General features: G+C 38.6%; 1 protein-coding gene across 1 annotated transcript; it reads right to left on the bottom strand.

Annotated features, from left to right (window-relative positions):
* Positions 1-34,652: 34,652 nt before the first annotated feature.
* On the bottom strand, positions 34,653-135,596 carry LOC143039400 (uncharacterized protein SYNPCC7002_A0175-like). Its single transcript, XM_076209376.1, has 5 exons — positions 135,509-135,596; positions 134,738-134,834; positions 104,061-104,281; positions 103,754-103,879; positions 34,653-34,886 (listed from the first exon to the last, which is right to left on the bottom strand). The coding sequence occupies exons 1-5, from the start codon at positions 135,593-135,595 to the stop codon at positions 34,869-34,871; spliced, it is 549 nt and encodes a 182-aa protein (XP_076065491.1). The 5' UTR covers position 135,596; the 3' UTR covers positions 34,653-34,868.
* Positions 135,597-144,179: the final 8,583 nt, after the last annotated feature.

Here is a 144,179-nt window from a genome sequence, read left to right as displayed (position 1 = left end):
CAAGGGGGTGGAGTTATGTTCCTGACTAAGAAGGATATAAACGTGAGGTGTGTCACATATGGAAAGAATACAGTAGAGATGATTATGATCAAAGTGGAAGGCAGAGATAAGAAGAAAGTTTGTGATAAATTATGTGCCCCCAAAAACAGCCTCGTAGGAAGAGAGTGAACATAAAAGTATGTTAGATGACACAAGGATAACATTAAATAAGATAATGGAAGATGGAGGAAGAATAGTTATGATGGGCGACTTTAATTGCAAAGTCTGCTGGGAAGAGATGACAGTAAAGGGTGGCGACGACTCATGGGGAATGTTCTACTCGAGATGATTATTGACCATACAATGACACAATGGATACAGGAGGACACTAGGTATAGAAATGAAGAAGAACCGTCGTGACTAGACCTAATAATCACATCTGAACCTAGAATAGTGGAAAAGATTGAGTATAAGACACCAATAAGTAAAAGTGACCATATATTGATTGAACTGGAACTAAATGAGGAAAAATACATGAAAAGAAATGAACTATATAGAAAAGGAAGAAGGATGTATGAAAAAAAATCAAATAAGAGAATTCTTTCAAAATGAAAATTGGGAAAGAATATACAAAGAAGAAACAACGGTGGAAGAGAAATGGAATATTTTGACAAAAAATTATAAAAAAAAAAGGAGTGGAAAAGTATGTCCCAAGACAAAAACAAGAAAAAGAATATGTAAAGTGCTGGTACAACAAAAGTTGTAGGGAGTTAAAAGACAAAAGAGATAAAGCTTGGACCAAATAGAAGAAATACAAAAGACATGAAAAATGGAAAATATATACTTGTTATAGAAATGAATATGTACAAGTGTGCAGAGAGAAAAAGAGAAAATATGAAAAAGATGTCATTGAAAAAAAGTAAAGATCAACCGAAACTATTTTACAGATTTGTAAACAACAAACTGAAAAACAAACAAGATTTAGAAAAAATTAGGACAAGGAGGAGTTGAATACACAGAGGAAATAGAAATGGCAGAAATTATGAACAAGCATTTTAAATCAGTGTTTACAAGGAAGAACATACAACCTGGAGAGATTGAATGGAGAGAGAAAGTTCCCCCTATGAAAAAAATAGAAGTAACAAAGAATGAAATATTGAAACACTTGAGTAATCTTGATGTCAGAAAATCGCATGGACCAGATGAAATAGCAAACTGGATTTTGAAAGAATGCAGGAATGAACTGGCAGACAAAATACAAAGCATAATAAACAGTTCCTTGAAAGAAGGAAAATTCCCAAAAGATTGAAAAAAATATATATATAGTACCTATATATAAATGGGGGAAATAAAGAAGACCCTACCAACTATAGACCAGTCTCTCTAACAAGTACAATAGCAAAAATTTGTGAAAGAATTGTCAAAAGTAGAATGGTAAAGTATTTAGAAAAAACGTGGTAAATCCAAGGCAATTTGGATTCAGACAAGGACGATCATGCGTCACCAATTTAATATGTTTCTATTCAAGGCTAATAGATATAATACAAGAAAGAGATGGATGGGCTGATTGTGCATTTCTAGACCTAAAAAAAGCTTTTGACAAAGTACCACATAAGAAGTTGCTTAAGAAATTAGAAACTGAAGGAGGAATACAGGGCAAACTGCTTAAATGGATGGAAGACTTTTTGCAAGAAAGAAAAATGAGAGTAGTGATAAGAGACAAACACTCAAAATGGGATGAAGTAATAAGTGGTGTTCCACAAGGAACAGTTCTGGCCCCAATAATGTTTGCTATATATATGGGATATGGATGAAGAAATTGAAAGTTATATGAGCTTCTTTGCAGATGATGCAAAAACTATTAAAAAAAAAAGCGAACACGGAAGAAGATTGTAAGTCACTACAGAGTGATCTCAATAAAGTATGGGAATGGAGAAGGAAGTGGGAGATGAAGTTCAATACTAAAAAGTGTAGTATAATGAATTTGGAAAAAGCAAAAACAGAATAACAGGATCATATAAATTGGGAGAAGGAATAAAAAAAGTAGAAAATGAGAAGGACCTAGGAGTCATTATTATGAATAATATGTCACCTGAGAAACATATAAACAAGATTTTTGGAGAAACTTATAATTTGATAAGAACAATCAAAGTGGCATTTACATACCTGGATGAAGAAATGGTGAAGAAAATACTAATCACTTTGATAAGGCCAAGATTGGAATATGCAGCAACCATGTGGTCACCAATAACAAAAAAAAATGTATAACAAAACTTGAAAGAATATAAAGATCAATTACAAAATTGGCACCAACACTCTCAAAACTATCATATGAAGAGACACTAGCAAAACTTGAACTACAGACACTAGAGGAAAGAAGAGAGGAGATTTGATAACTATTTACAGAATCATGAAAGACATAGAAATTATTGGTAGAGAGGATCTAATAAAATGAGATGATAGAAATACAAGAAGACACGGAAAGAAAATAAAAAAAAGACAGCTATAGAAGAGATCTGAAAAAGAACAGTTTTCCTCACAGAGTAATAGACATTTGGAACAAGTTAGATGAGAAAGTGGTGTGTGCAAAAACAATACATGAATTTAAAAATAGTTTAGATAGAATGAGATATGAAGACGGGACACCACAAGCATAGCCCTCCTTCCCGTAAAATACAACTAGGTAAATACACACACACAAATCCTTAACACCAATTTTTATTCCGAGCGTACAGTAAACAACGTCGGCCACACTACGCTAGTTCCTATAGGGAGTGTCCCATCACTTTATAGAGTATTTTTTTTTTTTTTTAATATGTATTTAATGAATATAGTTATAAATACCCCTTACATTGGTGTTTAATTCCTCAGGGTATTGTGTTCTTCCTATGTATATATAAGGCATAGTGAATATTTAATAAAGATATAGTGAGCTCTTGAAGCTCTAATTACTTAATGGAAAATCCTTCCACATCATTGAGCTTAGTATGAAATGAAAGCTTAGAGTCTGGGGAACTAATATTATTGAATAACTTTTTCAAAGTAATACCTCTGATTTTTTATTAATTTGTTTCTCTGAATAATTCAAAAATGCTGCAAAATTCAGGTTTCATAGATAAAAAAAAAATCTTTTATGTTTTACTGTAGAAAATAAAGAGCATGATGTTTACTTTCAAAGGAAACAAAGATTACACAACCCATACAGAACAACCGAAGATACAACAATAGAAAGAACACAAACATAAATTTTACAGGACGGGGGATTTAGATTTTCCCGACCATTTTTCGCGACCATTTGTTTGATGGTTGCGATGTATAGCAAATCTCCAATTTCCTCTTCTTTGCTGATGAGGTGTGAGGTAACGGTGAGTGGTGTGGCGTGGATGGAGGAGGTGTAAGATGGGCGTGGCTAGTAAATGCTTGCGGAGTGCTGGGCGCAGCTTTGCTGCTTTTCTCAGCTTTCTTTTTCCCTCTTGTTTCTATTCCAGGCACTCACGGGCCCTCTCTATATTCTGCCGCTTCACTCTCTTGTTTCTTGTTAATTTTCCCATGATCACAGCAACAATACAGGGCGAGGAATCAAAATTGTTGCGTACGGTGAGAGCGCCAGGAGCGACGTCACCTTCCTTTGACCTTTTCAAGAGTACTGGTGCCCTGTCCACTGTCTTTGTGGGGTATGCTGGTGGGAGGAGTTGCCAAATATCTCCATAAACACAATTCTGTAGCAAAAAACGAAATAGCTATAGAAATGTTGACGCTATTTCAATATACAGAATGTTTTTTATGCAATGGGGTTGCCAGAGGTTGCCAATATTTTACCTATTTTATTCTGTATAAAAAATAGAAACGAAATACAGCTGTATAACTTTCTATGAGTGTTACCACCATCATAGAGATTCTTTTGAAATGTTTACCTAAAATTTGCTCATGTACCAGAATTTTTCGAAATATCGCTGGCGACGTTCCCATAATGAGTGTTTATCGGACGCCTAAGCGGGCTAATCTCCATTTTTCCAGGTTAATTCCTCTTGATCCTGAGGGTCTGTTGATCCTGAGGATTTAAGTTTAATGACCAACTTCTCCAAACATATCCATATGCATATGATCACACTGATGCACACTAATGTCATATCATTATTTCTAATATTTCCATAGAGGGGGGAAGAGAAGAAGAAAAAGAGATCAAGGGGGAAAAGAGAAATGTTGAGTACCTTAATGCTAGGGTAGGAAATGAACTAGTAGACGGAGTGATTGGGAAGTATGGAGTTCCAGGAAAAAAATCGTAGTGGACAGTTGATGGTGGAGATATGTCTCAAAAGAGAGTTGATGATAGCAAATACAATGTTTAGGAAGAAAGTCAAGCATAAATACACATGGGAGAGGGTGGTGGATGGAAGGGTGGTAGATAGGGCATTAAGGGAGTGTTGCACCGCTTTGTAGAGCAGGTGAAGTTAAATTTTCATATATGCATATAATGAACTTAGGTATAATTACCCCTTACATTAGTTTATAATACCTCAGAGTATTGTGTTCCTCCCGTGTATATATAAGGTATAGTGAAGATATAGTGAACTCTAGTGAAGCTCTAATTACTTAATGGAAAATCCTTCCACATCATTCAGCTTGGTATGAAATGAAAGCTTAGAGTCTGGGGAACAAATATCATTGAATACATTTTATCAAACTAATACCTCTGATTTTCTTTTTATTAATTTGTTTCTCTGAATAATTAAAAAATGCTCCAAAATTCAGGTTTCATAAAAAAAATTATCTTATTTTTCTTACTGTAGAAAATAAAGAGCATGATGTTTTCTTTTAAATGAAACAAAAATGACAAAAATCCATAAAGAACAACCGAAGATATTGCAACAGAAAGAACAAAACATAAACTTTACAGGACACGTGATTTAAATTTTTGCGACCATTTTTCACGACCATTTGTTTGATGGTTGTGATGTATAGCAAATCTCTAATTTCCTCTTCTTTGCTAATGAGGTGAGGGTGAGGTGAGTGGTGTAGCATGGCTAGTAGTGTAAGGTGGGCGTGGCTAGTAGATGCTTGCAGAGCACTGGGTGCAGGTATGCTGCTTTTCTCCTATTTCTTTTTCCTTCTTGTTCCTATTTCAGACCGTCACGGGCCCTCTCTATATTCTGCCGCTCCACTCTCTTGTTTTTGTTAAATTTTCCATGATCACAGCAACAATACAGGGTGAAAAATCAAAATTGTTGCGTACAGTGAGAGCGCCAGGAGTAACGTCACCTTACTTTGATCTTTTCAAGAGTACTGATACCCTCTCAACTGTCTTTGTGGGGTATGCTGGTGGGACGAGTTGCCAAATATTTCCATAAACACAATTCTGTAGCAAAAAACGAAATAGCAACAGAAATGTTAACGTTATTTCAATATACAGAATATTTTTTATGCAATGGGGTTGCCAGAGGTTGCCAATATTTTATTTATTTTATGCTGTATAAAAAATGGAAACGACATACAGTTGTATAACTTTGTATGAATGTTGCCACCATCACACAGATTCTTTTGAAATGTTTACCTAAAATTCATTCATGTACCAGAATGTTTCGAATGATTGCTGGCGACGCTCCCTTAATGGACTATATAGTGGTAAATAGGAGTATAGTAGGAAGAGTTAAGGATGTACATGTTCTAAGGGGAGTGAGTGTGGGAATATCAGATAATTTTTTGGTGGAAGGTAAGTTGAGAGTGGAGTATAGATGGAGAAAGAGGAAAAGGGCAGAAGGTAGGGAGATACTTAAAGTGAATTGCTTAGAGAAAGAAAAGGAGAAGGAGTATAAGAAAAAGTTGAGAGAGAATCGGGAGGGAGTGAAGGATAGAGTAGAATTAGGAGTGGAGGAGGAATGGGGATGGTTCAAGGAGGGAGTCATAAGGTGTGCAAAGATGATGCGTGGAACAAGAGGATGGGAGGAAACAGAGAGAAGGGAAGCGAGTGGTGGGAAGAGGAAGCAAAGAAGGATGTAGAAGAGAAGAAGCAGGCTTTCATAGATTGGTTACAAATTAGGATGAGGTAATCATATGAGAGGTACTAAGTAAAGAGAAGAGAAGTAAAGCATAAGTGAAAGGAGGCAAAGAGGATAGCAGATGTGAAATGTGGTAAGAATATGACAGATTTTTTTTAAAGTAATGAAAAAATGTTTTGGAAAGAAATTAATAAAGGAAGATAAGGCGAATCAAGTAGAGAAGAAAAGGTAAAAGGTGCAGATGGAGAGATGATAATGGAAGAGAAGGCAGTGAGAGGAAGGTGGGCAGAGTATTTTAGGGAGTTGCTAGATGTGAAGGAGGAATGGAAGGGAAAGGTAGTTGCAATGGGAAGTGCTAAGAAAATGAAAGAAAATGACCGTGATGAGTGAGGAAAATGGAGTAGAAATAAGGAAAGATGTAGTGAAGGCAGCTGTTAAGATGATGAGAGCAGGTAAGGCACCTGGTCTGGATGGATGTCATGCAGAATGTCTGAAAAAAGGAGGTGATGGTGGACTGGCCGGAGAGGTTATTTAATGTTTAAGAGAGGGTTTAAGTGCCAAAGGACTGGAGGAATGCCTGTATAGTTCCACTTTACAAGGGAAAAGGGAACATGTGTGAGTGTAGTAGTTTCAGAGGGATTAGCTTGTTAAGTGTAGTTGGAAGGCTTATGGGAGGGTCTTGATTGAGAGGATTAGGAGAGTAACAGAGGGAGTAATTGGTGAGGAACAGTGTGGGTTTAGGATAGGTAGGGGTTGTGTATATCAGATTTTTGTGGTAAGACAGATATGTGAGAAAGCTATGGGAAAAGGTAAGGATGAATTTTGAGCTTTAATGGATCTGGAAAAGGCTTATGACAGGGTAGACAGGAAGGCACTATGGGAGATATTGCAGATATATGGGATAGGTGAAAAGCTGTTAAGAGATTTTAAGAGTTTTTACGAGAGTAGTAGAGCATGTCTTAGGATTAGAAATGGAGAGAGTGAGGGGTTTGAGATAAAGGTGGGACTTACTCAGGGATGTGTTATGTCATCCTGGCTGTTTAGAATTTACAAGAATGGGGTGGTGCGAGAAGTGAATGCAAGGGTAGTGGGTCAGGGATTGGAGATGGTTAAAGAAAATGAAGAAAAGTGGGAGATAAGCCAATTGTTGTTTGCTGACAACACTGCTTTTGTAGCAGGATCAGAGGAGGGATTGACAAAGTTAGTGACAGAGTTTGGGAAGGTGTACAAAAGAAGGAAGTTTAAATAAATGTGGGTAAAAGGTGATGAGATGTACAAGGGGAGAATGTTGCAGCAGAATGGAAGTGAGTATTAACGGAGAGAGACTGTAGGAAGTGGATAGTTTTAGATACTTGGGTGCGAATGTGGCAGGAAAGTGGGGGTGGAGCTATTGGGGGAGTGGGGGTGGAGGTAGAATGTAGATTGAGAGAAATGAGTAAATGCCTTAGAGGATTAAAAAGTGTAATGAGAAATAGACATTTGGGAATGGATGCAAATAAGAGATAGTATGAAGGAGTGATTGTGCTAACAGCACTGTATGGGGCAGAAACATGGAACACAAGAGAGGAAGAGAGAAGGAGTTTGAATGTGTTTGAGATGAAATGCCTGAGAAGTATGACAGGGGTTACTAGGCTGGGTAGTGAGAAATGAGGTGAGGAGAACAGGGGTGGAAAGGGAGTTGGATGATAGGGTTGATGAAGGAGTATTAGGATGGTTTGGACACATGGAAAGAATGAGTGAAGAAAAACTAGTAAAAGAGGTGTGGAAGGCAGAGGTGGAAGGAGTGAACATGAGGAGGCAACCTAGGATGAGATGGATGGATGGGGTAAAAGGGGCATTGGGAAAGAGGGGAATATCTGTTGAGGAAGGATGGGAGAGGACAGAAGATAGGGGTGAATGGAGAATGGTTGTATTTACCTAGTTGTATTTTACGGGATTAGAGCTATGCTCGTAGTGACCCGTTTTCGTATCTCTCCGCATCCAGTTTGTTCTTAAAATCTTATATAGTTTTGGCACTCACTGTTTCCCCGTTTAGTTTGTTCCAGGCATCAATCACTGCGGGCGTCGTGTCGCATCTCATTGCAATATATATATATATATATATATATATATATATATATATGTATATATATATATATATATATATATATATATATACAGTCGAACCTCGAAAGCCCGGACTAATTGGGGGGGAAGGGCGGTCCGGTCATGCTAAAAGTCCGGTCATCGAAAATGTCTCATTAACACCCGTAGATTTTCGTAGCGGTATACGTATAAGTAATGTGTGATATGGCATAGAAACACATAAGAATAATACTCTAACACTGTAATAATAATAATACTGTAATAATAATACTATAATACTAATAATTCTGTAATAATAACTGTAATACAGGCATGTAAATATACTGTACATACAGTGTACTGTACCGAATATTTTATTACGTTAGGTACTAACTACTGGGCTCAATCTTTTTTTTTTTTTTTTATGATAGGATATGGTACAGTACATTTACATTTAGTGTATTAGGATGGTTTGGACACATGGAAAGAATGAGTGAAGAAAGACTAGTAAAAGAGGTATGGAAGGCAGATGTGGAGGGAGTGAACATGAGGGGACGTCCTAGGATGAGGTGGATGGATGGGGTGAAGGGGGCTTTGGGGAAGAGGGGAATGTCTGTTGAGGAAGGACGGGAGAGGACGGAAGACAGTGGTGAGTGGAGAATGGTTGTATATGGATGATGTTGTGATTGCATGAGGAGGAAGGGGCGGGGGGTGAGGTAGTATGTGTGAGCAAATTTTGACGCAGCCCGAAGGGACTTCTCCCCGTCCTCTCCTTATATGCAAGGGGGGACGGAGAGGGGGGGGTCGCCGATTAAATGAAGCGGCCTTGCTGTGGATGTGCTGTGTCTTGCGACACTGCTTCTGACCCAGGGCGGTGGGCAAGGTGCAGGGATGACCCGTCATCCAGGAGGTGCTCAGATGAGAGGGAGGGTGGGAGGGGTATGGAGTGTATTTAGGGATGAAATGGGTGGGAGTGATTTTATGCCTTTCCCTTTTTGGCTACCTCCCTTGAAAGGGGGAAAAAGCCTTGGTATATGTATGTATGTATGTATTGATAAAAAGTAAAAAATTTCATTTTAACTTATCCTACGATGTATTTACTTAACTTAAACGGTTCCACAATCTCACTGTTGGCACTTCCACTCTCCCCATGTGTTGTTACATTAAAAAGGCCATGTCGGTTTCTAAAGCGCCACAACCACCCATCATTTCCTTTGAAATCCGTTATGCCTAGATTTTCGGCAATTTCTTGTGCTGCGGCTATGATCTCCACTCCTCTAACATTTAACCCCACACTTTTTTGCGACAGATACCACTTCATAACTCCCTCATCTAATAGGTTTATCTTTCCAGTTTTCATATATTTTCTTGCCATTACCTTCCCACTTTTGCTGGCTGAACCGTCAATGCTGAATTTAGTGGCATAAGATTGTAATTTTTCTTTGGCCTTTTTGATGTCCGACACGGTCTGCTTCTTAAACCCATATTCCTCACACACTTGCGCCACAGTAGTTCCCTTTTCAAGTTTTCTTTAATATTTGTAGCTTCTGCTGGAGGTTCAGCATCACCTTCGTAGTTTTGCGAGGCTTTAGTGGCTTAGGAGGCATGGTTATGGATGCACAATAGACGTACAATAGCACTATAAATATCGGAAGGTATGCACGCGGGGCAGTGGTGGCGGCCAGGGTTGCCGCGTTTTCTACACTGCCGTGTAGAATGGGAGTGTTGCCATACCGAGGCATACATTTTTCTCGGGCGTATGCAGACTTTCATAGCAAGATATACTTGTCAAACTTTGACAAAATGTTGGTTCTAGTTTTTTTTATTCTTGAATGTATATAAGGCCCCCACTCCCTAACATATTCAGTAAGATATATATATTGCTTATTATTATTATCGCTAAAAGCTGAAACTTTTGCGTAGAATCTTTTTCTACACAGTAAAAACGTATCTTTTGGGGTAGTTTTATGATTTTTAAACAAAAGTTTGAGTTTTTAATGTTTTTAAAAGCACGCTGATATGTAGAAAAAATGTCCTCAGGTCCTTGTGCAGTTGCTACATGCCGCTCTTTTACTACGATTTGGTACAAAATTCTACGAAACGGCCCTGGTGCTAAAAGAAAGCTGAAACTTTCTGTAGAATTATTTTCTACACCGTAAAAACGTATCTTTTGGGATATAATATTTTATAAGTAACACAATTACCAATAAAAGTCATATTTTGATGTACCATTTATTATTTGATAACTAGTTCTATGATTTTTAAACAAAAGTTTGAGTTTTTGAAAGTTTTTAACAGCCCGCTGATATGTAGAAAAAATTTCCTCATGTCCTTGTGCAGTTGCCACATGCCGCTATTTTACTACGTTTTGGTACAAAATTCTACGAAACGGCAGCCCTGGTGGCGGCTTGACTGGGCCGGGCTTGAGTACACGTGTACGGCCGTCGCTGCCACCTACTGGATAAATAGGGAACTTTGCTTGAAAAGTCCGCCCTTTGTTCATTCCGACCAGTCATACGAGGGTCCAGGCATTCCGAGTCCGGGCTTTCGAGGTTCGACTTTATACACACATATATATATATATATATATATATATATATATATATATATATATATATATATGTGTGTGTGTGTGTGTGTGTGTGTGTGTGTGTGTGTGTGTGTGTGTGTGTGTGTGTGTGTATTTACCTAGTTGTATTTACATAGTTGTATTTTACGGGAAGGGGAGCTATGCTCGTGGTGTCCCGTCTTCATATCTCATTTTATCTAAACTATTCTTAAATTCATGTATAGTTTTGCACACACCACTTTCTCATCTTACTTGTTCCAACTGTCTATTACTCTGTGAGGAAAGCTGTTCTTTTTCAGATCTCTTCTATAGCTGTCTTTTTTTTTTCCGTGTCCTCTTGTATTTCTATCATCCCATTTTATCAGATTCTCTCTATCAGTAATTTCTATGCCTTTCATGATTCTGTAAATAGCTATCAAATCTCCTCTCTCTCTTCTTTGCTCTAGTGTCTGCAGTTCAAGTTTTGCTAGTCTCTCTTCATATGATAGTTTTGAGAGCGTTGGTGCCAATTTTGTAACTGCTCTTTGTATTCTTTCAAGTTTTTTTTTTATAATTTTTTTTTGTACTTGGTGACCATATCGTTGCTGCATATTCCAGTCTTGGTCTTATCAGGGTGATTAGAATTGTCTTCACCATTTCTTCATCCAGGTATGTAAATGCCACTTTGATTGTTCTTATTAAATTATAAGTTTCTCCAAAAATCTTATCTATATGTTTCTCAGGTGACATATTATTCATAACAATGACTCCCAGGTCCTTCTCATTTTCTACTTTTTTTATTCCTTCTTCTCCCAATTTATATGATCCTGTTATTCTGTTTTTGCTTTTTCCAAATTCCATTATACTACACTTTTTTGTATTGAACTCCATCTCCCACTTCCTACTCCATTCCTGTACTTTATTTAGATCACTCTGTAGTGATTCACAATCTTCTTCCGTGTTCACTCTTTTCAGTAGTTTTGCATCATCTGCAAAGAAGCTCATATAGCTTTCAATTCCTTCATCCATATCATTAATATATATAGCAAACATTATTGGGGCCAGAACTGTTCCTTGCGGAACACCGCTTATTACTTCATCCCATTTTGAGTGTTTGTCTCTTATCACTACTCTCATTTTCCTTTCTTGCAAAAAGTCTTCCATCCAATTAAGCAGTTTGCCCTGTATTCCTCCTTCAGTTTCTAATTTCTTAAGCAACTTCTTATGTGGTACTTTGTCAAAAGCTTTTTTTAGGTCTAGAAATGCACAATCAGCCCATCCATCTCTTTCTTGTATTATATCTATTAGCCTTGAATAGAAACATATTAAATTGGTGACGCATGATCGTCCTTGTCTGAATCCAAATTGCCTTGGATTTACCACGTTTTTTCTAAATACTTTACCATTCTACTTTTGATAATTCTTTCACAAATTTTTGCTATTGTACTTGTTAGAGATACTGGTCTATAGTTGGTAGGGTCTTCTTTATTTCCATTTATATATAGGTACTATATATATATTTTTTTCAATCTTTTGGGAATTTTCCTTCTTTCAAGGAACTGTTTATTATGCTTTGTATTTTGTCTGCCAGTTCATTCCTGCATTCTTTCAAAATCCAGTTTGCTATTTCATCTGGTCCATGCGATTTTCTGACATCAAGATTACTCAAGTGTTTCAATATTTCGTTCTTTGTTACTTCTATTTCTTTCATGGGAGGGACTTTCTCTTTCCATTCGATCTCTTCATGTTGTATGTTCTCCCTTGTAAACATTGATTTAAAATGCCTGTTCATAATTTCCGCCATTTCTATTTCCTCTGTGTATTCAACTCCTCCTTGTCTTAATTTCTCCAAATCTTGTTTGTTTTTCAGTTTGTTGTTTACAAATCTGTAAAATAGTTTTGGTTGATCTTTTCACTTTTCTATGACATCTTTTTCATATTTTCTCTTTTCCTCTCTGCACGTTTGTACATATTCATTTCTATAACAAGCATATATTTTCCATTTTTCAGGCCTTCTGTCTTTTTTCCATCTGGTCCAGGCTTTGTCTCTTTTGTCTTTTAACTCCCTACAACTTTTATTGTACCAGCACTTTACATATTCTTTTTCTTGTTTTTGTCTTGGGGCATACTTTTCCACTCCTTTTTTGTAAATTTTTGTCAAATATTCCATTTCTCTTCCACTGTTGTTTCTTCTTTGTATATTTCTTCCCAGTTTTCATTTTGAAAGAATTCTCTTATTTTATCAAAGTTTGTTTTTTCATACATCATTCTTCCTTTTCTGTATTGTTCATTTCTTTTTATATATTTTTCTTCATATAGTTCCAGTTCAATCAATATGTGGTCACTTTTACTTATTGGTGTTATATATTCAATCTTGTCCACTATTCTTGGTTCAGATGTAATCATTAGGTCTAGTCTCGATGGTTCTTCCTCATTTTTATACCTAGTGTTCTCCTGTATCCATTGTGTCATTGTATTGTAAGTAACCATCTCGAGTAGAGCGTTTCCCCATGAGCCGTCTCCACCCTTTACTGTCATCTCTTCCCAGCAGACTTCTTTGCAATTAAAGTCGCCCATCATAACTATTCTTCCTCCATCTTCCATTATCTTATTTAATGTTATCCTTGTGTCCTCTAACATACTTTTATGTTCACTCTCTTCCCACGAGGCTGTTTTCGGAGGCACATAATTTATCACAAACTTTCTGCTCTTCTTATCTCTGTCTTCCACTTCGATCATAATCATCTCTACTGTATTCTTTCCATATGTGACACACCTCACGTTTATATCCTTCTTAGTCAGGAACATAACTCCACCCCCTTGTTTTGTCTCTCTGTTTCTAATCCAATAATTATATGCTTCATGTCCTAAACTGTTGGGTGGTAGTGGACCTTTTAATTTTGTTTCTACAATTCCCATTATGTCCGGTTCTTTTTCCTTCAAATAATCATTCAGCTCATTCAATCCTGTTATCAATCCATTTATATTTGTGTAAGACACTCTTAGTTTTCTGTCACTTCCATTGTGTTCTCTGTTTCCCTTTTGTTTTTCTCTTGTATGTCGAATTTCCTTAGTTTCATATTCACTACTCTCCAATAGAATCTCTCTTTTTCTGACTCTGTTCTGTTCTCGTTTTTTTCCTTAGCTTCAAGTCTTTTCTCTTTTTCTTCCTCTCTTTCCTCTTTATTCATTTCCCTTTTTATCCATACCTTTTTATATTGTTCACTTGTTGCTAGTTTCCCTGTTTTGGATAAGATATTCTCTGCCGTCGTTTGTGACCTGAATTTAATCTTAATTGGTCTGGTCTTATCTGTACTATACTTTCCGAGTCTGAACTTCTCTTCGATTTGTTTCATTATTTCTGGTTCATCTTCCTGAACTAATTGTAGTAAACTGCTTACTTTTTCATTTTCCTCTTTGATTCTTGAGGTTCTATCTGGGTTATGTTTCTCTTCCATTCCTAATATAATTATACATTTCTTTTTGTCTGCTAAGTCTCTTACAATATTCTCCTTCTGTCTCATCACTTTGATAACTGAGTCTTCAGTTTGTTCTTTCATTTGCTGTTTAATTATATCAGTAAATGCAACTTTACCGTTTTCTTGGATTGTCTCCCAACCCATTGTGTCATTGTGTGGTCAGTAATCATCTCAAGTAGAACACTTCCCCATGAGCTTTTCCGTCCTTTACGGTCATCTCTTCCCAGCATATTTCTTTGCAATTATAGTCACCCATCATAACTATTCTTCCTCCATCTTCCATGATCTTGTTTAGTGTTATTCTTGTGTCTTCTAACATGCTTTTATGTTCATTCTCTTCCCACGAGGCTGTTTTTGGGGGCACGTAGTTTATTACAAATTTTCTGCTCTTCTTATCTCTATCTTCTATCATAATCATCTCTACTGTATTGTTCCCATATGTGACATTCTTCACGCTTATATCCTTCTTAGTCAGGAACATAACTCCACCCCCTTGTTTTATCTCTCTGTTTCTAGTCCAATAATTATATGTATTGTGTCCTATGCTGTTGGGTGGTAGTGGGCCTTTTAATTTTGTTTCAACAATTCCCATTATGTCCGGATCTCTTTCTTTCAGATATTTGTTCAGTTCATTCAGTCCTGTTATTAATCCATCTATATTTGTGTAGAATACTTTTAACTTTCTGTTATTTCCATTGTATTCTCTGTTTCTTTTGTGTTTCTCTCTGTTATGCTCCATTTCTTCAATTTCATATTCACTACTCTCCAGTAGAATTCTTGTTTTTCTGTCTCCGTTCTGGTCTCGTTTTTTCTCTTAGCATTATGTCTTTTCCTTATTTCTTCCTCTCTTTCCTCTTTATTCATTTCCCTTTTTATCCATACCTTTTTATATTGTTCACTTGTTGCTAGTTTCCCTGTTTTGGATAAGATATTCTCTGCCGTCGTTTGTGACCTGAATTTAATCTTAATTGGTCTGGTCTTATCTGTACTATACTTTCCGAGTCTGAACTTCTCTTCGATTTGTTTCATTATTTCTGGTTTATCTTCCTGAACTAATTGTAGTAAACTGCTTACTTTTTCATTTTCCTCTTTGATTCTTGAGGTTCTATCTGGGTTATGTTTCTCTTCCATTCCTAATATAATTATACATTTCTTTTTGTCTGCTAAGTCTCTTACAATATTCTCCTTCTGTCTCATCACTTTGATAACTGAGTCTTCAGTTTGTTCTTTCATTTGCTGTTTAATTATATCAGTAAATGCAACTTTACTGTTTTCTTGGATTGTCTTCCAACCCATTGTGTCATTGTGTGGTCAGTAATCATCTCAAGTAGAACACTTCCCCATGAGCTTTTCCACCCTTAACGGTCATCTCTTCCCAGCATATTTCTTTGCAATTATAGTCGCCCATCATAACTATTCTTCCTCCATCTTCCATTATCTTGTTTAGTGTTATTCTTGTGTCTTCTAACATGCTTTTATGTTCATTCTCTTCCCACGAGGCTGTTTTTGGGGGCACGTAGTTTATTACAAATTTTCTGCTCTTCTTATCTCTATCTTCTATCATAATCATCTCTACTGTATTGTTCCCATATGTGACATTCTTCACGCTTATATCCTTCTTAGTCAGGAACATAACTCCACCCCCTTGTTTTATCTCTCTGTTTCTAGTCCAATAATTATATGTATTGTGTCCTATGCTGTTGGGTGGTAGTGGGCCTTTTAATTTTGTTTCAACAATTCCCATTATGTCCGGATCTCTTTCTTTCAGATATTTGTTCAGTTCATTCAGTCCTGTTATTAATCCATCTATATTTGTGTAGAATACTTTTAACTTTCTGTTATTTCCATTGTATTCTCTGTTTCTTTTGTGTTTCTCTCTGTTATGCTCCATTTCTTCAATTTCATATTCACTACTCTCCAGTAGAATTCTTGTTTTTCTGTCTCCGTTCTGGTCTCGTTTTTTCTCTTAGCTTCATGTCTTTTCCTTATTTCTTCCTCTCTTTCCTCTTTATTCATTTCCCTTTTTATCCATACCTTTTTATATTGTTCACTTGTTGCTAGTTTCCCTGTTTTGGATAAGATATTCTCTGCCGTCGTTTGTGACCTGAATTTAATCTTAATTGGTCTGGTCTTGTCTGTACTATATTTCCCGAGTCTGAATTTCTCTTCTATTTGTTTCATTATTTCTGGTTCATCTTCCTGAACTGATTCTAGTAATCGGCTTACTTTTTCATTTTCCTCTTTGATTCTTGTGGTTCTATCTGGGTTGTGTTTCTCTTCCATTCCTAATATAATTATACATTTATTTTTATCTGCTACATCTCTTACTATATTCTCCTTTTGTCTTATCACTTTAATAATTGAGTCTTCAGTTTGTTCTTTCATTTGCTGTTTAATTATGTCAGTGAACGCCACTTTATTGTCTTCTTGGGTTGTCTTCCAACTCATAGCTTCTTTAGCTATGGCCTCTTTGTTTTCTTTATTATTCCTCTTTAATTCTTCATTCTCCTCTTTTACTTCTTTTAACTGTCTTTTTAATTCTTCTACTTCCTTAGTTAAGTTATTGTTTGCTTTCTCTAGTGTTTCTAATCTTTCAACCCTTTCAGCCATTTTTGAAATTCTATCAAATCTACTCTCCCAATGTTCAGTCATTTGTTCAAGTTTTTCTTCGAGTCTTGCTAGTTGGGGGAGGTTGGTATCCGTCCCCCCCTCATTAAATCCATGGAAATTATTATTCTCACCTTCCACTGTGCTACTCATATCTATGTTTCTAATCTTTACATTTTTGTTAGACCTTTCATCATCACTCAGCTGGTCAGGACCCCTTTTGTTTACATGACGCCTGCCTGCCTGGGTCGAGTCCTCCCCTTCCTCATTTCCTTCCATTTTCCTCAGTAATCCCTCCCCTTCTCCTTTTTCTTCACTTTTTCACTACACCACGAGCAATTTCCCCCCACCCTGTAAATACAATAGGTACTTCCTTTGCTTTGGGATCCACGAAATTTCACTTTTTCTTCAGAACGTCTTCTAAGCCGTCCGTTCGTTGAAGTGTGTGTATGTGTATGTATATATGTGTGTATATATGTATGTGTATATATGTAAATGTGTATCATACTAACATGTAACAAAAATAAATAAATAAATAAAATAAAAATAATTCTTTCCTTAAAGGGAGAACAATTCCCCATAAGCTTTGCTTCACGCTCTCCCTTTTTCAACAAGTAATTTTGTAAAAAAAAAAATTGTATATATGTATGTATAAATTGTATTATATTTTGTTGAATAAACCTTAACTATGTGTGGGAAGCTATTCTTTTTCAAATCTCTTCTGTAACTGTCCTTCTTTAGCTTCTTCTCATGTCCTCTTGTTTCTCTTCTGTCCCATTTTAATAAGTCGTCTCTATCAAGAACTTCCAACCTTTCCATTATTCTGTAGTCAGCAAATCACCTCTTTCTCTTCTCTGTTCCAGTGTTGATAGATGTAATTGATCTTTGTTCGTATGTCAAATTTGAGAGTGTAGGTGCCATTTTTTGCCGCTGCTCTTATAATTATTTCTAATTTCTTTATTTTTTTTTTTTTTTGTACTAGGTGCCCATAGTGTCACAGCATACTCCAATTTAGGTCTTATCAGTGCAACCACTATTTTCTTTACCATTTCTTCATCCATGTAGTCGAAGGCCACTTTCATTGATCTTAATAAGTTGAAAGCCTCTCCAACTAATTTATTAACATGTTTATCAGGTGTCAAGTCACTTGAGATAATCACTCCCAGGTCCCTTTCTGAGTCGACTTTTTTTACTTCTTTGGTACCAATTTTATATTGACCCAATATTTTTTTTTTACTTTTTCCAAATTCCATTATACTACATTTCTTAATGTTGAAGTTCACTTCACACCTCTGACTCCATTCCCATATTTTGTCTAGGTCTTCTTGTAGCGATCTGCAGTCTTCTGTGCTTACTCCCTTAATTAATTTGGCATCATCAGCAAAAAAGTTCATGTAGCACTTCACTCCCTCATCCATATCAATTATATAAATGGCAAACATTAAAGGAACCAATACAGAGCCCTGCAGGATGCCACTTATCACATATTCCCAGTTCGAGTTTTTGTCTCTATGTACCACTCTCATTTTTTTCCCACTTAAGAAATCTTTCATCCATTCCAGTAGCTTACCTTGTATTCCTCCTATTATTTCAAATTTTCTTATTAGCTTTTTATGTGGTACTTTGTCAAAAGCCTTCTACAAATCCAAGAAGGCGCAATCTGCCCAGCCATCTCTTTCTTGTATTATCTCTATTTGAGTAAAAACATATCAAGTTTGTGGTACACAATCTTCCACTTCTAAAGCCAAATTGTTTAGGGTTTAATGTTTTATTCTCTTGTAAGTGTTTGATCCATTTGCTTCTGATAAACTTTTCACATATTTTTGCTACTGTGCTAGTAAGGGTTACTGGTCTAAAGTTTGTAGGATCTTCTTTGTTTCCTCCTTTATATATTGGTACAATGTTTGCATCTTTCCAATCTTGTGGTACCTTTCCTTCTTTGAGTAAGAAGTATTATCTTGTATAATTTGTCCATTAGTTCATCCATACACTCTTTCAGTATCCAATTTGCAATTCCATCCGGTCCATGTGATTTCCTAAACATCTAGGTTTTTTTATTTGGTCTCTTATTTCTTTCTGTGTTACCTTTATTTCTTTCATTTTAGGGGATCTTTCTCATTGTCCATCTTCCCAAATTTGTGAGTTCTCAATTGTAAAAACAGTCCTGAAATGTCTGATCATAACTTCAGCCATTTCTATGTCATCTATATATTCTTTATCTCCTTCATGCATTTTTACAATTTCATGTTTGTCTTTTAATCTACTCGTATCATTTACATATCTGTAAAAGAGTTTAGGTTGATCTTTACATTTGTCTATGATATCTTTTTCATAGTTTCTTTTTTCTTTCCTGCGTATATGCACATATTCATTCTCAAGTTTTATATATGTTTGCCATTTTTATTTTTATTATTATTTTTTTTCTATCTTTTCCAGGCTTTGTCTCTTCTGTCTTTAGCCTCACTGCACCTTTTGTTATACCAACAGTTTATATAAATCTCTTTTTGTTTCTTCTTTGGTTCATATTTATCAATTCCTTCCTTGTACTTTTCTTTAAATGTGTTCCATTTGTCTTCCATCTTTGTTTCCTCTTTGGAAAATTCATCCCAGTTTGTGTTTTGGACAAATTTTCTAAGTTTTACAAAATCCATTTTGTTGTACATTAACCTTCCTTCTCTATGTTTTTCATTCCTTCTCAAATTGTTTTGTTCTTTTAGTTCAAACTCTATTAGTATGTGGTCACTCTTCCCAGTTAGTGTCTTATACTCCATTTTATTCATGATATCAGGTTCAGAAGTGAATATTAAGTCTAGTTTTGACGGTTCCTCATTGTTTCTATATCTAGTATTTTCCTTAACCCATTGTGTTAAAGTATATTCGATGGTCATATCCAGCAGAATGTTGCTCCAAAATTCTTCTCCCCCCTTTTACTGTCATTTCTTCCCAGATTATATCTTTTGAGTTAAAGTCACCCATAATTACTATGTTACCACCCTCTTTCAGTGACTCATTTAGAACATTCATTATGTCTTCTAGTAATTTAGAATGATCACTATCAGACCAAGCCTGAATGGGGAATGGTTGTGTATGGATGATGCTGTGATGCATGTGGTGGAGTGGGTGGGGGACAGGGGGTGAGGGAGTATGTATGAGAAATAAATTGATGCAGCCCGAAGGGATTTCTCCCCGTTTTCTCCTTTTCTGCATAAGGGGACAGAGAGTAGGGGGTCGCCAATTTAATGAAGCAGCTTTGCTGTGAATGTGCTGTGTCTTGTGACACTGCTTCTGACCCAGGGCAGTGGACAAGATGCAGGGATGACCCGTCACCCAGGAGGTGCCAAGATAACAGGGTTGAGGGGAGTGGGGTATGTAGGTGATGGAATGGGTGGGACTGGTTTCTATGCCTTTGTTTTTTTTGGCTACCTCCCATGTAAGGGGGAAAAAGCCTTTGGTATATGTATGTACAAATCCCATCAGGCAATAGAGTGCCAGAAGTGTGCCAATTCCCCGTATGCCCAGACCTACGCCAAAGGCAGTTGGCATTCACCTTTTGTAGTGGCTGATCATGGCTGAGTCAAAATAATAAAAACAGTACATTTCTTTATTGTTTAACTTAACCACACTGGTGACTCTTACAACCACATATGTGAGCAACGCATTTGCTTGCAGCAGAAAATTGGCAGTTTGGTGCATGGTTGATAAAAGTCACTGGTTTGTGTGGAGATTTATTGCAAAGACTGTCATGCAACATTTTCAGTCTGAAATATATCATGTGGGCTTTTTGCACTAGGCTCAGTTCATCTACTGAAGTTACATGAAGTGTTAACTATCCATCCAGTCTTTTATCAACAAAAAAGCAAATATTCAAGAAGATGAGCAGGATCCTCCAGTAGCTACTAAAGGTATGTAACAGTAAAATACTAAAATTAATTATACAAATAGCTGAAGTTTACGAAACAAAATCAACAAACCTATTAGAGCCGGGCCCATAGCAAGTTGTGAAAAAACTGATACTGTATACATTAATGAGAGTTGGCAGTTGAATTTTGGGTAAATCTCTGACAGACAAATTTACAACCACATAACTTTTCAAGGTCACTAGTTGGTCAGTGACTCACCTTTACTCATGGAGGTGTTGCCATCATACCTTGTAAGATATTTATATAAGTTGAAATTTATATATAAATGCTACATTATGATTAATTTCCTATGCAATTCATAATAAAATTACATAACTATTTGTTTTGGGGTCTTATTCATAAAATTAAAAAGATTATTTTGTTTAAATAAAAGTGCTTGTTTGTACATTGTATGGTAACACCTCATACAAAGGTAGAGGGGTCAGGCAACTTAGGCCATGTCAGATCTAATGTGAAACTGTGAGACCATGTGACTGTGACATGTCCTCAACATCAAGTTGTGATTGGGTTTGAAGGGTGGGGGAAGCATCTCAACTACTATCTAGTTTTGTTATCTCTCATTCAGCTTTTTTTCTTCCTTTTTAGACACTGTGTTCCTGAGGAGCCTTGTGACTGCATAAGTGATGGAATGAAAGAAAAGCTTCCACTGTGTGTGACCATGACCACTGCTGTCAATGTTCAGCCTGACTCTGACGGCAGTGTAACATCCTCCAGTCCTCAGCCATCAGTCAAGTCCCCATTGCCTTCCCATCAATTTGATATCAGTCTCACTACTGTAGCCATCAAGAATAATGCTTTAAATGTTGAGAAGTATAACTTCTTAAGCAGAACATGGACTCAGGACAAATGTTATAAACTCCCAACAGTAATGCAAGGGAGCAGGGGCTGTAAGTTCAACCTGTCATGGCTGGCATACAGTGCAGAAATGGAGGGTGGTTTCTGTAAGGTGTGTATTCTTTTTGGCTTTCATGTGAAAGCTGGAAAGTTTGTGACTCACCCTTTGCAAAGATTCAAAGATGCCACACATGATATGAATACACATGAAAACCTTGATTATCATAAACACAATCAGGTGGTGGCCAAGAATTTTATTCAGTACTATGAAGGAAAGAAACAATTTGTAGAATAGCAGCTGTTGCCTGGCTCGAAGAGGGAAGCTGTGGCTAATAAGAAAAGGCTTCTGCCAGTTGTCAAGTCTGCAGTCTTCTGTGGCAAATAGGGACTGGCACTGCGTAGACATCATGACTCAGGCCCCTTGTCTGAAGAAAGGCCAGAAGACAATGATGGAAATTTTTGAGCAGCTTTAAGGTTTAGACTTGATGCTGGAGATCAAGTTCTAAAAAAGCACACACACACATGTGCAAAAAATGCAACCAACTTGAGCTGGAATATTCAGAATGAAATTATCTGTAGTACTGGTAAGCTAATAAGAGACAAGTTAGTTGCAGTTGCCAATCAATCAGGCATACATACATACATATACCAAAGGTTTTTCTTCCCCCTTATAAGGGAGGTAGCCAAAAAACAAAGGCATAAAAACCACTCTCACCCATTCCATCCCTATCACACTCCCCTCCCCTCCCTCTTATCTTGGCACCTCCTGCATGATAGGTCATCCCTGCATCTTGTCCAATGTCCTGGGTCAGAGACAGTGTCGCAAGCAACATACCTCAGGTCAACAATGCATGAAGAAAGATTGTCGGGTCTGGCACTCATGAATATTCACAGGAATAAGGTGCCTAATGAAGAAGAAATCATTGCTGAACTAGCTTCAAAAGCTTGCGTTAGGAAAAACAGGCATGTTTACGGTAATTGCAGATGGCACCATTGCTTCCTCTGTAAAAGATCAACTAGCCCTTCAGGTAAAATATGTAGACATGAAGGGAAATAGCCATGAGGAATTCCTAGGATTTGAGGAGGCCACTGATGGAACTGGCAAAGCAATAGCAAAGCTAATTATTTCCAAACTTAAGGAATATGGTTTGGATCTCAGCCTTCTGAGAGGTCAGGCATACAGTGGATGTGTAGCAATGAAGGGAGATACAGTGCTCAAGCACACATTAGGCATACATACATACATACATATACCAGGGCTTTTTCCCCCATACAAGGGAGGTAGCCAAAAAGGGAAAGGCATAAAATCATTTCCACCCATTCCATCCCTGAATACACTCCACACCCCTCCACCCTCCCTCTTATCTGAGCATCTCCTGGATGATGGGTCAACCCTGCACCTTGTCCACTGCCCTGGGTCAGAAGCAGTGTCGCAAGACACAGCACATCCACAGCAAGGCCGCTTCATTAAATTGGTGACCCCCCTCTCCGTCCCCTCATTGCATAAAAGGAGAGGACGGGGAGAAATCCCTTCGGGCTGCGTCAAATTTTGCTCATTCATACTACCTCACCCCCTCCCCCGCCCATTCCACCTCATGCAATCACAACACCATCCATATACCATTCTCCACTCACCCCTGTCTTCTGTCCTCTCCCGTCCTTCCTCAACAGACATTCCCCTCTTCCCCAAAGCCCCCTTCACCCCATCCATCCACCTCATCCTAGGATGTCCCCTCATGTTCACTCCCTCCACATCTGCCTTCCATACCTCTTTTACTAGTCTTTCTTCACTCATTCTTTCCATGTGTCCAAACCATCCTAATATTCTTTCATCAACCCTATCTCCCAGCTCCTTTTCCACCCCTGTTCTCCTCTCACCTCCTCATTTCTCACTCTATCTAGCCTAGTAACCCCCATCATACTTCTCAGACACCTCATCTCAAACACATTAGGCAAATCTACAAAAAGGCAATTTTCACCCACTGCAGCAGTCATGTCTTCAGTCTGGTATGTCAAGCTGCAAAGGTGCAAAATGTCAATAACTGTGTGGGAACAATTAAGGAAATCACAAACTTCATTCCTTAACTTTTTTTGGGAATGTACCCTGTGGGGCTACAGGGAGAAGGATGCCTGGTCCCAATCCCCATCCTGTTTTTCTCGCCTCTTACGATCCAAGTGGAAATACTTGGTGGCAGTATTCTTTTACTCCCACCACAGGGTAGGCGAAGCAAGGAAATGAAATTCAGAGAAATGGTGCAGGACAGCAACAAGGGGTTGGGGGACAGCATAACAGAGGGACAGTAGCAGTGATGAAAGTTTCATCATTTCTCTGTGAGCAGAGTCTTTCTCTAACACAGACAAAATGATGTGTGGCTCTGGTCCATAGGGGCACCCCATTTACAGTAGACCCTAAAGTATCAACTGCCTGCTACTTTGCCATAGCAACATGCAGTCAATACCCCAGATGGGGTGTAGTGGAGTGGAAGGTTTCCTCAGGGATAGAGATGCAGCTAAACAAAACAAAAAAAACGTCCTTTTTTTTTTTTTTTTTTTTTTTAAACATGGATATTTTCGTTTTTTTATATATTTTGTTTTAAAATAACTCAGCAAGGAAAATAACCATATTACAATAATTTTTCTATGTTAGAATATCAAATAAATCAATATACCCCTCACTTAAGGTTTTCTATGGTGTTAGGGCACTTCCATTTTCTGTGGTTTCATGTTTTGATGTGTTTTATTTATTTTACAATGTACAGTTGCCCCACTTAGTTTTGGCACAGTTTTAAAAATGTTTCGGACAAGAATAGCAACTCGCCCAGTATTCTTTTTTTATTACATTTTCGTGTCTGTTCATTTACATGCTTTTTTTTTTTCTTTTTTTTCTTTTTTTCTTTGCTAAATAGTAACTACCTTAAAAAATGTGACAAACAACGAAATACTCAAAATGGTGTAGCAGACGACACATTTTTCTTGACTTACTAATGACATCTATCATTCTTATTTGACAAGTAATACAATTAATATATGTTGCAGGGGAGAGAGAGAGAGAACGCAGGAATCCGTTCACGTAGTGGTCAATGGGAGACTAACAACCAGCTTCAAGCTGTGAGTGGTGTTGAGTGCAGTGACAAACTAACCAAAACTAACTCGTATACTTATAAGTCATGTTATAACTATTATTAAATCAATTATTTTCATTTATTTATTCAGCAGAGGGCTTGTGATCCAATTATGTTATGTTAATTGTGATGCAAAAAAAAATAAAGAAAAAAATTATTTGCATTTTTTTTATAAAAAAAAAAAGTTTTTTATGATTTTTTTTTTTTTTTAATCTCGTCCAAATTTGTTCAGACATTAAATATTTAGTATATAAAAACAGGTGCAAGTATGTTATTCATCCCTCCACATATGTGCATCTATCTTATTCAAAGAGGCATTAGACAGAGTATAAAAATAAACAAGTAATTGACCATATAAAGTCACTGTCAGATGCTGCAAGCCTGCAACAAGTGTAGATACTGTATATGGGCCAGTATGGCTATTGGCTAGCTACCTTACAAAATTTACCTTTTATCTTAGCATACTCTTCAAAGATTAAACACTCCAATTTCCCATAGTGACCCTGGACGTTGCCTAAACACAGATCCACCACTTGGACAGTGGAAAAGGGGTTAACATAGTAATGGGGGGAAACTGTTGTACTCCCCGCCACCCATCAAGGCTCAGAGCTTACTTTCTACCTGACTTTTTGCTCGCTATCCCTTAACTTTAACCTACAATCATACATAACATAATTGGATCATAAGCCCTCTGCAGATCCACACAGATCCACCACTTGGACAGTGGAAAAGGGGTTAACATAGTAATGGGGGGAAACTGTTGTACTCCCCGCTACCCATCAAGGCTCAGAGCTTAGTTTCTACCTGACTTTTTGCTCACTATCCCTTAACTTTAACCTACAATCATACATAACATAATTGGATCATAAGCCCTCTGCTGAATAAATGAATGAAAATAATTGATTTAATGATAGGGTTATAACATAACTTATAAGTATACGTGTTAGTTTTGGTTAGTTTGTCACTGTACTCAACACCACTCACAGCTTGAAACTGGTTGTTAGTCTACCATCCACCACTACGTGAATGGATTCCTGCGTTCTCTCTCTCTCTCCTCTGCAACATATATCAATCGTATTACTTGTCAAATAAAAGTGATAGATGTCATTATTAAGTCAAGAAAAATGTGTCATCTGCTACACCATTTTGAATATTTCACTGTATGGCATATTTTTTAAGGTAGTTACTATTTAGCAAGGGTAAGGTGATGAGATGTACAAGGGGTGAAAGTGGCAGTAGACTGGAGGTGAACATTAAGGGAGAGCGGCTGGAGGAAGTGGATAGTTTGAGATATTTGGGTGCAAGTGTAGCAGGAAAAGGTGGAGTGAAGGTGGAGGTAAAATGTAGATTGAGAGAAGCGAGTGAATGCCTTGGTGGTTTGAAGAGTGTGGTGAGGAGTAGGCATTTGGGAATGGATGCGAAGAGGAGACTGTATGAAGGAGTGATTGTGCCAACAGCACTGTGTGGGGCGGAGGCGTGGAACATAAGAGAGGAAGAGAGAAGGAGTTTGAATGTGTTTGAGATGAGGTGTCTGAGAAGTGTGGTGGGGGTTACTAGGCTGGATAGAGTGAGAAATGAGGAGGTGAGGAGGAGAACAGGGGTGAAAAAGGATTTGGGAGATAGGGTTGATGAAAGAGTATTGGGATGGTTTGGACACATGGAGGGAATGAGTGGGGAAAGACTGGTGAAAGAGGTGTGGAAGGCAGATGTGGAGGGGATGAACATGGGGGGACGTCCTAGGATGGGGTGGATGGATGGGGTGAAGGGGGGCTTTGGGGAGGAGGGGAATGTCTGTTGAGGAGGGAAGGGAGAGGACGGAGGACGGAGGTGAGTGGAGAGTGGTTGTATGTGGATGATGTTGTGGCTGCATGAGGGGGGGTGGGCGGGGGGGTGGGGGGGGTGGTATGTGTGAGTAAATTTTGACGCAGCCCAAAGGGATTTCTCCACGTCCTCGCCTTATATGCAGAGGGGGACGGAGAGGGGGGGGGTCGCCGATTAAATGAAGCGGCCTTGCTGTGGATGTACTGTGTCTTGCGACACTGCTTCTGACCCAGGGCGGGGGGCAGGGTGCAGGGATGACCCGTCATCCAGGAGGTGCTCAGATGAGAGGAAGGGTGGGAGGGGTGTGGAGTGTATTTAGGGATGAAATGGGTGGGAGTGTTTTTATGCCTTTCCCTTTTTGGCTACCTCCCTTGGAAGGGGGAAAAAGCCTTGGTATATGTATGTACTATTTAGCAAAAAAAAATAAAACATGTAAATGAACAGACACGAAAATGTAATAAAAAAAGAATACTGGGCGAGTTGCTATTCTTGTCCGAAACATTTTAAAACTGTGCCAAAACTAAGTGGGGCAACTGTATATTGTAAAATAAATAAAACACATGAAAACATGAAACCACAGAAAATGGAAGTGCCCTAACACCATAGAAAACCTTAAGTGAGTGGTATACTGATTTATTTGATATTCTAACATGGAAAAATTATTGTAATATGGTTATTTTCCTTGCTGAGTTATTTTAAAACAAAATATATAAAAAAAAAATGAAAATATCCTTTTTTGGGGGGGTGTTTTTAAAAAAAAAAAAAATAAATAAAAAAATAACGTTTTTTTCTGAGTTGCATCTCAAGGACTTATGTATGATTGTAGGTTAAAGTTAAGGGATAGTGAGCAAAAAGTCAGGTAGAAAGTAAGCTCTGATCCTTGATGGGTGGTGGGGAGTACAACAGTTTCCCCCCATCACTATGTTAACCCCTTTTCCACTGTCCAAGTGGTGGATCTGTGTTTAGGCAACGTCCAGGGTCATTACGAAAAATTGGAGTGTTTAATCTTTGAAGAGTATGCTAAGATAAAAGGTAAATTTTGTAAGGTAGCCAGTCAATAGCCACACTGGCCCATATACAGTATCTACACTTGTTGCAGGCTTGCAGCATCTGACAGTAACTAAAATGGTCAATTACTTGTCTATTTTTATACTCTGTCTAATGCCTCTTTGAATAAGATAGATGCACATATGTGGAGGGATGAATAACATACTTGCACCTGTTTTTATATACTAAATATTTAATGTCTGAACAAATTTGGACGAGATTAAAAAACAAACAATAAAAACAAACAAAAAACTCATAAAAAATTATAAAAAAAAAACACGATTAAAAAAGTTTTTTTTTGCATCTAGACTCAGGGATAATGTGGATGAAGGTAAAACTGGGAAAGGAGATGTGGGTTTTTGTAGTGTATATGGGCATGGCAGTGAGAAGTGTGTAGAAGAAAGGGAGGCTTTTTGGATAGATTTAAATGAGTGCATAGAGGGATTAGAGAGGAACGTCAATGTAGTAGTACTGGGAGACCTTAATGCTAGGGTAGGAAATGAACCAATTGACGGAGTGGTTGGGAAATGTGGAGTTCCTGGAAAGAATTGTAGTGGAGAGTTGATGATGGAGATGTGTCTAGAAAGAGAGTTGATGATAGCAAATACAGTGTTTCGGAAGAAAGTCAAGCATAAGTACACATGGGAGAGGGTGGTGGATGGAAGGGTGGTAGATAGAGTGTTAATGGACTATGTAGTGGTATACAGAAGTATATCAGGAAGAGTTAAGGATGTAGATGTGCTAAAGGGAGAGAGTGGGGGAATATCAGATCATTTTTTGGTGGAATGGTGGAAGGTAAGTTGAGAGTGGAGGATAGATGGAGAAAGAGGAAAAGGACAAAAGGTTGGGAGGTACTTAGAGTGAACTCTATAAATGAAAATGAAAATGAGAAGGAGTACAAAAAGAAACTGAGAGAGGAGTGGGAGGGAGTGAAGGATAGAGTAGAGCTAGGAGTGGAGGAAGAATGGGGATGGTTCAAGGAGGGAATCATGAAATGTACAAAGATAGTGTGTGGAACAAGAAGGATGGGAGGAAATAGAAGAAAGGGTAGTAAATGGTGGAATGAGGAAACAAAGAAGGTTGTAGAAGAGAAGAAACAAGCTTTCACAGATTGGTTACAAAATTGGATGAGGGAGCCATATGAGAGGTACAAATAAAAGAAAAGAGAAGTAAAGCACAAGGTAAAGGAGGCAAAGAGTAGAGCAGATGTGGAAATGGGTAAGAGTATGACAGAAAATTTTGAAAGTAATAAAAAGATGTTTTGGAAAAAAATTAAGAGAGGAAGAGGAGGAGAATCAAGTAGAGAAGAAAAGGTAAAGGGTGCAGATGGAGAGATGATAATGGAAGAGAAGGCAGTAAGGGGAAGATGGGCAGAATATTTTAGGGAGTTGCTTAATGTGAAGGAGGATAGGGAAGGAAAGATAGTTGCAGTGGGATGTGCTAAGAAAATGACCGTGATGAGTGAGGAAAATGGAGGAGAAATAAGGATGAAGTGAAGGCAGTTGTTAAAATGATGAGAGCAGGTAAGGCACCTGGTCTGGATGGATGCCATGCAGAATGTCTAAAAAAAAAAGGAGGTACAGTGATGGTGGACTGGCTGGTGAGGTTATTTAATGTTTGCTGGAGAGAGGGTAGAGTGCCGGAGGACTGGGGGAGTGCCTCCATAGTTCCACTTTACAAGGGAAAAGGGGACAAGTGTGAGTGTAGTAGTTTCAGAGGGATTAGCTTGTTAAGTGTAGTTGGGAAGGCTTATGGGAGGATCTTGATTGAGAGGATTAGGATAGGAACAGAGGGAGTAATTGGCAAGGAACAGTGTGGATTTAGGACAGGTAGAGGTTGTGTAAATCAGATTTTTGTGATAAGACAGATATGTGAGAAAGCTATAGGAAAAGGTAAGGTTGTCTTTCGGGTTCTTATGGATCTGGAAAAGGCTTATGACAGGGTAGACAGGAAGGCACTGTGGGAGGTTTTGCAGATATACAGGATAGAAGGAAAGCTTCTAGGAGCTGTCAAGAGTTTTTACAAGAATAGTAGAGCATGTGTCAGGATTAGAAATGGAGAGAGTGGGTGGTTCGAGGTAACGGTGGGATTTCATCAGGGATGTATTATGTCGCCCTGGCTGTTCAACTTGTACATGGATGGGGTGGTGCGAGAGGTAAATGCAAGGGTGGTGGGTCAGGGATTGGAGATGTTTAAAGAAAATGAAGGAAAGTGGGAGGTGAGCCAGCTGTTGTTTGTGGACGACACTGTGCTTGTAGCAGGATCAGAGAAGGGATTGAGGAAGTTGGTGACAGAGTTTGGGAGTGTGAATGAAGAAAGCTGAAGATGAATGTGGGTAAAAGTAAGGTGATGAGATGTACAAGGGGTGAAAGTGGCAGTAGACTGGAAGTGAACATTAAGGGAGAGTGACTGGAAGAAGTGGATAGCTTTAGATACTTGGGTGTAAATGTGGCAGGGAAGAGTGGAGTGGAGGTGGAGGTAGAATGTAGATTGAGATAAGCAAGTAAATGCCTTGGTGGATTAAAAAGTGTAATGAGGAATAGACATTTGGGAATGGAGGCTAAAGGGAGACTATATGAAGGAGTGATTGTGCCAACAGCACTGTATGGGGCAGAAACATGGAACATAAGAGAGGAAGAGAGAAGGAGTTTGAATATGTTTGAGATGAGGTGTCTGAGAAGTATGACAGGGGTTACCAGGCTGGATAGAGTGAGAAATGAGGAGGTGAGGAGGAGAACAGGGGTGGTGAGGGAGTTGGGAGATAGAGTTGATGAAAGAGTATTAGGATGGTTTGGACACATGGAAAGAATGAGTGAAGAAAAACTAGTAAAAGAGGTATGGAAGGCAGATGTGGAGGGAGTGAACATGAGGGGGCATCCTTGGATGAGATTGATGGATGGAGTGAAGGGGGCTTTGGGGAAGAGGGGAATATCTGTTGAGGAAGGATGGGAGAGGACAGAAGACAGGGGTGAATGGAGAATGGTTGTATATGGATGATGTGATGTATGTGGTGGAATGGGTGGGGGGGGATGGGGGGTGAGGTAGTATGTGTGAAAAAAAATTGACGAAACCCGAAGGGATTTCTCCCTGTCTTCTCCTTTTCTCCAGGGGGGATAGAGAAGGGGGGTCGCCGGTTTAATGAAGTGGCCTTGCTGTGGATGTGCTGTATCTTGTGACACTGCCTCTGACCCAGGGCAGTGGACAAGGTGCAGGGATGACCCGTCATTCAGGAGGTGCCAAGATAAAAGGGAGGGTGGAGGGTGGAGGGGAATGGAGTGTGTTTCGGGATGAAATGGGTGGGAATGGTTTCTATGCCTTTTTCTTTTTGGCTTGTAAGGAGGAAAAAGCATTGGTATATGTATGTACAAACTTCATGCATGCCAGTGCCAAGAGGATGAGAGAATTTGACACCAAAGTATTTGAACAGAAGCAGTCTTCTGCATGTGGGCAATCTCACGAGACGTTGTCTCTTTGCAAAACCAGATGGTCTAAATGCCATGTCAGTATTATTCCTTTCAAGGAATTCTACCAATTAATTGTAAACACTTTGGACAAAATATTTGACTGGAAAGATCACACAGCATCATCAAAGGCTTCACAAATGCTGGCTGCCATGACAGCATATCGGTTTGTAGTGGTTCTCTATGTATGTGAGTGCTTTGCTAAGCTACTACTGACAATATCAATGCAGCTCCAAAATTCCAAACTCGACATACTCCAATGTGCCAAAGAAGTGAATAACCTCCTGGAGACACATCCATCCAAGCTAGTGCTGAGGAGGACTTTCATATAACTTTTGTGGAAGCTGAAAATCTGTTGAGTGAACAAATACAAGTACCATGGCAGTGTACAAACCAAACCAAAAAGTCAAATTTAGAAACAAATGAACATGAATCCTACTTTAGGATTCCATTTTTCTTGCCATACTTGGATAACCTGCTACAAGTATGAGAACAATTCGGCACTCACACCCAGACAGCTCTACACCTGCAATATCCTATTCCAATGTTAGCAAAACCACATTTGATCAGGTGAAGGAAGCTACCGAGTTCTATAAAGAAGTTCTGCTTGGAACATTGGCATACCTGCAAGGGGAAGCTGAAAAATGGTGCCATAAATGGAACAGAGAAAGTGTGAGTCACATGGGTAATGATAGAATCCCAGCAACATGCTCAGATGTCCTGGCACTTGAAAGCCTTTGTGTGTTTTATCCCAACATCTTCCAGCTCGTTAAGATTCTTTGTATTTTTCCAGTCACATCAGCATCAGATGAATGTAGTTTCAGCTGCCTGAGAAAATTAAAAACATACCTCAGGTCAACAATGCACGAAGAAAGATTGTCGAGTCTGGCACTCATGAATATTCACAGGAATAAGGTGCCCAATGAAGAAATCATTGCTGAACTAGCTTCAAAAGCTTGCGTTAGAAAAATGTGCATCAAACTTTAACAGGCAGCAGCATGCATTGATATAGTTCTAAGTAAATGTTGAATTACATTTTGTACTTGAAATGTTTTATGTTAATAATGTATTATAGTAACATTACAGTACAATTGAAATGTTTCTGTTTTATTTGCAATTTTGTTTACTAATAGTTGAGTATCTTTTTTAGAATTTTTTTTTTGTAGTTATTATGTTCATTACACAATATTTACTTACAAGCATACTAAATAAAATCAATTTTTTGTCTGTATTACTGTAATTCAGACACAGTCATAATAGTGTACTTTCTAATTATATTCTGGTTAGTATTCAGTAATCTTATTCCACTTTGTTTTCTTATATAACCAGATCACGTTAATGCTATTTTATTTCATAATAGATTATATCATTAATATAGTCACTATAATAACCATTACAAAATTATTTGTAATCATACATAAGGTTTTATTTATACAGTATAACTAAAAAATTCCACTGCCTATTTAAAATGCACAGACGTATATAAAAGTAACTTCCATTAGATTTTTTTCCTCACCTCAATTTTCATTTTCATGTCCCCGATCCCCAAATATTCCTGGGTCCCTGCATCATACTCTTCTCTCTTCCAATGGAGGTAGGCTCAATGCATTCAATCCCTGTACATCATATCTGCATGGCTAGTAGCTGATATGGCTGTTGCTCTTTGTATTCTCTCAATCTTATTAATATCTTTTACCTTAAGCAGAGAACAAATGACTATTGCATATCTAGGGCAGATCTCGTACTGTACAGCCTATTTGCGTGGATATGAACAATTTGGTTGTTGTTCTTTGTATTATTTCAATCTTTAGTATGGGTACCATACCACTGCTTCACATTCCAGTCTTGGTTAGATAAGGTTCTCTGTGAATTTTCTTATCCTATTTCCGTCCATCCATCTTATTATCATCAAAAGTTTATACTTTTCACCAATAAATCTTATGAGGTGACAAATTATGTGTTCACCACACCTAGGTATTTTTCCTTTTTGAATTGTAATTGTCTTTACTTCACATCAAGTAAATCACTGATGGCTTCTTTATAATTTTGCTCATTATTTATTAATACTTTGCACACCTTGGTATCAAAACTAATTTTCCACACTTAGACTCCAGTTGTAAATTCAATCTAGATCATTCTGTGACATTCTGCAGTCTCTTTGATCTTCTATTTTCCTCATGATCTTTGCACTAAGTGTAAATACATTAATGTAGCTTTTTGTCCTTTCAATCATGTCATTTACATAAATCAAGAACATTACAGGTGCCAACAATGACCCTCATGGGACTCCATTACTTCTCTTCATCTTGATATCCTATCCTTCACTATTATTCTTATGTACTTTTTTCAATCTCTCATCCATGTGGAAGAAGCCTCCCTTAAGTTCTCTTATGTGTAATTTTCACAATAGTCTATAATTCTTTGTTTTCCCACCTATGATATATTTCAAGGGTTTATGATCACTTATGATGACAACTTTTTTTGTCAAGAAAAATTTGGAGTTTCTTCAAAACTAATATGAGACTGAGGGCCTCCTTCTCAATGGGAGAATACCCCCTTTGATGATCCTTGATGATTTGAGACATGAGATGGGCCTCATGACACCATCCTTTTCCTGAGCAAGCATAGCACCTACCACTGCATGATTGGCATTACGAAAGATATAAAAAGATTTACTGTAATTGGGAGCTATCAAAACAGGATGGTCTGAAAGGAGCTTTTTACACTCCTCAATGGCTGCACCAGCCCCTTCATCCCACCTGAAATGATTATATGAGAGCATGCGGATTAAAGGAGCAGCTACCTCTGCAAGGTTTGGACAGTACTTCCAATATAATCCAAGCATGCCCATGAATCTTCTGATACCTCGCTTTGTCTTCAGGACCTGGAATTTCATGATGTCCTTCATTCTGGCTTCTAATGGCGTGATGCAATTTTGGGCGACCTGATGTCCTAGATAGTCAATGGTGCTCCGTGTCACTATTGTGCAGCCCTGGTATGAAATGAGGAGATGCAAAAAGTGGCTCTCTCTGACTCTCTCGCTTGTGCCCCACACATATCCTATACACGCTGAGGTAAATTATATATTTTTATATATGTGAATTAAATAGTTTTGCACCTCACCATTTCATTTGTTCTTGAGAAGCGAAAAATCCCTTTAGAAGGCAAAATAATTATACTAGATACTGGATTGAGGAACTGTTCAAATCACAGCCGAGATTTGATGCACCAACTCAAAAATAGAGGCTAGTCTGTGACATACAAATTGAGGCCCAAAATTTAATCTCTCAGACAAACAGGATTAGTAGGGTGACATCATTCATTTGAATTCAAGGTCACAGTTCTCTGAAAATAGTGCAAGCTTCTATTAACATTAATTGGATTATTTCTTGCCAGCCATTTATAGTAAAGAGCAAAATTCCATTGTTCAGTTCAGACAAGTGGACCTCTTCAAAAACCAAAATGATGGAGAAGAATATCCTTCAATAGGTAATCAGACTATATAGTATTAAGGTCACCTATGGTGAGTGCAGCAATGGCATCATTTGTGGGGGCAGAGTGAACGGACCTATGGCATAAAAAATAAAACTTCTAATGACTGTTGTGAATATTGTAATGAGCAAAAAACTGCTCAATTTCTATGTAAGTGCTGCCAATCACAACACCGATATTTGTTCACACATATCACACTGTATTCACACAGTAGAGAAACAATATGTACTCCAAGAGGACCTCATAACACGTGTAATGGTGGTTATACCCATACAATAATCATTTGTTTTTCTCACCTTTATTTCATAACATTTTCTGTCTTCATTTACATTGACTATTATTTATGAACATATCATATTAACAAATGCACTGGCATTAACATGAATCAATACAATGAGATTTATCATATACCAATGAACACTTGGGGGTAGTGTGACCTTGGAGATTTTGACATTAATATGAATCGGTGGTCTTTTCGGCTTAAGGCGAGTGGGTTGCCTACTTGGTGCCCTCTGACTGCAAAAAAAAGAAAAAAGAAAAAAAAAATACATAGAATAAATAAATGCATAAATAAATTAATAAAATAAAAGACAAACAAATGAATATATAATAGATAGATAAAATAAATAGACAAATAAATAAAAATAAAAATAACCAACATTGGTTATATCTAACACATGCAAAAATTAGTCCGAAATGGAAATTAATCTGTCTTCTTACTTTTTGATTGAATGCAGAAATTTTGTAAATACTTAAGGTGTCAACCTGTCTCCTTGACATTCAGACAAGGGTGTCGCCCACACCAGGCATGGATTTTCATGTGAAAACCTGAAGGGTGTGGTAGAGGTGGTAAGAAGTGTCTTGTTGCTAAAGGGAAAGAAGTCATGTAGGTAGCCAAGAAAGAGGGGGGATGCCTCAGGGCCCATGTCTAATTGGAGCTACAATCAAACTGATTCTGGATGTTACATGAACCTACATATATACATTAACATATAAAAGAAATAGAAATCTTGGCATTACACAAGAACTCTGCCTCTGCCTTCTACTCTCAAGCTTCAACCCCTCAACTCTACTCTCTACCTTCAATCCTCTACCTTCTCAACTCTGTACTGAATACCTACATTTAACAAATCAAGTCTGGAAACCGTCATTGTTTATGGACAAACAGCCTTAACCCCTTACCCGGCAAGGACAAGTAAACCCTTCTTCACCCAATTTTTCTTAGTGTGACGAGTAAACTCGTCCAAACATAATGTTTCAAAAACAGACACAGACGAGTATAATTGTTGAATTAGGGCCCTTCTCAGCCGTCAACAAGTATACTCGATGAATCATACATCTGGTAGCTGTCTCTTTCACTTCAGGATGCATTTGTTAGTGATATCAGTCAAATGAAGCAGACTAATTGCTTTTGAGCACATACACCCACTTGTTTTTATTTCTTTTTATAGATATATAAATTATGCCCAGATTTCAAGCTCAGAAGATGAGAATTAATATGAAGCTTCAATTAGAAGCTTGGATACATCAGATGAGAGTGCAAGTTCATCTGATGATGGCTATTCTCTCTCAAGTGAGGAGGAGGAGTGTCAACATGATGTGTTGGAACAAAGCATGCTACCTCCACCACTACGCTTCCCATTCACTGGAAATCCCGGAATATCAATTGTAAAATAAGATATAACAAAGAGTAAAATAAGTGTGTAATTTCCCTTTACTTTTGATTCTAAAGTTGAGAAGAAAAAAAAAGGGAAGATAAATTATCTCGTTTTTGGTGCAAATGGTATCTTCAGAATAAACTTTTAAGTAAAATATTGGTAATAAATAAAAATTAAATTTATTTCCATAGTCAGCATGGAAAATCCTATTAAAAAAAAAAAAAAAAAAAGTCTTAAAATGAGACATATACTCCAAAAAAAGTTGCCAGGTAAGGGGTTATGAGGGGGTATCAACCAACAACCTTCAGTGGTGACCCTACAAAACAATATGGGCTAGGAGAAGTCAATTGTAAGAGACGATTTTCATCTTCTTATGCCCATGCTGGACTGGTGCAGCCATCTTGGACGGTGACCATGCATGTGCTATAAATTGCCATTTACCAAGTGCATCATGGATCAGCAAGCAGTATGAGACCAATATCAGCAAGTGGTTTGTAATTTTGGGATCCCAGTTTTCACTGGCAAAATTAACTAATCCAATCACAAATTTCATCACTCATTCTCCAATTTATCTGTAAATATTGTTGAAATAAGTGATAAAATGTTAAATTCTCAGAAATATGATGAACTGAAAAGCAATATAAAGTCCTTATATAACAGGTTAAAATGCAAATTATTTGATAACCTAGTGTAAGAAAAAAAAATCTTATGCACAAAATGGAATCTGTATCTAACTGCATAGGACATCAACATTTTTAGAAGTTACAGATAATTTTTGTGAGTAAAATTCCTCAAAGCTCTACCTAGTAATATAAGTCAACTACCGGTAACGTACAATGACAATACCTCATTGGATGAGTTAGCTCATGTGGTAGATACCTTGCTAGAATATTCTGTACCTAATCCCTTTGTGCATGTAGAAAGCAGGTTGAATGATGCAAATGATAGTAATGTTTCACATAACAGAAATTGTAGTGTTCCACATAGAGGATCAGACAAAGGTAACCATAACCAAATATTCAACTCCGGTGTACAGCAATTCTTACATGCAACAGATTACTCACACCTACTGACCTACTGACCATCTACAGAATCATGAAAGGCACAGAAATACTTGATATAGAGGACTTGTTAAACTGGGACAGGAGAAGCACAAGAGGACATGGAAAGAAAAGAAAAAAACATAGCTACAGAAGAGATCTGAAGAAAAACAGTTTTCCACATAGAGTGGTAGACACTTGGAACAAACTGGACAAGGAAATAGTGTGTGCCAAAACCATTCAGGAGTTTAAAAGCAAACTAGACACTGCGAGATACAAAGGCAGGACACCACAAGTGTAGCTCCCCTTCCCACAAAATACAACTAGGTAAATACTTAGAAGACAAAAACTCAACCTGTGAAGAAATGATAAGTAGAGTCCCACTAGGTTTTGTATTGGCTGTGATAATATTTGCCATATATATAAATGACATGGATGAAGGTGTGGAATGTTATAAGAACTTTTTTGAAGATGATGCAAAACTACTAAAGAAACTAAGTGCGGAGGAAGACTGTAAATCACTACAGAAAGACCTGGACAAAGTCTGGGAATGGAGTCAAAAGTGGGAAGTGAACTTCAACATCAATGTAGTATAATGGAGTTTGGAAAAAGTAAAAATAGAATATCAGGGCAATATAAAAATGGTACAAAGAAGTTAAAAAGTTAGCTCAGAAAAGGACCTAGGAGTAATTATGAGCAAAGGCATGTCATCAGACAAGCATATCAACAAAATAGTCAAAGAAACTTTCAATTTACTAAGATCAATGAGAGTGGCCTTTGAAACACTGTGTTAGCTACCATCAACTCTCTAGACGTATTTCCATCATCAACTCTCCACTACAATATTTTTCTAGCACTCCACATTTCCCAACCACTCTGTGTATTGGTTTATCTCCTACCCTAGCATTGAGATCTCCCAATACCGCTACATTGATATTTCTCCCTAAACCCTCTATGCACTCATTTAAATCTATCCAAAAAGCCTCCCTTTCCTCTACACACTTCTCACTACCAGGCTCATATGCACTTACAAAAATCCACATCCTCCTTCCTAGTTTCACCTTCATCCACATTAACCTTGAAGAAACCTCCTGCCATTCCATCACACACTTACTTATCTCTTCACTTACTAATATAGCCACCCCTTCTCTCCCTCATTCTTTCCTCACTCCCGACACCCTCCCCACTCCACTCCCAAACTCAAACTGGCTCTTCCTTTCAACTTAGTTTCACTCAAAGCCAACTCATCCATCTTTATTCTAACATACTGCCTGTTTCTTCCCTATTACTCTCATCTATACCACACCCTCACACATTAAAATACCCAAACCTTAGGTTTCTGGTTGAAAAACTCCTCCTAAACCCTCTTATGCCTTTGCTTTTTTTTAGGAATGTCCCCTTTGGGGCTACAGAGAGTAGGATGCCTAGTCCTACCCTCTGTCCCATTTTTGTCACCCTTTACAACTCAAGTGGGAAGGCTTGGTGGCAGCATTCTTTCTCCCCTACCACAGGGTTTGGCAATAATGGAAACATACATTTAGAGAAGTGGTACTGGACAGTATTAAGAGTTGGGGGACAGCATAATGGAGGGACAGCAGCAGTATAAAAAAGAGTAACATCATAGAGATTTCTTCTTACACAGACAAAATAATGTGTGATTCTGATCCATAAGGGTGCCCCATATATATATACTAGCCAAATTGTGATCATTTCAATTTTTATAGAATTTGTGGAGAAAAGTTACGATGTATCAATATAACTCAATGGAAAAGGTAACACAAGTAAAATGTTAAATAAGAAAAAAATCAATATGAGGAGGGAGATGCCCTTTGGAAATAAAATATACTTGGTCATAAGAGAAGAACTGAACCAACCTTTAATTATCTTTGAATTTGAATATATTACTGCTCGCAAAAAAGTAAAATAAAAATAACCAATATTTCAACATTTGATAAAATTATACAATCATTTTACATTTACATGCTTTCTCCTTATAAAGGCTATCATAGTTTGTGGCAACATTAGTAATTTTTGTCATAAAAATACTATGCATGTTAAGGGGACACTACAGTAGTGGCGTGTTACCATACCCCTTTAACCCTTAACCCTAGCCAAAAAAAAAAAAAAAAAATTGGAAATGAAATATAGTTCTCCAAGTACCTGGAGTGATAGGGTATCAGAATATATATGTTTATGGGGGTCTATCTCCTAAACCATAGGTGTTTGTGAACAGACAGACAGAGGCTACTACTTTATTATAGTAGATATATATATATATATATATATACACACATGAGGAGTGTTTCTTAAGTACAGTTTTGAAATAAAAATGAAAGAAGTAGACTTTTCATAACAATTTTATCTTTACATGAAAGTCTGTACTGTAATCTACTTTTTAACATAATTTCCACCAATATTAAGGCATCATATTGTACAACCAGCTTTTGAATACCATCCTCATAGAAATCTGCCGCCTAATTAGAGACCCACTGCAACACGGCAGTTTTGACATCATCATCATTGTGGCGCTGACCACCCAGATGCTTCTTCAAATGCAGGAAGACATGGTAGTTACTGGGCGCTAGATCGGGGCTGTACGGAGGGTGATCAAGTTGTTCTCAGTCAAATGATCTGATTACATCTTGAGTTTGATTGGCTGTGTGTAGAGTGTGAGTGAAGGTCGTCCATTTTGTTCCTCATCATGCACATTTGTATGGCCATCTTTAAAAGCTCTCACCCATTTCCCCACCATCCCATCACTCATAATGTTTTCTCCATACACTTCACTGATCTGACGATGAATTTCAGCCACTTTCACACCTTTAGCAGTAAGAAAATGAATCACAGCGCATATTTCACAGTTGGCGGCATTCTCAATCGGGGGAGGCATTTCAAATACTCACAAACTTAAACATGTTCAGATGATTCAGTAATGGTGGCTGTGGCTAGCCAAGAGATAGCAGTACACAACGCGCACACACCAAGTGCCGACCGCAGTGCCACAACAGCAGAATTTCAAAATAGTACTTACTTAAAAAACATGCCTCATATATATATATATATATATATATATACATAAACACACACATATATATATATATTATCAGTTGACAAGTCTAGATGCATCTTACTCTTTGATTGCTGAGATCACCTCATGTAAGTTATGTCATGAACAAGAAATGCAAATGATTAGGGAAATTACTTCAGTAACTCTAGGGAAGCACTTACATGTAACAGATAATTTGATGGCATGTAAAGGTTAGGTCAGTATAAGTGAAGTAGTACACACCCACTGAGAGTAAAGTTCAAGTTGCAAGCCATGACAAATGAAGTGACCACTAAGTCTTGGAGGTTTGCACAAGAAGAAAAGTTGAGAGAGGAAGAAAAAAAAAAAAAAGGATTAGGAAAAATGTTAACAAAGAGAAATGAGCAAAGACACAAGAGCTGTCAAAGGAAGCCAAAGACAAAAACTATAGACAGAGGGATGATTTTTTTTTTTTTTTTTTAGTTGTCAATCAGTTGAAGAAATTAAGAAAAAAAAAAAAAAAAAGGCAGTATTGCAAAAGAAACACTACAATGAAACTTAGAGCAGCATATTCTAATGTTGATGGTTTACTATTGGATAGATTAGAGATAAATGAATACTTAAGGATAAACAACCCTGATATTTTGTGTCTGGGAGAGACAAAACTCCCAAGAAATTTTGACACACAATCAGGGAACAACAAATATACCTTCTAGAAAAGAGAAGATAAATTGGGTGCAGGTTTGTGGTGGAAGGTGACATAAAGGTGGAAGAAGCAAATATGAGTGAAGACAAGGCTGAAATAATTCACTTAAGAATTAGTACTAAAGGGCACAAGACAAGAGCTTGGAATGAAGCTGAATATGAAATAATATTATTGGATACAGCTCTTTTCCTAAAGAAGAATATTGAACAAAGTATATAGTCCTTATTGGAGATTTTAATTGCAGTAATGTCAATTGGGAGGATTGGGAAGCAAGTGGCAAAGCAGATTCCTAAGGAAATAACTTGTTAGCATAGCAATGGAGAAAACAAGCACCCAATGGGTAAAGAAAGTAAACCAGGTAAGAGATGACATTCCCACAATATTAGATCTACTACTATCATCAACTCATTAAAGTACCTTTGCCCCATAGGAAAAAGTGACCATGTAACAACTGGATTTCAGCTCGAGGATAAGGAAATAAAGCCTAGGAATCAATCATACAGACAAGGGAGACTCAATTTTAGGAAAGCAGATTACTTAGGGTTGATTTATTTATTTATTTATTGGAAGAAGCCAACTGGGAGGAATTCATGAATACCATAGGAATAAGGAGGAAATGGAAAATCTTTCTTGGCATTTACAACTAGGAAGTAAACAAACATATACCAATGACTAGTGGAAGGAAGCAGAAATAGGACTGATTTAACAAAAAATGTGAGATTGCAAAAAGGGTAAGGACATGGCTTGGGGAGAATGGAGGATGAAAAGAAGCAATAAAACAAAAGAAGCTTGCAAACAACATAGGAATAACTATACAAGAATCTGTTGGGGGAAAGAAAGCAATTTTGATAGAGGCAAGGTAGATAAATGCAAAGATGAACCAATTTTTTTTAAAGGTTTGTAAATGGTAAAGTGAGACACAGTAAAGTAATCACCAAGTTAAAAGTGGGTGGTGAGGCCTTTGAAGAAGCCTCAGCTCAGGCAGAAATAATGAATGAAATTTTCCAATCAGTCTTCACAAAAGAGAGCACTTTTTTGGAGGAAAGTGAAAAAAAAAAAACAGGTTTAGAAAATAAAAATGAAGAGGTGCTGGAAGTGACTAGTCTCTTAGGATTGTTAGATGTGAAAATGGCTTCAAGAGCTGATGTGATCTTAAGAATGTAGGGAACAGCTAAAAGACAAAATTCAGTCTTATTACAAGTTTATTGAAAGAAGGTACTGTGCCATTTGATTGGAAAAGGACAAATGTGGTACTAATTCACAAAGGTGGATATATATATATGTATATATATACAGGTATATATACAAAGAGCTCTTTCCCCCTTATAAGGGAAGTATCTAGTTCAGAGCCACATACCTATTCCCTCCCATTTCACTCCCCTCCACCACCCTTTACCCCTTCCATCTCAGCTCCTCATGGAGGACAGGTCATCCCTGCATCCGCCAACTGCCCTGGGTCACACGCAATGCAGCAAGACACAGCACATCAATAGCAAGGCCTCTTCACTTAATTGGCGACCCCCCTCCACTCCAACCCCTCATGCAGAAAAAGAGAAGACAGGGAAAATTCCTTCATGCATCTTAAAAAAAATATATATTATTCACACATAAGCACCCCTCCCTTTCTTGCATAACTGTATCATCCACACACATTCTCCACTCATCCCTATCTCTTGCCTGCTCCCTTCCTTGCTCAACAGAGATTGAAAGAAGGCACTGTGCCACTTGATTGGAAAAAGGCAAATGTATTCTCAAATGTGGAAATAAGGTGACACCATTGAATTATAGGGCAGTATCACTTACCAGCACAATAGCAGTGGTCGCACTTATTTACTTTTTTCAAACTTGCCAAGTGAACTAGTTGAATTCAATTTGGCTAGTCTGCAAGACTTTTGACAAGCCCACAAAAAAAAAAGACCAGTCCTCCTTGTTTTTAACTGCATAACATAATGTTAATTTTGGGATAGCCTGGGTACTATTCAGTAATTCACATCCAACAGCCCAACATAAACATTATTCTATCCCCCTCCCCTGATAACCTATCAACAGACATCATGGGATTTCAGATTGAGTGACAATCAAAAACTTTGCTTTATTAATCTGTTCATTAGTAACCCAGAGTAAAGCTGAGATACCTTGGACTTAAGTCTTGACTTTAATCTAGATAATGCAGAGACACAGATGCATGCAAATATTATACATACATACATACATATACCAAGGCTTTTTCCCCCTTCCAAGGGAGGTAGCCAAAAAGGGAAAGGCATAAAAACACTCCCACCCATTTCATCCCCAAATACACTCCACACCCCTCCCACCCTTCCTCTCATCTGAGCACCTCCTGGATGACGGGTCATCCCTGCACCCCGCCCACCGCCCTGGGTCAGAAGCAGTGTCGCAAGACACAGTACATCCACAGCAAGGCCGCTTCATTTAATCGGCGACCCCCCCTCTCCGTCCCACTTTGCATATAAGGAGAGGACGGGGAGAAATCCCTTCGGGCTGCGTCAAAATTTACTCACACATACTACCCCCCCCACCCCCCCGCCCATTCCTCCTCATTTAGTCACAACATCATCCATATACAACCATTCTCCACTCACCTCTGTCTTCCGTCCTCTCCCTTCCTTCCTCAACAGACATTCCCCTCTTCCCCAAAGCCCCCTTCACCCCATCCATCCACCTCATCCTAGGACGTCCCCTCATGTTCACTCCCTCCACATCTGCCTTCCATACCTCTTTTACTAGTCTTTCTTCACTCATTCTTTCCATGTGTCCAAACCATCCTAATATTCTTTCATCAACCCTCTCTCCCAAATCCTTTTTCACCCCTGTTCTCCTCCTCACCTCCTCATTTCTCACTCTATCTAGCCTAGTAACCCCCGCCATACTTCTCAGACACCTCATCTCAAACACATTCAAACTCCTTCTCTCTTCTTCTCTTATGTTCCACGTTTCTGCCCCATACAGTGCTGTTGGCACAATCACTCCTTCATACAGTCTCCTCTTCGCATCCCTTCCCAAATGTCTATTTCTCATTACACTCTTTAAACCACCAAGGCATTTACTCGCTTCTCTCAATCTACATTCTACCTCCACCTTCACTCCACCTTTTCCTGCTACACTTGCACCCAAGTATCTAAAACTATCCACTTCCTCCAGTCGCTCTCCCTTAATGTTCACTTCCAGTCTACTGCCACTTTCACCCCTTGTACATCTCATCACCTTACTTTTACCCACATTTATCTTTAGCTTTCTTCTATCACACACTCTCCCAAACTCTGCCACCAGCTTCCTCAATCCCTCCTCTGACCCTGCCACAAGCGCAGTGTCGTCCGCAAACAACAGCTGGCTCACCTCCCACTTTTCTCCATTTTCTTTAACCATCTCCAATCCCTGACTCACTACCCTAGCATTCACCTCTCGCACCACCCCATCCATGTATAAGTTGAACAGCCAGGGCGACATAACGCATCCTTGACGAAGTCCCACCTTTACTTCAAACCACTCACTCTCTCCATTTCCAATCCTAACACATGCTCTACTACTCACATAAAAACTCTTGACAGCTCCCAAAAGCTTTCCTCCTATCCCATAAATCTGCATAACCTCCCACAGTGCCTTTCTGTCTACCCTATCATAAGCCTTTTCCAGATCCATAAAAGCCCAAAAAACATCCTTCCCCTTTCCTATAGCTTTCTCACATATCTGTCTTACCATAAAGATCCGATCTACACAACCTCTACCCATCCTAAAACCACACTGCTCCTGACCAATCACTGCCTCCGCTCCTCTCCTAATCCTCTCAATTAAGATTCTCCCATAAGCCTTCCCTACTACACTCAACAGGCTAATCCCTCTGAAATTACTACATTCACACTTGTCCCCTTTTCCCTTGTAAAGAGGAACTATACAGGCACTACTCCAGTCCTCCGGTACTCTACCCTCTCTCCAGCACACATTAAATAATCTCGCCAACCAGTCCACCATCACTGAACCTCCCTTTTTCAGACATTCTGCATGACATCCATCCAGACCAGGTGCCTTACCTGCTTTCATCATCTTTACAACTGCCTTCACCTCATCCTTCCTTATTTCTCCTCCATTCTCCTCACTCATCACTCTCATTTTCTTCGTATTTCCCACTGCAGCTATCTTTCCTTCCCTATCCTCCTTCACATTCAGCAACTCCCTAAAATATTCTGCCCATCTTCCCCTCACTGCCATCTCTTCCATTATCAACTCTCCATCTGTACCTTTTACCTTTTCTTCCCTACTTGATTCGCCTCCTCTTCCTCTCTTAATTTCTTTCCAAAACATCTTTTTATTACTTTCAAAATTTTCTGTCATACTCCTACCCCATTTCACATCTGCTCTCCTCTTTGCCTCCTTTACCTTTTGCTTTACTTCTCTTTTCTTTTCTTTGTACGTCTCATATGACTCCCCTGTCCTCTTTTGTAACCAATCTGTGAATGCTCGCTTCTTCTCTTCTACAACCTTCTTTGTTTCCTCATCCCACCATTCACTACCCTTTCTTCTATTTCCCCCTGTCCTTCTTGTTCCACACACCATCCTTGCACACTTTAAGACTCCCTCCTTGAACCATCCCCATTCCTCCTCCACACCCATCTCTGCTCTATCCTTTACTCCCTCCCACTCCTCCTTCAGCTTCTTTTCGTACTCCTTCTCCTTTTCCTTTTCATTCAAGGAGTTCACTCTAAGAACCTCCCTACCTTTTGTCCCTTTCCTCCTTCTCCATCTATCCTCCACTCTCAACTTACCTTCCACCAAAAAATGATCTGATATTCCCCCACCCTCTCCCCTTAGCACATGTACATCCTTAACTCTTCCTATCATAATCCTATTTACCACTACATAATCCATTAGCGCTCTATCTACCACCCTTCCCTCCACCACCCTCTCCCATGTGTACTTATGCTTGACTTTCTTCCGAAACACTGTATTTGCTATCATCAACTCTCTTTCTAGACACATTTCCACCATCAACTCTCCACTACGATTCTTTCCTGGAACTCCACACTTCCCAACCACTCCATTGATTGGACCATTTCCCACTCTAGCATTAAGGTCTCCCAGTACTATTACATTGACATTTCTTCCTAAACCCTCTATGCACTCATTTAAATCTATCCAAAAGGCCTCCCTTTCTTCCATGCTCTTCTCACTGCCCGGCCCATATGCACTTACAAAGACCCACATCTCCTTTCCCAGTTTCACCTTCATCCACATTATCCTTGAGGAAACCTCCTTCCACTCCACTACCCCTTTACCTATCTCCTCACTTACTAGAATAGCCACCCCTTCCCTCCCTCGCCCTCTCTTCACTCCTGATAACCTCCCACTTACACTCCCAAACATACACTCACCCTTCCCTTTCAACTTAGTTTCACTCAAAGCCAACACATCCAACTTTCTTCTCACAAACATACTACCTATCTCTTCCCTTTTACTCTCATCTGTACCACATCCACGCACATTAAAAGACCCAAACCTTAGGGTGCTGGCCCGAGGCCCGCCAGCACCCCTTATGCCTTTTCTTTTCGATTTAGGAAGTTGCCCCTTGGGGCTACAGGGAGAAGGATGCCTAGTCCCTCTCCCCGTCCCTTTCTTCTCGCCTCTTACAATCCAAGTGGGAAAACTTGGTGGCAGTATTCTTTTCCCCCACCACAGGGAATTCCCCCAATCAGAAAGAGAATACTCAGAGAAATGGTACAGGACAGCAACAAGGGGTTGGGGGACAGCATAACGGAGGGACAGTCGTAGTATAAAAATATTATAGCAAAAGGAAATCAATTCATAGTCAACAATGAACAGTTAGTCATGGTAGTCACATGACACTTGTAGCAGTTGTAATATAATGTAATGTAATATAATGTAAGGCAGAATTCATAACTGCACATTTACCTATGCACATCCTACAGCAAAGCAGGTGACCATACACCAATACATCAGTGCAACATCGTATGATATATAACTATATATACCTACGCATATATTTTATCTGTATCAAGCCCTATTTTTTCCTGTAACATCTTAGCATGTAGATGCACAATATATGTACCCATGTCCACAATATAATTTGGTAGATATTATATGAATATGTCCTATGCTGATAGGTTAGATGTGGCATTTCTGTATGCCTGGGCAGAGATGCCCACAGGCCTGAGACCTAGGGTCAATAAGTGCTTCTGATTAGCAGTTTTAGTTACTTGTAGTACAATTTTTAAATTTACTTAATAATATCACAATATCATGTAACCTCACCTTATATTTCCTCTTATGTACACGCACGATCTCATGGTGACACACATCATAACTGGTGACCGTCTGGAGTGACCATTTTATGTGGATAAGAGTAACGCGTGGATGACTGATTCAAAGTGGCTGTTGTGTTTTACTCCAGTGACGGCTTCAATAGATTGTGTGCCATATCTAACAGGTGCCATAGCGACAACATATAAAGCTCACTTTCTACACATTCTTCAACCTCATCACAGAAACTATGTTGCAGAATGACACCATGACACCACCCAAACATTCACTCATCATGTCAGCTGCAACACAAACAACAGTAGCTGAATTGACACAACATTTCCAGTAAAAGCAGCAGTCACCATCCAACCCCTGCAATTTGACAAAACTTCTCCAGCATGCTGTTTTCTTCTACTAGACTCCCAATTTATTTTGGCAAACATCACCACATCCAGCTTAGCGATAATGTCATCAACTCCGCCGACTATGACAGATTGACGAGGAAGCTGACCACCATCTTCACCAAGACCCAACCAGAACTGTTTGATGTCCTCGTGCATCAAAACCATATAATGCATGAGAAAACTATGATATTCCTTTGAGAGCTCAGGAAGATTGGGCAACAGCTGAACATGGACAATGAATTCCTGAAACTCAAGTTTCAAAAGGCAGTTCCCAGTGACATTCAACCTTTCCTTGCAACACATGAAGAAACCCTGGATGAATTAGCCTGTGTTGCCAAAGCATTGATGGCTTATGGCTCCAGCAACCAAAATGCTTTAGTGCCAGTGGTTAGTAACAAAGTGTCATGTCCACTCTCTCATAACAGTGTAGTGTTTCAGAGTAGCTAAAGCTCGGCTTTACCAACATTCCTATTGGAGTAAGGCTATTCCATGAGGATCAACGGCAATGAATATATAGGTATCACTTGTATTATGGTAGTAGAACTAAGTCATGTAAACAGTGGTGTATGCTTTCTTCCATTTCCAGTAACATTTTGCCTGACTCCTATCCTAATTCTCATTCCTCATCCCCTGCTCCTAGTTCTAGCCAATCGGGAAACTAGATAGGCAGTCCATAGAAGTACTAGAAGTACCCCTTGCAATTCTCATCATCAGTCATCATCATCACATCATACGTATTGTGATAGGCAAGGTTCATTTATTTTGGGGTCTAAGTCAAATGTCTCGAACTTGTTCAAAATAAAGATGTATTTTGTTTACACCTATAGACCACGGGAATCACAGCCACAATCAAGGAAATTGAAATTGGTGTTTTATTTGCTTTCATGTTCCCAAACAACCAATTCAGTAATCAAAAATACATGCCAACACTGTGGATCCCAGCCCTGCAGCTCCAGCTACCAAGTGCTCTGCTCAGTGCATATTTGATGGAGGTGAGAGTTGGGCATCATTCACGTTGGAATAGATTTCATCTGAGCATAGTTTTTCAAGCCATAAACTTCATATTTTCATATTAAAAGTGGGAAAATATGAAATCGTAAAGAGTATTTCACAAAATTAATAATGTTTGTACAACACTAAAGCAATATTTTGGCTATTCACACGGAGTAGTAACTTTAAATTTTGCTCATTTTTGGCTAGTCTGCCATGATTTTGGCTCACCATTGGCTAGAAGGCTACCATTAATTTTGAACCCTGAAAAGCAAAATTATGAGAAAGGATTTTGTAAGATCAACAAACCAAATATCTTGAAAATATAAACATTCTGCCAGTCAATTTGGCTTCAGATCTGGAAGATCATGTTTGTTGAACTTTATTAAACTTTTATTCGAGAGTGATGGCTGTACTGCAAGAGTGAGGGGATGATGAACTATGTGTACCTCGATCTGGAGAAGGCATTTGATAAAGTACCTCACAGTACCTCACAGTCGACTATTGAGGCAAACTACTAGAATGGGTGAAATATTTTTTTTGAAGGAACGAGCAATGGGCTGCACCCCACCCTGCTACATGGGGGCTCAGCCCTTGGGGCAAGCTCACTTCCCTTGCAGCCAATCAGTTGTTGTTGTTGTTCCCTAGACTGTCTGTTTGAGCAGTCCCGTCTCCCCAAGGAATGCCACAGCCGAAACTGGGTTTTCCCACAAATCCTTTATAGAATGTATGTTGTGTTGTTTGCGTGCATGATTGTGTATAATGCAGTTTTCCATTATGTGTTGTATGGTATGGGGTGAAGTGTTACATCCTGGGCAGCTGTTCACAATGCAGTCATCCAGCCTCTTCTGGTAGCTTAGAAGTGCTGTGTGGTGGCCGCACCGCAGTCTGGCCAGGTGGACTCTGTCCTTTCGTGGGAGAGAGGATTCAGAAGGGTGGATATCAGGGGGTCTGGCATGCAGCAGTGTGTTGTCTTTCAGTGTGTTAATGGAGCGGTGAGTGATATGATTATGAATATGTTTCCGGAGGCTGGTATTTGGTGGTTGTGGAGGAAGAGAAGAGAGTATCTGTGTGTGATACAGGTCTTTTGGTGTTGTTTTAATGTTTCTTGGTGTGTGTGGGTGTTCTGCTATGTAGTGTAGTGGGTGTGATGTGTTTGTGGTGGCTGCGGCAAGTGTTTGTGTGCCTCTCATGTCAAGGTGGTCCTTGACTTTGAGGACTTTTGTTTCATGGTGTAAATGGTCTGTAGGTGTTGTATTTGTGCAGCCTGTAATTGTTTTTAGGGCTTTGTTTTGTATGATTTGAAGGGTGTTGTGGTGTGTCTCACTGAGATTAGGAGCCCATGCAGGACTCGCATAATTCATCACTGAGCGTATGCATCGTTTGTATATTGTTGTATTAGTTTCTTTGTTTTGTCCAAATGTTGTTCCAGTGATTGACTTAAGTGCATTAAGTCTAGGTGTGCATTTGTTTTTTATGTTTGTGATGTGTTGTTTGAAAGACATGGATGTATTGTATGTTACACCAAGAATTTTCGGTGTGTTTGTGTGTGGTATTAGAGTGTTGTTGATGTAGAGATGAGGTATGTATTTGTGTTCTTTTGTCCAGTTGGTGAGAAGTGTTGCTGTAGATTTGGTTGGAGCTATTTTGAGTCTGTTTGTGATGAACCATGTGTTGAGTGTATCAAAGTATGGCTGGATTATTTCTGCAGCTTTGTCTGTGTTACGATGTGTGCATGTGATTGTTATGTCGTCTGCGTAGGGAGAGATTTGTTTTTCTGAGGTGTCTGGTGTGGGTAAGTCATGCATGTATAGATTAAAGAGCGTAGGGGATAGAACAGAGCCCTGTGGTACTCCATTCTTAATGTTTCTGATGTGCGATGATTGGGCATTATATGACACCTAAGCATTCCTACCTGCCAGATAATTGGCCAGCCATCTTTTGGTGTTATTGTGCATGTCTGTGTTATATATTTTATTTGTTAGGTTGTGGCGGGGGATAGCATCAAAAGCTTTACTAATGTCTAATGTTATAAGAAGTGTTCTGTGGTGGGGCCTATCTGAATTGATGCCATCTAAAATTCAATCAGTTGTCTCTGTTGCTGTGACATCACTGATCTTGGCCAATCAGTCATCTCCGTTGCAATGACGTCACCACTCAGCCAATCAGGGGTCGGAGGGGACGTGTCCCCTTGAGTCACTTCCGGCGGAAACAGGCAGATATGATTTTTTCTTTTTTTCTTTTTTTTTGTGTATTAGACGATACATGAGGGCAGTAGTAAAGAATAAGATGTTAAGATGGAGAGCAGTTATGAATGGAGTTTCACAAGGTTCAGTGCTTGCACAAATAATGTTTCTCATCTATGTCAGTGATATGATAGCAGGAACAACAAACTATGCCAACATGTTTGCAGATGATGCAAAAAAATCATGAGAAGAGTGAAAAACGAGGACGACTGTAGACTACTTGAAAAAGATCTTGACATTATTTTTGCATGAGGCCAAGAATGGGAAATGAAGTTTAATACCAAAAAATGTAAAGTATTGGAAATGGGCAATAGTGACAAAAGACCATACTTAAACTATTCCTTGAAAAGTGAACCCATTACTAAAGAAAGAAAAGAAAGAAAAAAGAAGAAAAAAAAAAAAAGAGAAATATTTAGGAGTACTGATAAAAGACAACCTGTCACCTGAAAGACATATGTATATGGACTACTACAGAAGATTAAAGTGGCATTTCACTATATAGATAAAGCTGTAAAAAAAAAATAAAAAAAAAATAAACTCATTGAAACCCTGATCCATCCAAGACTGGAATATGTATCTGTAGTGTGGTCCCCACAAAGAGTGAAGGATATAAGCAAGATTGAGAGAATACAAAGAGCAGCAACCAAACTATTCCTCAGCCTTGCAGATAAAACATATGAAGAAAGACTAAAAGTACTGGGTCTACCAACTTTGAAAGATCAAAGAGAAAGAGGTAATATGATTACAGTATTCATGTCACTAAAGGGGATATATTGTAATGGCAGAAAAATCTCCTGATTAGAGGTGGGAGGGCTTTAAGAGGACATGGGAGCAAATTAAGAAAGGCCACATGTCTATATGATGTAAAGAAATGCAGTTCCACATAGATGCATAAATACTTGAAATAGCTTAGAAAGTGATACAGCCCAAGGTCAAACAATACACGAGTTCAAATCTAAATATAATTGGAAATCAAGGATATAGATTAAGTTGGAACTGTACATGAATTTAAGGCTAGGTATGATAAAAATCAGAGAATAGGAGACAGGACCCAGTGAGCATTACTCTTTTCCTGTATACTGCTTACTTGCTTACAGAAGTCCATCGCAGACAACGATGACCTCACTCCATGTCTTGATTGATGATATATGAGTAGAGATGTGTTGATGTTTTGGTGATTTCATTCAAATTCAGTTGGTGGCTTATTATGGCTAATTAGTCCAATTCTGGAATTGCAGATGCAGCCACAAATGTTACAAGGGAAATGTCCTTCTGCATTTTGTGGACCATGATGCTGAAGATGTTGTTGTTCTGCAGTCCTGTTTATATCAGTGGTCAGTCATTCACTTCCTTGGTGGCAGATGTTATGCCAACCTTGTCTTTTGGAGGCCAGGTCTTCAAGATTTGAAGGAGTGATAGCACATTTTTTCAAAGTCATTTTCATGTGGTCTTCACATCTTTTTTCTGGGTCTTCCTACTCTCTGAGTACCTTCAGCTAATTCGCTATAAAGTATCTTGCGGGGAGGTTTGTATGCAGGCATTTGGATGGTGTGACCCAACCATCTAAGTTGACACTGAGATATAATAGTTTCAATTGGGTCAATGCGTGCTCTGCTACAAATTTCTGTGTGTGGAACTCTATGCCACCACTTCACACCCAGTATACGTTGGAGGAATTAGTGTGAAAAGCTTCCAGTTTTTTCAGGTGACGTCAGAACAGCACCCATGACTTGCTTCCATACAACAGTTTGGATAGGCAGACCACTTTATAAACAGAGATCTTGGTGGTGATGGTGAAGTCTCTGTTCATGAAAACTCTATAAGAGCCTCCCAAAAGATGCAGAAGCTAGTCCGATCCACCTAAAAAAAACTGTCATCCACATATTGCAGTTCATGTATTGCCTCCATGGTGACAAGTGTCTTGGACTGCAATCTTTGTAGGTTAAATAGATTGCCATCTAAACGGTAACAGATGTGGATGCCATCTGCAGGGCTGATGTTCTGCTTAGCAATTGTCATGACAGCTGCCACAAAGAGATTGAAAATGATGGGTGCAATGACACATCCCTGCTTTACGCCAGTTCCTACAAGGAATGGATCGGATGTTGAGCCTGAGTTTATTAGTCTAGCCATTGATCCATCGTGGAAGGATCTAAGTACTGCAAGGAAGGTGGGGGCAGCCAAACTTCCTCAGTATTTCCCAGAGCAGGGTTCTGTTGACAGTCTCAAATACTTTGGCTAGATCAACAAAGATCATGTAGAGATCTTGTTGTTGTTCAATGGCCTTTTCTTGGAGTTGTCTAGCAACAAATACCATGTTTATAGTGCTTCTTTCTTTTCTGAAGCCACTCTGTGATTCTGGTAGAACCTCTTCAGCAATGTGATTGAGGAGCCTGAAGAGAAGAATCCTGGTAAGCACCTTGCCAGATGTTGCAAGGAGGGAGATGCCTCTGCTGTTGCCACATACAGCCCTGTCGCCTTTCTTCGTGAATATGCTAACAATATTGGCATCTTTCCATTATTGTGGACAGCAACTAGAGATCCAGACTTTCTGGAAGATGTTGTGCAGGAAGTCTGTAATAGCATCCCCACCATGTTTGAGAATTTCTGCAGGGATGCAATCTGGACCAGTGCCTTGTTTTTAAGGCTTGTTACTGCTTTATGCACTTCCTGGCAAGTGGGCATGTTGTCTAATTCTGGTAGTAAGGGAATGTCTGGGAGAGTGTCAAACACAGTGGAGTCTGTGGGATTGCCCATGTTTAGGAGGTGTTGGTAGTGCTCAGCCCAACAGTCCAGTACTTCTTTTTTGTCTATAATAAGTCTGGCTCTGTCTGCACTTCTAACAGGGTAAGTTGGGTTTCTTTGTGGCCCATATGCTCTTTTTATGGCACTATAAATCTCTTGCTGGTTACCTGTATCAGTAAATCCTTGAATTGCCTCTGCCAATCTTATCCATCATTCATTTTGGATTGTTCTCGTCATTTGTTGAACCTTTGACCTAGCTTCTGCAAAGGTTGCTCATGTTGTGACACTTGGGTTGTTAATAGCTGCTTGATGAGCTTTCCTTTTTTATCTTCAAGTAAGTGGTGGATGTTTGCCAATTGTTTGTCAAACCAGTCACAATGTTTCTTCTTGGCGGTGCCGAGGATACTTTTTGCAGAGTCAAGGAGTATGTTGCATATGTGATCCCACTCTTGGTTTAGACCTTCTTGTGTTGGAGGAAAGACAGGTTGATCAAGGTCTAACAGATGGTTTGTTAAATTTTCTTGGAAAGAGTTTCGTTTTACTGGGTCGCTTAGGGAGTTTAGGTTTACTCTTGGATCCTGTATACTACAATTAGGTAAATACTTCTATTTACTCATTTATATCTGTACTTTCAACTCAAAGCAATGCCCTCAAGTATGTGTATACCACCTGTACTATGGCATGAATGTCAAAAATTGCAAGAGTTGGTGCTTTCATCCCCTAACCAACTCACATTCAGCTTCACCTGTGTCATGACCTATTTCTTCCATACAGACAGGAAACTGAATGAGCAATCCATATATCTTGTTACAGCCACTGGATTGTCACTTAAGGGGGTACGCGACACCTGGGGGGGTGAATTTGGTCAAGATATGGCATTTTTCAAAACTGTGTTCAAAATGTTCGTATACCACTTAGAAATAAATCCCGACAAATAATTTTCCAGCCGCGCGCAATTTAAAGGTCCTGGGTGAGGTTTAAAGGGACAGATTTAAAGGCGCAACCCACACTAGAGGGAGGCGTGCCACTTAGGACCTTCAGGCGCAGCGAATAACGTTGAAATTTGATTGAATTTACACTTGCCCAGTGTATCAACGGCCAATACGATTGTGGAGGGGAAGGGAGGAAGGTGGAGGGAGAATATTTCGCCAACTTTGTGCGAAACTAAGCGTTAGTTCCCGGCTAGCTCTGAAAAGGGAAGTACGCATGTCTCATGAGCTCTCATTGCAATCTATTACTTTAGCTAGTACATATTACTCTTTAGTACAGTCATCATGGGTAGCAAAAAGAACAAAAGAACATCACAATGACAAAAAACAGCAGTTAAAGACGACTAAAGATCTCACCACCTCTCACTCCACCACCGCCCTCACCTGCACCTCTGTGACGGTGACAGAGGTAAAGGACAACATTAGACTAAACAATTCAAAGAGGAAGATTAAATCCATAGAAGAAAGCAAGAGGAAAAAGATCAAGGCTATACAGGAAGAAGAAAGAAGAAGGGACATCATATGATGCTGGAGGGGGTGCCCTACCAACATAGATTGGCGAGGGGAATCTGATGAGGAAAGAGAAGGCGCCCACTACTGGAAAATAAACCTCTTTCCAATTATTTAGATACCCTGAAGACCCCCAGCAGAGAGGTTTCATATGAAGAAACCGCCAAAGGTGCAAAAAAACAAATTATATGATGTTGTCGTCTGTGCGTCGTCACTACTGTGACATACTTATACTTTAGTTTTTCAGTATTTAAAGTACTTATAATTAAAATATGTTGATAATTTTTACTGTACTTACTTATTATATAATAAGAATTAAGCCATGACAAAATCAGTCAAATTGGTGAAACTATAAGCAAGTTACAGATATATTCATATTTCAAGTTGCCATATCTCCGTTCGATATTTTTCTACTTTTTTTTAATCATAAAAAATCTAATATACATTAGATTTAGATGAAACTTACAGGGAATATTAATTTTAGTAACTGCTAGGGCCGATCGTTCGAATATTTTGAATAGGATGAAAGAGTTCGGAGTAATAATGGAAACGAGCAAACAAATTGTATTTTTCACGATTTTTGCCAGACATTAAAATTGAAATGCCTGTATGCAAAAGTATAAAGGAAATTGTTCAATTACTCAATGACCGGCCCTAGGTGTGCCTACTGACTAATCATAGCCAAAATATAAAACAAATTGGTCCACGTATTATGGTGCTGTGCACTTTTAAATGTCGCTACTGGTATACGTACATGTGTACATGTGTACATACATCATTCTGCTTCACCTAAAATGTAGGCAATATGGATACCTATTTACCTGAGAAGTTTCAGCTCTTTACTCTAAATATTTTAGAAAATGACCTCCAGGTGTCGCGTACCCCATTAAACTAAGAGCCAAAAACAGTTGGGTTGCAAGAGATTTTCTTTCCTTATTGATACTGGTTCCACAATGTCACTATTACCATTTGATCCTGATATAACCCCATTTCTAAGATCAATTGCAGTAGCACTCACTAATGCTTCAGGTGAATCTATACATTGCCATGATGAGGCAGATGTAGAACTAGGTACTCCAAGCATCAGGCATTCATTACCTTGGTCATTTGTGGTAGCTTTAGTAATACATCCAATTTTAGGGACAGATATCTTAACAGCACAGTCACTGATTACAGATTGTAAAAACAAGATATTGACTAACACCACCACACAAAACCACATTGCTCTTACTACTTGAGAAGTTTCTTTTTCCATGCACTCAATTATTATGTTAATATTGATCCTAGAGTTTGCTCTTTACTTTCACAATTTCCAGATCTCACTTCTCCTTTGTAATTTTCAGATACCAAGTTGGATACTGTTTATAAAACACAAGAGGTGACATGATTACAGTGTTCAGGTCACTAAAGGGGATAGATTGCAATGATAGATGAAATCTGATTGAAGATGGGAGGGCTTTAAGAGGTCATGGAAGTAAATTATGAAAGACCACATGTTGAAAGGATGTGAAGAAATACAGTTTTCCATATAGGTGTATAAATATGTGGAATAGCTTAGGTGATATAACCCAAGCTCAAACAATATATAAGTTCAAATCTAAATATGATAATTGGATGTGTTGGCTTTGAGTGAAACTAAGTTGAGAGGGAGGGGCAAGTGTGAGTTTGGGAGTGTAGTTGGGAGGTTCTCTGGAGTGAAGAGAGGACAAGGGAGAGAAGGGGTGGCTATACTGGTAAGTGAAGAGATAGGTAAACGTGTAGTGGAGTGGAAGGAGGTTTCTTCGAGGTTAATGTGGATGAAGGTGAAACTGGGAAAGGAGATGTGGGTTTTTGCAAGTGCATATGGGCCTGGAAGTGAAAAGAATGTAGAAGAAAGGGAGGCTTTTTGGATTTATTTAAATGAATGCATAGAGGGATTAGGGAGAAATGTCAATGTAATAGTATTGGGAGACCTTAATGCTAGGGTAGGAAATGAACCAATAGACGGAGTGGTTGGGAAGTGTGGAGTTCCAGGAAAGAATCGTAGTGGAGAGTTGATGGTGGAAATGTGTCTAGAAAGTTGATGATAGCAAATACAGTGCTTAGGAAGAAAGTCAAGCATAAGTACACATGGGAGAGGGTGGTGGATGGAAGGGTGGTAGTGTTAATGGACTATGTTGTGGTAAATAGGAGTATAATAGGAAGAGTTAAGGACGTACATGTTCTACGAGGAGAGAGTGGGGGATATCAGATCATTTTTTGATGGCAGGTAAGTTGAGAGTGGAGGATAGATGGAGAAAGAGGAAAAGGACAAAAGGTAGTGAAGTGCTTAGAGTGAACTGTTTAAATGAGAAAGAAAAGGAGAAGGAGCATAAGAAGCTGAGAGAGGATTGGGAGGGAGTGAAGAATAGGATAGAACTAGGAGTGGAGGAGGAATGGGGGATCATTCAAGGAGGGGGGTCATAAGGTGAGCAAAGATGGTGTGTGGAACAAGGAGGATGGGAGGAAATAGAAGGAAGGGTAATGACTGGTGGAATGAGGAAGCAAAGAAGGTTGTAGAAGAGAAGAAACGAGCTTTCACAGATTGGTTACAAAATAGGACGAGGGAATTATATGAGAGATACAAAGAAAAGAGAAGTAAAGCATAAGATAAAGGAGGCAAAAAGGAGAGCAGATATGAAATGGGGTAAGAGTATGACAGAAAATTTTGAAAGTAATAAAAAGATGTTTTGGAAAGAAATAAAAATAAAAAAAAGAGGAGGTAAATTAAGTAGAGAAGAAAAGGTAAATGGTGCAGATGGAGAGATGATAATGGAAGAGAAGGCAGTAAGGGGAAGATGGGCAGAGTATTTTAGGGAGTTGCTAAATGTGAAGGAGGATAGGGAGGGAAAGGTAGTCGCAGTGGGAAGTGCTAAGAAAATGACCGTGATGAGTGAGAAAAATGGAGGAGAAATAAGGAAGGATGAAGTGAAGGCAGTTGTTAAGATGATGAGAGCAGGTAAGGCACCTGGTCTGGATGGATGACATGCAGAATGTCTGAAAAAAGGAGGTACAATGATGGTGGACTGGCAGGTGAGGTTATTTAATGTTTGTTTAAGAGAGGGTAGAGTGCCAGAGGACTGGAGGAATGCCTGTATAGTTCCACTTTACAAGAGAAAAGGGGACAAGTGTGAGTGCGGTAGTTTCAGAGGGATTAGCTTGTTAAGTGTAGTTGGGAAGACTTATGGGAGGGTCTTGATTGGAAGGATTAAGAGAGGAACAGAGGGTGTAATTAGTGAGGAACAGTGTGGGTTTAGGACAGGTAGGAGTTGTGTAGATAAGATTTTTGTGGTAAGACAGATATGTGAGAAAGCTATAGGAGAGGGTAAGGATGTTTTCTGGGCATTTATGGATTTGGAAAAGGCTTATGACAGAGTATACAGGAGGGCACTGTGGGAGGTATTACAGATATATGGGATAGGAAGAAAGCTTTTAGGAGCTGTCAAGAGTTTTTACGAGAGTAGTAGTGTGTGTTAGGTTTAGAAATGGAGAGAGTGAGTGGTTTGAGGTAAAGGTGGGACTTCAGAAGGGATGTGTTATGTCGCCCTGGCTGTTCAATTTATACATGGATAGGGTGGTGCAAGAGGTAAATACAAGGGTGGCAGGTCAGGGATTGGAGATGGTTAAGAAAATGGAGAAAAGTGGGAGATAAGTCAGCTGTTGTTTGCGGATGACACGGTGCTTGTAGCAGGATCAGAGGAGTGATTGAGAAAGTTAGTGACAGAATTTAGGAAAGTGTGTGAAAGAAGGAAGTTGATAATAAATGTGGGTAAAAATAAGGTGATGAGATGTACAAGGGGAGAAAGTGGCAGCAGACTGGAAGTATTAAGGGAGAGAGACTGGAGGAAGTGAACAGCTTTAGATACTTGGGTGTGAATGTGGCAGGAAAGGGAGGAGTGGAGGTGGAGGTAGAATGTAGATTGAGAGAAGTGAGTAAATGATTTGGTGGATTAAAAAGTGTAATGAGAAATAGACATTTGGGAATGGATGCTAAGAGGAGATTGTATGAAGGAGTGATTGTGCCAACAGCACTGTATGGGGCAGAAACATGGAACATAAGAGAGGAAGAGAGAAAGAGTTTGAATGTGTTTGAGATGAGGTGTCTGAGAAGTATGATAGGGGTTACTAGGTTGGATAGAGTGAGAAATGAGGAGGTGAGGAGGAGAACAGGGGTGGAAAGGGAGTTGGGAGGTAGGGTGGATGAAAGTATTGGGATGGTTTGGACACATGGAGAGAATGAGTGAAGAAAGACTAGTAAAAGAGGTGTGGAAGAAGTGAACATGAGGAGGCAGCCTAGGATGAGATGGATGGATGGGGTAAAAGGAGCTTTGGGAGAGAGGAAAGACAGGAGAGGACAAAAGACGGGGTGAATGGAGAATGGTTGTATATGGATGATGTTGTGATGCATGAGGTGGAGTGGGTGGAGGATGGCGGGTGAGGGAGTATGTGAGAAAGATTTGATGCAGCCCCAAGGGATTTCTCCCTGTCTTCTCCTTTTCTACATGAGGGGAAAGAGAGGGGGGGGGGGTTGCCGATTTAATGAAGCGGCCTTGCTGTGGATGTGCTGTGTCTTGTGTCACTGCTTCTGACCCAAGACAGTGGACAAGATGCAGGGATGACCCATCATCTAGGAGGTGCCAAGATAAGAGGGAGGGAAGAGGGTGGAGGGGAGTGGAGTGTGATAGGGATAGAATGGGTGGGAGTGGTTTTTATGCCTTTGTTTTTTGGTTACTTCCCTTATAAAGGGGAAAATGCCTTTGTTATATGTATGTACGTTTTAAGAAAAAAATTCCTAAATTTCTCAAAGTCTGTTTTGCTATACATCAGTTTCCCTTTCTGTGTTTCTCATTTCTCTCTATATATATTTCCTCCTTTAGTTCTAACTTGAGTAGTATGTCGTCATTCTTCACAATTGGTGCCTTTCTAGACCTACAAAAAGCATTTGATATGATACCACACAAGAAACTAATAAGAAAAATAGAATCAATAGGTGGTATCAGAGGAAAATTATTGGAATGGATGGAAGACTTCCTGACTGGGAGAAAAATGAGGGTAGTAATTTGAGACAAATACTCAAATTGGGAAGAAATGATAAATGGTGTCCCGCAAGGTTTGGTACAGACTCCAATAACATTTGCCATATATATAAATGACATGGATGAAGGATTAGAGTGTTATATGAATTTCTTTGCAGATGATGCAAAAATACTAAAGTAAGAACAGAGGAGGATTGTGAATCATTACAGTTAGACCTGGACAAAATCTAGAAATGGGACTCAAAAATGGGAAGTGAACTTCAATATCAAGAAGCGTACTATAATGGAGTTTGGAAAAAGTAAAAATAGAATATCAAGAAATTATAAAATTGGTGAAGTCAAAAAAGTGAACTCAGAAAGAGACCTTGGAGTAATAATCAGCAAAGACATGACAATGGACAAACATATCAATAAAATAGTTGGAGAAATCTTCAACCTATTAAGGTCAATGAAAGTGGCATTTGACAACTTGGATGAGGAAATGAGGAAAAAAATATTAGTTATGCTAATAAGGAGTGAGTGGGGGATGGGGGTTAGGAAGTATTTATGAGAAATTTGACATAGCCCGAGGGGATTTCTCCCTGTCTTCTCCTTTTCTGCTTGAGGGGACGGAGAGGGGGGGTCGCCAAATTAATGAAGCAGCCTTGCTGTGGATGTGCTGTGTCTTGTGACACTGCTTCTGACCCAGGGCAGTGGACAGGATGCAGGGATGACCCATCATCCAGGAGGTGCCGAGATGAGGGGGAGGGAGGAGGGTGGAGGGGGTGGACTTTGTAGGGGATGAAATGGGTGGGAGTGGTTTCTATGCCTTTTTTGGGGGGCTACCCCCCATGTAAGGGGGAAGAAGCCTTTGGTATATGTATGTAATAAGACCAAAACTGGAGTATGTAGCAACATTATGGACACCCAGTACTAAAAAGAATATAAAGAAATTAGAAAGAATACAAAAAGCAATGACAAAGTTGGCACCAACTCTCTCCAAATTAACATGCGAACAAAGATTGTCCAAACTGAAACAAAGAAGAGAAAGAGGAGATCTGCTGACTATAAAATCATGAAAGGAATAGAAATCCTAGATAGGAATGATCTATTAAACTGGGACAATGGGAGAAACAAGACACAAAAAGAAACTCAAAAAGGATAACTACAGTATAGAAAAGATCTGAAAAAAAGCTTCCCACATAGAGTACTGGATACCTGGAATAATTTAGAAAAAAAAAAAAAAAAAAAGTGAGCGAACACTATTCAAGATTTTAAGAAAAAACTTGATGCTGATACAAAGATGGGTCACCATGAGCATAGCTCCCTTCCTGTATAACACAACTAGGTAAATTCAGTTTTGTCTATTTCAGGTTCTGATATAATAAATCTAGTTTCAATGGTTCTTCATTACTTCTAAATCTAGCATTTTCTTTTACCCATTGTGCCATTGTATGTTCTATAGCCATGTCAAGTAATGCATTTCCCCATTGATCATCTCCACCTTTCACTGTCATCTCTTTCCAACATATTTGCAATTAAAGTCTCCCATGAGTACCACTTTATTTCCATCCTTTAGTATCTCATTTAATGAAGCCCTCTTATCCTCTAACAAGTTGGAATAATCTCTCTCTCTCCAAGACCTCGTTTTTGGGGGCACATAAAACACTGCAAACTTTCTGCTTTTCATTTCACTATCTTCAATTTTTATTACGATCATCTCTACCCTGTTTTTTCCATATGTAATTGTCACATTTTTTTTTTTTTTTTTTTACCCAATAACATGACTTCTCCATCTTGTTTCTCCTCCCTATTTCTAAACCAGTAATTATATGATCCATAACCAACACTGGTACTAGTGGACCCCTTGATTTTGTCTTCACAATTCCCATTACATCTGGTTTTGCTTCTGACAGGTAATCACTTAGTTTGCTCAATCCTGAGATTAATCCATCTATGTTGGTGTAAGCCAATTTTAAATTGCTATTCCCTCCATCTCGTTCTCTGAACTTTTTATTCCTTTTTTTTTCTTGAATATACCATTTTTTCAGTTTTTTATCTTAACACTCTTCAATAAAACTGTGTTGTCTTGGTCTCCATTTTTTTCTAATTTGTATTTACCTAGTTGTATTTTATGGGAAGGGGAGCTATGCTCGTGGTGTCCCGTCTTCATATCTCATTTTATCTAAACTGTTTTTAAATTCATGAACTGTTTTTGCACACTCCACGTCTAACTTGTTCCAGATGTCTATTACTCTGTGGGGAAAGCTGTTCTTTTTCAGGTCCCTTCTACAACTGTCTTGATTTTCTTTCTGTGTCTGCTTGTATGTCTACTATCCCATTTTATTAGATCCTCTCTATCAATAGTTTCTATGCCTTTCATGATTCTATAAATAATGATCAAGTCTCCTCTCTCTCTTCTTTGCTCTAATGTCTGTAGTTCAAGTTCTGTTATTCTCTCTCCATATGATAGTTCTGAGAGTGTTGGTGCTAATTTTGTAATTGCTCTTTGTATTCTTTCAAGTTTTGTTATACATTTTTTTTGTACTTGGTGACCACATCGTTGCTGCATATTCCAATCTTGGTCTTATCAAAGTAACTAGTATTTTCTTCACCATTTCTTCATCCAGGTATGTAAATGCCACTCTGATTGTTATTATTAAATTATAAGTTTCTCCAAAAATTGTGTTAATATGTTTCTCAGGGGACATATTATTCATAATAATGACTCCCAGGTCCTTCTCATTTTCTACTTTTTTATTTCTTCCTCTCCCAATTTATATGATCCCACAATTCTTTTTTTGCTTCTTCCAAATTCCATTATACTACACTTCTTGATATTGAATTCCATCTCCCACTTCCTACTCCATTTCCATACTTTACTGAGATCACTGTAGCGACTCAACCTTCTTCAGTGTTCACTTTTTTCAACAGTTTTGCATCCATCCGCAAAGAAGCTCATATAACTTTCAATTCCTTCATCCATATCATTAATATATATAGCAAACATTATTGGGGCCAGAACTGTTCCTTGTGGAACACCACTTATCACTTCATCCCGATTAGAGTGTTTGTCTCTTATCACCACTCTCATTTTTCTTTCATGCAAGAAGTCTTTCATCCACTTCAGTAGTTTGTCCTGTATTCCTCCTGCAGTTTCTAATTTCTTAAGCAACTTCTTATGTGGCACCTTATCAAAAGCTTTTTTCAGGTCTTGAAATGCACAATCAGCCCATCCATCTCTTTCTTGTATTACATCTATTAGCCTTGAATAGAAACACATTAAGTTTGTGACCCATGATTGTACTTATCTGAATCCAAATTACTTTGGATTCAGTACTTTATTTTTTTTCCAAATGCTTTACCCATCTAGTTTTGATAATTCTTTCACAGATTTTAGCTATCGTACTTGTAAGAGAGACCAGTCTATAGTTAGTAGGGTCTTCCTTGTTTCCCCCTTTATATAGTGGTACTATATTTGCTCTTTTCCAATCTTCTGGAACCTTTCCCTCAATTAATGAACTGTTTATTAGGCTATGTATTTTGTCTGTTAGTTCATTTCTGCATTCTCTCTAAATCCAATTTGCCATTTCATCTGAGCCATGCGATTTTCTGACATTGAGATTACTCAAGTGTTTCATAATTTCATTTCTTGATACTTCTACCTCTTTCATAAGTGGAACTCTCTCCTCCCATTTCGATATCTCTAGGTTGTATGTTCTCCCTTGTAAACACCGATTTAAAATGCTTATTTATAATTTCTGCGATTTCTCCTCTGTGTATTCGACTCCTCCTTGTCATAGTTTCTCTAATTCTTGTTTGCTTTTCAGTTTGTTTACAAATCTGTAAAATAGTTTTGCTTGATCTTTACATTTTTCTATGACATCTTTTTCGTATTTTCTCGTTTCTTCTCTGCACACTTGTACATATTCATTTCTATAACTAGTATATATTTTCCATTTTTCAGGTCTTTTGTCTTTTTTCCATTTTATCCAAGCTTTATCCCTTTTGTCTTTTAACTCCCTACATCTTTTGTTGTACCAGCACTTTACATATCATTTTTCTTGCTTTTTGTCTTGGCACATACTTTTCCACTCCTTTATAAATTTTTGTCAAAATACTCCATTTCTCTTCTACTGTTGTTTCCTTGTGTATTCTTTCCTAATCATCTTTTTGAAAGAATTCTTTTATTTTGTCAAAGTTTTTTTTTCATACATCAATCTTCCCTTTCTATATATATATATATATATATTTTTTTTTTATGCATTTTTCCTCATTTAGTTCCAGTTCAACCAATATGTGGTCTGTATACGCCACCATATACATGATGAGTAACGTCACTCGCTCACACTCCCTCACTCACTCCCTCACTCACTCACCCACTCAATGTCAGGCCCTTCTAGCTGACTAAGAATTAAGTCAGCAATCTTCGGGTCTGCAACAACAACTCGACCACCAAACAGACATACGAACGCACATGAACATCCGAGTAACCAAACAAACACAAAACACAAATTACGTATACTAACGATCCTCCCCTGGATATATAATTAACATGTATGATAATAGACAACAATACATAATCAATGCAGTTGCACCACCCATGTGAGACAACGGACCTTCTCGAAATTAATGTAAAGACTAAAGACTAAACCCAACACAATAAAGTGCTGAGATGTCACTTCCGGCCAATGACCACCAAGGTAACGTGGCCGAGACGAGGAGTTGGGACGATGACAGGTGTTGTGCAACAAGAAGTGGTGTGATAAACAGTTATATATATGTAACCACATTAATGTATCGTTCTGTTTAACAGTTGACAGTGTATATACCATAACTGCAAAACCTGAAAGCTTTGAATAAAATGGTATAAACTTAATACGAATCTACATATACCAGTACCCCGTACCTAGTGAACGATACATTATTACTGGTGGCAAGCGGTGACCGCGCCCACGTCTCTAAAGAAACAAACTAACTACCAGAAAAAAAAAAGACTATCGAGGACTCATCCTGCGCACCCCTCTGCACCAATTGTGTTCCTCCAAAAGAAGCGGTGTTTTATATTTAATCTTGTCCACTATTTCAGGTTCTGATGTGATTATTAGGTCCAGTCTCGATGGTTCTTCCTCATTTCTATACCTAGTATTCTCTTGTATCCATTGCATCATTGTATGTTCAATAATCGTATCAAGTAATACATTTCCCCATAGGTCATCTCCACTCTTCACTGTCATCTCTTCCCAGCAGTTTTCTTTACAATTAAAGTCACCCATTATAACTATTCTCCCTCCATCTTCCATTGTCTTACTTAGTGATATCCTGGTGCCTTCTAACATATTTTTGTTCTCTCTCTCCCACGAAGTCGTTTTAGGAGGCACATAATTTACTACAAACTTCCTGCTCTTCCCATCCTTGTCCTCCACTTCCATCATAATCATCTCTACTCTCTTTCCATATATGACATTCCTCACATTTATATCCTTCTTAATCAGGAACATAACTCCACCCCCTTGTTTTACCTCTCTGTTTCTAATCCAACAATTTCATGCACCATGTCCTACACTGTTGGGTGGTAATGGACATTTCAATTTTGTCTCTACAATTCCCATTATGTCTGGTTCTTTTTCCTTCAGGTAATCATTTAGTTCGTTCAAGCCTGTTATTAACCCATCTATTTTTGTGTAATACACTTTTCATTTTCTGCTATTTCCATCATGTTTTCTGTTTCCCTTCCCTTTTTCTCTGCTATGAACCATTTCCTCACCTTCATATTCACTACTCTCCAATAGAATTTCTCTTTTTCTGTCTCTGTTCTTTTCTCGTTTTTTTTCCCTTAGCTTCTAGTATTTTTGTTTTCTCATCCTCTCTTTCCTCTTTATTCATTTCTCTTTCTATCCATACCTGTTTGAATTGCTCACTGTCTGCTAGTTTCCCTGTTTTTGCTGAGACATTCTCTGCTGTCGTTTGTGACCTGAATTTAACCTTAATTGGTCTGGTCTTATCAGTATTGTATTTCCCAAGCCTATACATTTCTTCTGTTTGTTTCCCTATTTCTAGTTCATCTTCTTGAACTACTTCTAATATACTATTTACTTTTTCCTTTTCCTCCTTTATTCTTGTAGTCCTATTTAGATTATACTTCTCTTCCATCCCTAATATAATTATACATTTCTTTTTATCTGCTAAGTCTCTTACTATATTCTCCTTCTCTCTCATCACTTTAATAACTGTGCCTTCAGTTTGTTCCTTCATCTGTTGTTTCACTATATCTCTAAATTAAATTTTGTTATTCTCCTGAACCTTTTTCCAACCACTTCTTTTGTTATGGACTCTTTATTTTCTTTATTATTCCTCTTTAATTCCTCATTCTCTTCCTTTACTTCTCTTAACTGTCTTTTTAATTCTTCTACTTCTTTAGTTAGATTTTGATTCTCTTTTCTTAGTTCTTCCAGTTTATCAACTTTCTCTGCAACTAGAGTTAATTGGTCAAACCTAACCTTCCATTCTTTGTTCATTTTTTTTAGTTTCTCCTCTAGATTTACTAGTCAGGGGAGGTTGTCCCCTCCTCCCTCTTTAAATCCATATAAGCAGTTATCATCTCTTTCCATTGAGCTGCTGTTATCTATATTTCTGCTCTTTACACCTCTGCTTCCTTGTTTGTCTGTATATTCTGCCCCCCCATTTGTTTACACCTCTCCTAAGATCCTGGGCCCATTCGTCCCCTTCCTTATTTCCTTCCATTTTCCTCGGTAATCCTTCCCCTTCTCCTTTTTCTTCACCTTCCCACTACACCACGAGCTTTCCCTTTCCCTATGAATAAAACACAGGTACTTCCTTGTCATTGTGATCCTCGAAATTTGCAGTTTTCTCTGGAGTCCAAACTTCATTGTCACCTCTACCAATGTGTATTTACCTAGTTGTATTTTACGGGAAGGGGAGCTATGCTCGTGGTGTCCTGTCTTCATATCTCATTTTATCTAAACTATTTTTAAATTCATGTATTGTTTTTGCACACACTACTTTTCATCTAACTTGTTCCAACTGTCTATTACTCTGTGAGGAAAGCTGTTAATTTTTAGATCTCTTCTATAGCTGTCTTTCTTGATTTTCTTTCCACATCCTCTTGTATTTCTATCATCCCATTTTATTACATCCTCTCTATCAACAATTTCTATGCCTTTCATGATTCTGTAAATAGCTATCAAATCTCCTCTCTCTCTTCTTTGATCTAGTGTCTGTAGCTTAAGTTTTGCTAGTCTCTCTTCATATGATAGTTTTGAGAGTGTTGGTGCTAATTTTGTAATTGCTCTTTGTATTCTTTCAAGTTTTTTTTATACATTTTTTTGTACTTGGTGACCACATCGTTGCTGCATATTCCAATCTTGGTCTTATCAGAGTGATTAGTATTTTCTTCACCATTTCTTCATCCAGGTATGTAAATGCCACTTTGATTGTTCTTATTAAGTTATAAGTTTCACCAAAAATCTTATCTATATGTTTCTCAGGTGACATATTATTCATAACAATGACTCCAAGGTCTTTCTCATTTTCAACTTTATTTATTCTTTCTTCTCCCAATTTATATGATCCTGTTATTCTGTTTTTGCTTTTTCAAATTCCATTATACTATACTTTTTAGTATTGAACTCCATCTCCCACTTCCTACTCAATTCCCATACTTTAGATCACTCTGTAGTGATTCACAATCTTCTTCCGTGTTCACTTTTTAATAGTTTGGCATCATCTGCAAAGAAGCTCATATAACTTTTAATTTCTTCATCCATATCATTAATATATATAGCAAACATTATTGGGGCCAAAACTGTTCCTTGTGGAACACCACTTATTACTTCATCCCATTTTGAGTGTTTGTCTCTTATCACTACTCTCATTTTTCTTTCTTGCAAAAAGTCTTCCATCCATTTAAGCAGTTTCCCTGTATTCCTCCTTCGGTTTCTAATTTCTTAAGCAACTTCTTATGTGGTACTCTGTCAAAAACTTTTTTTTAGGTCTAGAAATGCACAATCAGCCCATCCATCTCTTTTTTGTATTATATCGATTACCCTTGAATAGAAACATATTAACTTGGTGATGCATGATCGTCCTTGTCTGAATCCAAATTGCCTTGGATTTAGCACATTGTTTTTTTCTAAATATTTTACCCATCTACTTTTGACAATTCTTTCACAAATTTTTGCTATTGTACTTGTAAGAGAAACTGGTCTATAGTTGGTAGGGTCTTCTTTATATGTAGGTACTATGTTGGCTTTTTTCCAATCTTCTGGAACTTTTCCTTCTTTCAAGGAACTGTTTATTATGCTATGTATTTTGTCTGCCAGTTCATTCCTGAATTCTTTCAAAATCCAGTTTGCTATTTCATCTGGTCCATGCGATTTTCTGACATCAAGATTTCTCAAGTGTTTCATTATTTCATTCTTTATTACTTCTATTTCTTTCATAGGGGGGACTTTCTCTTTCCATTCGATCCCTTCAGGTTGTATGTTCTCCCTTGTAAACATTGATTTAAAATGCCTGTTCATAATTTCCGCCATTTCTATTTCCTCTGTGTATTCAACTCCTCCTTGTCTTAATTTCTCCAAATCTTGTTTGTTTTTCAGTTTGTTTACAAATCTGTAAAATAATTTTGGTTGATCTTTACATTTTTCTATGACATCGTTTTCATATTTTCTCTTTTCCTCTCTGCATGCTTGTACATGTTTATTTCTCTAACAAGTATATATTTTCAATTTTTCAGGTCTTTTGTATTTCTTCCATTTGGTCCATGCTTTATCTCTTTTGTCTTTTAACTCCCTACAACTTTTGTTGTACCAGCACTTTACATATTCGTTGTCTCCTTTTTGTCTTGGGACAAACTTTTCCACTCCTTTTTTATTTTATTTTATTTTTTTTTTTTTTTGTCAAAATATTCCATTTCTCTTCCACTGTTTCTTCTTTGTATATTCCTTCCCAGTTTTCTTTTTGAAAGAATTCTCTTATTTTATCAAAGTTTGTTTTTTCATATATCATTCTTCCTTTTCTATATTGTTCATTTCTTTTCATGTATTTTTCCTCATTTAGTTCCAGTTCAATCAATATGTGGTCACTTTTACTTATTGGTGTTTTATATTCAATCTTTTCCACTATGCTAGGTTCAGATGTGATTATTAGGTCTAGTCTCGATGGTTCTTCTTCATTTCTATACCTAGTGTTCTCCTGTATCCACTGTGTCATTGTATGGTCAATAATCATCTCGAGTAGAACATTTCCCCATGAGCCGTCTCCACCCTTTACTGTCATCTCTTCCCAGCAGACTTCTTTGCAATTAAAGTCGCCCATCATAACTATTCTTCCTCCATCTTCCATTATCTTATCTAATGTTATCCTTGTGTCTTCTAACATACTTTTATGTTCACTCTCTTCCCACAAGGCTGTTTTTGGAGGCACATAATTTATCACAAACTTTCTGCTCTCTGTCTTCCACTTCGATCATAATCATCTCTACTGTATTCTTTCCATATGTGACACACCTCACGTTTATATCCTTCTTAGTCAGGAACATAACTCCACCCCCTTGTTTTGTCTCTCTGTTTCTAATCCAATAATTATATGCATCATGTCCTACACTGTTGGGTGGTAGTGGACCTTTTAATTTCGTTTCTACAATTCCCATTATGTCCGGTTCTTTTTCCTTAAGATAATCATTCAGCTCATTCAATCCTGTTATTAATCCATCTATATTTGTGTAAAATACTCTTAGTTTTCTGCCACTTCCATTATATTCTCTGATTCCATTTTGTTTTTCTCTAGTATGTCGTGTTTCCTTGCTTTCATATTCACTACTCTCCAATAGAATTTCTCTTTTTCTGAATCTGTTCTCTTCTCGTTTTTTTCCTTAGCTTCATGTCTTTTTATTTTTTCTCCTCTCTTTCCTCTTTATTCATTTCTCTTTTTATCCATACATTTTTATATTGTTCACTTGCTACTAGTTTCCCTGTTTTTGCTAAGATATTCTCTGCTGTCATTTGTGACCTTAATTTAATCTTAATTGGTCTGGTCTTATCTGTACTATACTTTCCGAGTCTATACATCTCTTCAATTTGTTTCATGATTTCAGGTTCATCTTCCTGAACTACATACATACATATACCAAGGCTTTTTCCCCCTTACAAGGGAGGTAGCCAAAAAGGAAAAGGCATAAAATCATTCCCACCCATTCCATCCCTGAATACACTCCACACCCCTCCACCCTCCCTCTTATCTTAGCACCTCCTGGATGACGTGTCATCCCTGCACCTTGTCCACTGCCCTGGGTCAGAAGCAGTGTCGCAAGACACAGCACATCCACAGCAAGGCCGCTTCATTAAATCGGCGACCCCCCCCTCTCCGTCCCCCCATTGCATAAAATGAGAGGACGGGGAGAAATCCCTTCTCGCTGCGTCAAATTTCGCTCACACACACTACCTTACCCCCCATCCCCCTGCCCATTCCACCTCATGCATCACAATATCATCCATATACAATCATTCTCCATTCACCCGTCTTCTTTCCTCTCCCGTCCTTCCTCAACAGACATTCCCCCCTTCCCCAAAGCCCCCTTCACCCCATCCATCCATCTCATCCTAGGACGTCCCCTCATGTTCACTCCCTCCACATCTGCCTTCCATACCTCTTTTACTAGTCTTTCTTGACTCGTTCTTTCCATGTGTCCAAACCATCCTGATACTCTTTCATCAACCCCTATCTCCCAACACCCTTTCCACCCCTGTTCTCCTCCTCACTTCCTCATTTCTCACTCTATCTAGGCCTAGTAACCCCCATCATACTTCTCAGACACCTCATTTCAAACACATTCAAACTCCTTCTCTCATCTTATGTTCCATGTTTCTGCCCCATACAGTGCTGTTGGCACAATTACTCCTTCATACAGTCTCCTCTTAGCATCCATTCCCAAATGTCTATTCCTCATTACTCTTTAATCCACCAAGGCATTTACTCGCTTCTCTCAATCTACATTCTACCTCCACCTTCACTCCACCTTTCCCTGCCACATTTGCACCCAAGTATCTAAAACTATCCACTTCCTCCAGTCGCTCTCCCTTAATGCCCAATTCCAGTCTACTGCCACTTTCACCCCTTGTACATCTCATCACCTTACTTTTACCCACATTTATCTTTAGCTTTCTTCTATCACATACTCTCCCAAACTCTGTCACCAACTTCCTCAATCCCTCCTCTGATCCTGCCACAAGCGCAGTGTCATCCACAAACAACAGCTGGCTCACCTCCCACTTTTCTCCATTTTCTTTAACCATCTCCAATCCCTGACCCACTACCCTTGTATCTACCTCTCGCACTACCCCGTCCATGTATAAGTTGAACAACCAGGGCGACATAACGCATCCCTGATGAAATCCCACCTTTACCTCAAACCACCCACTCTCTCCATTTCTAATCCTGACACAAGCTCTACTACTCTCATAAAAACTCTTGACAGCTCCCAGAAGCTTTCCTCCTATCCCATATATCTGCATAACCTCCCACAGTGCCTTTCTGTCTACCCTATCATAAGCCTTTTCCATACATGCATACATACATATACCAAGGCTTTTTCCCCCTTACAAGGGAGGTAGCCAAAAAGGGAAAGGCATAAAATCATTTCCACCCATTCCATCCCTGAATACACTCCACACCCCTCCACCCTCCCTCTTATCTGAGCACCTCCTGGATGACGGGTCATCCCTGCACCTTGTCCACTGCCCTGGGTCAGAAGCAGTGTCGCAAGACACAGCACATCCACAGCAAGGCCGCTTCATTAAATCGGCGACCCCCCCTCTCCGTCCCCCCCATTGCATAAAAGGAGAGGACAGGGAGAAATCCCTTCAGGCTGCATCAAATTTTACTCACACATACTACCTCACCGCCCATTCCACCTCATGCAATCACATCATCCATATACAACCATTCTCTATTCATCCGTCTTCTGTCCTCTCCCGTCCTTCCTCAACAGATATTCCCCTCTTCCCCAAAGCCCCTTCACCCCATCCATCCACCTCATCCTAGGACATCCCCTCATGTTCATTCCCTCCACATCTGCCTTCCATACCTCTTTTACTAGTCTTTCTTGACTCATTCTTTCCATGTGTCCAAATCATCCTAATATTCTTTCATCAACCCTATCTCCCAGCTCCTTTTCCACCCCTATTCTCCTCCTTACTTCCTCATTTCTCACTCTATCTAGCCTAGTAACCCCTATCATACTTCTCAGACACCTCATCTCAAACACATTCAAACTCCTTCTCTCTTCTTCTCTTATGTTCCATATTTCTGCCCCATACAGTGCTGTTGGCACAATCACTCCTTCATACAGTCTCCTCTTAGCATCCATTCCCAAATGTCTATTCCTCATTACACTCTTTAATCCACCAAGGCATTTACTCGCTTCTCTCAATCTACATTCTACCTCCACCTTCACTCCACCTTTCCCTGCCACATTTGCACCCAAGTATCTAAAACTATCCACTTCCTCCAGTCGCTCTCCCTTAATGCCCAATTCCAGTCTACTGCCACTTTCACCCCTTGTACATCTCATCACCTTACTTTTACCCCCATTTATCTTTAGCTTTCTTCTATCACATACTCTCCCAAACTCTGCCACCAACTTCCTCAATCCCTCCTCTGATCCTGCCACAAGTGCAGTGTCATCCGCAAACAACAGCTGGCTCACCTCCCACTTTTCTCCATTTTTTTTAACCATCTCCAATCCCTTGCCCACTACCCTTGCCTTTACCTCTCGCACCACCCCATCCATGTATAAGTTGAACAGCCAGGGCGACATAACGCATCCTTGATGAAGTCCCACCTTTACCTCGAACCACTCACTCTCTCCATTTCCAATCCTGACACAAGCTCTACTACTCTCATAAAAACTCTTGACAGCTCCCAGAAGCTTTCCTCCTATCCCGTATATCTGCATAACCTCCCACAGTGCCTTTCTGTCTACCCTATCATAAGCCTTTTCCAGATCCATAAAAGCCCAAGAAACATCCTTCCCCTTTCCTATAGCTTTCTCACATATCTGTCTTACCATAAAGATCTGATCTACACAACCTCTACCTGTCCTAAATCCACACTGTTCCTCACCAATTACTCCCTCTGTTCCTCTCCTAATCCTCTCAATCAAGATCCTCCCATAAGCCTTCCCAACTACACTTAACAAGCTAATCTCTCTGAAACTACTACATTCACACTTGTCCCCTTTTCCCTTGTAAAGAGGAACTATACAGGCACTCCTCCAGTACTCTACCCTCTCTCCAGCAAACATTAAATAACCTCACCAGCCAGTCCACCATCACTGTACCTCCTTTTTTTAGACATTCTGCATGGCATCCATCCAGACCAGGTGCCTTACCTGCTTTCATCATCTTAACAACTGCCTTCACCTCATCCTTCCTTATTTCTCCTCACTCATCACTCTCATTTTCTTCGCATTTCCCGCTGCAGCTATCTTTCCTTCCCTTATCCTCCTTCACATTTAGCAACTCCCTAAAATATTCTGCCCACTTCCCCTTACTGCCTTCTCTTCCATTATCATCTCTCCATCTCCACCTTTTACCTTTTCTTCTCTACTTGATTTGCCTCCTCTTCCTCTCTTAATTTCTTTCCAAAACATCTTTTTATTACTTTCAAAATTTTCTGTCATACTCTTACCCCATTTCACATCTGCTCTCCTCTTTGCCTCCTTTACCTTTTGCTTTACTTCTCTTTTCTTTTCTTTGTACCTCTCATATGACTCCCTCGTCCTATTTTGTAACCAATCTGTGAAAGCTCGCTTCTTCTCTTCTACAACCTTCTTTGTTTCCTCATCCCACCATTCACTACCCTTTCTTCTATTTCCCCCTGTCCTTCTTGTTCCACACACCATCCTTGCACACTTTACGACTCCCTCCTTGAACCATCCCCATTCCTCCTCCACACCCAGCTCTACTCCATCCTTTACTCCCTCCCACTCCTCCTTCAGCTTCTTTCCATACTCCTTCTCCTTTTCCTTCAAAGAGATAACTCTAAGAACCTCCCTACCTTTTGTCCCTTTCCTCTTTCTCCATCTATCCTCCACTCTCAACTTACCTTCCACCAAAAAATGATCTGATATTCCCCCACCCTCTCCCCTTAGCACATATACATCCTTAACTCTTCCTATCATAATCCTATTTACCAATACATAATCCATTAGCATTCTATCTACCACCCTTCCCTCCACCACCCTCTCCCATGTGTACTTATGCTTGACTTTCTTCCGAAACACTGTATTTGCTATCATCAGCTCTCTTTCTAGACACATTTCCACCATCGACTCTCCACTACGATCCATAAAAGCCCAAAAAACATCCTTCCCTTTTCCTATGGCTTTCTCACATATCTGTCTTACCACAAAGATCTGATCTACACAACCTCTACCTGTCCTAAATCCACACTGTTCCTCACCAATTACTCCTTCTGTTCCTTTCCTAATCCTCTCAATCAAGATCCTCCCATAAGCCTTCCCAACTACACTTAACAAGCTAATCTCTCTGAAACTACTACAATCACACTTGTCCCCTTTTCCCTTGTAAAGAGGAACTATACCGGCACTCCTCCAGTCCTCCGGCACTCTACCCTCTCTCCAGCAAACATTAAATAACCTCACCAGACAGTCCACCATCACTGTACCTCCTTTTTTTAGACATTCTGCATGGCATCCATCCAGACCAGGTGCCTTACCTGCTTTCATCATCTTAACAACTGCCTTCACCTCATCCTTCCTTATTTCTCCTCCATTTTCCTCACTCATCACTCTCATTTTCTTAGCATTTCCCACTGCAGCTATCTTTCCCTCCCTATCCTCCTTCACATTTAGCAACTCCCTAAAATATTCTGCCCATCTTCCCCTTACTGCCTTCTCTTCCATTATCATCTCTCCATCTCCACCTTTTACCTTTTCTTCTCTACTTGATTCGCCTCCTCTTCCTCTCTTAATTTCTTTCCAAAACATCTTTTTATTACTTTCAAAATTTTCTGTCATACTCTTACCCCATTTCACATCTGCTCTCCTCTTTGCCTCCTTTACCTAGATATGGATCAAAAGGTCTCCTGTCGGCATGCTCCGCCTTTGTAATCCTTTGTAATATGACTCCCTCATCCTATTTTGTAACCAATCTGTGAAAGCTCGCTTCTTCTCTTCTACAACCTTCTTTGTTTCCTTATCCCACCATTTACTATCCTTCCTTCTATTTCCTCCTGTCCTTCTTGTTCCACACACCATCCTTGCATACTTTGTGACTCCCTCCTTGAACCATCCCCATTCCTCCTCCACACCTAGCTCTACTCTATCCTTTACTCCCTCCCACTCCTCCTTCAGCTTCTTCTTGTACTCCTTCTCCTTTTCCTTTTCATTTAAGGAGTTCACTCTAAGCACCTCCCTACCTTTTGTTCTTTTCCTCTTTCCCCATCTATCCTCCACTCTCAACTCACCTTCCACCTAAAAATGATCTGATATTCCCCCACCCTCTCCCCTTAGCACATATACACCCTTAACTCTTCCTATCATAATCCTAGTTACCAATACATATTCCATTAACGCTCTATCTACCACCCTCCCATCCACCACCCTCTCCCATGTGTACTTATGCTTGACTTTCTTCCAAAACACTGTATTTGCTATTATCAACTCTCTTTCTAGACACATCTCCACCAATAACTCCTGAACTAATTCTAGTAAACTGCTTACTTTTTCTTTTTCCTCATTGATTCTTGTGGTTCTATCTAGGTTATGTTTCTCTTCCATTCCTAATATAATTATACATTTCTTTCTATCTGCTAAGTCTCTTACTATATTCTCCTTCTGTCTCATCACTTTAATAACTGAGTCTTCAGTTTGTTCTTTCATTTGCTGTTTAATTATGTCAGTAAATGCAACTTTACTGTTTTCTTGGATTTTTTTTCCAACCCTGTGCTTCTTTTGCTATGGCCTCTTTGTTGTCTTTATCATTCCTCTTTAATTCTTCATTTTCCTTTTTTACTTCTTTTAACTGTCTTTTTAATTCTTCTATTTCATTAGTTAAGTTTTTGTTCACCTTCTCTAGTTCTTCCAATTTTTCAACTCTCTGCGCAATCTTTGCTATGTTACCGAACCTATTCTCCCAATGTTCGGTCATTTGTTCAAGTTTTTCTTCTAGTCTTGCTAATCGGGGGAGGTTGGTATCCGCCCCCCCCCCCTCATTAAATCCCTGGAAATTATTATTCTCACCTTCCATTGTGTTGCTCTTATCTATATTTCTAATCTTTCCATTTTTGTTAATCCCTTCACCAAAATCATCGGTCCTTCTCTTGTTTACAAGACGCCTGGCCTTCTGGACCAAGTCCTCCCCCTCCTCATTTCCTTCCATTTCCCTCAGTAATCCCTCCCCTTCTCCTTTTTCCTCACTTCCCACTACACCACAAGCTTTCCCCTTCCCTGTAAATACAATAAGGTAAGCTTGGTATTTGGCTCAGAGACTTTCTTCATAATAGAAAACAGAAAGTGGTAATAGAAGGCACACACTCCAAAGACTCAACAGTGATCAGTGGAGTGCCACAAGGTTCAGTGCTCGGACCACTCTTATTCCTAATTATGGTCAGTGACATCAACAAAGATATAGCTGACTCAGAGGTGACATCATTCGCGGATGACACTAGAATATCCTGAGGATGCAGAAAATTTGCAAAAAAGACCTAAAAATAATTTGTGAGTTGTCAGATGTCAATAACATGAAATTTAACCACAATAAATTTGAAGTATTGAAATATGGTCTAAACATGGATTGCAACAATTTTATATACAAAGTGGGAGAGGAAATAATAAAGGAAAAAGAGGCACTCAAAGACCTGGGAGTTTGGGTGAGCGGTGATTGTAATTTCAAAGAACACAGCCCTACCTGCAAGACTTGGTGGAAGAATGTGTGGGTGGCTTCTACGAACCTTCAAAACCCAAGCACCAGAGCACCTGTTACCTCTATGAAAGACCCTCGTGGTGTCAAAGATGGAGTATGCCCCCCAAGCTATGGTCGCCACATAAGATCAATGAGATCCAAGAACTGGAACAGGTTCAAAGAGTGTTTGTCAGGAGGGTTGACAGAGACTCAGACAACTACTGGGAGAGGCTAAAAAACCTCCAATTATACTCTCTCCAAAGACGATGAGAGTGTTACATCATTATATATGCCTGGAAGATACTTGAGGGCACTATACCAAACCCATCGCCAGGGGACTTCAGGGCATAACACCACCCCAGATTTGGTAGGATCTGTGCGGGGAAAGCTGTAAGCAGTTGCTCTCAATGCATAAAAATGATCCAGGTAGAGAGCTTTTTCAGTGCTGGACCACATCTCTTCAATTGTCTACCCAGAGACATAAGAGACCTAAAAGGAGTCAACACCGAGGCTTTCAAGAGGAGGTTAGACAAGTTTTTGACATCATTACCGATGAGTCTCCCATACCACACGGTCCAACTTCATGGGGATCTGCATCAAACAGTGCAAGCAGAAGTGTGGAAATGGTGGGTCCCCAGACTGGCCGTGGCGAGGTCACCTAATACTATGACAATGTAGACAAGGTAAACAAGGTACCTATACTCTGGATAGCTATATCCACCAACGCTAGATGCGCCAGTCTATGACATCCACCAATAGCACATCATTTTGTGTGCACGGCATCAAAATGGCCAAATTTACATATAGTGGGAAATTTAATTCATAAGAATGTCACGTGAGTGTATTTTACTATGATCATAGTAAAATTCAACCAATGAGATCATCAGTTACATATCAGTACATAGAAACATAAAAAAAAACATGGCAGCCTGCATTCAGCAGTAAATATATTTTTTTTATGTTTCAATGTGAAAAATGAGCAACTCCAATAAACGGGCAACAGACCCAAATAGACGGAAACTACGTCTCACAGATTATTCTGATACCAAAACCAGGGCAGGGTACCATGGGAGAGCTGAGAAATTGTAAGTAGAAATGAGTTTTTTCTATCAGGTCAGGTAATGACAACGTTAAACGTATTGTGGCATCTCAGCCGCCGATGCAGACGTGTCCATCGAATTGTCTTTGCATGCTTTATCATGATCTATACTGGTACTCTAACCTAATGTAAGGTACTATAATCCAGTTATATCTTGCTATTGAACATTATGTAAATAATTGTACTTATTGATATGTCATTCCTTGGGCCATCATACTGGATTTCCGCCATGATATTGGCTAATCAAGGTAATAGTTATTTCGTAGTTCTCCCAATTTTCCAATGCTTGAAAAACGAAGTCTAGGCCACTTCCAACTTCTCACGTCAATTTGGCACTACGTTTCGAAAAGTGTTGTTACAAACAACGTTATGTATATGGATTTGGCTATACACTTTTTGCCCCGATTTTCTGGGACAAAATAGACCTAATATCATATATAGTTCCCTTCAAAATGCAATATTTCGGGAACTAGGGCAGCTAGATGGAAAATTCAAATTGCATTGCACTCAAAGTGACTCTCTGCATCCCACGAGAACTACTTCAGCTCAAATATAAATATTTCAATTTTCATCCTGATCTATCATCTAGCTATTTGGATGGGGTTTCAACTTAATCTAAAATCATCACAATTTCCATCTCCCCTCTAGGACCGGTTTCGTTGTCTTATCCTTTCATCTCTACTTTCCTCACCCATCCTATTTTCTCCTATTTTGGAATTTATTTCTCTAACCTCTGGCAAAAATCCCACGAAGTTGTATTTACAAAACATGGTTCAGACTGCAAGAAAGAAGTATATATTTGTATGTAAACAAAACATACTCTCTCCAACCTTGTTTTTATAATCGATCACGATTTTGATTTCACTTGATTTGATCTAATTTTCTACTTTGTCCTATGTGACTATGTCCTTTATTTTTTAATGTTTTGCACACACCAATTATTTCACTCAGTGAAGAAGAAAGAGCCCAGACAGCCCCCCAATTTATATGTCATGGTCTGGAGTGTTTTTGATTAACTACCAAGTCTGGCCATGACTTGAACAAATCTTATCAATCTATAACCAAGTGTGATATTTTCCCCTTCATGTAAGCAAATTCTTTCTTCTCCTGGGCGAATAAAAGATGGTTTACATAAAAACGTTTACATAATAACACAAGTAGACTTACGTGATAATATCACAGGGAGAATAAGGGCGCACAAGAAAGAAATAACCCACCACCCTCTTTATATGTGTGGCACTTGCATGAGCCAAGGACATAAGTGCCTAATCTATTTTCCCATTTACCTGCTTTCACGCATTTGTTTTTATCTTTATTTTGTGTGAAGAAGGTTTATAGATTATCAATAGTTACACACGCTCATATGATGATGGCACTACTTCCTTATGCTATTGTTGTGCGTGACCTTTGACCTCCATTTCTTTTCTTCCATTTCTTGAACTCCTCCTCTGTGCTCTGCATTATCTTTATCCTCAAGATGTTCGCAACTAATATCTATATTTTAGCTTTTCTCTGGTCATATATATCATCAATATCTTAACATACCTTAACATAATTGTGACCAAATCCAATTTAAATGTATCATGGCACACAAAATATCAAGTGAAGGCAGCTATAACATTATATATCTCTGGTGGATACGTGGACAAGCATTACCTAACACATTTTATATAACCTACTGCGTGACTCTACTATGTGACATGTTTTATATAATCTATTGTCAAATATTACTGTACGTGACAGATGCATATTCTAATCTTGGATGTATCAGGGTTTCGATGAGGTTTTTCATCATCTTTTCATCCAAATAGTGGAAAACCACTTTAATCTTTTGCAGCAGTTTGTATGCCTTTCCCACAATCCTTCTGATATGTCTGTCAGGTGAAAAGTTGTCTTTTATCAACACCCCCAAGTCTTTCTCCTCTTTTGCTTTTGTAATTGGTTCACTTCCCAAGCAATAGTTTAAGGGTGGCCTTTTGCCGCTATTGCCCATTTCCAGTAATTTGCATTTTTTTTAGTATTGAATTCCATTTCCCATTCTTGGCTTCATGCAAATATAATGTCTAGATTTTAATCTACCGTCCTCATTTTTTCATTCTTCTCACGATTTTTGCATCATCTACAAACATGCTGTCATAACTTTTTGTTCCTTCCATCATGTCAGTGACATAGACAAGAAACATTATTGGTGCAAGCACTGAATCTTGAGGAACTCCGCTCGTTACTTCTCTCCGGCTTGACTTTATCCTTTACTGCTGTCCTCATGTGTCTTTCCTTCAAAAAGTCCTTCATCCATTCTAGTAGTTTGCCACTTAGTCTTCCAATGTACTCTAATTTCCACGTAAGTAGACTGTTAGGTAGTTTAACAAATTCATTCTCTAGGTCGAGGTACATACAGTCTACCCACCCGTCTCTCTCTCTTGCAGAACATCATTCTCGAGTAAAAGCTTAGAAGGTTCTGCACACATGGCCTTCCGGAACTGAAGCCAAATTGAATGTCTGTCAAAATGTTCATCTCTTCCAGATATTTGGTCCATTGATCTTTCACAATCCTTTCACATATGTTCACTAATGTGTTGGTTAGTGATACTGGCCTAAAATTTAGTGGCATGTGTTTGTGTGTGTATTTACCTATTTATCTAGTTGTATTTACCTAGTTATATCTTACGGGAAGGGGAATATACCGTGGTGTCCCGTCTCTGTATCTCGTCATATCTAATTTGCTCTTAAATTCTTGTATTGTTTCTGCACACACTATTGTTTCGTTTAGTATGTTCTATACATCCATCACTCTTTGGGGAAAGCTGTTCTTTTTCATGTCTCTTCTATAACTGTCCTTTTTGAGTTTTTTTCCATGTCCTCTTGTGTTTCTTTGATCTCAATTTAGTAAGTCTTCTATATCAAGGACTTCTATACTTCTCATAATTATGTAGATGGTCAACAAGTCACCTCTTTCTCTCCTTTATTCCAGAGTCGGTAATTCTAGTTTTGACAATCTGTCTTCATATGACAGTTTTGATAGTGTTGGAGCCATCCTCGTGGTTACTCTGTATTCTCTCAATTTTCCTTATATTCTTTTTAGTACTGGGTGAGCATGATGTCGTTGCGTACTCCAATTTTGGCCTTATCAGTGCGACTAGTATTTATTTTTTTTATTTATTTTTTTTTATTTTTTTATTTTTTTTATACTAATTCTTCATCCAAGAAAGTAAAAGCTACTTTTAATGATCTTAGCAAGTTATAGGTTTCACCGACAATTTTGTTTATCTGTTTGTCCGGGGACATATCTTTTGTGATGATTACCCCCAGGTCTTTTTCAGATTCCACTTTCTTTACTTCCTTCTCACAAATTTATATTGTTCTGATAATCTTGTTTTACTTTTTCCAAGTTCCATTATGCTACATTTCTTCGTTAAAGTCCACTTCCCACTTCTGTCTCCATTCCCAAACCCTGTTCAGATCTCTCTGCAGTGAATCACAGTCCGTTTCAGCACTCACTTTCTTTAACAGTGTTGTGTCATCTGCAAAGAAGATCATGTAACATTCCACACCCTCGTCCATCTCATTCACATAAATAACAGACATTATTAGAGCCAATACTAATCCTTGTGGAACTCCAATAATCACGTCTTTCTGAGTAGAACTCTCATCTCTGAGCACTACCCTCTTTTTTCTTCCATGGAAAAAGTCCTCCATCCATTTCAGTAGTTTACCTTGTATCCCTCCTATGGTTTCAAGTTTTCTTCATGGTCTTTTATGAGGGACTTTGTCAAAAACTTTCTAGGAAATCACAATCAGCCCATCCGTCCCTTTCTTGTATTATATCTAAATCTAATTGTTTTAAATAAAAACAGATGAAATTTGTGGCACATGATCTTCTCTGTCTAAATCCAAATTGTCTCGGATTTAGTATATTGTTCTCCTCCAGATGTTTTATCCATCTACTTTTTATAACTTACTCACAAATTTTAGCTACCGCGCTTGTAAGGGAAACCGAGTCTGTAATTTGTTGCGTCTTTCTTATTTCTTTCTTTATAAATTGGTACGATATCAGTATTTTTCCAGTCTTCTAGTATTTTTCCTTTTTTTTGGGGTAACGTATTATATTATATATTTTGTCTATTAGTTCTTCTTTACATTCTTTTAATATTCAGTTTCCTATTCCATCTGGGCCGTGCGATTTCCTGACATCAAGGTTCATTATTTGGTCCCTTATTTCTTTCCGTGTTACTATTATTTCCTTAACGGGGGATGGGGAATTTCACTTCTCGCCCTTCATCCCGATGCTGTACATTTACTCTGGTGAAAACCGACTTGAAGTGTTTGCTCATGACTTCAGCCATTTCTGTATCTTCTGTGTATTCCATATTCCCTTGGCGTAGTTTCACTATTTACTGTTTGTTTTTTAGTTTACCGTTCACATATCAGTACAATAGTTTTGGTTGATCCTTATATATCTATTATGTCTTTTTCATATTTTTTTTCTTCCCTGCATATTTTTACATATTCATTCCTTTGATTAAAATATATTTGCCACTTTCTATGTTTTTTGTATTTTCTCCATCGTTTCCAAGCTTTATTTCTTCTATATTTCGCTTCAGTGCACCTTCTGTTAAACCAGCGCTTAACCCTTTAAACTCCGATGACAAGATGTCTTGTCATTTGGTCAAATATAACGAAAAATCTTAAAACACCAAAATGTTTGATCAAACACCAGAAAAATATGACGTCAATTCTCGCGCGGTCAAGCCGCATCAGATGATATTCGGATGTACGGGCCGGCGCGAGGCCTACCACATAAGGTTTTTCGTATCTACACCACAAGCGGCTGACATGAGTTGAATGGGTTAATATACACCTTTTCCTGTTTTTACTTTTGGACATATTTATCCACTCCTTTATAAGATTTTATCAGAATTATACATTTTTTCCACTTGTATTTCTTCATCGTAGAATTTTTTCGAGCTTGCTTAAAGTCCATTTTACTATACACTAGTCTTCCTTTTCTGTATTTCCCATTTTTCTTTGTATATTTTCCTCCTTTAGTTCTAACTCAACTAGTATGTGGTCACTTTTCGCAAGTGGTGTCTTGTATTCAATTTTGTCCACAATTTCAGATTCTGACGTAAATAATAAATCTAGTCTCGACGGTTCATTATTTCTAAATCTATTGTTTTCTTTTACCCATTGTGTCCTTGTGTGTTCTACCGGTATAGTCATGTCGAGTAATACATTTCCCCATTAATCTTCTCAATCTTTCACTGTCATTTCTTCCCAACAGATTACTTTGCAGTTGAAATATCCCATAAGTACCACGCTACCTCCATCCATCAGTATCTCGTTCAATGAAAGTCTCGTATCATGTAACATTTTAGAATAATCTCTCTCTCTCTCTCCAAGACCCCGTTTTTGGGGGTACACAAATCACTGCAAACTTTCTGCTTTTCATGTCACTATCTTCGACTCTTTTTGTGATCATCACCTTGTTCTCTCCATATGTAACTTTCGTCACATTTAATTTTTTCTTAGCCAAGACCATGACTCCTCCACCCTGTTTCTCCTCTCTATGTCTAAGCCAGTGATTATATAATCCATGTTCAACACTGGTAATAGTGGAACCCTTAATTTTGTCTCCACAATTCCCATTATGTCTTGTTTTTCTTCTGACAGGTAATCATCTTGTTCATTTAATCCAGAGATTAATTCGTGTATATTGGAATAAGTTAATTTGAATTTTCTACTATTTCCATCTCGTATATTTACCTATTTTACCTAGTTGTATTTTACGGGAAGGGGAGCTATGCCTGTGGTGTCACGTCTTCATATCGCGTTTTATCTAGACTGTTTTTAAATTCGTGTATTGTTTTTGCACACACCACTTTTTCATCTAACTTGTTCCAAACGTCTATTACCCGGTGGGGAAAGCTGTTCTCTTGTATTTCTACTATCCCATTTTATTAGATCCTCTCTATCAATAGTCTTTATGCCTTTCATGGTTCTATAAATAGTTATCAAGTCTCCTCTCTCTCTTCTTTGCTCTAATGTCTGTAGCTCAAGTTTTGCTAGTCTCTCTTCATATGATAGTTCTGAGAGTGTTGGTGCCAATTTCGTAATTGCTCTTTGTATTCTTTCAAGTTTTCTTATGCACTTTTTTTTTGTACTTTGTGACCACGTCGTCGCTGCATACTCCAATCTTGGTCTTATCAAAGTGACTAGTATTTTCTTCACCATTTCTTCATCCAGGTATGTAAATGCCACTTTGATTGTTCTTATCAAATTATAAGTTTCTCCATTTTTTTTTATATGTTTCTCAGGGGACATATTATTCATAATAATGACTCCCAGGTCTTGCTCATTTTCTATATATATTTTTAAATTTCTTCTTCTCCCAAGTTATATGATCCCACTATTCTTTTTTTGCTTCTTCCAAATTCCATTATACTACACTTCTTAATATTGAATTCCATCTCCCACTTCCTACTCCATTCCCATACTTTATTGAGATCACTCTGTAGCGACTCACAATCTTCTTCAGTGTTCACTTTTTTCAACAATTTTACATCATCCGCAAAAAAGCTCATATAACTTTCAATTCCTTTATCCACATCATTAATATATATATATATAGCAAACATTATTGGGGCCCGAACTGTTCATTGTGGAACACCACTTATCACTTACCGTAATCTCAATTAGAGTGTTTGCCTCTTATCACTACTCTCATTTTTTTCATGCAAGAAGTATTGCATCCACTTCAGCAGATTGTCCTGTATTCTTCCTGCAGTTTCTAATTTCTTAAGCAACTTCTTATGTGGCACCTTATCAAAAGCTTTTTTCAAGTCTAGAAATGCACTATCAGCCCATCCATCTCTTTCTTGTATTACATCTATTAGCCTTGAATAGAAACACATTAAGTTTGTGACGCATGATCGTCATTTTCTGAATCCAAATTGCCTTGGATTTAGTACGTTGTTTTTTCCAAATGCCGTACCCATCTACTTTTGATCATTCTTTCACAAATTTTTGCTATCGTACTTGTTAGAGAGACCAGTCTATAGTTAGTAGGGTCTTCTTTGTTTCCCCCCTTTATATATTGGTACTACATTTGCTCTTTTTCAATCTTCTGGAACTTTTACTTCCTTAAATGAACTGTTTATTAAGCTATGTATTTTCTCTGTTAGTTCATTCCTGCATTCTCTCAAAATCCAGTTTGCTGTTTCATTTGGTCCATGCGATTTTCTGACATCGAGATTACTCAAGGGTTTCATTATTTCATTCCTTGATACTTCTATCTCTTTCATAGGGGGGGGGGACTTTCTCCTCCCATTTGATATCTCTAGGTTGCATGTTCTCCCTGGTAAACACACTGATTTAAAATTCTTGTTCATAATTTCTACCATTTCTATTTCCTCTGTGTATTCAACTCCTCCTTGCCGTAGTTTTTCTAATTCTTGTTTGTTTTCCAGTTTGTTGTTTACATATCTGTAAAATAGTTTTGGTTGATGTAACCAATGTAACCATCACCCACCACGCACGTGATCCACATGCTTGCAACATAGCGAGACTCCCCCTTCTTGCTTACCTTGCATTTCCCACAACATACATCTAACGCAGCACGTTTTACGACAAACAAGATATAGATACCCAATGTCACCAGACTAACCTATTAAAATCCTTTATTATAAACTGCCCTATTATATTACACATAAACTAATATAAATATAATATGCTTAACAACATCCACCAACTATAGGACTAACCCTCATATATAAAACTGACCCTAATTCATAGAATAGCGAGACTAACGCCTTTGCTTACAGTAACCTACTAACAATCTATATAACCTTTAACACCCATGTCACAGCGGCGCGAGAGGCTGGGTAGGTCAAGAGCCTACCGGCCAGTCGTCAGAGCTAGGCAGACCGAGCAGGCTGCCAGCCTATTGTGCCCTAGGTCAAGGTCTGGCACTAATTGTAATCTGCCCACAGGGCCCATTTGTACCTTATCATATTTGTAAACCAGATTTGCCTCAATTGTTAATTAAAAGTAGAAAACTCCCGTTTTGGAGTTTATCTCGCCCGCATTAAGTCCTCCTTACGTAACCAACAAACCTATTTAACGGTTACATTGCTCTTTACATTTTTCTGTGACATTTTTTCATATTTTCTCTTTCCTTCTGTGCACACTTGCACATATTCATTTCTATAACTAGTATATATTTTCCATTTTCAGGTCTTTTGTATTTTTTCCATTTTATGCAACCTTTATCTCTTTTGTCTTTCAACTCCCTACATCTTTTGTTGTACCAGCACTTTACATATTCTTTTTCTTGTCTTTGTCTTGGGACATACTTTTCCATTCCTTCTTTATAAATTGTTGTCAAAATATTCCATATCTCTTCTACTGTTGTTTCCTCCTTGTGTATTCTCTCCCAGTCTGCTTTTTGAAAGAATTCTGTTAATTTATCAAAGTTTGTTTTTTATACATCAATCTTCCCTTTCTATATTGTTCATTTTTTCATGCATTTTTCCTCATTTAGTTCCAGTTCAATCAATATGTGGTCAACTTTACTTATTAGTGTCTTATATTTAATCTTGTCCACTATTTCAGGTTCTGATGTGATTATTAGGTCCAGTCTCGATGGTTCTTCCTCATTTCTATACCTAGTATTCTCTTGAATCCATTGCGTCATTGTATGTTCTATAATCATATTAAGTAGTACATTTCCTCATAGATCGTCTCCACCCTTTACTGTCATCTCTTCCCAGCAGTTTTCTTTACAATTAAAGTCACCCATTATAAATATTCTTCCTCCATCTTTCATTATCTTATTTAGTATTAGCCTTGTGTCCTCTAACATACTTTTGTGTTCTCTCTCTTCTCACGAAACCATTTTAGGAGGCACATAATTTACTACAAGCTTCCTGCTCTTCCCATCCCTGTCCTCCACTTCCATCATAATCATCTCTACTCTATTCTTTCCATATGTGACATTCCTTACATTTATATCCTTCTGAGTCAGGAACAAAACTCCATCCCCTTGTTTCACCTCTCTGTTTCTAATCCAATAATTATATGAACCATGTCCTACACTGTTGGGAGGTAATGGACCTTTCAATTTTGTCTCTACAATTCCCATTATGTCTGGTTCTTATTCCTTCAGATAATCATTCAGTTCGTTCAAGCCTGTTATTAAGCCATCTATATTTGTGTAAGACACTTTTAATTTTCTGTTACCTCCATTTTGTTTTTCGTTTCCCTTCTGTTTCCCCCTGCTATAAACCATTTCCTCACTTTCATATTCACTACTCTCCAATAGAATTTCTCTTTTTCTGTCTCTATTTTTTTCTCGTTTTTTTTTCTTTATCTTCTAATCTTTTTCTTCTCATCCTCTTTTTTTTTTTTATTTATTTCTCTTTTTATCCATATCTTTTTATATTGTTCACTGTCTGCAAGTTTCCCTGTTTTTGCTAAGATATTCTCTGCTGTCGTTTGTGACCCTGAATTTAGCCTTAATTTGTCTGGTCTTATCTGTATTGTATTTCCCGAGCCTATACATTTCTTCTGTTTGTTTTCCCATTTCTGGTTCATCTTCTTGAACTACTTCTATTATATTATTTACTTTTCCCTTTTCCTGCTTTATTCATGTAGTCCTATTTAGATTATACTTCTCTTCCATCCCTAATATAATTATACATTTCTTTTTATCTGCTAAGTCTCTTATTATATTCTCCTTCTCCCTCATTACCTTAATGACTGTGCCTTCAGTTTGTTCTTTCATCTGCTGTTTCATTATACCTCTAAATTCCATTTTATTGTTCTCTTGTACTTTTTTCCAACCACTTACCTCTTTTGCTATGGACTATTTATTCTCTTTATTACTCCTCTTTAATTCCTCATTCTCTTCCTTTACTTCTTTTAACTGCCTTTTTAATTCTACTCTTTCTTTAGTTTGGTTTTGATTCTCTTTCTTTAATTCTTCCAGCTTATCAACACTTTGTGTATTTAACTTTATTTTGTTAAACTTAGCTTCCCAATTTTCATTAATTTCTTTTAGTTTCTCCTCTAAATTTACTAGTCGGGGGAGGTTGTCATTTCCTCCCTCATTAAATCCATGGAAATAGTTGTTCACCCTCCATTGCACTGCTCTTATCTATATTTCTAATCTCTACATTTTTGCTAATCCCTTCGTCTTCATTATCATCCGGTCTCCTTTTGTTGACATGGCGTCTGCCTTCCTGGACCCAGTCTTCCCCTTCCTCATTTCCTTCCACTTTCCTCAATAATTCCTTCCCTTCTCATTTTTCATCACCTTCCCACTACACCACGAGCTTTCCCCTTCCCTATGAATACAACACAGGTACTTCCTTGTCGTTGTGATCCTCGAGATTTTTGGATAACTCCGGAGTCCGAACTTCGCTGCCACTTTGACCAACGTGTGTGTGTGCGCGCGCGCGCGCGTGTGTGTGTGTTTGTGTGTGTGTTTACCTATCTGTATTTACCTAACAGTAGTATACAGGAAAGGAGCAACACTCGTTGGGTTTCATCTCCTATTCTCTAATCTTTCATCATACCTAGCCTCAAATTCATGCACGGTTTAAACATATTCTATGTATTTGATTTCCTATTATGCTATTTAGATTTTAGCTCGTACTGTTTGAGCTTGGGCTATATCACTTCCTAAACTATTACAAGTATTTAGGTATCTATATGGAAAACTGTATTCCTTCACATCCTTTAGATATGCGGTCATTCTTAATTTGCTCCCATAACCTCTTAAAGCTCTTCTATCTATAATCAAGAGATCTCTTCTGTCAATGCAATCTATCCCCTCTAGTGAACTGAATACTGTAATCATATCACCTCTTGCTCTTTGATCTTTCAAAGTTGGCAGACCCAGTGCTGTTAGTCCTTACTTTGGTTTATCTGCCAGGCTAGTTGACCAGGTTGGTTGCTGCCCATTGTATTTTCCTGATCTTGCTTGTAGCCTTCACTCTGTATGGTGACCAAACTACTGATGCAGTCCCTTTTTGGAAGGACCATGGTTTCAATGAGTTTTTCATAATTTCTTCATCCATAGAGTGAAACGCCACTTTTGATCTTCTGTAATAGACTGAATGTCTCTCCTGCTAATATGTCTGTCAGTTGACAGGCTATCTTTTATCAACACTCCCAAATCTTTTTCCTTGTTTGCTTTTGTTATGGGTTCACTTCCTAAGGAATAGTTTAATATATATATATATATATACATATTTTTATATATATATATATATATATATATATATATATATATATATATATATATATATATATTTATCTTTTTATTATTATTGTTGTTATTATTGTTGTTATTATTGTTTTTATTATTATCATTATTATTATTATTATTATTATTATTATTATTATTAATATTATTTTATCATTATTGTTATTATTATCATTATTATTATTATTATTATTATCATTATTATCATTAATTATTATTATTATTATTATCATTAATTATTATTATTATTATTATCATTAATTATCATCATCATCATCATCATCATCATCATCATCATCATCATCATCATCATCATCATCATCATCATCATCATCATCATCATCATCATCATCATCATCATCATCATCATCATCATCATCATCATTATTATTATTATTATTATTATTATCATTATTATTATTATTATTATTATTATTATTATTATTATTATTATTATTATTATTATTATTATCATTATTATTATAATTATTATTATTATAATTATTATTGTTATTTTTATTTATTATTATTATTTTTTTTTGACATTACTGCCCATTTCAGTACTTTGCATTTCTTGGTATCGAACTTCATTTTCAATTCTTGTCTCCATGCTATAGTGTCCAGATCTTTTTGCAATAGTCTACCGTCCTCCTCATTTTTTACTTTTCTCATGATTTTTGCATCATTTGCAAGCATGCTGGCATAGTTTGTTGTTCCTTCTATCATGTCATTGACATAGACAAGAAACATTATTGGAGCAAGCACTGAACTTTGTGGAACTCTACTCGTTACTGCTCTCCATCTTGACATCTTATCCTTTACCACTGTCCTCATGTATCTTTCCTTCATTTTTTTTATATTTAGTTTAGTAGTTTACCCCTTAGTCCTCTAACATGGACTAAGAGGCAAACTACTGTTTGTGTATTTAATTACAGAACTGTAGTATACAGGAAAGGAGCAACGCTCGTTAGATTCCGTTTCCCATTCTCTAATTTTCTAACATACCTTGGCTCAAATTCATGTACTGTTCCAACTTAATCTATATCTTTGTTGTCCAATTATCATATTAAGATTTGAACTCGTGTATCATTTGAGCTTGAGCTAATCACCTTCAAAGCTATTCCACATATTTATGCATCTATATGGAAAAATGCATTTCTTCACATCCTATTGACATGTTGTCTTTCTTAATTTACTTCCATGACCGCTTAAAGCCCTCCCATTTTTAATCAGATCTCTTCTATCACTGCAATCTATCCCCTTAAGTGACCTAAACACTGTAATCATGTCACCTCTTTCTCTTCGATCTTTCACAATTGTTAGACCTAGTACCTTTAGTCTTTCCTCATATGGTTTATCTGCCATGGTGGGGACCAGTTTGGTTGCTGCCTTTTGTATTCTCTCTTGCTTATGTAGATTGTAGGTTACTACATTGGGAATTGGTGGTGAAATAAACTCGTTAGAGTTGTTGGCTTTAATGTTCCAGGTTTAGTTTTGTCTTACAAAATACACAGCAAGCTCCAAACAAAACTCGATGGGTTGTCAGAAACATAATATATACATATGTGCAGTTGCCATATCATAAAAATATTTGGAAGGTTTGATCCGACGTGGAGAGGCGCCGGCAGAGATCCTTTTGTTTTTGAGTAGCTGGCTGACCCGAGATGGTAGCGAGCCCATTGTCCAAGATAGAGGGCTTGAGCTGAGATGTCGAAAATCTATTGTCGCTGAAGAGGCGTAGCCAGGAAAGTCGGTTAGCTTGGTCACTGACAATGAACAGTCCCTTGTGAGATGGTAGCCGTCGTCGAAAATACTACGTTGTAGCATATGTGTACGTGCGCGCGTGTGCACACTAGGCATCGAAGCTACGTTGAATATCGAGATGATAATATGGCTCGGTTCGCTATATATCACTGACCTCAGTGATATTGGTGATACGGAGGGAGAAAAGAGAGAGAGAGAAAAAAACAACAACAAGGCAAGCCAGGCCTGTTGCATTACTTTGGCATAAAGATATGCACACAAAATGGTGGGAGAATGGTGGTAACTTTAAAACATTTATGAGTATGAACATGCGGAAGGTAGATGTTGTTTCCACTCCTCACCTAGGCAAGAATATACATTCTATGAACTTGTTGCTCGATTTCGAAGATTATAGCGGGGAAGGGGAACTGGAGGTTTTGGTTGAGAAGATTGATGATGGTCCTCTATTGCAGGAATAGTGTGATTCTGATAAAGAACGGTCTTTATGTCGAGGCCGCGGGGAGCTCATTTGATATGATCTTTATGCAAGACAGTCTCCGTAAGGTCGTGCAAACTGAGTGCTTTAACTTTGTTCATTGACTAATGTCCAATGATACGATAGGGTCCAGAGAATTTAGGGGAAATCTTCAAGGTAGGGGTGTGGTTAAGGGTGTAAATAATGTCTCCAATTTCAAGGTTACAAGCTCTTGCTGATTTGTTATGCAAACGAACAATTTCGTCCTTAGATGAAGAGCATTATGAACTCTTTTGAACAAATTATTGAAATCTACTACTTTGACTTTTACGTAATCTTTGAAGTTGTAAATGGGAAGTAATTCTAAAAGGAAAAGATCATAAGGGAACCTTTTGTCAGATCCAAAGAGGACAAAATGAGGAGATTCTGATATTGACTTGTTAATGGAACTATTGATGCAAGCTCGAATTATGGGGACATGTTCATCCCACGAAGGGTGAAGATCAGAAGCAAGATGTCGTAGATCATTGAGAACCTTTCTATTCTGGCGTTCAATTAAGCCATTTGAACTAGGGTGAAAGTGGAGATTCTTGTGCAGCTTAGATGCGGGGAGTGGGGGAGCGTTGCTCGTAGATGCCGCGACGATCGTTGGCGCATAGAGATGATCGTGCGGAGCGTGATGCAATGTTGGAGGAGGGGGGAGATGATCCGACTCGTGCAGTGGTGGAGAAGTGTAGTCCAGCGTCTCTGTGTTGTCGTGGTGGAAGCGGCGGGCGTCGTGGGTGGTGGAGAAATGCCTCTGATGGAGATTTCCCATAGATGTTGAAGGATGCGTCTCTGTGTTAGCGTGGTGGAGGCGGCGGGCGTCGCGGAAGGTGGATAAATGCCTCTGATGGAGATTTCTCATAGATGCTGAAGAGTTTGTCTCTATGTTGACGTGGTGGAGAAAGCAGCTAAGAGAGTTCAGCGTAGAAGTAGGGCTTCGTATCGTAGTTGCTTTGAGGTGGGCGGAGTAGCGAAGAGCATCGGTGCTTTTGGCTTGTAAGTGGAATGCTGGAAGGTGCTTCAAAGGAATTAGTGTTGCACTGCTGCTTCGATGTCTACGACTATAGAATGTAGTGTAGATTCGAATCCCTCTGCTGGCCACCAGAATGTAGGTTGTAGTGTCGTATACCACTGCTGCCACTAGAACGTAGGTTGTAGGATACTATATTGGGAATTGGTGTAGAAATAAACTCGTTAGAGTTGTTGGCTTTGATGTTCCAAAATACACGGCAAGCTCCAAGCAAAACTCGTAGGGTTGTCAGAAACATAATATATACATATGTACAGTTGCCATATCATATGAATATTTGGAAGGTTTGATCCGACGTGGAGAGGCGCCGGCAGAGATCCTTTTGTGTCCGAGCAGCTGGCTGACCCGAGATGGTAGCGAGGCCATTGTCCAAGATAGTGGGCTTGAGCTGAGATGCCGAGAATCTATTTTCGCTGAAGGGGCGTAGTCAGGAAAGTCGGTTAGCTTGGTCACTGACAATGAACAGTCCCTTGTGAGATGGTAGCCGTCGTCGAAAATGCCACGTTGTAGCATATGTGTACGTGCGCGCGTGTGCACACTAGGCATCGAAGCTACGTTGAATATCGAGTTGATAACACTTATATCCTTTATTGTGTGTGGGGATCATATAATGGAACGCTTTGTTAAACCACTTCAGTACGACTCAAATTCTCTTCCACTCTGAGTAATAATAAACACAGAAAACGTGATCAAACCATTTCACAGAATCCGGGGTAACTCATGTACAATTGCAAATATACGAGTGTATATATATATATATATATATATATGTATATATACATATATCTTTTTTTAGCTTTTGTAGATTACGAGAAGGCCTTTGACTCGGTAGAACAAATAGCAATACTAAACTCGCTACGCAAGCAGGGTACAAACGAACAGATCGTAAAAGATTTAGAAAAGACTTATGCCAAAGGTACCGATATAATTCGACTACATAAAGATATAGAAGAGATCAAGATCGAGAAAGGAGTACGGCAAGGCGATACAATTTCACCGAAACTATTTACAGCTTGCTTGGAAGATATTTTCAGAAGACTGAGTTGGGGATTATTTAAACCACCTAAGATTTGCGGATGACATTATTTTTATTTCAGAGAGAGCAGAAGATTTGCAAGATATGCTGAGTGATTTAAACAAGGAAAGTGTCAAAGTAGGTTTAAAAATGAATAAGAGTAAAACCAAAGTAATGTTCAATACGAAAGTTCAAAGTAAAGAGATTGTAATTGATGATGAGAGTCTTGAGGAAGTTGAAAAGTATAATTATTTAGGCCAGATGGTGAAAGTGACGAAAGATCATGATAATGAAATAAAAAGACGCATTACAATTGGTTGGAAAGTGTTTGGTAAGTATAATAAGATCCTGAGAGGCTCTCTACCTTTATGTTTGAAACGTAAAGTTTACAATCAATGCATTCTACCAGCAATAATCTACGGGTGTGAGACTTGGAAACTAACAAAGGCAATGGAAACAAAACTAAGGACAGCACAGAGGAGAATGGAGAGATCAATGATGGGAATAACGCTGAGAGACCGAAAGAGAGCAAGTTGGGTGAGAGAGCAGACTAGAGTGAAAGATATTGTGGAAGCAGTAAAAGAGAGGAAGTGGAATTGGGGAGGTAAGTTAGTGCGAACGACTAATGAGCGATGGAGCATGTGTGTTACTGAGTGGACACCACGAGATAGGAAGCATGGAAGAGGGAGACCAGACAGAAGGTGGAGAGATGATATCGAAAAGTTTGCAGGAGTGATGTGGCAGAGGATGGCGCGGTCGTGTGAATCATGGAATTCTATGAAGGAGGCCTTTGTTCAGCAGTGGACTCAGAATGGCTGATTTGATATATATATATATATATATATATATATATATATATATATATATATATATAATCAAGATGCCGACGCTAGCATCCTCGTGTACCTACTTGCGCCTCATGACACCTACGTGGGCATCATCGTACTGAAGTGGTTAATCTTTTGCAGTAGTCTACATCTCTCCCACAATCCTGCTGATATGTCTGTCAGGTGACAGGTTGTCTTTCATTAACACTCCCAAGTCTTTCTCCTCTTTTGCTTTTGTAATGTATTCGCTTCTCAAGGAATAGTTTAAGGAAGGCTTATTGCCGCTATTGCCCATTTCTAGTAATTTGCTTTTTTTTTTATTATTATTAAACTTCATATTCCATTTTTGTCTCCGTGCAAATATAGTATCTAGATCTTTTTGCAGCAGTGTACCGTCCTCCTCATTTTTCATTCTTCCATGATTTTTACATCCTCTCCAAACATGTTGGCATAGCTTGTTATTCCTCCCATCATGTTATTAACGTAGACAAGAAACATTACAAAGGATTACAAAGGCGGAACATGCCGACAGGAGACCTTTTGGTCCATATCTAGGTCGGAAGCGAAAAAAATCATAATGATGAATAAATAAATGAATAAAAAAAACTATAATAATGTAAATAGTAAATCAAATACATAAATAAATGCATAGGTATAGTTAGATAATAAGCAAACAGGTAAATTGTAAATAATGATAAACTGACACATAACTAATAATAAATGAGAATCAAGTAAATAATAATAAACAAACGGACAAGTGATAACAAAACAAATAATATAAAATAAATGATAGTCATTACAGCATCTTGCTTAGGTGTTTATCTAAATGATTCTTAAAGCTTCGAGCTGAACTACATTGCACTGCCTCTGCAAGAAGTTTATTCCATTCATTAACTACACGGTTGGCGAAGTTGTTTCTATCCACTTCCAAATTAAATCTATTTCCGGACAGTTTGAGACCATTGTTTCTTGTCTGATTCTCATTCAATGCAAAATTTTTGTCACTTTTGATGTTGTCAATTCCCTTTAGAATCTTAAAGATTGGTGCAAGCAATGAACCTTGTGGAACTCCGCTTGTTACTGCTCTCCAGCTTGACATCTTGTCCTTTACTACTGTCCTTATGTATCTTTCCTTCGAAAAGTCTTTCCTCCAGTCTATTAATCTTTCAATATGCTCCAGTTTCCACATAAGTTGAATGTGAGGTTCTTTATCAAATGCCTTCTCTAGGTCCAGGTACATGCAGTCCACCCACCCCTCTCTCTCTTGCAGCACACCAATCACTTTCGTGTAAAAGCTTAAAAGGTTAGACACACATGACTTTACAGATCTGAAGCCAAACTGACTGTCAGAATGTTCATATTTTCAAGATATTTGGTCCATCGACCTTTCACAATCCATTCACCTAATTTCACTATTATGCTGGTTAGTGATACTGGCCTATAATATAGTGGTGTTTCCTTGTTTCCATCTTTGTGTATTGGCACCATGTTTGCCCTTTTCCAATCAAGTGGCACAATGCCTTCTTGCAATGAACATGTAATAGAACTGGATCTTGCCCGCTAGTTGTTCTTTATACATTCAATAGATGTCCATTTTGATATACCATTTACATATCTATAGAATAGTTTTGGCTGATCATTACATTTTTATTATGTCTTTTTCATTTATTTTCTTCCTTGCGTATTTTTTTTTTTTTTTGTATTCGTTCTTTTGATTGATATATTTTTTCCACTTTCTAGTTTTTTTTGTCTTTTCTTCATCTTTTTCGCCTTTCGCTTCGCTGCACCTTCTATTAAATCAACACTTAACAAACATCTTTTCCTGTTTTTGCTTTGGGACATATTTATCCACTCCTTCTTAATAAATTTTCATCAAAATCATCCATTTTTCTTCAACTTGTGTTTCTTCCTGTGTGAGTGTGTGTGTATTTACCTAGTTGTATTCTACGCGAAGGGGAGCTATGCTCGTGGTGTCCCGTCTTTGTATTTTGCAGTGTCTAGTTTGCTCTTAAATTTGTGTATAGTTTTTGCACACACTATTGTTTCGTTCAGTTTCTTCTAGACATCCACCGCTCTGTGTGAATTTTCTTTTAGGTCTCTTCTATAACTCTCTTTTTTGAGTTCCTTTTCATGCCCTCTTGTATTTCTCTAATCCTAATTTAGTAAGTTCTCTCTATCAATGAGTTCCACGCCTTTCCATGATTCTGTAGATGGTCAGCAGGTCACCTCTTTCTCTTTTTTGTTCCAGAGTCGGTGAATTCAATTTTGATAATCTCTCCTCATATGACAGGTTTGAAAGTGTTGGGGCCATCTTCGTAGTTGCTCTCTGGATTCTTTCAATCTTCTTTATATTCTTTTTGGTACTGGGTGACCATAGTGTCGCAACATACTCCAGTCTAGGCCTTATAAGTGTGACTAGTATGAAAATCCACGTGAACAATTTGCATAAATACGGCAAAGGAAACATGGACTGGAAGTGAAGCGTTTATTCCTGACGAAACGTTAGGAATAAAAGCTTCACTTCCAGTCCATGTTTCCGTTGCCGTATTTATATGACTAGTATTTTTTTTTTTACCATTTCTTTGTCTAAATAAACAAAAGCCACCTTTATTGATCCTAGCAAGTTGTAGGATTATCCAACAATTTTGTTTATCTGTTTATCAGGGGACATATCATTTGTGATGATTACTCCCAAGTATTTTTCAGATCCCACTTTCTTTATTTCCTTTGTTTCGATTTTATTTTGTTCTGATATATACATACATACATACATACATATATATATATATATATATATGTATATATATATATATACTTACTTTTTCCGAATTCCATTATGCTATATTTCTTTATTTTGAAGTCTACTTCCAACTTCTGACTCCATTTCCAAACCTTGTTCAGGTCTCTCTGTAGTGATTCACAATCTTTTTCAGTACTCACTTTCCTCAGCAATTTAGCGTCGTCTGCAAAGAAGCTCATATAACATTTCACATCTTCATCCATATCACTCACATAAATAGCAAACACTATTGAAGCCAATACTGATCCCTGTGGAACTCCACTTATCACCTCCTCCCAACCTGAACTCATTTCTCTGAGCACCACCCTCATTTCCATTCCATGCAAAAAATCCTCCATCCAGTTTAGTAGTTTACCTTGTATCCCTCCTATGTGTGTAGTTACCTAGTTTTATCTTACGGGAAAGGGAGCCATGTTCGCGGTGTCCCGTCTTTATATATTGCAGTGTCTAGTTTGCTCATAAATTCGTTTATAATTTTTGTACACACTATTGTTTTATCCAGTTTGTTCCAGGAAGTGATTAGTGTGTGTGTATTACCTAGTTGTATTCTACGGGAAGGGGAGCTATGCTCGTGGTGACCTGTCTCTGTATCTCGCAACATCTAGTTCGTTCTTAATTTCTTGTATGTTGTTTGCACACATTGTTGTTTCGTCCAAGTTGTTCCAGATATCCACCACTCTGTGTTGAAAGATATTTTTCAGATCTCTTCTATAACTGTCCTATGTGAATTTCTTTTCATGTCCCCTTGTTTTTCTTCTATCCCAATTTAATAAGTCTTCTCTATCAAGGACTTCCATGCCTTTCATAATTTGTAAATGGCCAGCAGATCATCTCTTCCTCATCTTTGTTCCAGGGTTGGTAGTTCCAGTTTAGCCAATCTTTGCTCGTATGTCAGTTTTGAAAGTGTTGGCATCTTTGTTATTGCTCTTTGGATTCTTTCTATTTTCCTCATATTCTTTTTCGTACTGGGTGTTCATACTGTCGCAGCGTACTCCAATCTTTGTCTTATCAGTGTGACTAGCATTTCCTTCACCATTACCTCTTTCAAGTAATTAAAAGTCACTTTTATTGATCTCCGATTATTTGGTTTATCTGCTTGTCTGGGGACATGTCTTTGGTGGCAATTACTATTAGGCCCTTTTCGGAACCAAATTTATTTACTTCCTTTGCACCGATTTTGTATTGTTCTGATATTTCTATTTATTTATTTACTTTTTTTCTTACGTTTTCCGAATTCCATTATACTATATTTCCTAATGTTGAAGTTCACTTCCCACTTCTGACTCCATTCCCAGACCTTGTTTAGATCTCTCTGTAGCGATTCACAATATTTTTTCGTACTTACTTTCTCTAGTAGTTTTGCGTCGTCTGCAAAGAAGTTCATGTAACATTCTACACCTTCATCCATGTCATTTACATATATAGCAAACATTATCGTAGCCGATACTGAACCTTGTGGGACTCCACATATCGTTCCTTCCCTTGTAGAGTTTTTATCTCTGACCAATAATTTTATTTCTCTTCCATGCAATGAATCTTTCATCCATTTCAATAGTTTTCTTTGTATACCTCCTGTTTCGAGTTTTCTTAATAGTTTTCTTTGTGGTACTTTATCAAACGGCTTTTGTAATTCCAGGAAAGCAGAGTCTGCCCATCCGTCTCTTTCTTGCATTGTATCTATCAACTTTGAATAGAAACAGATCAAATCTGTGGTACATGACCTTTCCTGTTTAAAACCGCATTGTCTCAGATTTAGTGTATTGTTCTCCTCCAGATGTTTAGTCCATCTACTTTTGATAACTTTCTCACAAATTTTGGCTATTGTACTTAAAAGGGAGACCGGTCTATAGTTTATTGTGTCTTCCTTGTTTCCCTCTTTATATATTGGCAGGATATCGGCATTTTTTCAGTCTTGTGATACCTTTCCTTCTTTGAGTGAGCAATCTATTATCTTATATATTTTGTCCACTAGTTCATCTATACATTCTTTTAGTATCCAGTTTGCAATTCCGTCCGGACCGTGTGGTTTTCTGACATCAAGGTTCATTATTTGGTCCCTTATTTCTTTCTGTGTCACAATTATTTTTCTCATGGGGGGGGGGTCTTTCTCCCCCTTCCTTTATCCCAACTGTGTATGTTTTCTTTAGTGAATACAGATCTGAAATGTTTGTTCATAATTTCAGCCATTTCTATATCCTCTGTGTATTCCATGTTCCTTTGACGTAGTTTTATTATTTCCTGTTTGTTTCTTAGTTTACCATTCACATATATTTACATTTGTCTATTATGTCTTTTTCATAATTTCTTTTTTCTCCCCTACGTATTTTTACACATTCATTTCATAGTTTGATATATATTTGCCACTTCCAGTTTTTTCCATCTTTTTCCATCTTCTATCTTTTGCCTCACTACATTTTTTTTGTTATACCAGCACTTCTTCATTATAGATTTATTTTAAAATCATCCATTTCTCTTCCACCTGTGTTTCTTCGTTAAAGAATTTTTCCCAACTCGCATTTTTAAAGAATTTTCCAAGTCTATTATGTCTATTGTGTCTTTTTCATAGTTTCCTTTTTCTTTCCTACGTATTCTTACATATTCATTTTTTAGTTTGATATATATTTGCCACTTTCCAGTTTTTTCCATCTTTTTCTATCTTCTATATTTTCCTCACTACATTTTTTGTTATACCAGCACTTAATGTACACCTTTTCCTGTTTTTGTTTTGGTACATATTTATCCACTCCTTTATTATAGACTTATTTTAAAATCATCCATTTCTCTTCCACCTGTGTTTCTTCGTTAAAGAATTTTTCCCAACTCACATTTTTAAAGAATCTTCCAATTTTCCCAAAATCCGTTTTGTTATACATCAGTATTCCTTTTCTGTGTTTCTCGTTTCTCCCCAGATATATTCTCTTTTAGTTCGAGCTCAAGTTGTATGTGATCACTCTTCCTAATTGGAGTCTTGTATTCAATTTTATCCACAATTTTAGGCTCTGATGTGAATATTAAATCTAGTCTCGACGGTTCTTCGTTATTTTCATATCTGGTATTTTATTTTACCCATAGAGTTATTGTGTATTCAATGGCCATGTTAGTATGTTTCCCGAAAAAGTAGTATCACTGTTTTTTCATTTTTTCATTTTCACATTTAACTTCAATTATTTTTTCAATTCACTTAGCTTGTTACTTATTTCGGAATTCCTCTTCTTTAGTTCACATACTCTCTATTGACTTCAAAATAGTCTTTCCTTAAAATCACAATCTCTTTCCTTATTTCCATGAATTCTTTCTCCCACGAGTTTCTATTAAAATTTATCACCCTTTCCATGTCTATGATTCGACTCAAATTTCTTTTTTCGTACTTACGAAAACCAAAAAAATAGGTCATTCCCTTTGGGGTTTCAAAGCCTCTATTTACATTTTCTCACGATAGACACGTTCAACACTGCAGAGAGATTATCTTGGGCAACCACAAGTGCTACCCCTCCCACTCAATACAACCCAGGCTTCTTGCTTTCTTTGTACTATTGATAATTTTCGTCTTATTCGGCAGCCTACAGAACTCTAGTGAATAGCTGTTGAGAGTTCGGTGGTTCGTTCGAGTATGTGTGTGTGTGTGTGTATTTACCTAGTTTACCTAGTTGTATTTACCTAGTTGTATCTTGCGGGAAGGGAAGCTATGCTCGCCATATCTAATTTGCTCTTAAATTCTTGTATTGTTTTTGCACACACTATTTTTTCGTCTAGTATGTTCTATACATCCACCACTCTGTGGGGAAAACTGTTTTTTCATGTCTCTTCTGTAACTGTCCTTATTGAGTTTCTTTCCTTGTCCTCTTGTGTTTCTCTTATCTCAATTTAGTAAGTCTTCTCTATCAAGGACTTCTACACATTTCATAATTCTGTAGATGGTCAACAAGTAGCCTCTTTCTCTTGTTTGTTCAAGAGTCGGTAGTTCTAGTTTTGACAATCTTTCTTTATATGACATTTTTGATAGTGCTGGGACCATCTTCGTAGTTGCTCTCTGGATTCTCTCAATTTTCTTTATATTCTTTTTAGTACTGGGTGACCATAGTGTCGCTGCATACTCCAATTCAGGCTTCATCAATGTGACTAATGTTTTCTTTTCCATTTCTTCATCCAAGTAAGTAAAAGCCACTTTTATTGATCTTAGCAAGTTATGGGTTTCACCGACAATTTTGTTTATATGTTTGTCAGGGGATGTATCTTTTGTAATGATCATTCCCAGGTCTTTTTCAAATTCCAATTTCTTGACTTCTTTTTCCAAATTCCATTATGCTACATTTCTTTATGTTAAAATCCAGTGCCCACTTCACAGTCCGTGTTAGTACTCACTTTCTTTAATAATTTTGCATCATCTGCAAAGAAGTTCATGTAACATTCCACACCTTCGTCCATGTCATTCATATATATAGCAAACATTATTGGAACCAATACTGATCCTTGTGGAACTCCACTAATTACCTCCTCCCAAGTAGAACTCTTACCTCTGAGCACTACTCTCATTTTTCTTACATGCAAAAAGTCTCTCACCCATTTCAGTATTTTTCCTTGTATCCCTCCTATGGTTTCTATTTTTCTTAATAGTCTTTTGTGAGGGACTTTATCCAAAGCTTTTTTGTAGATATAGGAACGCACAATCAGCACATCCGTCCCTTTCTTGTATAATGTCCAGGAGTCTTGAGTAAAAACAGATCAAATTTGTGGTACATGATCTTCCCTGTCTAAATCCGAATTGTCTCGGATTTAGGATCTTCTCCTCCAGATGTTTTATCAATCTACTTTTTATAACTTTTTCACAAATTTTGGCTACCATGCTTGTAAGAGAAACCGGTCTGTGATTTGTTGGGTTTTCCTTATTTCCTCCTTTATAAATTGGTACCATATCAGCATTTTTCCAGTTTTCTAGTAATTTTTTTTTTCTTTTAGTTCTTCTTTACATTCTTTTAATATCCAATTTGCTATTCCATCCGGGCCGTGCGATCTCCTGACGTCAAGGTTCATTATTTGATCCATTATTTCTTTCTGTGTTACTATTATTTTCCTCAAGGGGGGGGGGGGTCACTTCTCTCCCTTCATCCCAATGTTGCATTTTTCTCTAGTGTGTATGCGTGTTTACCTAATTGTATATACCTAACTGTAGTATTCAGGAAAGAAGCAATACTTGCTGGGTCCCATTTCCTATTCTTTAATCTATCATACCTAGAATTAAACTCACGTGCAGCTCAAACTTAATCTACATCTTTAATCTTTAAATGTCATATTCAGATTGGAATTCATGTATTGTTTGAGCTTGGACTAAATGACCTTCAATACTATTCCAAATATCTATCCATATATATGGAAAACCGCATTTCTTCACATTCTGTAGACATGTAGTCTTCCTTAACACCGGATGGCTGATGTACGATGATTCGATGATGCATCACAATACTTGCTTTATGAAATATAAAGTCACTGCTGATTTGCTCATTATCTTTCACTCTGAGTAATGATAAACACAGAAAACACGATCAAAACAGTTCACAGAATTCAGGGGGCACTCAGCTACTACTACAAAGTAAATATAATGAAGCCACCAACGTGGGCATCCTCGCATACCCGCTCACACCTCATGATACCTACGTAGGTTTAATTGTATGGCTTTATCTATTCTCATAACCTCTTAAAACTCTATTATCTTTCATCAAGGAATCTCTTCTATCAATGTAATCTATTCCCCCTTAGTGACCTGAATACTGTAGTCATATCACCTCTCTTCAATCTTTCAAACTTGGCAGACCAAGTATTAGTCTTTCCTCATATAGTTTATCTGTCAGGCTGGGAACCGGTTTGGTTGCTGTTTTTTGTATTCTCTTGATCTTGCTTATATCCTTCACTCTGCGTGGGGACCATATCACCAATGCATATTCCAGTCTTGGACAGATCAAGGTTTTGATGATTTTTTTTTTTATCATCTCTTCATCCATGTAATGAAAAGCCACTTTAATCTTATGCAGCAGTCCATACATCTCTCCCACAATCCTGTTGATATGTCTGTCAGGTGACAGGTTATCTTTTATCAATACACCCAAAGCTTTCTCCTCCTTTCCTTGTCTAATGGGTTCATTTTCCAAGGAATAGTTTAATTATGGACTTCTATTGCCCATTTCCAGTACTTTGTATTTTTTTATACTGAAATTCATTTTTGGCTCCATGTAAAAATAGTGTATTTACTTAATTGCAGTATACAGGAAAGGATCAACGCTCACTGGATCTCATCTCTTTCTCTCCAATTTTATCATAACTAGCCTCAAATTCATATATATTTCCAACTTAATCTTTATCCTTGATTTCCAATTCCCATATTTAGATTTGAATTTATGTATTGTTTGAGCTTAGGCTATATCATTTTCTAAGCTGTCCCAAGTATTTATACATATATATGGAAAACTGTATTTAGACATGTGGTTTTTCTTAATCGTGTGTGTGTTTGCGTGTGTGTGTCATACCTTTGGTTTTGATTTAGGCTTTTGCAACACCTCAGGTTGGACGAGGACTTTGTCGATGATATGGATGATCCCATTGTTGGCCTCAATGTCAGCAGCCAGGACAGTCACATTGTTTACCTGCAGTGCCTGAGTATTTTACAAATGATAATTAGAATACTGAATATTTACACAGATAATAAAATATTGAACACAGAATCCATCCCCCAAAAGTGGTTTCACAAATTTTATTTACCGTACATCTAAATCCCCTTCACTGCATGACCAGATCTGGTCTCAGCAGTAGTGAGATTGTACCAGTGATACTTACTTTTCCCTTGTGTGGGATCATGTTGATTTTAAACACAGGAACTTCATCTTGAGAAGCTGACTGCCTATGGCTGACCAGGTCATGTGAGTAGACCCTCCCTGGGATGATATGGTTCAACAGACTCCTTCTCAGGAGGTCTGGGTCATCCATGAGAGCATTCCTAAGTGCTGGGTCAAGGGCATTGAAGGCCTCATCAGTTGGAGCGAACATGGTGTACGACCCTGCGAGCATATAAAAACTTAGCCTCATAGGATCCTGGCATATTTTACAGAATTTTGTCTTGGACAGCACCATACAATTTCATTAAGCTCATAAGTTGATCTCTGCATGGCTTATTTCAATCAATCAGAATCCATTCAGTGCAAACTCAACCCCTCAAGAGAGTTTTAATATAGTCACCTGGTGTTAATAAATATTTACAGGGATTTCTCGATTTATGCGTATTTAGAATATGCGATTTTGGAGTAACATGAGGTGAAAAAACTAGTATTTTTTTTCATATTACATACATCATTTAGAATAACACGTCAAAAAAAAAAAAAAAAAAAAAGCGCTGCTGGTTTAATTCCGTGATGCGGCCACCAGATGTCACCAGGTGTTCCCCATGTGTACCGCCAACATGCTGTCCCTTCGCGCGGTGCTTCGCTTCAAGCTCATTGTTACCTGCGCACTGCTAGTGTTAATGTTTCTCTCCGCTCTCCTCTCTTAGTGCCTTAGATCGTGTCTGAACGGAGTGTGGAGGAAGCTATGTTCTTATTTCGTTCACGAGTTCAAGGGATTTTATATTGCTGATAATCTGGTCAGTGCCAACACGAGGAGTCTTCACCTTGCACAGCAGATAGGATTCGACGGGTTGAAAGACAACGACATCAATGAGTTACTGCAGTCTTACCAGAATACCAGGAGAAACTCTCTAATGAGAACTTATTAGAGATAGAGAAAGAGCGAGTACAGCTCATGGAGAAGGCAGAAGGAGCATCAGAAGAACAACCTCAGCAAACCCTGACAGCCACAAACTTGTCCCATCGTATGGAGTTGTTGAGGCTAGCAATGAAAATTACAGAAGAAAATTATCCAAATGTGGAGAGATGCACTACATTTACCAGAGGAGTGATGAGCAAAATGGTCTGTTAAGTGTTGCTGAAGGAAAAAAAAAAAAAATCTATAACAGCATTCTTGCGTGAGCGTGAGACAAATTCAGTCAGAGGCAGGACGGTCTAGTGAGTATAAGGCAGAGGCGCAGTCAGAGGCAGAGCTACCCAGTGATGGAGACAGTATGAAGCAACATAACAGTACAGCTTAATATAAACATGTACAAGTAAGCAATAGTAAAACTTAACTTCTTCTTTATAAGTTTGTTTGATATCCCACAACTCATATCCTTCAACTTAATGTCAGCTGAATGCAATACTCCAGACTTGGTATGTACTGTACAGTTTAGTTCAGTAATCATGTTCACTTTATGCGATTTTTACATTACGCGATTCCTTCAGAAACGTATCCCTTTCGTATACACACACACACACACACACACACACACACACACACACACACACACACACACACACAAACACACACACACACACACACACACACACACACACACACACACACACACACACACACACACACACACACACACACACACACACACACACACACACACTTTCAACGAACGGACGGCTTGAAGAACGTTCTGAAGAAAAGTGAAGATTGTGGATCCCAACGCAAAGAGAAGTGCCTTTTTGTATTTGCAGGGTGGGGGGAAATTGCTCGTGGGGTAGTGGGAAGGTGAGGAAAGAGGAGAGGGGGAGGGATTGCTGGGGAAATGGAAGGTAATGAGGAGGTGGAGGAAATGGCCCTGACGGGCCGCCGAAAGGTAGACAAACGACCCCAAGACGAGCTGGATGATGACATGTCTAATAGGAATGTGAAGATTAGAGGTATAGATAGGAGCAATATAGCAGAAAGTGATGAGAATATTTTCAAGGGATTTAAATAAAGAGGGTGGGGGGGTCACAACCCCCCCCCCCCCCCCCCCCCCCCGACTGACAAGACTAGAAGAGAAGGTCGATAAGGTGATCGAGGACTTGGAGAGTAGGTTAGGTCATATGAACACCATTTTACAAAGGGTTGAAAGATTGGAAGAACTGGAAAAGGCGAATAAAAACTTAACTGATGAAATAGAAGACCTAAAAAGACAGTTAAGAGAGGTAAAGGTGGAGAATGAGGAATTGAAGAAGAATAGTAAAGAAAACAGAGAAACGATAGCTAAAGAAAGTAAAAATTGGAAGAAAACCCAAGAAGGAAATAAGGTTTCATTCACTGACATAGTCAAACAGCAATTAAAAGAACATACTGAAGACTCAGTTATTAAAGTGATGAGACAAAAGGAGAATATAGTAAGGGATTTAGCAGACAAGAAGAAATGTATAATTATATTAGGAATGGAAGAGAAACACAACACAGATAGAACCACAAGAATCAAAGAGGAAAATGAAAAAGTAAGCCAATTACTAGAATCAGTTCAGGAAGATGAACCAGGAATTATGAAACAAATCGAAGAGAAATTTAGACTCGGAAAGTATAGCACAGACAAGACCAGACCAATTAAGATTAAATTCAAGTCACAAACAACGGCAGAGAATATCTTATCCAAAACAGGGAAACTAGCAACAAGTGAACAATACAAAAAGATATGGATAAAAAGAGAAATGAATAAAGAGGAAAGAGAGGAAGAAAAGCAGAAAAGACTGGAAGCTAAGGCAAAAAACGAGAACAGAACGGAGTCAGAGAAAGAGAGATTCTATTGGAGAGTAGTGAACATGAAACTAAGGAAGTTCGACATACAAAAGAAAAACATAAGGGAAACAGAGAACACAATGGAAGTGGCAGAAAACTAAGAGTGTCTTACACAAATATAGATGGATTAATAACAGGATTGAATGAGCTGAATGATTATTTGAAAGAAAAAGAACCGGACATAATGGGAATTGTAGAAACAAAATTAAAAGGCCCACTACCACCCAATAGTGTAGGACATGATGCATACAATTATTGGATTAGAAACAGAGAGAAAAAGCAAGGGGGTGGAGTTATGTTCCTGACTAAGAAGGATATAAACGTGAAAGGTGTCATATATGGAAAGAATACAGTAGAGATGATTATGATAGAAGTAGAAGACAGAGATAAGAAGAGCAGAAAATTTGTGATCAATTATGTGCCTCCTAAAACAGCTTAGTAGGAAGAGAGTGAATATAAAAGTATGTTAGAGGACACAAAGATAGCATTAACTAAAATAATGGAAGACGGAGGAAGAATAGTTATGATGGGCGACTTTAATTGCAAAGAAATCTGCTGGGAAGAAATGACAGTAAAGAGTGGTGATGACTCATGGGGAAATGCTCTACTTGAGATGATTACTGACCATTCAATGACACAATGGATACAAGAGAACACTAGGTATAGAAATGAAGAAGAACCATCGAGGCTAGACTTAATAATTACATCTGAACCTAGAATAGTGGACAAGATTGAATATAAAACACCAATAGGTAAAAGTGACCACATATTGATTGAACTGGAACTTAATGAAGAAAAATATATGAAAAGAAATGAACAATATAGAAGAGGAAGAATGATGTATGAAAAAACAAACTTTGATAAAATAAGAGAATTCTTCCAACAAGAAAACTGGGAAGAAATATACAAAGAAGAAACATCAGTGGAAGAGAAATGGAATATTTTGACAAAAATTTACAAAAAAGGAGTGGAAAAGTATGTCCCAAGACAAAAACAAGAAAAAGAATATGTAAAATGCTGGTACAACAAAAGTTGTAGGGAGTTAAAAGACAAAAGAGACAAAGCCTGGACCAGATGGAAAAAAGACAGAAGACCTGAAAAATGGAAAATATATACTGGTTATAGAAATGAATATGTACAAAAGTGCAGAGAGAAAAAAAGAAAATATGAAAAAGATGTTATAGAAAAGTGTAAAGATCAACCAAAACTATTCTACAGATTTGTAAACAATAAACTGAAAAACAAACAAGACTTGGAGAAATTAAGACAAGGAGGAGTTGAATACACTGAGGAAATGGAAATGGCAGAAATTATGAACAAACATTTTAAATCAGTGTTTACAAGGGAAAATATACAACCTGAAGAGATTGAGTGGAAAGAAAAAGTCCCCCCTATGGAAGAAATAGAAGTAACAAAGAATGAAATATTGACACACTTGGGTAATTTTGATGTCAGAAAATCGCATGGGCCAGATGAAATAGCAAACTGGATTCTGAAAGAATGCAGGAATGAACTGGCAGACAAAATACATAGCATAATAAGCAGTTCCTTAAAAGAAGGAAAAGTTCCAGAAGATTGGAAAAAAGCAAATATAGTACCTATATATAAAGGAGGAAATAAAGAAGAACCTACCAACTATAGACCAGTCTCTCTAACAAGTACAATCGCAAAAATTTGTGAAAGAATTATCAAAAGTAGATGGGTAAAATACTTGGAAAAAAACAACGTACTAAATCCAAGGCAATTTGGATTCAGACAAGGACGATCATGCGTCACCAATTTAATATGTTTCTATTCAAGGCTAATAGATATAATACAAGAAAGAGATGGATGGGCTGATTGTGCATTTCTAGACCTAAAAAAAGCTTTTGACAAAGTACCACATAAGAAGTTGCTTAAGAAATTAGAATATGAAGGAGGAATACAAGGTAAATTGCTAAATTGGATGGAAGACTTTTTGCAAGAAAGAAAAATGAGAGTAGTGATAAGAGATCAGCACTCAAAATGGAATGAAGTAATAAGCGGTGTCCCGCAGGGAACAGTTCTGGCCCCAATAATGTTTGCTATATATATTAATGATATGGATGAAGGAATTGAAAGCTATATGAGCTTCTTTGCAGATGATGCAAAACTACTGAAAAGAGTGAAAACTGAAGAAGATTGTGAATCACTACAGAGAGATCTAAATAAAGTACAAGAATGGAGTAGGAAGTGGGAGATGGAGTTCAATACAAAAAAGTGTAGTATAATGGAATTTGGAAAAAGCAAAAACAGAATAACAGGATCATATAATTTGGGAGAAGAAGGAATAAAAAAAGTAGAAAATGAGAAGGACCTGGGAGTCATTGTTATGAATAATATGTCACCTGAGAAACATATAAATAAGATTTTTGGAGAAACTTATAATTTAATAAGAACAATCAAAGTGGCATTTACATACCTGGATGAAGAAATGGTGAGGAAAATCCTAATCACCCTGATAAGACCAAGATTGGAATATGCAGCAACGATATGGTCACCAAGTACAAAAAAATGTATAAAAAAACTTGAAAGAATACAAAGAGCAATTACAAAACTGGCACCAACACTCTCAAAACTATCATATGAAGAGAGACTACAAAAACTTAAACTACAGACACTAGAGCAAAGAAGAGAGAGAGGAGATTTGATAGCTATTTACAGAATCATGAAAGGCATAGAAATTACTGATAGAGAGAATCTGATAAAATGGGATGACAGAAATACAAGAGGACACGGAAAGAAAATAAAAAAAGACAGCTATAGAAGAGATTTGAAAAAGAACAGCTTTCCTCACAGAGTAATAGACAGTTGGAACAAGTTAGATGAGAAAGTGGTGTGTGCAAAAACAATACATGAATTTAAAAATAGTTTAGATAAAATGAGATATGAAGACGGGACCTCACGAGCATAGCTCCCCTTCCCGTAAAATACAACTAGGTAATTACAACTAGGTAATTACACACACACACACACACACACACACACACACACACACACATATATATATGATGATGATTATGAAGGTGGAAAAAGAAGTCACGGGACTAATTCCGAGTTTTTGGGTTTATTCCTAACCAGTTTCGCTCTAAGCTTCTTCAGAGAAATGTGACTGGGGTGAAGCTGGCGGTATACATAGTGAGAATAGGGCCGCGTTCCCTCCTTGGAGGTGGGCTCCGTTTGTTGTTTTTACATAAGAACATAAGAATAAAGGAGACTGCAAAAGACCATTAAGCCTACACTAGGCAGCTCCGTATCCATCACAACCTGTCATCCCCATCCATAAAGTTGTCTAATCGTTTTTTAAAACAACTGATAGTTTCAGCGCTTACTACATGGTTACTAAGTTTATTCCATTCATCGACCACCCTATTAGTAAACCAATTCTTGCCTATTTCCTTCTTAAATCTAAATTTGTCCAGTTTATACCCATTACTGCGAGTCCTGCCCTGTTGTTTTATTATGATGACCTTGTTTGCATCACCCTTGTTATAACCCTTGATCCACTTGAACACCTCTATCAGATCACCCCGCACTCTGCGTCTTTCCAGAGTGTAAGTTAAGGTGCCTAAGCCTCTCTTCGTAAGGCAAATTTCTGAGTCCATGTTTCATTTTGGTTATTCTTCTCTGTACTGATTCTAGTGAATTTTATGTCCATTCTGTAGGACGGAGACCAAAACTTTACCGCATAGTCAAGGATGGGTCTAACTATCGCTAGATAGAGTTTAATAATAACCTCTGCACTTCTATTCGTTACCGTCCTAGCAATGAAGCCTAATGCCCTGTTAGCTTTATTTCTGGCGCTAATGCACTGCTTCCTGGTAATATAGTGTACAATAATTTACAATGTAGCTATTAAACCATAGAAGTCAGATACAGCTGCGGTGTGTGTGAAATGTTGTCCGAAGGTGTAACAGTGTAAGTAAAATAAGTGAGTGGTGTGAAAATGTGAAAAACCTCGAAAAATATCACAAGATAACTTATGATATTATAATACAGACAAAATGAAATAGAATCAAATAAAGTCAAATGAAATCCATTTAATTTTGTGTATCATCTTGTATACTGTTTAATTTGGTGATGGAGAAAATAACTAGGACAACATTAAGGTAAATAATCTAACATACGCTAATGATGTAGACCTAATTGCTGAGAGTAGAGATGATTTGAAAGATCTAATCACCCCACTAAGAGAGACAACAGAGAGAATTGGGCTGCAAATAAATTTCGATAAAACCAAACTAATGTGTATGAAAAGAGAGGAGAGGAACGTAGAGGATGTGGTTTTCGAAGACAAGAGAATAGAAGAGGTAGAGAGTTTCAGATATCTAGGTGCAACAGTAACAAATAAAAACGAGATGAAGACAAAAGTAAATATAAGAATCGCCTCACCAAACAGATGATATTTTAGCCTTATACCAATATTAAAGAAGAGAAGCATATCAAGAAATACAAAATTAAGAATCTACAATACAATCCTATGACCTATAGTTTTATATGCTTTTATGGATTTAATGAGGGAGGAGATGATAACCTGCCCTGACTAGTAGATCTAAAGGAGAAACTAAAAAAAATGAACGAAGTATGGGAGGTTAGGTTTAACCATTTACACTAGTTACCCAAAGAGTTGATAAACTGGAAGAACTAAAGAAGGAGAATCAAAACCTAACTAAAGAAATAGAGGAATTAAAAAGACAGTTAAAAGGAGTAAAAGATGAGAATGAGGAATTAAAGAATAATAATAAAAAGAATAAAGAGTCCATAGCAAAAGAAACACAGGGTTGGAGAAAAGTCCAAGAGAACAACAAAGTTGTATTTAGAGATATAGTGGCACAGCAGATAAAAGAACAATATAAGGAAACAGTCATTAAAGTGATGAGAGAGAAGGAGAATATAGTAAGAGACTTAGCGGACAAAAAGAAATGTATAATTATATTAGGGATGGAAGAGAAGCATAATCCAAATAGGACCAAAGAATAAAAGAAGAAAAGGAAAATATAAACAAGATATTAGCAGTAGTTCAAGAGGATGGACAAGAGACAGGGAAAGAAATTGAAGAAATATATAGAATAGGGAAATACAATACAGATAAGACCAGACCAATTAAGATCAAATTCAGGTCACAAACGACAGCAGAGAATATCTGAGCAAAAACAGGGAAACTAGCAGACAGTGATCAATATAAACAGGTATGGATAAAAAGAGAAATGGATAAGGAGGAAAGAGAGGACCAGAAAACAAAAAGACTAGAAGCTAAGGAAAAAAGAAAACGAGAAAAGAACAGAGTCAGAAAAAGAGAAATTCTATTGGAGAATAGTGGATATGAAAATGAGGAAACGGTTCATAGCAGAGAAAAACGGAAAGGAAACAGAAAACACGATGGAAGTAGCAGAAAATTAAAAGTGTCTTACACAAACATAGATGGCTTAATAACAGGCCTGAACGAACTGCATGATTACCTGAAGGAAAAAGAACCGGACATAATGGAAATTGTAGAGACAAAATTGAAAGGTCCACCACCATCTAAAAGTGTAGGACATGGTACATATAATTATTGGATTAGAAACAGAGAGGTAAAACAAGGGGGTGGAATTATGTTTCTGACTAAGAAGGATATAAATGTGAGGAATGTCGCATATGGAAAGAATAGAGTAGAGATGATTATGATGGAAATGGAGGACAGGGATGGGAAGAGCAGGAAGATTGTAGTAAATTATGTGCCTCCTAAAACGGCTTCTTGGGAAGAGAGAGAACACAAAAATATGTTAAAAGACACAAGGATAACATTAAATAAGATAATGGAGGAAGGAGGAAGAATATTTATAATGGGTGACTTTGATTGTAAAGAAATCTGCTGGGAAGAGATGATAGTGGAGGATACAAGGAAAACTATTGAAATGGATGGAAGATTTCCTGCATGGAAGAAGAATGAGAGTAGTGCTCAGAGAAAATAGTTCTACTTGGGAAGAATTGATTAGTGGTGTCCCACAGGGATCAGTATTGGCTACGATAGTGTTTGTTATTTATGTAAATGACATGGATGAGGGTGTAGAATGTTACAAGATCTTCTTTGCCGATGAAGCAAAACTGCTGAGGAAAGTAAGTACTGAAACAGACTGTGGGTCGCTACATAGGGTTTGGGAATGGAGTCAGAAGTGAGAAGTGGACTTCAACATAAAGAAATGTAGCATAATGGAATTTGGAAAAAGTAAAAAAAGAATATCAGGACAATATAATATCGGTACAAAGGACGTAAAGATAGTGGGTTCTGAAAAAGACCTGGTAGTAATCGTCACAAAAGACATGACTTCTCATAGACAGATAAACAAAATTGTCAGAGAAATCCACAACTTGCTAAGATCAATAAAGGTGGCGTTTACCTACTTGGATGAAGAAAGGGTCAAGAAAATACTAGTCACATTGATAAGGCCATGACTGGAGTACACAGCGAAGCTATGAACACCCAGTACTATAAAAAAAAAAAAAAAAAAATCCAAAGAGCAATTACGAAGATGGCCCCAATACTTTCAAAACTGTCATATGATGAGAGTCAAAGCTGGAATTACCGACTCTGGAACAAAGAAGAGAAAGAGGTAACCTATTGACCATCTATAGAATCATGAGAGACATGGAACTCTTAGATAGAGAAGACTTACTAAATTGGGATAAGAGAAATATAAGGGGACACGAAAAGAAATTAAAAAAGGACAGTTATAGAAGAGACCTGAAAAAAAACCCCAGCTTTCCATACAGAGTGGTGGATGTCTGGAACAGATTGGACGAAACAATAGTGTGTGCAAACACATGAATTTAGGAGCAAACTAGATACTGCGAGATATAAAAACGGTACACACGAGCGTAGCTCCCCTTCCCTTAAGATAGAACTAGGTAAATGCAACTAGGAAAATACTCGGGAAATATACGTGAAAATTTTCGATGAAATAAATTTAAAAATTACAAAAAATAATCAAACACTTACTCCGTCAATTTTACTTCACGATGGGAAAGCCCTTGGCCTTGATGACCTGCTGGAGTCTCTTAGGGACAGAATCGCCCAAATTCTGACAGTGGGAAGCAGGAATTTCCTCCCACACCTTCCGGATGGCTATCTGTAGCTTGAGGATTGTAGACGTGTCTTCCTGACGAAGGCGTGACATTATGATGTCCCATAAGATTTCTATAGGGGAAATATCGGGTGAATGACCAGGACAATCCTCTATGTAGTCAACCTCGCTATCACTGAGCCACATTTTGGCCGCCCTTGAGGTGTGGCAAAGGGGGCCGTCCTGCTGAAGGATCTCACAAGCGGTTTTTGCGAAACACCCCCCTAAATTCTCCAGATTTGACAGTCTGGCCTTTTGGGAGTATTACAAGGTTCCTCAAACCACCATATCCAAGGGTGTCCCACACGATAAGATAGGGAGGGTGTTTAACGCTCGTCACCGTCAAGCGTGGGTCACACGCTGACGCAGTAGGGGAGTTCTACACCTTCGTTCCCTTTCTCTCACTTATACAAAAGGTCGCTTCGCCGCAGTGAAGAGGAGGTTCACACAAGCTTTCACTTTCGAGTAATTTGGCCTCTTCTGAATATTTTCCTGAATTGTCCTGATGAAGACGTCACCGAGAAGTTAGTTTTTTTTTTCTTCAATTTCTTTGCAGTTGTAGAGGGGTGGTCCAACTGACGTTTTACAAGCCTTAACACCTTCAGGGAAATCTTAAGGGCCTTGCCTCTGACATGTTTTGTGGAGGGACACGTTATCAATCCCTCCACCCAAATGCCATTTTGTTATATCTTACGAAATACTAATGTGCATTATCAAAGGAAAATTGGAAAAACACCTCCACCAAAATCAAAGCATACTAGAAACACAAAATGGTTTCTCACCAAAAAGAATAGCTGACAACATCGTCATGCTACAATACAGTATCACAGAAAGCAACAGAAAAAAAACACTGATCGTCACTTCAATAGATTTCACCAAAGCCTTTGACAGTGTAAGAAGGGAAACTCTAATAAAAACATTAAAAAATTCAAACATCCAGCCAGACATCATATCAACAATAGCTAATATATACCAAGGAGATAATACCAAGGTAATGATAAATAACGAGGAAACGTGCAAAATACAAATCACCAGTGGTATCAGACAAGGATCCAACAGCTCCAACACTAGTAGGCTTCAAAAACCATATCACACAAATAACTTCAATCGTCATTGCTGATGACGGACTCCTACTGACAAATTCTGTTGATGAAGCGGTACAAGCCCTCACATTGCTACCTGAGATTGGAGAAGAACGTGGTTTAAGAATAAACAAAGCAAAGAGCAATGCTCTAACCTACAACCTAGCAGAGTCCCCAAAAGAAATTAGTAGAATAAAAATCACGGTGTAAGAGGCTTGTGGATGAGGCTCATATATATATATATATATATATATATATATATATATATATATATATATATATATAAGTAGACAAATGAGGTAGATAGAAGGGTAGGTGGCGATAATTTAATTTTTTGAGTTGGGTGTTTGATAAACAACAGTTCGTAAGCGAAGGAGTTGCACAAGCTCGCTCTCTGCCTAATGTTTACAAACAGTCGCCGAGGACCCGATTTCATTGCTGTATAATGTTCATTTTTATGCTGATGTAACAATATGTAAACTAAGTCAGTGTGTGCATTGATTTCGAGATTGCTTGAGTAAGCAGTATTGCATGCGAGATTGTAACAGTTGTTCTGATTGGAGAAAGAGTAGAGGAGAAATTTTGATTGGTTCACGATTGAAAGATCACGCCCTTAGGGGAGGTTCTTATATCTAACAGTAAAGATCATTGGACTAAAGAAATCATAACGTCATTGCAGAACTGACCTAGTACCTAAACTGAGGATTCCTGACGGGAGTTCCTTGGTGTAACTTAAAGAACCAAGTACAATAATATTCGGGAAGAAAAGAAAGAAAAACTAAGCTCCGTTTATACGCCCTCTCCTATACATGTACTAAGTGGAACTTGACTAAGTCGGATGATCTGAGGCATGGGGTATACAAAAGAAAATAGTGAGTGACTAATCACACGTAAAACAAAGACAGTGGTGAAAGGAAAGTAAAAAGCAAAAGCACGAGAGAAAGACGGCCAATAGAGACGACAACAGAGTGGTGAAAGTGGACCATAGATGGTCACACACGGACTCCATAACATAATTAAGAACAGAAATAACAAATAAGAGGAAATGCCTCAAAGAACACATAAATAAAATTTTCAGCAAAGCAAACTCATTTGCTAATCAACCGGCCTCAATAACGGCAAGAAGCTGCAACAGGATCAGCATTGGCAGTGTTCTTGAAAAATGTTGTCATCCCCAGTCTACTCCGCTCACTTGAAGCAATCTTCTTCACAAAAAGTGAACTCAACAGAGTGTAGACAATAGAGAACAAGGCATAAAAAATAATATTCAGAGCACCCTGAGAGTGGGGATTAGATCTTCCTCAGCTTACATCAGAGATATGCAAAACAAGCTCTCATGGGCTAGACACATCATTGTAGATGGGGGAATATGCCAGTCAAACTCATTTTTCAAGACCTATTTGAAAGACAAGGAAAATAATGTTCCAAACAACTTCGATTTTACTTGTAAAAGCTAAACTTAAACCTAGAGGGTCTCAAAACGATAAAAAACCTCAAAGCCATGATATTGACACAGGTATATGGAAAGCCAAACTGGCAAGTAAACTCTCCTTATCGCACTACAGGCGATGGAAATCAGAAATAAAAACGAAAGAATACATTTATGAAAACAACCTAGAATCTGCCATTCTATTCCGCGCCAGGACTAACACACTGAAACTTTATTGGAGAAAACGACACCCAAACCAAGACACAAGCTGCCCCCTATGCGGTCAGAGAGAGAGAGAGAGAGAGAAAAAAAAAACTCGAGCTTTTCTAACTAGAGTGCCACGATCTATCATCGATCAGATCCCAAAACAAACTGCTCTAACAACCCTACCCGGAAAACAAAGACAGGACCCTCAAGAAACTATTAATGTTAGAGGCTACAGCAGAAAACCTAGAAGCGAGCCGACAAACAATATATAACCTCTGGAAACACAGAACAACCAAAGTCCGAAATTAAACAAAGCTAAACCAAAAACGGACTAGGGGTGCCGAAGCCGAGGCATTCACCCCACCTTTACTACTAATACCACTACTAGGAGGCGGGACACAGTACACTCAGTCATACATGTTGCCTTTGCTATTTCTCAATTATTTTTTCCCACTTTGTGTAGTTTAATCACTTTCACAATATTATCACGCGCTGTGCGATTTCCAGGCATCACGCAAAGAGCAGGGCACATCCCAAAAATCAGTGAACACCGTGAGGAAAAACGAAGAAACTCGGTGACAACGCGAGAAAAAAAACTTCTATTGAGGGATAATCACACACTGACCGGCTTTGCCTCACGTGGCTATTGCGTGAGTTGATGCCTGAAGGTTTTTAGTAAATGTCTCCCGCATGGTTTTTGTGAACGAGATATCACACGGGTCCCCCAAAAAGCGGGCCATTATACACACTCGAAAAGTTTGCAAAACGGTCCGTGCCAACTATATATATATATATATATATATATATATATATATATATATATATATATATATGTATATATATATATATATATATATATGTATATATATATATATATATATATATTATATATATAGATATATATATATATTACAGGTGAAAAATGTAATCACACATTTGTCAATCACGTAGAAACCACTGTTGGAGTAGAAAAGACTGGAAACGGGGAATCTATATATTTCGATTGCAAACTGCAATTCTCTTCAGTAGATACAAATCAGAGAGAGAGTGTGTTACTTAAGTAGCAACCTTGACATAAGAAGGGGGGACATAGGATGAGGTCTCTACCCTCGGCTCGCTCCGTATGTGAGGTCAGGAGGTAAATGTGTTTTTAGTAAGTTAGAGATGAAAAGTCCGGACATTATATCCGGGGACCATTGCCCCTTTGAAATATTCATATTGGGCTGATATTCAATAATGGTAGATTCTACCATTTTTCTCCTGAACTCACACTTAGATTTATAAATAAGCTCAGTTTTGTCCCAATCTAAACAATGATTAAATTGCTTAACATGTTGGAACACAGCTGAGCTCTCTTGTCCATATCTAATGGAACGTTTATGTTCTATCATCCTAGTGTTCAAATCCCTTCCAGTCTGTCCGATGTAAACTAAGTTACAACCTTTACATGGAATTGAATATACCCCTTGGCTCTGCTCTTCTTTTAACCTTTGGTGGACATTTACCACCTTTTTATTAATGGTGTTAGGGTAATAATTAATCAAATTTAATTTGTCTTTGGGAAGAAACTTGGTTGAAGGAAGGAATGATTCAGAAAAGTGAACGATTAAAGAGCTCTTGTTCAATGAAAAATTAGAGGAAGTGGGGGTGGTGTTGAAAAAATTGGATCTCGCTCGGCTGAGGGCTTTGACCAAGAACCAATCCGGATAAGCTAAATTATCAAGTTGAGATTTTATGATGTTTAGTTCTCCTTCAAGAAACTGGGGGCTGCAAATTCTAAGGGCTCGAAGGAATAGTCCTGAAGCGACGCTACTTTTTACTTTGTCTGGGTGACTGCTGAAAAAATGAAGATAACTACCAGAATGGGTTTCTTTTCTATAGACGGTAAAAGCAAGCTTGTCTCCGTCACGAACAATGAGGACATCTAAAAAGGGTAGCTTACCTAGTTCTTCCCATTCAACTTTAAACTTAATGTTGGAGGCTAACGAATTTAGATTAGCAAAGAAGTTATCGAATGAACCCCAACTTTCATCCCAAAGAGTGAAAATGTCATCTACGTATCTAAACCAACCCATATCTACGGGTTTAAGGGTAGGCAGAAGAACAGACTCAAAGTATTCCATGTACAGATTGGCCAGTACAGGAGAGAGATTTGAACCCATGCTACAACCAAATTTTTGTCTAAAAAAAGAATTCTGAAATGAAAAAACATTTGAAGTGACACACAGGCGAATAAGCGCAATGATTTTTGTAACGGGGAGTGGGAATTTGTCCTGAAATGGTTGCAGCTTGGTTTTCAGGAAGGATAGAACATCATCAATACAGACATGTGTGAAAAGAGAAATTACATCCAGGCTAAGCATTTTTCTACTGGAAAAATTCACTTGTTTTAATTTTGTGATGAAATCCTCCGAGTGTTTTAAATGGGAATCGGAGAAAGTCCCAACAAACGGGGATAAAAGGTTTGCTAACCATTTGGAAAGCTTGCTAGTACAAGATCCCCGGTTGGAGATAATAGGTCTGAGGGGAATATCAGATTTATGCAATTTTGGAAGGCCATAGAAATAAGGCAACTTGGGATTGACCACTTTGAGTTTCAAAACCTCTTCGACTTTGGTAATGTTACGAACTTCCTTGTTGAAAGTGGCAGACATGTTTTTAAGTGGATTTTTACTAAGTTTCTCATATGTATCCGTGTCATTAAGAAGGGCCATGGCTTTCTCTACGTAACTGTCGTGGTCAAGAATAACTATTTTACTACCCTTGTCTGCCTTCGTAATAATAATGTTATCCATGCTCCTGATTGCATCCAAACTATTTTGATACCTGATGGGAAGTCCGTTTCTTTTATCAAAACAATCCGCAATGCCTTGTAAAAGAACCCCTTTTAAACATAATAAATTTTTGTCATAGTTGTTATTAGCTAGGAACTTATCAAAACCTACGAGAAAGTCCATAGCATGATGCTTCTCTGGTTTGAGGGCAAAATTCAATCCAAAGCCTAAGACTTCTTGTTGTGATTTCGTGAAAACAACACTCGAAAGATTAACAACATTGTCTAAAATGGCATACTTTGCCCATACACTGTTATTGCAAAGCCTAATAAGTTTTTTGTTCAATATACCTTTATGATGTTCACTGATGTCATTGGCTTGTTGGTGGGCACATTTTTGAAGGAACCGGAACACTCCTTCATGAGGGGAAAGGAGCAAAAGATTCCTAGAAGCCGTGCGTGAACGTAGATGTGCATCCTCTATGTCTAGGGACGTCAGTTGAATTCGTTCCAGCAGGAAATCACTAATGTAGGACGGAAAACTGTACCCCAATTGTTTATGCTTGTGAAAACCAAACGACTTTGGGCACACCTGTTCCGCCAAGCACTCGGTTAGAAAAAGTTTTTGGTTCTTCTTATACACATGTATATATACATATGTATATATACATATGTATATATACATTCTTATACATATGTATATATATATATATATATATACTGTATATATATATATATATATATATATATACGTGTATATCTATCTATATATATATATATATATATATATATAGATAGATAGATAGATATACACGTTTATATATATATATATATATATATATATATACGTATATATATATATATATATATATACATATATAGATATACACTTTATATATATATATATATATATATATATATATGAGTGTGTGTGTGTGTGTGTGTGTGTGTGTGTGTGTGTGTGTGTGTGTGTGTGTGTGTGTGTGTGTGTGTGTGTGTGTGTGTGTGTGTGTGTGTGTGTGTGTGTGTGTCCCTCAACCCCCCACCCCCAAACCCAGAACCCACCCAGGTGTAAAGAGGAGGGCTAGCTCCCCTGCTGCCGCCCCAGACCAGGAGCCTTCTTGCGCCCCCAAGGAGCAGCGGACGCAGAGGACGAAGTCCAAGCGTTCTCGACAGGATGCGAGCAGGCCCTCCTCCTGTACCAGAGTCCCTAACATGGTTGCATCAATTATCGGCAGCACCCTGGAAAGGGAAGCAGCTGGTAATCTCCAGTGTCCGTCTGGAGACGAAAGATGCAACCAAGCGAGGGATGCTCAAGTGCTTGCTCTGAGTATTGTCTATTCGGCAATGCTCATGTCCAAGAGCAAGGAGCAGGTGCAGGAAGTGCTGTCCACAGCACTCACTCACCTGGGCTTACCTGCCTTCCCCATTCCACCTCACGTCCTAGAGGCTATTCCCTTTGGTCCCAACAACCCATCCTATCCTCACCCAGCCCCTACCCCTCCCACCACCGCTCCCTCTGTTTCCACACCCCCTCCCTCTGATTCCTCCACCTCCACCTCCTCCTCCTCCACCTCCTCCTCCTCCTCCTCCACCTCCTCCTCCACCTGCCCCAAGAAGGCTGCGCAAGAACCTAACCCCAGGCAATCACGCCCCAAGTCCAGGGCATCCAGACATGAATCCTACCAACGTAGCAACCGCTCACGCTCCCCAATCCTAAGCCCCCGCTCCTCCTCGTCAGGGGCAAACAAATCCTCCTCCGGGCTCCCGCGCCGCGTGGCCATACCACGAGCCAGCTCGACTGGGAGGCCTAAGTTGAACCTGACGAAACTCACAAAGGAGACGCTGCGGGACATAATCCCCTTCACCAGCACTACTCCAGACACTGTCCAGTCTAGCGATAGTGCATCCTCCTCCTCCTCCTCCGACAGCGAAGTGCTTACCCTCCAAGCCCCTAAGGCTAACTAAGTTTCCCCTTAAAACTCCCTCCAGCTAGTAGGACTCACTGAAGACAACTATTCCTATGGATAGATTGGATTTACGTGTGTTTTACCAGAACGTCCGTCACTGGGCCCCACAAAGGACCAGCACCTTGTTAGAGATTGCCAGACACGGTCCTGATGTCATTTGTTTGACTTCGATGGGTGATCCAGCCCCCGACTCTCTTCCCAAGATTCAAGGCTTCAACACTTGGAGTCGGGGTCTTGCTTTGCACTCGGGCGTCTGTATTTTAGCCAGGAAGTCCCTCCAGGCAACTATACTTGATCAATTTCATTATGAGCAGATGCTCGCGATCAAGTTAAGCACCACTCGCGGTCCCATCCTCCTCTGTACCCTCTACCGCCCTCCCCGTATCCCCTTCCTCCCCTTTGTTGACATTGCCAAGGTGATGTCATACAAAGTCCCAACCTTCTTCATTGGCGATTTCAACTGCAGTCATGCTGCTTGGAGCCCTGGAACGCACAACAGCAGCTCAGTGAGTCGGCAACTACACTCTCTTACTATACTTCACCGGCTGAAGTTCCTAGGTCCGGACTTTCCCACATTCATAGGTCATGGATTGCAGGGTAAGCCCGACCTGGTGTTCTCCAACAGCCGAGCTTTCTTCCTCAACTCCACTATCTCACCCGGTGCCCCCACCCTCTCAGACCACATACCCTTAATCCTTCGCATCTCCACCTCACCCATCCTTATCCCCAGTGAGCCTCGGTTACGTTACAGTCAGCCCGACTGGGTAGGCTTCAAAAACACTCTCACGACATACACCAACACAAACATGGACAACACTCCACAAGCGGCGATAGAGCAGGAATGGCGCTCACTTACAAAGTTTGTCAAAAACGCTGTAAAAAAGCACATTCCTAGAACAAAGCACCGAAAGATTACCACGTTCACCGCTTCTATGCGCACTAACAGACTACGCATTGCACTACAGAACAGATCTACAGATCTATTACAAGCACCCCTAGAGGCCCGTGTCGCCATCCTACGAGACATGCACTGGCTACAGAGTAGCCTGAGGAAGTCCCTCTACATCGATTCACATCGAGAGGAGGAGCAACTGATGGCCTCGCTCTCCGGCGCCTGTGAGACGGACCCTTCCAAGTTCTGGAGGACCCTCAAACGTGAGCTGGAGGAGTGCTCTGTGCCTCCACCCAAGGTCATCAACCATCTTAACCACTCTGCACACTCCCCCCAACACCAAGCTGACCTTCTGGCGTCAGCATGGAGTGAGGTCTTTAAACCCCATCCTGTGCAAGGACCACATTGCTTTAGCACCTTGCACAGTGTTAACTCCTTCATGAACAGTTGTAGTGACCTCATTCCCGACGAGACTGTTGATCTCTCTCAGTTAGATGAAGATGATCCCCTTATCTGCCCCATCGTTTTGGAGGAGGTAAAGGGGGTTATCTCGGCATTAAAACTAAAATCCCCTGGCCCCTCAGGCATCGATGCACACATACTCAAACGTATGCCAGACAATATAATCTCACACATGACGACACTATATAATAGCTCACTAGCCTCTGGGTACTTCCCACAACTATTCAAGGCCTCCCATACCATCCTCATTCCTAAACCCCAGAAACCCGCCTCCGCCCCCCTTTCATACCGGCCCATCTCCCTTCTGGAGTACTTTGGAAAGGTGTTTGAGCACGTCTTATGCCGCCGCCTGACCGTGTACCTAGAGACGGAGAATGTGCTGAGGGACTGCCAGTTTGGTTTTCGGCCGGGGCGCGGTGCAGACGACGTAATATCCATGATCACTCAATGGGTTCAAAGACCGCCAGACGGTCGCCCTGGTAAGGCCATTTTGGTTTGTAAGGATGTGGAGAAGGCATTCGATACTGTCTGGCATGAAGGCCTTAAGTACAAATTGTACCACAACTTCGACTTTGCCCTGCCGTTCACAAGGTTGCTCTGCAACTACCTGGACGACAGGTCAATAAGAATAAAGTGGCGGGGCTGTCTGTCCCAACCTTTTGTGCCGAAGGCTGGAGTACCGCAAGGGTCAGTCCTTGCCCCCACTCTGTACAATCTATATACGAATGACCTGCCAGAGCCAGCTTATCCGCGCAACCAGGCTCTAACTCTTTCGTATGCGGACGACACTAACCACATAAGCAGACACAAAACGCTGCAGGGAGCGTTACACGTAATGCAAAACATCCTAGACGGGGCACACGCGTGGGAGCAACAGTGGCGCATTAAGACCAACGCGTCGAAATGCAATGCTGTATACTTCTGCTGCAAACGAACCAACAGAACAATCACAAACACTCCTCTTAAAATAAACAACACAAACATCCCAGCGAAGGACCATACCCGTGTGCTGGGTAGCACACTTGATAGTGGCCTTACCTGGACCCCACACTTCCGCAAGCAGGGAGCGAAGGCTAGGGCTGTGCTGGGTAAGCTCAGACGCTTCAAAACTGCAACACTGAGAACCAAACGTCGATTGTACCTAGTCCTCGTCAGACCGATTCTGTGCCAGTCCCCGGGACTAAGCCAGCTGACATGTGCCACTAATAACTACGAGCATCAGAAGGTTCAGAATGCCGCTGTCCAGTTCATCACGGGCTCGCGATGGAGCGACTTCAGAACCACTGAGTCTCTACACCAAATTTCCAACATCCGTCCACTCAACCAACACAAACACAAACTTCACTCAAGACACCTAGAAAAACTGCACGACAAACACAAACATCTGATACAACATATTACACCTAGACCACACCGTACAGACTATCTGTCAGCTGCGCCCGTCCCACGTGCGGTGTACACGATAAGACGTGTATAACCGTACCTACAAGTAATACACCCCTTCACCAGCTTGACTGGTGATAGCCGCAATAATGTAATAATAATAATAGTAATGGTAATAATGATAATAATAATAATATCGCATGTAGCCCATTAACTGACAGGCTACAAAAATATGCAAACAGCTCAAACCCAACCTGGGGTAAAACAGGAATTCTCATGTCTTACCTGGGGCTAATCAGGAACACCCTCTACACGCGGGAAGTGAAATCTACTCACCGTAAATTACACACACACACCTCTCACGAACATAACCACATCCCACGCACAAACATATACACTTCCTTTTTCTTCGACTAAAATTCGTTTCCGTTCTAACTTTCTCTTATACTACATCTTCTCATTTCAGTTTACCTCCCACAAAAGATTTTTCCGTTTTTCCCCCTTTCTCTCCTACTACGTCTCCTACCATTTTCCAAACTTTCGTTGCTGATATAATCTGCTCTTCCTCCCGGCATTGACGCCGCCGTCCAAGCTCCTAGCCCAGTTCTCCCGAGTCACGACAACAAATAAATAAACCCCTGATGGCTCGCAATTCGCCCGGTGGCAATAGCCCTCTTTAATACGCTACTATCTTTTCATTTTCTTACAGACATTCTTCCCCTCCCACAAAACCCGATCCCGCGCAAGCGAGGTGGTCTTTTCTTGGAATCCAGAATCCAGAATCTACTGAAGAGGATTGCAGTTTGCAATCGAAATATATAGATTCCCCGTTTCCAGTCTTTTCTACTCCAACAGTGGTTTCTACGTGATTGACAAATGTGTGATTACATTTTTCACCTGTAATATATATATATATATATATATATATATATATATATATATATATATATATATATATATACGTGTATATCTATCTATCTATCTATATCCATCATCTATATATATATATATATATGTATGTATATATATGTATGTATGTATATATATATATGCATATATATATGTATATATATATGTATATATATAGATATATATGTATATATATATGTATATACACATATATATATACATATATATACATATATATATATATATATATATATATATATATATATATATATATATATATATATATATATATATATATATATATATATATAAATATACAGACACACACACACACACACACACACACACACACACACACACACACACACACACACACACACACACACACACACACACACACACACACACACACACACACACACACACACACACATATATATATATATATATATTTATATATATATATATATATATGTATATATATATATATATATATATATATATATAAAACGAAACGACTTGGTTCACGGCCCAGTCGTTCCGCCTAGGGCACTCGGACAGAACATGATACGTAATGTATTTCATCAAATCCTTTATGCTGGTTAGTCTTCCGACAAGTGTTTTTATCATTTGACAATTTTTGGAAATAGACTCATCCACTGGGATTCGAACCCTTGCCTAGGCGGCTTACGTCTTATAAGTCAAAGGCCTTACCGGCCATGCCACCTCGACCCTAAAAACCCAAACGACTTGGTTCACGGCCTAGTCGTTCCGCCGAGGGCACTCTGACAGAACATGAAACGTAATTTATTTCATCAAATCCTTTATGCAGGTTAGTCTTCCGACAAGTGTTTTTATCATTTGACAATTTTTGGAAATAGACTCATCCACTGGGATTCGAACCCTTGCCTAGGCGGCTTACTTCTTATAAGACAAAGGCCTTACCGACCATGCCATCTCGACCCTACAAAACGAAACGACTTGGTTCACGGCCCAGTCGTTCCGCCGAGGGCACTCGGACAGAACATGATACGTAATGTATTTCATCAAATCCCAGTGGATGAGTCTATTTCCAAAAATTGTCAAATGATAAAAACACTTGTCGGAAGACTAACCTGCATAAAGGATTTGATGAAATACATTACGTATCATGTTCTGTCCGAGTGCCCTCGGCGGAACGACTGGGCCGTGAACCAAGTCGTTTCGTTTTGTAGGGTCGAGATGGCATGGACGGTAAGGCCTTTGTCTTATAAGACGTAAGCCGCCTAGGCAAGGGTTCGAATCCCAGTGGATGAGTCTATTTCCAAAAATTGTCAAATGATAAAAACACTTGTCGGAAGACTAACCTGCATAAAGGATTTGATGGAATACATTACCATATCATGTTCTGTCCGAGTGCCCTCGGCGGAACGACTAGGCCGTGAACCAAGTCGTTTCGTTTTGTAGGGTCGAGATGGCATGGTCGGTAAGGCCTTTGTCTTATAAGACGTAAGCCGCCTAGGCAAGGGTTCGAATCCCAGTGGATGAGTCTATTTCCAAAAATTGTCAAATGATAAAAACACTTGTCGGAAGACTAACCTGCATAAAGGATTTGATGAAATACATTACGTATCATGTTCTGTCCGAGTGCCCTCGGCGGAACGACTGGGCCGTGAACCAAGTCGTTTCGTTTTGTAGGGTCGAGATGGCATGGTCGGTAAGGCCTTTGTCTTATAAGACGTAAGCCGCCTAGGCAAGGGTTCGAATCCCAGTGGATGAGTCTATTTCCAAAAATTGTCAAATGATAAATATATATATATATATATTATACACACACACACACATATATATATATATATATACATATATATATATATAGACATACATGTATATATACACACATATATATATATATATATGTATATATATATATATACAAACATACACACACACACACACACACACACACATACACACACACATACACACACACACACTCACACACACACACACACACACACATATATATATATATATATATATATATATATATATATATATATTTCTAAATATAAATGTAGTAGCACATTTTTAAATAACACACAGGAACCCACAGTCGGAGAAAGAATAAACTTCGAATAAAGAATAATCCTATATTTCGGCTATCAACTGTAGCCCTCTTCAGGAAAGTACATAAGATAGAGAACAGAGGGGACTTATAAACTACAGTAAGAAGAGATGTGGACAGTTGACCTCACTCAGGCGCGGGGCAAACTGGGGTGGCGGAGGAGGGAGGGGGTGAGGAGAGGGGAGGATGTAACGTCCGCACTAGCTTATTTATTGCTGCGCGTGAGATTATGTCAGGTGTCCACTGCCCTTTAGAAATATTAATATTAGGGCATTCCTCAATTAATGCTGATTCGACTATTTTCCTCCTGAAACCACAGTGGGACTTGAACACTAATCTGGCCTTACCCCAGTCGAAAGAATGATTCTTATTTTTAACATGAAGAAATACAGCCGAATTTTCCTGCCCTGCAAAGATTGTGATTTGGTTTACTTGGGTCAAACCGGGAGAGACTTGAACACTAGATTGGCAGAACATAAAAGGTCAATTAGGTATGGGCAGGAAAATTCGGCTGTATTTCTTCATGTTAAAAATAAGAATCATTCTTTCGACTGGGGTAAGGCCAGATTAGTGTTCAAGTCCCACTGTGGTTTCAGGAGGAAAATAGTCGAATCAGCATTAATTGAGGAATGCCCTAATATTAATATTTCTAAAGGGCAGTGGACACCTGACATAATCTCACGCGCAGCAATAAATAAGCTAGTGCGGACGTTACATCCTCCCCTCTCCTCACCCCCTCCCTCCTCCGCCACCCCAGTTTGCCCCGCGCCTGAGTGAGGTCAACTGTCCACATCTCTTCTTACTGTAGTTTATAAGTCCTCTCTGTTCTCTATCTTATGTACTTTCCTGAAGAGGGCTACAGTTGATAGCCGAAATATAGGATTATTCTTTATTCGAAGTTTATTCTTTCTCCGACTGTGGGTTCCTGTGTGTTATATATATATATATATATATATATATATATATATATATATATATATATATATATATGTATATATATATACATACATACATACATACATACATACATACATACATACATACATACATACATACATACATACATACATACATACATATACCAAAGGCTCTTTCCCCCTACACGGGGGGTAGCCAAAAAGAAAAAGGCATAGAAACCACTCCCACCCATTCCATTTCCTATATATTCCATTCCCCTCCACCTTCCTCCCTCCCTCTTATCTTAGCACCTCCTGGATGACGGGTCATCCCTGCATCCTGTCCACTGCCCTGGGTCAGAAGTAGTGTCGCAAGACACAGCACATCCACAGCAAGGCCGCTTCATAAATTCGGTGACCCGCCTCTCCGTCCTCCCATGCAGAAAAGGAGAAGACGCAGCCCGAAGGGCTGCGTCAATATTTTTTCTCATACATACTTCCTCACCCCCATCCCCCATCCACTCCCCCTCATGCATCACAGCATCATCTATACAGAATCCTTCTCCATTCACCCCTGTTTTCTGTTCTCTCCCGTCCTTCCTCTACAGACATTTCTCTCTTTTGTAATGCCCCTTTCACCCCATCCATCCATCTCATCCTAGGACGCCCCCTCATATTCACTTCTTCCACCTCCGCCTTCCACATTTCTTTTACTAATCTTTCTTCACTCATTCTTTCTATGTGTCCCAACCATCCTAATACTCTTTCATCAACCCTATCTCCCAGTTCCCTTTCCACCCCTGTTCTCCTCCTCACCTCATTTCTCATTCTATCCAGCCTAGTAATCCTTATCATACTTCTCAGACATTTCATGTCAAACACATTCAAACTCCTTCTCTCTTCCTCTCTCATGTTCCATGTTTCTGCCCCGTGCATTGCTGTTGGCACAATCACTCCTTTATATAACCTCTTAGTATTCATTCCCAGATGTCTATTTCTCATTATATTTTTCAATCCACCATGGTATCCACTCGCTTCTCTCAATGTATACTCCACCTCCACCCCCACTCCTCCCCCTCCTGCCACATTCGTAACCAAATATCTAAAACTATCCACTTTCTCCAGTCTTTCACCCTTAATGCTCACTTCCAGCCTGCTGTCGCTCTCTCCCCTTGTACATCTCATCACCTTACTTTTGCCCACACTTATCTTCAGCTTCCTTCTTTTACACACCTTCTCAAACTCTGTCACCAACTTCCTCAATCCCTCCTCTGATCCCGCTACAAGCGCAGCGTCGCCAGCAAACAACAACTGGCTCACCTCCCACTTTTCTCCATTTTCTTTAATCATCTCCAACTCCTGACCCACTACCCTTGCATTCACCTCTCGCACCACCCCATCCATGTAAAGATTGAACAGCCAGGGCGACATAACACACCCCTGACGAAGTCCCATTTTTTCCTCAAACCATTCACTCTCTCCATTGCTAGTCTCGTAAAAACTCTTGACTGCTCTTAACAGTTTTCCTCCTATCCCATATATCTGCATTATCTCCCACAGTGCCTTCCTGTCTACCCTGTCGTAAGCGTTTTCCAGATCCATAAAAGCCCGAAAGACAACCTTACCTTTTCCTATAGCTTTCTCACATATCTGTCTTACCACAAAAATCTGATCTACACAACCCCTACTTGTCCTAAGCCCACACTATTCCTCACCAATTACTCCCTCTATTCCTCTCCTAATCCTCTCAATCAAGATCCTCCCATAAGCCTTCCCAACTACACTTAACAAGCTGATCCCTCTGAAACTACTACACTCAGACTTGTCCCCCTCTCCCTTGTACAGCGGAACTATACAGGCACCCTCCAGTCCTCCGACACTCTACCCTCTCTTAAACAAACATTTAATAACCTCACCAGCCAGTCCAGCATAACTGTATCTCCTTTCTTCAGACATTCTGCATGGCATCCATCCAGACCAGGTGCCTTACCTGCTCTCATCATCTTAACAACTGCTTTCACTTCATCCTTCCCTATTTCTCTTCCATTTTCCTCATTCATCACTCTCATTTTTTAGCGCTTCCCACTGTAACTACCTTTCCCTCCCTATCCTCCTTCACATTTAGCGACTCCCTAAAATACTCTGCCCACCTTCCTCTCACTGCCTTCTCTTCCATTATTATCTCTCCATCTGCACCTTTTACCTTTTCTTCTCTACTTGGTTCGCCTCCTCCTTCTCTTTTAATTTCCTTCCAAAACATCTTTTTATTACTTTCAAAATTTTCTGTCATACTCTTTCCCCATTTCACATCTGCTCTCTTCTTTGCTTCCTTTATCTTATGCTTAACTTCCCTTCTTTTTACTTTGTACCTCTCATACGATTCCCTCGTCCTAATTTGTAGCCAATCTATGAATGCCTGCTTCTTCTCTTTACACCTTTCTTTGCTTCCTCATCCCACCAGTCATTACCCTTCCTTCTATTTCCTCCCGTTCTCCTTGTTCCACACACCATCTTTGCACACCTTATGACTCCCTCATTGAACCATCCCCATTCCTCATTCACTCCTAGTTCTACTCTATCCTTTACTCCCTCCCACTCGCAGGGCTCGCAGTAATGGGTATAAACTGAACAAATTTAGATTTAAGAAGGAAATAGGCAAGAATTGGTTTACTAATAGGGTGGTCGATGAATGGAATAAACTTAGTAACCATGTAGTAAGCGCTGAAACTATCAGTTGTTTTAAAAAACGATTAGACAACTTTATGAATGGGGACGACAGGTGGTGATGGATACGGAGCTGCCTAGTGTAGGCCTTATAGTCCCTTGCAGTCTCCTTTATTCTTATGTTCTTATGTTCCTCTCTCAGCTTCTTCTTATACTCATTCTCCTTTTTTTCTCATTTAAGTAGTTCACTCTAAGTACCTCCCTATCTTCTGCCCTTTTCCTCTTCCTCCACCTATTCTCCACTCTCAATTTACCTTCTACCAGAAAATGATCTGATATTCCCCTTAGAACATGTACATCCTTATCTCTTCCTACCACTATATAGTTCATTAACGCTCTATCTGGCACCCTTCCATCCACCACTCTCTCCCATGTGTACTTATGCTTGACTTTCTTCCTAAACCCTGTATTTGCTACCATCAACTCTCTTTCAAGACACATCTCCACTATGAATTCTCCACTACAATTTTTACCTGGAACTCCACACTTCCCAAATCACTCCGTCTATTGGTTCATTTCCTACCCTAGTATTAAGGTCTCCCAATACAACTACATTGACATTTCTCCCTAATCCCTCTATGCACTCATTTATACCTACCCAAAAAGCCTCTCTTTCCTCTACGCCCTTGTCACCACCAGGCCCATACGCACTTACAAAAGCCCACATCTCCCTTCCCAGTTTCACCTTCATCCACATCAGCCTTGATGAAACCTCCTTCCACTCCACTATATATATCCGAGGGTTGATACTTTGACGTGGTGGATAGGCTTGAGAATCTTACAAAAGCTATGTTGATAGAGAGGAAATCTCTGTAGGGTCACCCATATCGAACAGGTTTTGTAAGAGGAGACAAAAAGCAGATCACACACACAGTCGTAGGACCCACTGCTAACTTGCACTTCCAGATGGCGAACACGGAAATTCCTCATAGATATATGGGGTACCGTCATAATGACGGCGTGGACCATTGGTCACCCTATAGATATATAGGGCTTCACCAAGTATAATGAATAAGGTGACACCAGAGAAATATCTGACCAGAAACCAGTTGGCATCGAGGTGAGATTCCTGCCAGAACCCTTTCATAGCAACTATGAATAGCACAACCAAAACAAAACCGGGCGTTCCTGTTGGATCGTCGTCTCCTAAAGGTCCAACCGTATTTCCTCGTGTGCTTATGGGTAGTGTGCCACCGAATGTGAGTAAGCACTGTCCAAACAGATCCAAGTCTTGAGTATTAAACAGCATGAAGAAAATGAAGATCTCTCAGAAGACCACAGGCTGGAGAGTTTAATGGAAAACCTAGATAACATCAAGTGGGACATTGTAGGACTGAGCGAAGTCCGAAGAGCGGAAGAAAAGCTGATACAGTTACAAGATGGTCACCACCTGTTCTACTATAGAGGTAAGGACAAAGAAAGATCTAGTGTAATAGAATTCTTGATAAATTGAGAGGTTGCTGGTAACGTAGTCAAGTTCAGTAGTTTATCAGACAGGGTAGCTTGGACTGTGATTAGGCTGTGTGCCAACCATCAGGCCCTGGTGTTTTATTGACTTTGATATTTTCTATATGCCTTTTAATGTTTTCTTTTGCTATATTTACCGTAGTGATTAAGTTCATACTAGACTCTTCACAGGTTGCAGTATGGAGTTCACTTTGAGGTGTTTCGTTTACGAATACTGAACTAAAATAGTTGTTTGAAATATCACACATTCCTTCATTTGAATATTCAAGTTGACCATCAGCAGATAATAGTGGGCCAATGTGATTCTTAATAACCTTTTTATCTCTAATGTAACTATAGAATTATTTGGAATTCTCTTTGGATTTATCAGCAATATTCATTTCTTATTGTCGTTTTCGTTTTTATTGTCTTTTTAAAATTCAAAATCTCTCTGTATTATTACATAGCTTTGATAGTCATTAGGAGCACCCTAGCACTTGTATTTCTTATAAGCCTGTATCTTTTTAGCAATACTTTTTTCAGTTTCTTTGCCAAGCCATTTTGGGTGAGCCTGATTTGGGGGGCGTCTGTCCTTAAACGGGATGTAAATATGAATCATTTTAGTAAGCGTATTTTGAAATACTTCCCACATCTGATCTACTAATTTTGCCTCCCAATCTGTAAGCTGAAGCTCCTGAAGTAGTCCTATGAACTGAGCTCTACTAAAATCGAATATCTTAGATACACAAGTATCTATTCTAATTTTTTTTAGCAATTTGAATCTAAATTGTGATTACTATTTGCAATAGTTTCACCATCTACATCGGTTATCATGATTTCGCGGCTAGTGATCAAGATTGAGTAAATTTCCATGTTTTATGGACTCTTTTACATGCTGAACTAAGTAATTATCACCGAGAAAATTTATCAAGCGACTACCTATATGGCCATGTTCAAGGGTCATCCAATCAATGTCAGTAAAATTGAAGTCACCCATTATCAATAAGTCCTGGTTGCAGAAACTAGACAGTTCTTAAAACATCAGTTTGTCGTCTGATAATGATAATGTTTTAGCCTATATATTACACCTACATTATTTATTTTCAATTTGTTTGGTTAATTCTACCCACAAACTATCATATGCATCATGATTCACATTCTCTAAAACACAGGCATGAACATTGCTTTTAACGTACAACAGAACGGTGTCTATCCTGATAAAAGTGTTTAAATCCCGAAATATTAAATTCAGCTTCAAACTCTTCATCATTTAACCATGTCTCGGTTATTCCTATCATATAAAATTTTCGCTCTTAACATAAGCATGTTTTTCTTGGAATTTGTTCCTAGTATTACGAGCATTAAAGTACATGGTTTTAAGAAACTCGTGATTATTTTTTTTACACCTTTTGAGTTTCAACATCATGTCTTACATTATAATTTTGTTCTTTATTGACGCCTTGCTCTATATTGACATTTGGCCTTCCATTGACATTCAGTGCCTCATGGGCATTTGCCCCATCACTGACATCTGGTCCCTCACGATCATCCGATCTCTTATGCACACCTTGCCCCCCTTTCCGTCACCGCATCCCACACTGGCCACCCGTCGTTCATTGACATTCTGTCCGGTTTCACTACTTGAAATGATATTCTGTCCTCCACTGACATTATGTTCTACCGTGATATTTTGTCCTCCACTATCATTACATGCCATCATGATATTATGTCATTTGACATTACATCCTAATGTAATATTTCGTCCTCTACCGACATTATACCGTAAAATGATATTTTGTCCTACACTGACATATTGTTATACATTATTGCTATGCCCACATCTGTTTTCCCCAATGCACTCTATTTCCCATTCCCTTTGAGTTTCTACCCCAAAAAAGGAACTAGTTCATTACAAACTCCCACAATGAGGTTTGTAAGAACACCTTTGCCTCTGCGAGTAAGGTGGATCCCATCAAAAGCATAAAGGTCATGACGCCTGGAAAAGAGATACCAAGGATCAAGAAAGTTACGTGTACAATTGTGATATCCTCTCATTGATCTCTATGGCTCTACTGTTCCAACACGAGCCAACGTAGACCCTCGGAAGGCTCCCGCAGACTATGTGACGGCTCCCACGCTCCTTCATCTCCTGAAGGAGGACCTTGTAATTTCGAACAAGTTCTTCTGATCTCACCCTCCCCACATTGTTACTTTAAGTATGAACGTTTGTAACCGTGTTCTTCCGCCTTTGCTCCCTGATGGTCTGGGTACAATAGGCGATCCCACGGCCCGGTTGACATACAAGCTTGCAACATCGTTTAGTCCCATCTGTACTCCTAATGGCCATTTTCTATATTATGTTAAACTGACAGCATTATACATGTTAGATATGATTGTGGAAATTGCATTTGAAGCAAGGTTGCAAAGATCATGAGATTGCGTCGAGGATAAGTTGCACCATCCGATTTCCTTACCTTTCTTGGGGATGACGCTCTGAGCGCCTACCTTCTCCAGTAGGTGGACGAGCTTGGTTAGGCCAACCTGGCTACTCATCTCCAGAAGGTTCCCGCCCTGTCGAAAAAAAAAAGATCAGGAGACGAAGAAGCTGAGGAGGGGGGGGGGGTGGCATAAATGAGGTGCTCTCGTTTCATGAGGGTAAATCGCGTTTGTTTATATATACCTTCAGCCATCGGCCATCACGGCGCGCCTTGACTTACCTATCCTGCTGGCACCTGACAATTCCTTCCGCTCCAGGAAAGTTACCAGAGCGAATGATTCAACAAACAGTCTATCAAGAGGATTTATCTATTTGCTTCTCCCGCCTGTTCATCTTGAGAAAGATTGGGTGTATGCATTGTACAATGGATGCAGCATAAACACGATTAACTAGAAATAGTGATTAGTTATAAGTGCTAGCCGGTGTTCCGCGTCCTCGCGATGGAAGGTAAGTTATTTGTGGGGGAAGTGGGCTTTATCATGTATATTCATAAATACAAATATCTATCCCTTCGCTACCGAGAGGAACGACGAGCAATCGATAGCCGGAGGGCTTTCCCTTAGGGCAGGGCAGGGCGTGATAGTGCATTGGACAGAACGAGTGTGTATAAGACAAGGACCCTTGCGACCGAATTGGTTCTCTGACGGCGAAAAAGACATGGGGCGTGTGGGTGAGGGGGCTCCAAATGAAAGAAAAGTTGGTGTGGACACGCTGACCTCTTCAGGCTTTCCTTCCTTATTAGGCTTACCTTGTTGTAAGAAAGGCACACGTAAATCACGATGGCCGCTGCAGAGCCCAGGCCCAGGACCAAAGGGAGAACGACTGCTAACTTCATGGTGGAGGCAGCCAGTATGGCGGTGGTTCGGTTTCGAGAGCGCCGTGGTCCTTCCCTCCTGTTTGCTTATCACCTCCTCCTCCTTATCATCATGTACATTATTCTTCGGTGTGCTTCAGGCACATGCTAGTCGTTCGTGGTATCCAGGCAGCGTTTTCTCTAGTGCATATTGTGTTTTTTTCAGCTTGGGTTTATGGCGATTTGTCTTATGCTTGGGAGGGCCTTGAGGTCATCTGCTTGTATATTCAGATTTGGGCTCAACTATTTAATGTATAATGCTTCTAAGATTGGGAGGCGTCTATCATCTGTACATATTTCCAAAATATCAGTGTTTTTTCTAGGATGTTTCTTGTTAATGTTATGCCATGGACTTCTCTTATATATATATATATATATATATATATATATATATGTATATATATGTATATATATATATATATATATATATATATATACATATATATATATATATATATATATATATATATATGCTGGTACATTGTGACAAGTTGATGAAGGTGGAAAAAGAAGTCACGGGTCTAGTTCCGAGTTCCTGAGTTTATTCCTGACCGGTTTCGCTCTATGCTTTTTCAGAGGAATGTGACTCTGGGGTGAAGCTGGCGGTATACATAGTATGAGTAGGACCGCGTGGAGGTGGGTTCCGTTTGGTTGTGCAATGATTTACAATTTTTAATACAATGAACAATAATTTTGATACAGTGGACAATAATTTTTGTGATACAGCTATCAAAAATGGACGTTAGATACAGCTCCGGTGTGTGTGGAATGTTGACCGAGGGTGTAACAGTGTAAGTGAAGTGAGTGAATGGTGTAAAAATATGGGAATCCCGAAAAGTGTCACAAGATAACTTATAATATAAAATAATATAAAGATAGCATACCCAGACAAATAGAATAGAATAAAATGAAATCAAATGAAAATAATGTGCTAATTTAAAGTGACGTGACAACACACCGCATATTGTTGTATGACATAATGTTATAAAAATATATGGAATAATTTTACATACGGTATGTACTGCAAATAATAAATGAATAATAGTATAAATAACATATTCGGACAGAATAAAAGTAATAATAATAATGTGATAGTTTGAAGTGGGTAACGTTCTGTTTGATACCTCATTATATGACATAAGATATAAATCAATTAATGAATACTAATATACTTATACATAAGATAATGCAATATGAACAGAGCAAATGAAACATAATGATTAATAATAAACAAATAGATAAATAAATAAATAAATAAATCTCATCGTATTTGTTCTATGATATAAGATATAATTTAATAAATAGTTATATCATTTAATTTTTAAATTTTTACGTAAAATAATGCAATATAAAATGAAACAAGAATAAAACAATAAATGAATAAATAAATGCAAATAAGTAAATAAAAATATAAGTATATAAAAATATATATTTATCTGTACGAACTGACCGGCCTCAAGCCCTCAACCCGGGAAGTGCGGACGTTTGGGCACCGAATGGAGTTCGTCGTACTATGTGGGCGCTGTTCTGGGACAGGTTCTTATGGCTGCGCATTTAGCTGTAAAATTGTTCCCATTTCATATCCCTTACTTTTTGATTAATGTTGGCATTGGTTGTTATATATAGGGCTTCAATCACCTTTGTCTTTTTGATAGTCCTTTCTTTATTACCTCTGCCTGTTGCCAGTCGGGAAGATGTGTGTGTGTGTGTGTGTGTGTGTGTGCGCGCATATGTATGTATTTACCTAGTTGTACCTAGTTGTATTTTACGGGAAGGGGAGCTATGCTCGTGAGGTCCCGTCTTCATATCTCATTTTATCTAAACTATTTTTAAATTCATGTATTGTTTTTGCACACACCACTTTCTCATCTAACTTGTTCCAACTGTCTATTGCTCTGTGAGGAAAGCTGTTCTTTTTCAAATCTCTTCTATAGTTGTCTTTTTTTATTTTCTTTCCGTGTCCTCTTGTATTTCTGTCATCCCATTTTATCAGATTCTCTCTATCAGTAATTTCTATGCCTTTCATGATTCTGTAAATAGCTATCAAATCTCCTCTCTCTCTTCTTTGCTCTAGTGTCTGTAGTTTAAGTTTTTGTAGTCTCTCTTCATATGATAGTTTTGAGAGTGTTGGTGCCAGTTTAGTAATTGCTCTTTGTATTCTTTCAAGTTTTTTTATACATTTTTTTGTACTTGGTGACCATATCGTTGCTGCATATTCCAATCTTGGTCTTATCAGGGTGACTAGGATTTTCCTCACCATTTCTTCATCCAGGTATGTAAATGCCACTTTGATTGTTCTTATTAAATTATAAGTTTCTCCAAAAATCTTATTTATATGTTTCTCAGGTGACATATTATTCATAACAATGACTCCCAGGTCCCTCTCATTTTCTACTCGTTTTATTCCTTCTTCTCCCAAATTATATGATCCTGTTATTCTGTTTTTGCTTTTTCCAAATTCCATTATACTACACTTTTTTGTATTGAACTCCATCTCCCACTTCCTACTCCATTCTTGTACTTTATTTAGATCTCTCTGTAGTGATTCACAATCTTCTTCAGTTTTCACTCTTTTCAGTAATTTTGCATCATCTGCAAAGAAGCTCATATAGCTTTCAATTCCTTCATCCATATCATTAATATATATAGCAAACATTATTGGGGCCAGAACTGTTCCCTGCGGGACACCGCTTATTACTTCATTCCATTTTGAGTGCTGATCTCTTATCACTACTCTCATTTTTCTTTCTTGCAAAAAGTCTTCCATCCAATTTAGCAATTTACCTTGTATTCCTCCTTCAGATTCTAATTTCTTAAGCAACTTCTTATGTGGTACTTTGTCAAAAGCTTTTTTTAGGTCTAGAAATGCACAATCAGCCCATCCATCTCTTTCTTGTATTATATCTATTAGCCTTGAATAGAAACATATTAAATTGGTGACGCATGATCGTCCTTGTCTGAATCCAAATTGCCTTGGATTTAGTACGTTGTTTTTTTCCAAGTATTTTACCCATCTACTTTTGATAATTCTTTCACATATTTTTGCTATTGTACTTGTTAGAGAGACTGGTCTATAGTTGGTAGGTTCTTCTTTATTTCCTCCTTTATATATAGGTACTATATTTGCTTTTTTCCAATCTTCTGGAACTTTTCCTTCTTTTAAGGAACTGCTTATTATGCTATGTATTTTGTCTGCCAGTTCATTCCTACATTCTTTCAGAATCCAGTTTGCTATTTCATCTGGCCCATGCGATTTTCTGACATCAAAATTACCCAAGTGTGTCAATATTTCATTCTTCGTTACTTCTATTTCTTCCATAGGGGGGACTTTTTCCTTCCACTCAATCTCTTCAGGTTGTATATTTTCCCTTGTAAACACTGATTTAAAATGTTTGTTCATAATTTCTGCCATTTCCATTTCCTCAGTGTATTCAACTCCCCCTTGTCTTAATTTCTCCAAGTCTTGTTTGTTTTTCAGTTTATTGTTTACAAATCTGTAGAATAGTTTTGGTTGATCTTTACACTTTTCTATAACATCTTTTTCATATTTTCTCTTTTCCTCTCTGCACTTTTGTACATATTCATTTCTATAACCAGTATATATTTTCCATTTTTCAGGTCTTCTGTCTTTTTTCCATCCGGTCCAGGCTTTGTCTCTTTTGTCTTTTAACTCCCTACAACTTTTGTTGTACCAGCATTTTACATATTCTTTTTCTTGTTTTTGTCTTGGGACATACTTTTCCACTCCTTCTTTGTAAATTTTTGTCAAAATATTCCATTTCTCTTCCACTGATGTTTCTTCTTTGTATATTTCTTCCCAGTTTTCTTGTTGGAAGAATTCTCTTATTTTATCAAAGTTTGTTTTTTCATACATCATTCTTCCTTTTCTATATTGTTCATTTCTTTTGATATATTTTTCTTCATTAAGTTCCAGTTCAATCAATATGTGGTCACTTTTACCTATTGGTGTTTTATATTCAATCTTGTCCACTATTCTAGGTTCAGATGTAATTATTAAGTCTAGCCTCGATGGTTCTTCTTCATTTCTATACCTAGTGTTCTCTTGTATCCATTGTGTCATTGAATGGTCAGTAATCATCTCAAGTAGAGCATTTCCCCATGAGTCATCACCACTCTTTACTGTCATTTCTTCCCAGCAGATTTCTTTGCAATTAAAGTCGCCCATCATAACTATTCTTCCTCCGTCTTCCATTATTTTAGTTAATGCTATCTTTGTGTCCTCTAACATACTTTTATGTTCATTCTCCTCCCATGAGGCTGTTTTCGGAGGCACATAGTTGATCACAAATTTTCTGCTCTTCTTATCTCGGTCTTCCACTTCTATCATAATCATCTCTACTGTATTCTTTCCATATATGACACCTTTCACGTTTATATCCTTCTTTGTCAGGAACATAACTCCACCCCCTTGTTTTTTCTCTCTGTTTCTAATCCAATAATTGTATGTATCATGTCCTACACTGTTGGGTGGTAGTGGGCCTTTTAATTTTGTTTCTACAATTCCCATTATGTCCGGTTCTTTTTCTTTCAAATAATCATTCAGTTCATTCAATCCTGTTATCAATCCATCTATATTTGTGTAAGACACTCTTAGTTTTCTGCCACTTCCATTGTGTTCTCTGTTTCCCTTATGTTTTTCTTTAGTATGTCGAACTGCTTTATTTTCATGTTCACTACTCTCCAATAGAATCTCTCTTTCTCTGACTCCGTTCTTTCCTCGTTTTTTGCCTTAGCTTCAATTCTTTTCTGCTTTTCTGCCTCTCTTTCCTCCTTATTCATTTCTCTTTTTATCCATACCTTTTTATATTGATCATTTGTTGCTAGTTTCCCTGTCTTGGATAGAATTTTCTCTGCCGTTGTTTGTGACCTGAATTTAATCTTAATTGGTCTGGTCTTATCTGTACTATATTTTCCGAGTCTGAATTTTTCCTCAATTTCCTTTATAATTTCTGGTTCATCTTCCTGGACTAATTTTAATAAACTGCTTACCCTTTCATTTTCCTCCTTGATTCTTGCGGTTCTATCTGGGTTATGTTTCTCTTCCATTCCTAATATAATTATACATTTCTTTTTGTCAGCTAATTCTCTTACTATATTCTCCTTCTGTCTCATCACTTTAATAACTGAGTCTTCATTATGTTCTTTCAATTGCTGTTTGACTATGTCAGTGAATGAAACCTTATTCCCTTCTTGAGTTATTCTCCAATTTTTAGCTTCTGTAGCTATTTTCTCACTGTTTTCATTACTATTCTTCTTCAATTTCTCATTCTCCTCCTTTACATTTCCTAACTGTCTTTTTAGGTCCTCTACTTCTTCAGTTAAGTTTCTGTTAGCCTTCTCTAGTTGTTCCAATCTTTCAATTCTTTGGAGAATGGAGCCTACATTACCTAACTTACGTTCCAAGTCCTCGATCACCTTATCAACTCTCTCCTCTAGTCTTATCAGTCTGGGGGGGGGTTGTGTCCCCCCCCCCCGCGTTAAATCCCTGGAACATATTCTCGTCACTTTCTACTGTATTTCTCCTCTCTATACTTCTAATCTTTACATTTTTATTTGCCATTTCGTCATCCGGTGGTCGTTTCATGTTGACCTTCCGCCCGTCTGCCTGGGCCAAGTCCTCCACATCCTCATTACCTTCCATTTCCCCAGTAATCCCTCCCCCTCTCCTCTTTCCTTACTTTCCCACTACCTCACGAGCAATTCCCCCCCCCTGCAAATACAAAAAGGCACTTCTCTTTGCGTTGGTATCCTCAATCTGCACTTTTCTTCAGAGCGTTCGTCAAGCCGTCCGTTCGTTGAAAGTGTGTGTGTGTGTGTGTGTGTGTGTGTGTGTGTGTGTGTGTGTGTGTGTGTGTGTGTGTGTGTGTGTGTGTGTGTGTGTGTGTGTGTGTACTCAAACACATACCTTGCAATTATCCTCATCTTTTGTCTTCCTCATCTTAGCATCATGGACATACATACAAGTGTATTTTGTCAAACCTTCCATGATGTTATTCACGTAGATCAAGACGATTATGGGTTCCAGTGCCCGAGACTCCGCTAACCACTGCTCCCTTCATGACATCTAATCTTGTACTATTGTTCTTGTGTACAGTACTCTATCAAGAAATCTTTTCCCAATCAATAAGATGATCTCTAAGTCCTGCAGTGAGGCTCCAATTTCCATCTCATTCGATAGTGAGGTACCTTGTCGAAGACCCTTCTCTACAGTAAGGCTATAGTAGGTATGAGTTGGTGATCTGTACAAGTTTAGAATTATGTTGTCAAACGCCGGGTAGTTCATCACGGCGTGACAACCCATAACCAACAGGAGTGCGCCACGGCAGTAAATAATCAAGTACTCTGGTTCTTGCGCACGGGCAAACCTCCTCCATTGTTCTTGCTTAAACGCGCGCGCGCGCACACACACACACACACACACACACACACACACACACACACACACACACACACACACACACACACACACACACACACACACACACACACACACACACGACTCGATGGCGCAGTGGTAGCGTTCGCAGCTCCCACTACGGCAGTTTTGAATCCCGACCAGGATTGAAATAATTTCAGTATCGCTGAGCTGCGAGTCGTCACTCCAACTCTCGTGGGCGGGGAGTTGGGTTTGTGTGCGCATAAGGTCACAGCATTACCCATAGATCGGTCATATATTAGCTCTGAGCTCTTTTCCGGGGGGAAATAACTGTCGATCACGAGTCCAACACGTGATCCAAGACCATGGTCACACACACACACACACACACACACACACACACACACACACACACACACACACACACACACACACACACACACACACACACACACACACACACACACACACACACACACACACACTTCAACGAACGGACGGCTTGGAAGACGTTCTGAAGAAAATTGAAGATTGTGGACCCCAACGCAAAGAGAAGTGCCTATTGTAATTACAGGGTGGGGGGGGGAAATTGCTCGTGGGGTAGTGGGAAAGTAAGGAAAGAGGAGAAGGGGAGGGATTGCTGGGGAAGTGGAAGGAAATGAGGAAGTAGAGGACTTGGCCCAAGCAGACCGCCGAAAAGTAAACAAACGACCACAAGCCCAGCTGGAAGACGACGAAATGTCTAATAAGAATGTAAAGATTAGAAGTATAGATAGGAGCAATACAGTAGAAAGTGATGAGAATATTTTCAAGGGATTTAAAGAGGATGGGGGGACACAACCCCCCCCCCCCGACTGACAAGACTAGAGGAGAAGGTTGATAAGGTGATCGAGGACTTGGAGCGTAGGTTAGGTAATGTTAACACCATTTTACAGAGGGTTGAAAGATTGGAAGAACTAGAGAAGGCGAATAAAAACTTAACTGATGAAATAGAAGACCTAAAAAGACAGTTAAGAGATGTAAAGGTGGAGAATGAGGAATTGAAGAAGAATAGTAAAGAAAACAGAGAGGCAATAGCTAAAGAAGCTAAGAATTGGAAAGCAACCCAAGAAGGAAATAAGGTTTCATTCACTGACATAGTCAAACAGCAATTAAAAGAACATACTGAAGACTCAGTTATTAAAGTGATGAGACAAAAGGAGAATATAGTAAGAGATTTAGCAGACAAGAAGAAATGTATAATTATATTAGGAATGGAAGAGAAACACAACCCAGATAGAACCACAAGAATCAAAGAGGAAAATGAAAAAGTAAGCCAATTACTAGAGTCAGTTCAGGAAGATGAACCAGAAATTATGAAACAAGTCGAAGAGAAATTTAGACTCGGAAAGTATAGCACAGACAAGACCAGACCAATTAAGATTAAATTCAAGTCACAAACAACGACAGAGAATATCTTATCCAAAACAGGGAAACTAGCAACAAGTGAACAATATAAAAAGGTATGGATAAAAAGGGAAATGAATAAAGAGGAAAGAGAGGAAGAAAAGCAGAAAAGACTTGAAGCTAAGGCAAAAAACGAGAACAGAACGGAGTCAGAGAAAGAGAGATTCTATTGGAGAGTAGTGAACATGAAACTAAGGAAGTTCGACATACAAAAGAAAAACATAAGGGAAACAGAGAGCACAATGGAAGTGGCAGAAAACTAAGAGTGTCTTACACAAATATAGATGGATTAATAACAGGATTGAATGAGCTGAATGATTATTTGAAGGAAAAAGAACCGGACATAATGGGAATTGTAGAAACAAAATTAAAAGGCCCACTACCACCCAACAGTGTAGGACATGATGCATACAATTATTGGATTAGAAACAGAGAGAAAAAGCAAGGGGGTGGATTTATGTTCCTGACTAAGAAGGATATAAACGTGAAAGGTGTCATATATGGAAAGAATACAGTAGAGATGATTATGATAGAAGTGGAAGACAGAGATAAGAAGAGCAGAAAATTTGTGATAAATTATGTGCCTCCAAAAACAGCCTCATGGGAGGAGAGTGAACATAAAAGTATGTTAGAGGACACAAAGACAACATTAAAAAAAATCATGGAAGATGGAGGAAGAATAGTTATGATGGGCGACTTTAATTGCAAAGAAATCTGCTGGGA

Source organism: Oratosquilla oratoria, chromosome 26 (genome assembly GCF_046742065.1).
Source record: "Oratosquilla oratoria isolate Oo_2021 chromosome 26, ASM4674206v1, whole genome shotgun sequence".
NCBI classification, from domain to species: Eukaryota; Metazoa; Arthropoda; class Malacostraca; order Stomatopoda; family Squillidae; genus Oratosquilla; species Oratosquilla oratoria.
The sequence above is the reverse complement of the archived record's forward strand: the minus strand, read 5'-3'. Positions and strand labels throughout refer to the sequence as shown.

Bases quoted from the DNA above. Each gene is read 5' to 3' on its own strand.
- LOC143039400 (XM_076209376.1), bottom strand. From the start codon at position 135,595: ATGAAGTTAGCAGTCGTTCTCCCTTTGGTCCTGGGCCTGGGCTCTGCA. The intron at 104,282-134,737 runs GTAAGGAAATCG...ATATGCTCGCAG, and splicing joins GAGCGTCATCCCCAAGAAAG to GGTCGTACACCATGTTCGCT. The intron at 103,880-104,060 runs GTAAGTATCACT...TAAAATACTCAG, and splicing joins TGATCCCACACAAGGGAAAA to GCACTGCAGGTAAACAATGT.